The following is a 112,778-nucleotide window of genomic DNA, read 5'->3' on the forward strand; positions in this document are numbered from 1 at the left end:
AATCACACCACAAGCATATGACTAGGGAAACAGCTCTTTGAGCTTTTAATCATGTCTGACCTCCTTAGTTATTGATGCTCAGAGCCTTGGACCTTGCTTTTATAGTTTCTTTTTTTCTCTTTTTTTCTTTTTTTTGCTGTTTCTTTTGCTTCAAAGATTAAATTTTTATTTATTTCAGAGAAGTCATAATAATTCTCTAAATTCCTGTTCCTTATACATCAACATCCTTTGATTCAAATTCAAATATGCACTATTCATGTCATGCATTCAAAATCACAAATAATACCACCACATTTAAGTAAATAAGACTACTCTTAAATATAACTCAATTTCTCATGCAATACATCACTTTTTTTCTTTTAAATTCAAGTTTTAGTGAGCAATACATGAGAATTTTTTTTACTAAAAGTACTAAAGATCATGCAAGCAATCAAAGCAACAAAAAATAGAAGACAACACAATAAGAACGGAAGAGAAATAGAATGAAAGGAAATCAACCACCTCAGTTATGTTGGTGGTCATCTCATTCCTTCATGAAGCACATTCATCTGCCTTTGGTGCTAGACAGAAAAGCCATAAGCGAAGCATTAACACCAAACTTAAAGGTTTGCTTGTCCTCAAGCAAAGAAGAACTGCAAATAGAGAGGGATATAAAAGCAATCAATATGATGAAAGAAGGATAAAAAGATAAAAGAACAAGAGAGTGTTAGGATTTAGGAGGGGGATGATTTGAAATCAGGCACTGAGGTGGTTTAATTGGGTGTCGCATGCGACGCGTACGCGTACGCGTCGACGGCCAGGATGGGAAAACGACGCGAACGTGTCAGGGACGCGTCCACATGGTGGGGCTTTTGCGCCCAACATAGTTCAAGCCCCACATCAGCATAACTCTCTGGCCAAAACACCTATTACGCCGATTTCACTCATCCACGCGTGCGCGTGCTTGACGCGTATGCGTGGAGTGCCAAAATTGTAATTGACGCGCTCGCGTTATGGACGCGTACGCGTGATCCAATTTGTGCACAAGGCACACTTCCCTTGCCACTCCCGCGTAACTCTCTGTTCACTTTTATTTTTCACGCACACACATATGACACGTACGCGTCAGCGACGCTTGCGCGTCGTGTGCTCGTTTTTTTTGAAGTGTCCGGTTCCTGTTCAAAAATAGCTGCATGATCAGAAAAATAGTGAAAACTCAATAAAAATCAAATAAGTAAGAAAACTACTACTACGAAAAACAACTAATAATGAAAAGGAGCGATCATACCACGGTGGGTTGTCTCCCACCAAGCACTTTTAGTTAAAGTCCTTAAGTTGGACATGTGGTGAGCTCCTTGTCATGGTGGCTTATGCTTGTACTGATCCAGGAATTTCCACCAATGTTTGTAATTTCAATGGCAACCGGGATTCCAAGCTAGGCGCATAACGCCTTCAAGCAAGTTGAAGCAAGTGACAAGGCCCCAAGAGTGTTGATTGTGGGAATGAATTTCAGGGTCCCAAACCTTGCTTTTACACCCGTCTTCTTGTGGATCACCATTGTTCCCACCGGGTGGCAAGCAATCTGAATTCTCACAGAGACACCCAAACAACCTTCTAGACCCATTCAATTGAGCTCTACACCAATCCTTGCACTTCAATTTGGAGCATGCAACCATATTGAACCTTGCTTGACAACTCTTGGCACTAACCATCTTCCTCTTACTCTTAATGCCACAAAGAGCTCTAAGTTGACCATCCGTCTCCAGTAGCCCATATTCAAGTGGGAAAGTAAAGGTTAAGGATAGAAATTTTACCCACTTGAATGTTGTATTGGATGGTGATGGCTTTGGAAGAAGTCTTGCAAGCTCCACTCCCTTGTGTTCTTCTTTGAATTCTTCTACCTCTTTGCAATCTTCCTCAATTTCAACCTCTTCCTCTTGGTAGCTTTCTTCTAATTCAATCTCTTCTTCATTACTTACCAAGGACATGGGAGGTTGTGCATCTTCCTCTTCTTCCATATGTGAAGGTGAAAATTTCTCTAATTCACTGGAGTATAAACTCCTTTAATTGATTTTCTCACTTTCTTCCATAGGATCTTGCATTGTATCTCTTGGGAAGGAATTTTCTTGTTCCTCTTCCTGGTTCTTGATCATCGTGTGCACATATTTCTCTACATTTTTGACACTTGTCTTGATATCATTGGTGGGCGAAATTGTGAACAATACTTTTTCACAACTCTCATAATCCCCGGTCATGAACCCCAAAAACTTGGTAGCTCAATACCATGGCATTACACAACTTCGCACAACTAACCAGCAAGTGCACTGGGTCGTCCAAGTAATAAACCTTACGCGAGTAAGGGTCGATCCCACGGAGATTGTTAGTATTGAAGCAAGCTATGGTCATCTTGTAAATCTTAGTCAGGCAAACTCAAATGTATATGGTGATGAACGAAAATAACATAAAAGATAAAGATAGTGATACTTATGTAATTCATTGGTAGGAACTTCAGATAAGCGTATGAAGATGCCTTCCCTTCCGTCTCTCTACTTTCCTACAGTCTTCATCCAATCCTTCTTACTCCTTTCCATGGCAAGCTCGTGTAGGGTCTCACTGTTGTCAGCAGCTACCTCCCATCCTCGCAGTGAAAGCTAATGCACACACTCTGTCACAGTGCTGCCAATCACCGGTGTGGTTCCCTCCCCTACCGGAATAGAATCCAGTGATTCTTTTGCGTCTGTCACTAACGCCCGGTAGGTTACAGGTTTGAAGCACGTCACAGTCATTCAGTCATTGAATCCTACTCAGAATACCACAGACAAGGTCAGACCTTCCGGATTCTCTTGAATGCTGCCATCAATTCTTGCCTATACCACGAAGATTCTGACTTCACGGAATGGCTGGCTCGTTTGTCAGGCGAGCACTCGGTTGTCAGGCGATCAACCATGCATCGTGCAATCAGGAATCCAAGAGATATTCACCAAGCCTCAAATGCTTGTAGAACAAGAGTGGTTGTCAGTCACTTTGTTCATGGGTGAGAATGGTGATGGGCGTCAATCATCACCTTCATCAAGTTGAAGAACAAGTGATATCTTGGATAAAGAACAAGCGGAATTGAATGGAAGAACAATAGTAATTGCATTAATACTCGAGGTACAGCAGAGCTCCACACCTTAATCTATGGTGTGTAGAAGCTCCACCGTTGAAAATACATAAGCATAAGGTCTAGGCATGGCCGAATGGCCAGCCTCCCAATGATCTAAGATCTAAAGTGATCAAAAGATATAAAGATCCAAAGATCTCTAAAGATTCAAAGATTCAAAGATCGTAGTAAAAGGTCCTACTTATAGAAAACTAGTAGCCTAAGGTGTACAAAGATGAGTAAATGACATAAAAATCCACTTCCGGGCCCACTTGGTGTGTGCTTGGGCTGAGCAATGAAGCATTTTTCGTGTAGAGACTCTTCTTGGCGTTTAACTCCAGCTTTTATGCCAGTTTGGGCGTTTAACTCCCAATTAGGTGCCAGTTCCGGCGTTTAACGCTGGGAATTCTGAGGGTGACTTTGAACGCCGGTTTGGGCCATCAAATCTTGGGCAAAGTATGGACTATCATATATTGCTGGAAAGCCCAGGATGTCTACTTTCCAACGCCGTTGAGAGCGCGCCAATTGGGCTTCTGTAGCTCCAGAAAATCCACTTCGAGTGCAGGGAGGTCAGAATCCAACAGCATCTGCAGTCCTTTTTGGTCTCAGAATCAGATTTTTGCTCAGGTCCCTCAATTTCAGCCAGAAAATACCTGAAATCACAGAAAAACACACAAACTCATAGTAAAGTCCAGAAAAGTGAATTTTAACTAAAAACTAATAAAAATATACCAAAAACTAACTATATCATATCAAAAACATACTAAAAACAATGCCAAAAAGTATACAAATTATCCGCTCATCACAACACCAAACTTAAATTGTTGCTTGTCCCCAAGCAACTGAAAATCAAATAAGATAAAAAGAAGAGAATATACTATAGACTCCAAATTATCAATGAAACTTAGCTCCAAATTAGATGAGCGGGACTAGTAGCTTTTTGCCTCCGAACAGTTTTGGCATCTCACTTTATCCTTTGAAATTCAGAATGATTGGCTTCTTTAGGAACTCAGAATCCAGATAGTGTTATTGATTCTCCTAGTTAAGTATGATGATTCTTGAACATAGCTACTTATTGAGTCTTGGCTGTGGCCCAAAGCACTCTGTCTTCCAGTATTACCACCGGATACATACATGCCACAGACACATAATTGGGTGAACCTTTTCAGATTGTGACTCAGCTAAAGTCCCCAATTAGAGGTGTCCAGGGTTCTTAAGCACACTCTTATTTGCCTTGGATCACAACTCTTATTTCTCTATTTCTTTTCGTTTTCTTTCTCTTTTTTTCTTTTTTTTTTTCGATTTTTCTCTTTTTTTTTTTGAATAGCTTTTTCTTGCTTCAAGAATCATTTTTATGATTTTTCAGATCCTCAGTAACATGTCTCCTTTTTCATCATTCTTTCAAGAGCCAACAATTTTAACATTCATGAACCACAAATTCAAAAGACATATGCACTGTTTAAGCATACATTCAGAAAACAAAAGTATTGCCACCACATCAAACTAATTAAGCTAGTTTTAAAGATGAATTCGAAATCCTGTACTTCTTGTTCTTTTGTGATAAAAACAGTTTTCATTTAAGAAAGGTGATGGATTCATATAACTTTTTGGCATAGACACTAGGACACTAATGATCACAAGACACAAACATGGATAACATAAGCATAAAATTCGAAAAACAGAAGAATAAATAACAAGGAAATCAAGGAACGGGTCCACCTTAGTGATGGCGGCTCTTTCTTGCTCTTGAAGATCCTATGGAGTGCTTGAGCTCCTCAATGTCTCTTCCTTGTCTTTGTTGCTCCTCCCTCATGATTCTTTGATCTTCTCTAATCTCATGAAGGATGATGGAGTGTTCTTGATGCTCCACCCTTAGTTGTCCCATGTTGGAACTTAACTCTCCTAGGGAGGTGTTTAGTTGCTCCCAATAGTTTTGTGGAGGAAAATTCATCCCTTGAGGAATCTCAGGGATCTCATGATGAGTGGGATCTCTTGTGTACTCCATCCTTTTCTTGGTGATGGGTTTGTCCTCATCAATGGGGATGTCTCCCTCTATGTCAACTCCAACTGAATAACAGAGGTGACAAATGAGATGAGGGAAGGCAAACCTTGCCAAGGTGGAGGTCTTGTCCGCCACCTTATAGAGTTCTTGGGCTATAACCTCATGAACCTCTATTTCTTCTCCAATCATGATGCTATGGATCATGATAGCCCGGTCTATGGTAACTTCGGACCGGTTGCTAGTGGGGATGATTGAGCGTTGTATGAACTCTAACCATCCTCTAGCCACGGGCTTGAGGTCATGCCTTCTCAATTGGACCGGCTTTCCTCTTGAATCTTGCTTCCATTGTGCGCCCTCTTCACATATGACTGTGAGGACTTGGTCCAACCTTTGATTAAAGTTGACCCTTCTAGTGTAAGGATGTTCATCTCCTTGCATCATAGGCAAGTTGAACGCTACCCTCACACTCTCCGGATATTCACCCTTTTTGAGTGAAAAAGGGTCCTCGGGGATCACCTTCTTCAAGGCCACAACTTCATAGAAGTGGACTTGATGCACCCTTGAGAGGAATCTATCCATCTCCCATGACTCGGAGGTGGAAGCCTTTGCCTTCCCTTTCCTCTTTCTAGAGGTTTCTCCGGCCTTGGATGCCATAATGGTTATGGAAAAACGAAAAAGCAACGCTTTTACCACACCAAACTTAAAATGTTTGCTCGTCCTCGAGCAAAAGAAGAAAGAAGAGAGTAGAAGAAGAAGAAATGAGGAAGAGGGAGATGGTGGTGTGTTCGGCCAAAGAGGGGGAAAAGTGGTGTTTAGGTTGTGTGAAAATGAAGGGTTGAAGAAGGGTATATATAGGAGAGAGGGGGGTAAAGGTTCGGCCATTATGGGTGGGTTTGGGAGGGAAAGTGGTTTGAATTTGAAGGGTGAGGTTGGTGGGGATTTATGAAGGATGGATGTGAGTGGTGAAGAGAAGGGTAGGATTTGATAGGTGAGGGGTTTTTGGGGAAGAGGTGTTGAGGTGATTGGTGAATGGGGGAAGAAGAGAGAGAGTGATGGTAGGGTCCTGTGGGGTCCACAGATCCTGTAGTGTCAAGGAAAAGGCATCCTTGCACCAAATGGCATCAAAATCCACGTTTTGAGCCATTTCTGGCGTTAAACGCCGGGCTGGTGCCCATTCCTGGCGTTTAACGCCAGGTTCTTGCCCTTTACTGGCGTTTAACGCCAGTCTGGTGCCCCTTTCTGGCGTTAAACGCCCAGATGGGTGCCAGACTGGGCGTTAAACGCCCAACTGCTAGGCTGACTGGCGTTTAAACGCCAGCAGCATCTTCCTCCAGGGTGTGCTGTTTTTCTTCCTGTTTTTCATTCTGTTTTTGCTTTTTTCATTGTTTTTGTGACTTCTTATGATCATCAACCTACAAAAAAGATAAAATAACAAAAGAAAATAATTAATTATAAAACATTGGGTTGCCTCCCAACAAGCGCTTCTTTAATGTCATTAGCTTGACAGAGGACTCTCATGGAGCCTCAGAAGTGCTCAGAACCGTGTTGGACCCTCCCAACACCAAACTTAGAGTTTGAATGTGGGGGTTCAACACCAAACTTAGAGTTTGGTTGTGGCCTCCCAACACCAAACTTAGAGTTTGACTGTAGGGGCTCTGTTTGGCTCTGTTTTGAGAGAAGCTCTTCATGCTTCCTCTCCATGATGACAGAGGGATATCCTTGAGCTTTAAACACCAAGGATTCTTCATTCACTTGAATGATCAACTCTCCTCTATCAACATCAATCACAGCCTTTGCTGTGGCCAGGAAGGGTCTGCCAAGGATGATGGATTCATCCATGCACTTCCCAGTCTCTAGGACTATGAAATCAGTAGGGATGTAATGGTCTTCAACTTTAACAAGAACATCCTCTACAAGTCCATAGGCTTGTTTTCTTGAGTTGTCTGCCATCTCTAGTGAGATTTTTGCAGCTTGCACCTCTAAAATTCCTAACTTCTCCATTACAGAGAAGGGCATGAGGTTTACACTTGATCCTAAGTCACACAAGGCCTTTTTGAAGGTCATGGTGCCTATGGTACAAGGTATAGAAAACTTCCCAGGGTCCTGCCTCTTTTGAGGTAGTTTCTGCCTAGACAAGTCATTCAGCTCTTTGGTGAGCAAAGGGGATTCATCCTCCCAAGTCTCATTTCCAAATAACTTGTCATTTAGCTTCATGATTGCTCCAAGGTATTTAGCAACTTGCTCTTCAGTGACATACTCATCCTCTTCAGAGGAAGAATACTCATCAGAGCTCATGAATGGCAGGAGTAAGTCCAATGGAATCTCTATGGTCTCAGTTTGAGCCTCAGATTCCCAAGGTTCCTCATTGGGGAACTCATTGGAGGTCAGTGGACGTTCAGTGAGGTCTTCCTCAGTGGCGTTCACTGCCTCTTCTTCCTCCCAGAATTCGGCCATGTTAATGGCTTTGCACTCTCCTTTTGGATTTTCTTCTGTATTGCTTGGAAGAGTACTTGGAGGGAGTTCAGTAATTTTCTTGCTCAGCTGACCCACTTGTCCTTCCAGATTTCTGATGGAGGACCTAGTTTCAGTCATGAAACTTTGAGTGGTTTTGATCAGATCAGAGACCATAGTTGCTAAGTCAGAGGTATTCTGCTTAGAACTCTCTGTCTGTTGCTGAGAAGATGATGGAAAAGGCTTGCTATTGCTAAACCTGTTCCTTCCACCATTATTATTGTTGAAACCTTGTTGAGGTCTCTGTTGATCCTTCCATGAAAGATTTGGATGATTCCTCCATGAAGGATTGTAGGCGTTTCCATAGGGTTCTCCCATGTAATTCACCTCTTCTATTGAAGGGTTCTCAGGATCATAAGCTTCTTCTTCAGATGAAGCTTCCTTAGTACTGCTTGGTGCATTTTGCATTCCAGACAGACTTTGAGAAATCATATTGACTTGTTGAGTCAATATTTTGTTCTGAGCCAATATGGCATTCAGAGTATCAATCTCAAGAACTCCTTTCTTCTGACTAGTCCCATTGTTCACAGGATTTCTTTCAGAAGTGTACATGAATTGGTTATTTGTAACCATTTCAATCAGTTCTTGAGCTTCAGTAGGCGTCTTCTTCAGATGAAGAGATCCTCCAGAAGAGCTATCCAAGGACATCTTGGACAGTTCAGAGAGACCATCATAGAAAATACCTATGATGCTCCATTCAGAAAGCATATCAGTGGGACACTTTCTGATCAATTGTTTGTATCTTTCCCAAGCTTCATAGAGGGATTCTCCTTCCTTCTGTCTGAAGGTTTGGACTTCCACTCTAAGCTTACTCAATTTTTGAGGTGGAAAGAACTTTGCCAAGAAGGCATTGACTAGCTTTTCCCAAGAGTCCAGGCTTTCTTTAGGTTGAGAGTCCAACCATGTTCTAGCTCTGTCTCTTACAGCAAAAGGGAATAGCATCAGTCTATAGACCTCAGGGTCAACCCCATTAGTCTTGACTGTGTCACAGATTTGCAAGAACTCAGCTAAAAACTGATGAGGATCTTCCATTGGAAGTCCATGGAACTTGCAATTCTGTTGCATTAGAGAAACTAATTGAGGCTTAAGCTCAAAGTTGTTTGCTCCAATGGCAGGGATAGAGATGCTTCTCCCATAGAAGTCGGGAGTAGGTGCAGTAAAGTCACCCAGCACCTTCCTTGCATTGTTGGTATTGTTGTTGTTTTCGGCTGCCATGTGTTCTTCTTCCTTGAAGAATTCGGTCAGGTGCTCTAAAGAGAGTTGTGCTTTGGCTTCTCTTAGCTTTCTCTTCAAGGTCCTTTCAGGTTCAGGATCAGCCTCAACAAGAATGCCTTTGTCTTTGCTCCTGCTCATAAGAAAGAGAAGGAAACAAGAAAATGTGGAATCCTCTATGTCACAGTATAGAGATTCCTTGAAGTGTCAGAGGAAAAGAAGAGTAGAAGACAGAAGTGGAAAATTCGAACTTATCAAAGAAGATGGAGTTCGAATTTTGCATTAAGGGATAGTGTTAGTCCATAAATTGAAGGATGTGAGAAGGAGGGAAGTGATTTTCGAAAATTAAGTGGGAAATTTGAAAACATTTTTGAAAAACATCACTTAATTTTCGAAAAATGAAAATGGAAAAGAAATCAAGTGATTTTTGAAAAAGATTTTGAAATTAGAAATCAAAAAGATTTGATTGAAAGCTTATTTTGAAAAAAATATGATTAAAAAGATATGATTTGAAAACAATTTTAAAAAGATTTGATTTGAAAATTAAAAACTTGACTAACAAGAAAAGATATGAATCAAACATAAAACCTTCCTCAACAGAAAAGGCAAAAAATGTTCAATCAAATCATTAATTGTTAATAAGTATTTTTGAAAAAGGAAAGGAGTTAATTTTGAAAAAGATTTGATTGAAAATTGATTTGAAAAAGATTTGATTTTGAAAAGATTTTGAAAACTTAGAAAAAATCTGATTTGAAAACAAAATCTTCCTCCCCTAGCCATCCTGGCGTTAAACGCCCAGAATGGTATCCATTCTGGCGTTTAACGCCCAAAATGCTACCCTTTTGGGCGTTAAACGCCCAACCAGGTACCCTGGCTGGCGTTTAAACGCCAGTCTGTCCTTCTTCACTGGGCGTTTTGAACGCCCAGCTTTTTCTGTGCAATTCCTCTGCTGTATGTTCTGAATCTTCAATTCTCTGTATTATTGACTTGAAAAGACACAAATTAAAAATATTTTTGGATTTTTAATAATAAGGACAAACCAAAATGCAACAAGAATCAAATGACAATGCATGCAAGACACCAAACTTAGCAGTTTGTATACTACTGACACTAACAAAACGAAAATGCATATGAGACACACAAAACACTCAAGTCAATAGAATTCAAAGATCAGAACAAGGAAATCATCAAGAACAACTTGAAGATCAATGAGGACACATGCATGAATGCAATAAGAACAGAAACATGCAATTGACACTAAACTTAAGATGAGACTCTAGACTCAAAAAAGAAATATTTTTGGATTTTATGATTTTATAATTTTTTTTTTTGGATTTTTCGAAAATTATGTAGAAAAAGAAAATAAAGGTATCAAAATTCTTAATGAGAATTCCAGGAATCATGCAATGTTAGTCTAAAGCTTTAGTCTAAAGAAATTAGACATGGCCGGCCAAGCTTCAGCAGGACATTGCATTCAAGAGCTAAATTGATGAAGATCAATCAGCTTTGGTGATGATAAGAACATCACCTTGAAACACTAGAATTCATTCTTAAGAGCTCTGAAAAAAAAATACCTAATCTAAGCAACAAGATGAACCGTCAGTTGTCCAGCCTAAACAATCCCGGGCAATAACACCAAAAACTTGATGTTGTTGCCGGATCTTGGCACTGATGTTACCAAAAGCTTGCTCAAAACTTGAACAATCCCCGGCAACGGCGCCAAAAACTTGGTGGGCGAAATTGTGAACAATACTTTTTCACAACTCTCATAATCCCCGGTCATGAACCCCAAAAACTTGGTAGCTCAATACCATGGCATTACACAACTTCGCACAACTAACCAGCAAGTGCACTGGGTCGTCCAAGTAATAAACCTTACGCGAGTAAGGGTCGATCCCACGGAGATTGTTAGTATTGAAGCAAGCTATGGTCATCTTGTAAATCTTAGTCAGGCAAACTCAAATGTATATGGTGATGAACGAAAATAACATAAAAGATAAAGATAGTGATACTTATGTAATTCATTGGTAGGAACTTCAGATAAGCGTATGAAGATGCCTTCCCTTCCGTCTCTCTACTTTCCTACAGTCTTCATCCAATCCTTCTTACTCCTTTCCATGGCAAGCTCGTGTAGGGTCTCACTGTTGTCAGCAGCTACCTCCCATCCTCGCAGTGAAAGCTAATGCACACACTCTGTCACAGTGCTGCCAATCACCGGTGTGGTTCCCTCCCCTACCGGAATAGAATCCAGTGATTCTTTTGCGTCTGTCACTAACGCCCGGTAGGTTACAGGTTTGAAGCACGTCATAGTCATTCAGTCATTGAATCCTACTCAGAATACCACAGACAAGGTCAGACCTTCCGGATTCTCTTGAATGCTGCCATCAATTCTTGCCTATACCACGAAGATTCTGACTTCACGGAATGGCTGGCTCGTTTGTCAGGTGAGCACTCGGTTGTCAGGCGATCAACCATGCATCGTGCAATCAGGAATCCAAGAGATATTCACCAAGCCTCAAATGCTTGTAGAACAAGAGTGGTTGTCAGTCACTTTGTTCATGGGTGAGAATGGTGATGGGCGTCAATCATCACCTTCATCAAGTTGAAGAACAAGTGATATCTTGGATAAAGAACAAGCGGAATTGAATGGAAGAACAATAGTAATTGCATTAATACTCGAGGTACAGCAGAGCTCCACACCTTAATCTATGGTGTGTAGAAGCTCCACCGTTGAAAATACATAAGCATAAGGTCTAGGCATGGCCGAATGGCCAGCCTCCCAATGATCTAAGATCTAAAGTGATCAAAAGATATAAAGATCCAAAGATCTCTAAAGATTCAAAGATTCAAAGATCGTAGTAAAAGGTCCTACTTATAGAAAACTAGTAGCCTAAGGTGTACAAAGATGAGTAAATGACATAAAAATCCACTTCCGGGCCCACTTGGTGTGTGCTTGGGCTGAGCAATGAAGCATTTTTCGTGTAGAGACTCTTCTTGGCGTTTAACTCCAGCTTTTATGCCAGTTTGGGCGTTTAACTCCCAATTAGGTGCCAGTTCCGGCGTTTAACGCTGGGAATTCTGAGGGTGACTTTGAACGCCGGTTTGGGCCATCAAATCTTGGGCAAAGTATGGACTATCATATATTGCTGGAAAGCCCAGGATGTCTACTTTCCAACGCCGTTGAGAGCGCGCCAATTGGGCTTCTGTAGCTCCAGAAAATCCACTTCGAGTGCAGGGAGGTCAGAATCCAACAGCATCTGCAGTCCTTTTTGGTCTCAGAATCAGATTTTTGCTCAGGTCCCTCAATTTCAGCCAGAAAATACCTGAAATCACAGAAAAACACACAAACTCATAGTAAAGTCCAGAAAAGTGAATTTTAACTAAAAACTAATAAAAATATACCAAAAACTAACTATATCATATCAAAAACATACTAAAAACAATGCCAAAAAGTATACAAATTATCCGCTCATCAATCATGTAGGAATTATTTCATGAGAAGCTCAAGATCTGATGGTATTTGAGATGAATAAGGAGATGGTGGTTCTTGGTATGCATAAGAAGGAGATGATGGTTCCCGATAAGTGTAAAAAGAGGATGGTTCTTGGTATGAATAGGGAGATGGTGGCTCTTGATATGGGTAAAAGGATGATGGTTCTTGATATGGATAGAGAGGTGGTGGTTCTTGGTATGAATATGGAGATAGTGGTTCTTGATATGAATATGGAGGTGGTGGCTCTAGATAATTGGAACATGGAGCATTGAAGTTTATTTGGTTTTGACTTTGCCAACCAAAATTTGGATAGTTCCTCCATCCACCATAATATGAATCACTACTCGGGTGTGAGTAGTAACCCATGTGATCTCTCTCCATTATTTTTCCTTAGCACAAAACACCGAACAGAATTAAACGTACCATGTGGTAAACAGGAAAGCAAAGAAGACAGAACATAAATTTTTTTTCGAAAATATTAAAAATAGATTTTAATAAAATTAAAAATAAAACGCCGAATCTAAGCAATCAAACAACTAATAGTTGTTAATCACTATCAATCCCCGGCAATAGTGCAAAAAACTTGATGCGGAATTTTACAATCCACAAACTAACCGACAAGTGCACCGGGTTGTACCAAGTAATACCTCAGGTGAGTGAGGGTCGATTCCACGAGGATTGATGGATCAAGCAACGATGATTGATTGATTGGCTTAGTCATACAAACAGAAAGGAGTGTTTGAATATTCAAAGAGCATTAAACAATCGTACAGAAATTAAAATAGTAAAGTAAATGGGTTGGGAATAAAGTATGGAGAGGGTAGTTAAGGTTTCAGAGTTATCTATTTTCTGGATTGATTTTTCTTACTAACTATTTTAATCATGCAAGATTTAATTTATGGCAAACTATTTGTGACTAGACCCTAATTCCTTAGACCTTCCTAGTCTCCTCTAAATTCATCAACTGCTAATTTCTTGGTCAATTAATTCCAATTAGAGGGTGATGATCAAATTCCATTTTATATGCCACAAGAATTCTAATTATCCAAAAATAAGGGAATTATATATCATGTATCCTGTTAAATACAAACAATTAGAAATTCAGGATCATATGTTTTCAAGCTGTTGTTCAAGTAAAGAGCTTTTCCAAGTTATACAAGAACTCAATTAGAACATGGGTCATAATTTCGTTCCACCCAAATTCATAAAATAAAGAACGAAAACAATTATTGAAATATAAATCAAAACATGAATTAAAATAGAAAAATAATAGTATCAATCCATACAATAGATAGAGCTCCTAACCTTAACAGTGGAGGTTTAATTGCTCATGGGAAAAGAGTGAAAATCAGGATTGTAGAGTACGGAATGTAAATTGGTATAGAATTCCCTAATGGAATCCCCTTGAATCCCCCCTAAAGAAGAAATGTTTCTCCTTTTTATAACTAATCCTAATTAATTTAAAATCTAATATCTAAAATTAAGATAATATCTTTTCCTCTTTTCAAATTCAAATTTGAATCAGAATCAATTAAATAATCCACGTCTTGTAACGTGGGGACCACTTGGCTTCACTGGATCCGCACCTAACTTGGCAGAGAGCTGCGCCTTACTTGAGTGCCAAAATGGGCCCCAGAAATTGCCCCCAGCATTATCTGCATTCTCTGCACGTCGCGCATGTCACGCGTACGCGTCAGTCACGCGTAAGCGTCAATGGTCTATTCTGCGTGTCACGCGAATGCGTCAGTTACGAGCACGCGTCGCTGTGCAACTTCGCTTTTCACACGTACGCGTCAGGCACGCGCACGCGTCACCATGGAAAGCTCCAAATCACATGCACGCGTCAGGTATGCACACGCGTCGCTCCTCGCTGTCATCTTTTTTAATTTTTGTGCTGCAGAAAGTCCATCAAAACCAGCTGAATGCTACCTAAAATAAACAGAATTGCACAAGACTCAAAGTGGCATCCATAGTGGCTAAAAGACAATTAATTCTTGATTAAACTTAACAATTTAAATGCAAATTCACTAGAAAAAGATGAGAAAGATGCTCACGCATCACAATTCTAATCGAAGTATCTTTTTTTTAGTTATCTTTTGCCATCAATATCTAATGTACCTTGATAATTAACTATTAAAATATTCTTTTAAACCTGAATCCCCAGTACAAAAAATATAAATTACAAAATTTACTGATGGTAAGTGAAATATCTGAAATAATTTTAACTATATAACATTCACAGAACTATGTTTATTCACTGAAATATATATTACAAATGCGCACAGTATCTTAAGGAAATACATATTACAAAACTATGTTTACATTAACCCTAATCAGAGTCATCATCTTCTTCCTCTTCTTCTTTTGGTTCACCATCCTCCTCTTCCAAAGTAGTTTTCTAATTATCATCAAACTTGTCTTCCTCTTCTTTGTCGCCATTGACCCCGTCTTCTAGTGAAAGTGCGTCGACATCTAGTCCAAGGTTAATGATGTCATCATCTATAACAGAAGACCTAAGGGTGATTGGCTCACCGGTATCAACCACTATTCTCAATGGAGTTGGGTCCTCAATTTGGTAAGGTTCTTGACCCTCTATCCTATCATCAGTGTAAGGACCGGAATAACCGTTTTAATAAAATAATAATTTTTAATTTCCTGGAATAGGTTCTAAAATATAGAAGTGTTCTTTTGAAACTAAAAAGGTAAAATTTGAATTCAATAAATTTTTTTGAGTGGGAAAATATATCTTTTACGGAAAATCTTTGTAAAAATGCGTACCGGTGCTTAAGCCGGCAGTACCGGTTCTAATCTGTTCGGTGCTGCATATTTTGGAAAAATAAAATTTTGAAAATTTAATTTATTATTTTGAAAGGACAAAAATAATTTAGAATGTAAAACCGGGTACTAATCTTAAAGATTTTGGCCCAAAGTTGGACCAAATAGACCTAAAACACTAATAAGTTGGACTGGACCTAAACCGGGCCCAAGGCCCAACATATATATGCATGTTTAATGAGCTTTCAGCTCATTTTAACCTTGGAAACAAGAAAGGGGGCGCAGCTTTGAGAGAGAAGAGAGCAAAGGTTTTGGTCACTATTCACAATCAACTTTCGGTGACCATAACTTGAGCTACGGAGCTCCGATTGACAAGTCGTTTGCGGCCATGTGTCGCTCTCGCCACGCTCGTTATTTCTAACAAAGTTTTGTTGGAAAAAACTCTTTCTCTAGCTCCAGTTTTCTTCCCTAAGTGATTTCACGTTTTTATATTTAGTTTTTAAGTAGATTTTGTGATTTTGTTTGTTTAGGGGTAATCTAGCACTGAAATATTGTTGGATTTTGCTCCTAATCTCATTGAGTAAGGTAATATCTCACTGAACCCTTGTGTTTAGTTGTTTTTGTGAATCCTAGGTTTGATGTTAGTATGTTGTATGATGTTAGATTAAGTTTTGGTGTTTGTTGGAGTTGGTTTGAGGCTTTTGGATCGAGCTTGGTGGCTTCGTTTTGGTGTTTGGTACATTTTGAAAATCGGCCAAGATATGGTTTCGGTTTTCTTTATGTAATATATATTGTTTCGTGAACCTTAGGCTAGTTGACCTTAAGATAGGATTGAATGTTTGAGTGTATGCTTAATTGTATGTAATTTTGATGTTTGAAGACAAGTTGTATGGTGGTAATGACAATATAGAGTTTTGAGATGTGGAATATATGATATTATCAATGTTGATTGTTGGTATTTAATGACAATAGAGGTTGATGATGAATGTTGTGATTTATTGTTGTTGATGAGGGTTTGTTGATATTGTTGATGATTGATGATGAATACTGATATCGTTGGTAATGGATGGTAAGTCTTGATATTGTTGAATATGATTATGATGAGTGGTGATAAATTTTGATGATGATAAATTGATGCTTGGATTGATAAGTATTGAAGGAGTTGATAAATTGGGATATTAAAGGTTGGATGTTGTATAATTGAATAATGATGAAATTTATGAGTTTTTGTGTGAATTAGGTTGAATTTAGAGTTGGATAAGGTGAGTATTAAATGGTTTAGATCATTAAATTATTGATATGGTTAAGGAATGCTTGGTATGGATTCTTGAGTAGTTTTGATATTGTTGGGTTGTGAATCATTTGGTTTTAAGTTGAGAGTTTTAGTAAAAAATGAGTTTTAAGGTTTTTGGTAAAAAATGGGTTTTATGCCAACCTTGGCGGATCATATCTTGAGCTATAGTTTTTGAAATTGATTGAACTTTTATCAAACTAAAGATAATTCAAAGAGTTTTAAAATGGTATAAATTTTGTGGAAATCAGAATTTTGTAGAAAGAGATATAATCGTTGGAAGTTGGTGTAAAAAATTTGATTTCTATGATATTGCAGAAATGGTGAGTTTTGGTTTGTGTGCGCACGTATACTCTGGTGTGCATGCACACACAGGGATATGCCTACAGTTGAGAGCGTTCGCACACTCTAGTGTGCACACACACTCTGTGAAATTTGCAAGTCGTGCGTATGCACAACATCATGCGTACACACATGCTGGGAAGTACTTTCTGTTGAGGGCGTTCTTACGTATGTGTGTGTGCACTCAAAATAGCACATTTTACTTTGTGTGCATACGCACACCACTATGCGTACGCACACTGCGCTATTTTTCAATGAAAGCATAGTTTTTAACCATTTTACCTATCCAACAAGCTTGCAAACTTCTGTAACACTTATTTAAAATCTTTTTGCTAGTATTTAGACTTTGAATCAAGGGAGAACATAATAAGTGAATTAAAAAAGGGTATTTATGGTTATGAGTTTAGAAGAGAGAGGTTTAGGTTTCTGAAGTTGTGGGTGAGCAGGTGGAATACTATATTGGGGATGATTAAGAGGACTTGAGAGGTGATGATAGTTGGGGGTAAATTTGAGAAAATGTTAAACTGATGATGGTTATGATGAGTTGAGGACTCATAAAGGAATGATGAATTTGTTGAATATTGAGAGTGTGCCAGGCACTATATCCTTGTGTTAAGTACGATACTGTGCAGGGCACTATATCCCTGGGTTGAATGATGATTGATAACCTTTTCTATTACAAGAGTCTGTCAGGCACTATATTCTTGGGTTAAGCATACAAGTGTGCCAGGCACTATATCCTTGGGTTAAGTATGAGAGTGTGCATGGCATCATATCCCTGGTGTGGCAGAAAAGCAACATCCGAAAGCTTGTGCGAGTTGACATTTATATACCGACAAGTGATATCTGATGCACGAAAACTTGTCTCTCAACAAATTTCCCTTCGGCAAGTATACCGAATTGTCGTCAAGTAAAAACTCACAATAGAGTGAGGTTGAATCCCACAGGAATTGATTGGTCAAGCAACTTTAGTTGGAAGAATATGCTAGTTGAGCTAAACAGAGTGTAGTTGATGTTGCAGGAAATTAAATGGCGGGAAAGTAAATTGCAGAAAATAAAGTGCATAATCTTAAATGGGGAATCAGGGAGATGAACATGGAAATAAATGGCAGAAACTAAAGAGAATGGGTAAGATCAGAGATGGGAAATGTAACACCCTACCATACAGAGTCTTATGCTTAAGTCATAATTCAGAGATGGCAAGGTATTACGACCTCTAAAATAAAAATTTAGTACGTATAGTAGTATGAATGATTGATTATAACTAGGAGCCTTTGTAGAAAAAGGGGTAAGCAAAAAAATCGCAACTCTAAAGCGCAACACTCCGATCGATAACGTAACGAACAAGGATAGCCAACGCGTGATTATATATATATATATACAAAGGAGTGTCAAAAACAGGAATATCAAGACTCAAAATCCGGCTGCGAAGATAACCGGTCCGAGCATAGCAATATATACATATGATAAAAATAAGGAAAACCCCAAAGGAAACCCAAAGGGACACAAATACATAAAACCTATTCTCCAAAATCTCCCATAAGAGGAGTCATCACAGTTTGTATTATTTAATGGAGATAAAATTATCTAAGCAAAACATATAAACCAAAACATAGCCCCGAGAACAAAGGATCTTCGCAATTATAGAAGTCTCCAGCATGCCTCAACGAGAAAACTCACGTCCTGCATCTGAAAACCACAAAATCCGCATGGGTGAGAACCAGAGGTCCCCAGCATGGTAACAGCTTCCACATATATAATACATAATAATGGAGGAAAGCCAAAGGCAATCCTAGAACTTCCTCCAGATAATATCAAAGCTTATAAACAAGCTAAACCATATAGGGGTATCTGACTAAAGATACTTCAGTCTAACTAATACTTCCCTTTCCAATTCCTTCAGACCTCCCAACCACCAACAGGAGTATAATGTAGCAGACACAGTTATATCAAGAAAGAAGTATACAATTAGGAACAAGTAAGGCATTTATACAATTAGCAAGTAATATGCAGTCAAATAGGCAGTCTCAAACAATTCATATAGTATGCATATGATGAATGCCTGTCCCTAGTAGCTGATGATATCATCTTGTCGGTTATAGAGCCAACCCGACAAGTCCTGGTAGCTAACCATTGGACTGTCCCTCTGTCACGCATCCCCAACTCGAGTTATACTCGTTATAAACTTGATCATAATCATGATCTATATCCATCACCCTCACTGGTGAATATTTACGGGGGTGAGCTCATCCGGGTCTTTCACAGTGCCCGGCCACACTTATGACATAGGGTCAACAGAGTATCAAGTCTCAACCTGGAGCACGTGGTGGCTAGCCACTGCTACTACCCAGGGAAACTCGTATCTCAGATAGTGGAAGTGCAAATCACAATTATCAATAATTCAGTATAAACATGCATGAATTCTCATCCATGGATCAACATCCATATCAGCCATCCGGCTCACGGTTCAGTCCAGAACCAGCCAATATTCATATCATACACAGCCATTCCGGCTCACGGTTAAATCCATAACCAGCCCATTGGCATCACGGTTAAATCCATAACCAGCCATCTCATTAACAAATACGACCTTTCGGCTCATGGCATAACAAGCACTTCCACCACCATCCTCCGCATCTCACATAATCATGCTTGATCATCAATGATCATTCATTTTCTCCTTGCTTCACTCGCAAGTTACCACATTCACTAGCCTTTCTTCTCATAGCTAGACATATCATAATGATTTAAGATATAAGTGGTGAGATCGGAGGCTTAGAAGTATGAAATTTGGCTTTTAAAACTCAAAAATCAACTTTGGGATGAAAACAGGTCCACGCGTACGCGCACTTCACGCGCACGCATGGATGGCCTCAAAAACTTCATCGACACGCAAGCGTCATGCACGTTAACGCGTGGATTAAACATTTGCTAATCGACGCGCACACGTCGACCACGCGTACGCGTGGGTGTTCTCGTGCCCCAGGCACAACACTGGCACAGTTCTGGCATAACTCTCTGGAAAATGGCTGGGCATTGGGTGCAACACAATCGGCGCGCCCGTGCACATCACGCGCACGCGTGGATGGTGCTTTCTGGAAGAACGACGCGTACGCGCCAAGTGCGCCCACGCGCAAGGGCTTATTCTGCTAAAAATTTTCTAAGTTAAAAGCTGCAGAATTCACCAATTTAAACCCCAATCTTCCAACGGACATAACTTCCTCATTTTAAATCGTTTTTCACCCGTTCTTCGAACGGCACGGACATTCCGGATCCAATTTCATTTCTACATAGATTTGACACAAAACAGAGATCCGTAGTCCAAGTTATGTCCCACCAAAGTATGCCCAAAAACCATTCTTTTCATAAAAACCACAAAGTGCCATTTGCAAACAAGCCATTTCCAACTCTTTTCAAAATCAATCAAAACATGCCATTTTCATCCCTTTTCTTTGAAATCAATCAAAATATATCAATTTCAACATCAAGCCTCCTCAACTCACACATTGACACTTTACCACAAATTACAAAATCACTATCTCATCATTTTAACCCACTTCACCCAAGTGGCTCAAACTCAAACATATTGACATATCATATACTCTTACTCATGCCAATTGTCAACAACACCAATTCCAATAAATCATCATTGTACACAATCAATATCATACTCACCATCAACATGGTTCAACCCATAATTCAACCATAACCAATCATCAAGCATATATCACAACATGCATATTTCTCATACATCATACCATCAAGGCACCATTAATCATCATCACATATATGACCACATCATATATCTCAATCATTCAACAACATCAACCATTCAATGCCTATCTTAGGGCCTCTAGCCTAAGTATTTCCTACCACATTACATATTAGATACGGGAAACCGAAACCATACCTTAGCCGATTTTCCCAAGCTCCACCGGAGCACTTCCAAATCACTTATCCACAATCTCTCAAGGCCTCAACACCTCCAAGAATAGATTTTTCACCACCAAACCCTTTCCAAGCTTTTCAAAATCACCAATCAAGCTCCAATATTCACACATACACAACCTAAACCACAATCATCATACCCATACACAACATCTCAATACCCAAACATCATAGAACAACAAAATTACACTAGGATTGAGAATCTTACCACACCCAAGGTCCAAGGAGACAAGATTAACCCTCTCCTTCAAGAGAGTTGGGTCCTATAACATCAAAGAACCCAAAATATCAACATTTCATCCATGAAACTCAAAAATAAGGGTTTGGATTTCGAACAGAAACACGTGGCTTGCCTCAAGATTGATTGTATGGGTTTTGTAGAGCTCTCCGCGGTGAATGCGTGGCCGCAAACGGAGCGGCAATCGGAGCTCTAGATCAAAAGTTATGGTGGTTTGAAGGTCAAGTGAGAGAAAGAACTTGAGAGAGAGTTCTTCCCTCCATGGCCTCCATTTTCAGCATGTGAGTGTGTTTAGTGAGGAGAGAGAATGTTGAAAACTAGGGTTTTGGTCTAGTTATGTTGGGCCAAGGACCCACTTTGGGTCCGGTTGGCCCGGTTTGGCCCGTTCGGTCCAATCTTGGTCCGAATTCTATAAAATTGGTACCAAAATTCTCATCTCAATTTCCTCTATCACTTTTAGCCATAAAAATCACATTTTAGGCTTTCTAGAATAAATTCTCATTTATAGGCTAATTAGCCGTTAATTAACCGGGTTTTACAGGAAATTCATTGGGCTTAGGAGATGTTGTATTCTCCAGATCAAATTCATTTTCATCTCTTCCTCAATCAAAGCATCTATTGATCTCCTTGGCAATCTTAAGTGATTGGATTCCAATTTCTTGGCAACCCAATCTCTCTAAGCTTGAACAATTACCCAATTCCTTGATTTAATTGCTCATGGGAAGAGATGAAGTATGGTCACGGATTATATCACATATATTTCCAAATCAAAGTGTTGGGAGGATTACATGTTACTATATCCGCCCAGACCCCAATTTGGTCCAACATGAGAAAGCATTTCTAGCATGATCTCCTAATCCCTTTTTCAAGGCTTAGAGGAGATCCAATTATGGAGAGTTTCTTTTCCAAGACAACTAACCAATTGAATTAAGATCGAAAGCTTTCTAGTAAATTAAGAGAAGAGAAGGAAGAAGAAGAATGAAAACTATAATTGATCCATCAAATTACAACAGAGCTCCCTAACCCAATGAAAGGGGTTTAGTTGTTCATAGCTCTGGAAATGGAAAATGGCAGAAAAGAATACATGCTTAGCTAGAAAATGCAGAAAAGTAAATATACAGAGGGTAGTTCTCCAAAGTGCCAAGCTTCTCTATAGTTCAAAACTACTCCTATATATATTACTCTTCTTGATCTTCCAGTGAGTTCTTCAAGTCTTGGATGTGGGCCTTAGATCTTGAGTTGAAGCAGTTACACTCTTTAGTGGGCTTAGCTTACAGAAAAGTGTGAGTTAGGCATGGGCGTTAGTGATGTTAATGTTAAGTGAAAATGTGGGTTCGAGAACGTTAGTGGCAATCACCTTTTTCACTAACGTTCCAACCCCAAAATAGTCCACGTTAACTTCAACATTAGTGGCACTAATGTGACCACTAACATTGCCTTATGATCATTCACAAGCGTTATTGGGAATCACTTTTTCTAATAATGTTGCCTTATGCCCCTCTTTCCCTACGTTAGAGTTCATGTTAGTATAACTAACGTGACTCTTAACGTGGGCATGCCTAGCTTCGAGAGCGTTAGTGACACTTACCTTTGTCACTAACGCTCCAAACGTCCCTCCTCCGCTGAGTTATTTCCAGCTGGGAGGATGGATCTCCTTACAATTTTGAACCACCCCTTAGCCTCAGGAAGGAGGTCTCCTCTTTTTATAAATCTGGGCTTCCCATGGGGTCTCTGTCCCAATCCGCTCCCTGCACACAGATATCTTTCATAATCTGGTCGTGGTCGGAGTTGTTGTCTATTCTTGAGTGATAGCTCTCTTCTGCAAAGGGTATGGTTCGCAGCTTTAGCACCCTCATGATGCTCATGGGACTAAAATCCACCATTACCCCTCTCACAAAACTTGTATAGGATTCATCTGCCTTATCATGTCTAACCGCATTTGCATAAAACTCTCTTACCAGAGTTGCGTTCCCCCTTGTAATCGGATCGGTGAGGAGCTCCCATTGACATTTTTCCACATTCTCTGTGATTTTGGGGCACTCAGTTTTTGTGACTTGAAAGCCTAACTCGTATATGACTTCTTTATCAGCCATCCACCCAAATTGTAGTGCATGGTAAAAGGTTCTAAATTTCTTTTCATCAAAAGGAGGCTGCTCTATAGGTTCCTTCCCTTTTCGCCTCTTGGAGCTTGATGATACCATGCAGGATGGTTGATATGTTTGTTGCTCACAAGACGTGGCTAGGAGAGTGTGTATGAAACTTTTGGTGGAGAATGGAGTGTGTGTGTTGAGAGAAGGAAGAGAGATAGAAGGTTGTTGAGTGAAGGGGTTTATATAGGAGAATGGTAAATGATTGAAGGGTGTGGATTGATGGTGTTGCTTAATGATGGACGGTTGGGGGCTTGGCATTGGATGAGCATAAGGATCACCTCTTTTATGAGGGTCTTAGTTCGGTCTCCAAGGCTATCCAACTCCCAATGTTGCATGGCAACACTTCCCAAGATACTCCCCTTGAAGACAAGTGTGTATTTCTCTTGGTATAGTGGCCGAATCTCCCTTCTTTGATTGTCCTATCAAGTACCACCTATACCCTTTTTGATTTCCTATACAAGACAAAAGGGAATGCAAAAAGTCAATTGAATTTTTGGTGGGAAAAATTAAAGTATGAAATAGCTACTGTTAAATCCTTTTTTTTAAATTACTAAATGCTTTTCATGGATGCAAATCAACCAACCAATCAATTTCCCATGCATGCAATGTTGGTAACACCAAACTTGTTTGTGATCATATGGTGCAACAAGATTTGAAAAGAATCTCATATCATGAAGTGTGTTCAAGCCCTCTTGGTGTGCCTTGAACACCAAACTTATCATGTACTATATGTTGCATGTAGGGATTCTTATATTGTTTGTCGAAGTTGATTTAGAATCCATGAACTTTGCTTTATTACTACTTAGAGATTAAAGAGAGAGGGTATAGAACATGGGTTGCCTCCCATGAAGCGCTTCTTTAGCGTCATTAGCTTGTCGTTTGGCCTTTGTCAGGGTGGTTGGTAGTGCTTCAAATCTTCCCCTCTTGCAGTGAACCTGTTTCCATTGGCTTTGTTAAGAAGTTCCACATGTTCTAAGGATAAGATTTTGTTGATGGTGTATACTGGAGGCAGCTGAGATGGAATAGTGGGGAGATGAAGCGGTATAGATGGAAAGTAGGCAGAGACCACTTCATCTCCTGGAGAGAAATCTTCTATAGGGATTTTCTTGTTTTTCCATCCCCTTGGGACTTTTTTTCTTGTGTCCCTTTATGTCACTTTGCTACTTGTGTTTTTCTCTTTGAGGAAAGTTTTGTTGCTTGTCTCATATGACTCTGGTGGGTCTGGTTCCTTTTGAATTACACTTGGGTGTTGCTCCTTCTGATCACATTGGTTGTCACCAATGGGGATTTTTAGGTGTGGTATTTATGCTCCCATGCTTGCCTCTTCTATCAACCCTTTATTGTGCGCTTCCTCTGACTTTTTGTTATCATGATCAGCTTCTTATGAGGGTTTGAAAACACTGAAGGTAAGCTGTTCATCGTGTATCCTTAATACTAGCTCTCCTCGCTCCACATCTATAAGTGCCCTGGCTGTGGCTAAGAATGGCCTTCCCAGGATGATTGGATGGATGAGATTCTCTTCCATTTCCAGGATAACAAAGTCCATGGGCAGGAAGTAGTTTCCAACCTTCACTAACACATTTTCAACCACTCTTATTGCCTGCTTTTGAGTTTTGTCAGCCAATTTGATGATTACATCTGTGGATGTTAGCTCATTAATTTGAAGCTTTTTCATGAGGGATAGAGGCATTGGGTTGATACTTGCTCCCAGGTTACAGAGCCCCTTCTCAATCATTGTCTCTCCTATAGCACATGGAATGTGAAAACTCCCTGGATCCTTCTTCTTTGTAGGTGGCTCTGTTTGAATGAGGGCACTGCACTCCCTGTTCATCTTTATTGTTTGTCCACCCTTCAATGAACTCTTTTTGGCCAGAAGCTCCTTTATGTATTTGATGTAGGAGGGCATTTGCTGAAGGGATTTAATGAATGGTATATTTACATCAAGAGATGCAAACATGTCGAGGAATCTTGAATACATTCTCCTTGCTACACCACCTTTGAGCCTTTGGGGAAAGGGTGCATACGGGTTCAGGATCTCTCCTTTCTTTAGCTCCCCCCTGTTTGTTGGTTGGGATGCATGGTTTCTTTCTTCATGATTTTCCTTTGGACTGTCTTGGAGGTGTTCTGTTTGTGTGTCTACTTCCTCCACACTCCTCTCATCACTTGTGGTGATCATCTTGCATTCTTCCCACCTTACTTTCTTTGCTTCTCCTCTTTGATTCTTCTTTGTGTCACTGGGAATACCATCAGTGGGTTTGGGAAACTGTTGAGATAGATACCCTACTTGGGACTCCAGTCTCTTGATGGTTTCCCCTTGGTTCTTGATATTAGTTCGCACTTCATCCTTAAACACCTTGTTGTCTTGGACTTCTTTACATATGTCTTCAAGTAGAGTCTCAATCTTGGAAAGTCTATCCTCAGTTAGTGATGGTGGGTTGAGATTAGGTGGTTGTTGATAGGATCTCTGTGAGGGATGTTGGTGAGTTGCATTGTCGTTGGAATTGTGGTTGTGGCGTCTCTGGTCTTGGCCTTGGTCTTGTTGATTTCTCCACCCAAAGTTAGGGTGATTTCTCCATCCAGAATTGTAATTTTTGGAGTATGGATCATGGATTTGTCTGGGTGAGTTTCCAACATAATTGGCTTGTTCCCAGTCACCTTCTTCCTCTGCATTCACTCCTTCTTGAGTTGGTGATAAAGTGATGACTGCTGCAACTTGGTTTTCTTCCACCTTCTTGGTGAGATCTGCTAGCTACTTGGTGATCATCTTATTTTGAGCCAGCAATGCATCCATGTGGTTCAGCTCCATTACTCCTCGAGTGTTGCTTCTTTCAGAAGCATAAAAGTAGTCATTCTCAGCTACCGTTTCAATGACATCTGATGAGCGGATCATTTGTACGCTTTTTGGCATTGTTTTTAGTATGTTTTTAGTATGATCTAGTTAGTTTTTAGTATATTTTTATTAGTTTTTAGTTAAAATTCACTTTTCTGGGCTTTACTATGAGTTTGTGTGCTTTTTTGTGATTTCAGGTATTTTCTGGCTGAAATTGAGGGACCTGAGCAAAAATCTGATTCAGAGACTAAAAAGGACTGCAGATGCTGTTGGATTCTGACCTCCCTGCACTCGAAGCGGATTTTCTGGAGCTACAGAAGCCCAATATGCGCGCTCTCAACGGCGTTGGAAAGTAGACATCATGGGCTTTCCAGAAAAATATGATAGTCCATACTTTGCCCAAGATTTGATGGCCCAAACCGGCGTTCAAAGTCACCCTCAGGAATTCCAGCGTTAAACGCCGGAACTGGCACCAAAATGGGAGTTAAACGCCCAAACTGGCACTAAAGCTGGCGTTTAACTCCAGAAGGAGTCTCTACACGAAAACGCTTCATTGCTCAGCCCAAGCACACACCAAGTAGGCCCGGAAGTGGATTTTTATGTCATTTACTCATCTCTGTAAACCTTAGGCTACTAGTTTTCTATAAGTAGGACCTTTTACTATTGTATTTTCATCTGGGTAGTTATCCTTGTTTTGATGCTATCTTAGATCATTGGGAGGCTGGCCATTCGGCCATGCCTAGACCTTGTTCTTATGTATTTTCAACGGTGGAGTTTCTACACACCATAGATTAAGGTGTGGAGCTCTGCTGTACCTCGAGTATTAATGCAATTACTATTGTTCTTCTATTCAATTCCGCTTGTTCTTGTTCTAAGATATCACTTGTTCTTCAACTTGATGAATGTGATGATCCGTGACACTCATCATCATTCTCACTTATGAACATGTGACTGACAACCACCTCCGTTCTACCTTCGATTGGGTGAATATCTCTTGGATTCCTGATACACGATGCATGGTTGATCGCCTGACAACCGAGTGCTCGCCTGACAAACGAGCCAGCCATTCCGTGAGATCAGAGTCTTCGTGGTATAGGCTAGAACTGATGGCGACATTCAAGAGAATCCGGAAGGTCTAACCTTGTCTGTGGTATTCTGAGTAGGATTCAATGATTGAATGACTGTGACGTGCTTCAAACTCCTGAGGGCGGGGCGTTAGTGACAGACGCAAAAGAATCATTGGATTCTATTCCGGCCTGATCGAGAACCGACAGATGGATAGCCGTGCCGTGACAGGGTGCGTTGAACATTTCCACTGAGAGGATGGGAGGTAGCCACTGACAACGGTGAAACCCTTGCTTGAGCTTGCCATGGAAAGGAGGAAGAAGGATTGGATGAAGACAGTAGGAAAGCAGAGAGACGGAAGGGAAGGCATCTTCATACGCTTATCTGAAATTCCTACCAATGAATTACATAAGTATCTCTATCTTTATCTTTATGTTTTATTCGCATACCACCATACCCATTTGAGTTTGCCTGACTAAGATTTACAAGGTGACCATAGCTTGCTTCATACCAACAATCTCTGTGGGATCGACCCTTACTCGCGTAAGGTTTATTACTTGGACGACCCAGTACACTTGCTGGTTAGTTGTGCGAAGTTGTAGTGATCACAATTTCGTCCACCAAGTTTTTGGCGCCGTTGCCGGGGATTGTTGAGTTTGGACAACTGACGGTTCATCTTGTTGCTTAGATTAGGTATTTTTTTTCTTCAGAGTTCTTGAGAATGAATTCTAGAGTTTCATGATGATCTGTTGAAATCTGGCTGGCTGTGAAGCCATGTCTAATTTCATTGGACCGAGGTTTCAACTTATCGTCACAAAAGCTTGTTGATTTTTATCAATCTTGCTATTGGAGCAGTGATCTGCTAAGGCTTGGCTGGCCATTGGCCATGTCTAGTGTTTTGGACCGAAGCTTTCCTTGAAAGCTTGGCTAGCTGTGAAGCCATGTCTAATTCCTGGACCGGAGTCTTAGACTAGCATTGCACTGATTCCTGGAATTCTCATTAAGAACTTTGATACCTTTTTCCACTTAATTTTCGAAAAAGCACAAAAAAATTTTACAAAATCATAAAAACAAAAAAATTATTCTATGTTTCTTGTTGAGACACTAGTCTCATGTTAAGTTTGGTGTCAATTGCATGCATTCATTCATGTGTCTTAGTGATCTTCAAGATGTTCTTGATGATTTCTTACTCTAATCTTTAAATTCTCTTGACTTGAGTGTTTTGTGTGTCTCATATGCATTCTCATTAGTGTCAGTAGTATACAAACTGCTAAGTTTGGTGTCTTGCATGCATTGTTATTTGATTCTTATTGCATTTTGATTTTTTCTTATTATTAAAAATCCAAAAATATTTTTAATTTGTGTCTTCTCAAGTCAATAATACAGAGAATTGAAGATTCAGAACATACAACAGAGGAATTACACAGAAAAAGCTGGGCGTTCAAAACGCCCAGTGAAGAAGGACAGACTGGCGTTTAAACGCCAGCCAGGGTACCTGGTTGGGCGTTTAACGCCCAAAAAGGTAGTGTTTTGGGCGTTAAACGCCAGAATGTGCACCATTCTGGGCGTTTAACGCCAGGATGGCACAAGAGGGAAGATTCTGTTTTTCAATGCAATTTTTTTTCAAGTTTTCAAAATCTTTTCAAAATCAAATCTTTTTCAAATCATATCTTTTCAATCAAATCTTTTTCAAATTCAATTTCTTTCTATTTTCAAAGATACCTGCTATCAATTAATGATTTGACTCAACATTTCAAGTATGTTGCCTTTTCTGTTGAGAAAGGTTTAATGTTTAAATCATATCTTTTCTTGTTAGCCAAGTTTTTAATTTTCAAAAATCAAATCTTTTTTTTAAAATGTTTTTCAAATCATATCTTCTCAATCACATCTTTTTAAAACTAATCATATCTTCTTAACCACATCTTTTTCAAAATAGTTTTCAATCAAATCTTTTTTTTTCTAATTTTAAAATCTTTTTCAAAAATCACTTCACTTCTTTCTCAATCATAATTTTCGAAAATCAATTAGTGTTTTTCAAAAATATTTTCAAAATCTTTCACTCAATTTTCGAAAATTACTTCCCTTCTTCTCACATCTTTCTATTTATGGACTAACACTATTCCTTAATGCAAAATTCGAACTCCAGCTCCTTTGATAAGTTCGAAATTTCTACTTCTGTCTTCTACTTTTCTTTTCCTCTGACACCTAAAGGAATCTCTATACTGTGACATAGAGGATTCCACATTTTCTTGTTCCCTTCTCTTTCTTATGAGCAGGAGCAAGGACAAAAGCATTCTTGTTGAGGCTGATCCTGAACCCGAAAGGACCTTGAAGTGAAAGCTAAGAGAAGCCAAGGCACAAATCTCTATAGAGGACCTAACCGAATTCTTCAAAGAAGAAGAACACATGGCAGCCGAAAACAACAACAATGCCAACAATGCAAGGAAGGTGCTGGGTGACTTTACTGCACCTACTCCCAACTTTTATGGGAGAAGCATCTCTATCCCTGCCATTGGAGCAAACAACTTTGAGCTTAAGCCTCAATTAGTTTCTCTAATGCAACAGAATTACAAGTTCCATGGACTTCCATTGGAAGATCCTCATCAGTTCTTAGCTGAATTCTTGCAAATCTGTGACACTGTCAAGACTAATGGGGTTGACCCTGAGGTCTACAGACTTATGCTATTCCCTTTTGCTGTAAGAGACAAAGCTAGGACATGGTTGGACTCTCAACCTAAAGAAAGCCTGGACTCTTGGGAAAAGCTAGTCAATGCCTTCTTGGCAAAGTTCTTTCCACCTCAAAAATTGAGTAAGCTTAGAGTGGAAGTCCAAACCTTCAGACAGAAGGAAGGAGAATCCCTCTATGAAGCTTGGGAAAGATACAAACAATTAATCAGAAAGTGTCCCTCTGATATGCTTTCTGAATGGAGCATCATAGGTATTTTCTATGATGGTCTCTCTGAACTATCCAAGATGTCTTTGGATAGCTCTGCTGGAGGATCTCTTCATTTGAAGAAGACGCCTACAGAAGCTCAAGAGCTAATTGAAATGGTTGCAAATAACCAATTCATGTACACTTCTGAAAGAAATCCTGTGGACAATGGGACTAGTCAGACGAAAGGAGTTCTTGAGATTGACACTCTGAATGCCATATTGGCTCAGAACAAAATATTGACCCAACAAGTCAATATGATTTCTCAAAGTCTGTCTGGAATGCAAAATGCACCAAGCAGTACTAAGGAGGCTTCATCTGAGGAAGAAGCCTATGATCCTGAGAACCCTTCAATGGAAGAGGTGAATTACATGGGAGAATCCTATGGAAACACCTATAATCCTTCATGGAGAAATCATCCAAATTTCTCATGGAAGGATCAACAGAGACCTCAACAAGGTTTTAACAATAATAATGGTAGAAGAAACAGGTTTAGCAATAGCAAGCCTTTTCCATCATCTTCTCAGCAACAGACAGAGAGTTCTAAGCAGAATACCTCTGACTTAGCAACTATGGTCTCTGATATAATCAAAACCACTCAAAGTTTCATGACTGAAACAAGGTCCTCCATTAGAAACTTGGAGACACAAGTGGGTCAGCTGAGCAAGAAAATTACTGAACTCCCTCCTAATAGTCTTCCAAGCAATACAGAAGAAAATCCAAAAGGAGAGTGCAAGGCCATCAACATGGCCGAATTTTAGGAGGAAGGAGAGGCAGTGAACGCCACTGAGGAAGACCTCAATGGACGTCTACTGGCCTCCAATGAGTTCCCCAATGAGGAACCATGGGAATCTGAGGCTCAAAATGAGACCATAGAGATTCCATTGGACTTACTTCTGCCATTCATGAGCTCTGATGAGTATTCTTCCTCTGAAGAGGATGAGTATGTCACTGAAGAGCAAGTTGCTAAATACCTTGGAGCAATCATGAAGCTAAATGACAAGTTATTTGGAAATGAGACTTGGGAGGATGAACCCCCTTTGCTCACCAAAGAACTGGATGACTTGTCTAGGCAGAAACTGCCTCAAAAGAGACAGGATCTTGGGAAGTTTTCAATACCTTGTACCATAGACACCATGACCTTCAAGAAGGCCTTGTGTGACTTAGGGTCAAGTGTAAACCTCATGCCTCTCTCTGTAATGGAGAAGTTAGGGATCTCTGAAGTGCAAGCTGCAAAAATCTCACTAGAGATGGCAGACAATTCAAGAAAACAAGCCTATGAACTTGTAGAGGATGTTCTGGTTAAAGTTGAAGACCATTACATCCCTACTGATTTCATAGTCCTAGAGACTGGGAAGTGCATGGATGAATCCATCATCCTTGGCAGACCCTTCCTAGCCACAGCAAGGGCTGTGATTGATGTTGATAGAGGAGAGTTGATCATTCAAGTGAATGAAGAATTCTTGGTGTTTAAGGCTCAAGGATATCCCTCTGTCATCATGGAGAGGAAGCATGAAGAGCTTCTCTCAAAACAGAGCCAAACAGAGCCCCCACAGTCAAACTCTAAGTTTGGTGTTGGGAGGCCACAACCAACTTCTAAGTTTGGTGTTGAACCCCCACATTCAAACTCTAAGTTTGGTGTTGGGAGTTTCTGATGAGCGGATAATTTATACGCTTTTTGGCATTGTTTTTATATAGTTTTTAGTAAGTTTGAGCTACTTTTAGGGATGTTTTCATTAGTTTTTATGTTAAATTCACATTTCTGGACTTTACTATGAGTTTGTGTGTTTTTCTGTGATTTCAGGTAAATTCGGACTGAAATTGAGGGATTTGAGCAAAACTCTGAAGAAGGCTGACAAAAGGACTGTTGATGCTGTTGGATTCTGACCTCCCTGCACTCGAAATGGATTTTCTGGAGCTACAGAACTCCAATTGGCGCGCTCTCAACGGCGTTGGAAAGTAGACATCCAGGGCTTTCCAGCAATATATAATAGTCCATACTTTATTCGAAGAATGACGACGTAACTTGGCGTTAAACGCCAAGTACACGCTGCTGTCTGGAGTTAAACGCCAGAAAAACGTCATGATCCGGAGTTGAACGCCCAAAACACGTCATATACTGGAGTTTGACGCCAAGAAATGCCTTAGCTCGTGGAATGATCAAGCTCAGCCCAAGCATACACCAAGTGGGCCCCGGAAGTGGATTTATGCATCAATTACTTACTCATGTAAACCCTAGGAGCTAGTTTAAGTATATATAGAACAATTATCTATTGTATTAGATATCTTTTGACCATTTTTAGTCTTTTTCATTCGGTCACTTGATCATGGAGAGGGCTGGCCATTCGGCCATGCCTGAACCCTTTGCTTATGTATTTTCAACGGTGGAGTTTCTGCACACCATAGATTAAGGGTGTGGAGCTCTGCTGTACCTCAAGTATTAATGAAATTCTATTATCTTTTATTCAAATCTCTTTTATTCTTATTCCAAGATATTCATTCGTACCCAAGAACATGATGAATGTTATGAGTCAGATTACCCTCATTATCATTCTCACTTATGAACGCGCGTGATTGACAACCACTTCCGTTCTACATGCAACAGAGCTTGAATGCATATCTCTTAGATTCCCCAACAGAATCTTCGTGGTATAAGCTAGATAGATGGCGGCATTTATGAGGATCCGGAAAGTCTCACCTTGTCTGTGGTATTCCGAGTAGGATCCTGGGAATCCGGAAAGTCTCACCTTGTCTGTGGTATTCCGAGTAGGATTCCGGTAATGAATGACTGTGACGTGCTTCAAACTTTAACCTGCTGGGCGTTAGTGACAGACGCAAAAGAGGGATTCTATTCCAGTAGGAGCGGGAACCAACCGGTGATTAGCCGTACTGTGACAGAGTGCGTAGCATTAGTTTTCACTGCGAGGATGGGATGTAGCCATCAGCCATGGGTGATGCCTCCAGACTGGTTAGCTGTGCGAGTGACAGCCGCACATGGTATTTCCCCGAGAGGAAGAAAGTAGCCACAGTTGATGGTGAACCCCTATACAAAGCTTGCCATGGAAAGGAGTAAGAAGGATTGAGTAGAAGCAGTAGGAGGGCAGGCGTCCGAGAGCTCTACAGCATCTCCATCCGCTTATCTGAAATTCCCACCAATGAATCTGCATAAGTGTTCTATCCCTTTCATTGTTTATTTCCTTAACTTGCATTTTTCGAAAACCCATAAACAATTTTAATCTGCCTAACTGAGATTTACAAGGTGACCATAGCTTGCTTCATACCAACAGTCTCTGTGGATTCGACCCTTACTCACGTAAGGTTTATTACTTGGACGACCCAGTACACTTGCTGGTTAGTTGAACGGAGTTGTGAGAATAAACAGTTCCCTAAGAATAAATATATGCTAAAGCTCAAAAGATAGAAATCACAATTTCGTCCACCAAGTTTTTGGCGCCGTTGCCGGGGATTGTTCGAGTATGGACAACTGACGGTTCATCTTGTTGCTCAGATGAGGTAATTTTCTTTTCAAAAATCTTTTTCAAAATTTTTCTCTTATTTTTCGTTTTTCCAAACATGTTTTTCAAAAAAATAATAAAAATACAAAAAAATTAGAAAATCATAAAAATCAAAAATAATTTGTGTTTCTTGTTTGAGTATTGTGTTAATTTTTAAGTTTGGTGTCAATTGCATGCTTTAAAAATTTTTCTTGCATTTTTTTCGAAATCCCATGCATTCATAGTGTTCTTCATGATCTTCAAGTTGTTCTTGACAAGTCTTCTTGTTTGATCTTGATGATTTCTTGTTTTGTGTCTTTTGTTGTTTTTCTTGTGCATTTTTGCATTCATATTTTCCATGCATTAAAGATTTTTAAGTTTGGTGTCTTGCATGTTTTCTTTACATTAAAAATTTTTCAAAATTATGTTCTTGATGTTCATCATGATCTTCAAAGTGTTCTTGGTGTTCATCTTGACATTCATAGCATTCTTGCATGCATCTTGTGTCTTGATCCAAAATTTTCATGTTTTGGGTCATTTTTGTGTTTTTCTTTAAAAATTTAAAAATCAAAAATATCTTTTCCTTATTTCCCTCCAAATTTTCGAAATTTTGGGTTGACTTGGTCAAAAATTTTTAAAAATTAGTTGTTTCTTACAAGTCAAGTCAAGATTTCAATTTTAAAAATCATATCTTTTCAAAATCTTTTTCAAAAATCATATCTTTTTCATTTTTTTATATAATTTTCGAAAATTTCAAAATTATTTTTCAAAATATTTCAAAAATCTTTTTCTTATCTTTTATATCTAATTTTCGAAAATTAACTAACAAGTAATGTGATTGGTTCAAAAATTTGAAGTTTGTTACTTTCTTGTTAAGAAAGGTTCAATCTTTAAGTTCTAGAATCTTATCTTGTAGTTTCTTGTTAGTTAAGTAAATTTTAAAATTAAATCTTTTTCAAAATATCTTTTTATCTTTTTATCTTATCTTTTTCAAACACTTTATCTTTTTCAAAATTTGATTTCAAAACTTTTATCTAACTTCTTATCTTCTTATCTTTTTCAAAATGTGATTTCAAATCTTTTTCAATCAACTAACTAACTTTTTGTTTGTTTCTTATCTTTTTCAAAACCACCTAACTACTTTTCCTTCTCTAATTTTCGAAAATATCTCATCCCTTTTTCAAAATTTCTTTTTAATTAATTAATTGTTTTGAATTTTAATTCTAATCTTATCTCATCTTTAATTTTCGAAAATCACTAACCCCTTTTTAAAATTATTTTCGAATTTCTCTCCTCTTCCCTTCTCTTATTCTATTTAATTATTTAATTACTAACACTTCTCTTCACCTCTCTTCATCTAAAAATCCGAATCCATCCTTCTTCATTCCTCTACCTCTTTCTTCTTCTACTAACATAAGGGAATCTCTATACTGTGACATAGAGGATTCCTTTTTCTTTTCTTGTTTTCTTCTCTTTCATATGAGCAGGAACAGGGAAAAGGGCACTCTTGTTGAAGTTGATCCAGAACCTGAAAGGACTCTGAAGAGAAAATTAAGAGAAGCTAAATTACAACAATCCAGAAACAACCTTTCAGAAATTTTCGAACAAGAGAAGGACATGGCAGCCGAAAATAATAATAATAATGCAAGGAGAATGCTTGGTGACTTCACAAAGCCAACATCCAAGTTTGATGGAAGAAGCATCTCCATTCCTGCCATTGGAGCCAATAACTTTGAACTTAAGCCTCAACTAGTTGCATTGATGCAACAAAACTGCAAATTTTATGGACTTCCATCTGAAGATCCTTATCAGTTTTTAACTGAGTTCTTGCAAGTCTGTGATACTGTAAAGACGAATGGAGTTAATCCTGAAGTCTACAGACTCATGCTTTTCCCTTTTGCTGTAAGAGACAGAGCTAGAATATGGTTGGATTCACAACCTAAGGATAGCCTGGACTCCTGGGATAAGCTGGTCACTGCCTTCTTGGATAAATTCTTTCCTCCTCAAAAGCTGAGCAAGCTGAGAGTGGATGTTCAAACCTTCAAAACAAAAAGATGGTGAATCCTTCTATGAAGCTTGGGAAAGATACAAGCAGCTGACCAAGAGATGTCCATCTGACATGTTTTCAGAATGGACCCTATTAGATATATTCTATTATGGTCTCTCTGAATTTTCGAAAATGTCATTGGACCATTCTGCAGGTGGATCTATTCACCTGAAGAAAACGCCTGAAGAGGCACAAGAACTCATTGACATGGTTGCAAACAACCAGTTCATGTACACCTCTGAGAGGAATTCCGTGAATAATGGGGTACCTCAGAAGAAAGGAGTTCTTGAAATTGATGCTCTGAATGCCATATTGGCTCAGAACAAAATGTTGACTCAACAGGTCAACATAATTTCTCAAAATCTGAATGGATTGCAACATGCATCCAACAGTACTAGAGAGGTAGCTTCTGAAGAAGCTTATGATCCTGAGAACCCTGCCATGGCAGAGGTTAATTACTTAGGTGAACCTTATGGAAACACCTATAACTCATCATGGAGAAATCATCCAAATTTCTCATGGAAGGATCAACAAAAACCTCAACAAGGTTTTAACAATGGTGGACGCAATAGGCTGAATAATAGTAAGCCATATCCATCATCTTCTCAGCAACAGACAGAGAACTCTGAACAAAATAATTCCAATTTAGCTAATATAGTCTCTGATCTGTCAAAGGCCACTTTCAGTTTCATGAATGAAACCAGATCCTCCATTAGAAATTTGGAGGCACAAGTAGGCCAGCTGAGTAAGAAAGTTATTGAAACTCCTCCCAGTATTCTCCCAAGCAATACAAAAGAAAATCCAAAAGGAGAATGCAAGGCCATTGACTTAGTCAATGTGGCCGAATGCATCAAGGAGGAGGAGGACGAAAATCCTAGTGAGGAAGACCTCCTGGGACGTCCATCAAGCAAGAAGGAGCTTCCTATTAAGGATCTAGAGGAATCTGAGGCTCATACAGAGACCATAGAGATTCCATTAAATCTCCTTCTGCCATTCATGAGCTCTGAAGAATATTCATCCTCTGAAGAGGATGAAGATGTGACTGGAGAGCAAGTTGCTCAATACTTAGGAGCTATCATGAAGCTGAATGCCAAGCTGTTTGGAAATGAGATTTGGGAAAGTGAACCTCCCCTGCTCATTAGTGAACTAGATGCTTGGATTCAGGAAACTCTACCTCAAAAGAAACAAGATCCTGGCAAGTTCTTAATACCTTGCACCATTGGCACCATGAGCTTTGAAAAAGCTCTATGTGATCTCGGGTCAGGGATAAACCTTATGCCACTCTCTGTAATGGAGAAACTGGGGATCATTGAGGTACAACCTGCCTTGTTCTCACTACAATTGGCAGACAAATCCATAAGACAAGCTTATGGAATGGTAGAGGACGTTCTAGTAAAGGTTGAAGGCCTTTACATCCCTGCTGATTTCATAATCCTAGATACTAGGAAGGAAGATGATGAATGCATCATCCTAGGAAGACCTTTCCTAGCCACAGCAGAAGCTGTGATAGATGTTCACAGAGGAGAGTTAGTCCTTCAATTGAATGGGGAATACCTTGTGTTTCAGGCACATGGCCATCCCTCTGTGACAAAAGAGAGTAAGCATGAAGAGCTTCTCTCAGTTCAAGGTCAAGAAGGGCCCACACAGTCAAACTCTAAGTTTGGTGTTGTGAGGCCACAACCAAACTCTAAGTTTGGTGTTCAAATTCCATATCCAAACTCTAAGTTTGGTGTGGAGACAACACACTAAATTGACCTGATCATCTTGTGGCTCCATGAGAGCCACTGTCAAGCTATTGACATTAAAGAAGTGCTTGTTGGGAGGCAACCCAATTTTATTTATCTAATTTTATTTTATTTTGTTTTGGTGTTATTTTTGTGTTGAATTAGGTACATGATCATGAGGAGTCACGAAAAAATCAAAGAAATTAAAAACAGAGTCAAAAATAGAAGAAAAAAATTTTCACCCTGGAGGACGCACGGGCTGGCGTTCAACGCCCAGAAGATGCATCTGGCTGGCGTTCAACGCCAGAACAGAGCATCTTTCTGGCGCTGAACGCCCAAAACAAGCTACATCCTGGCGTTTAACGCCAGGATGCGCACACAGAGGACAATCTGGCGCTGAACGCCAGAAACAAGCTTGAAACTGGCGTTCAACGCCAGAAACAAGCATTACATGGGCGTTTAACGCCCAGAACATGCACCAATGGGCGTTTGAACACCAGAATGATGCATGAAGGCAATTTACACGCCTATATGGTGAAGGAATGGTATTTCTTTTCACCTCAGGATCTGTGGACCCCACAGGATCCCCACCTCAGGATCTGTGGACCCCACAGGATCCCCACCTACCTTTTCTTTTAATCCTAATCACACTCTCCTAATCCAAATCTCATTTTCAATGTCACACTTCCCAAAAACCTTCACCAATCACCTCAATTCCTCTTCCCAATTTCCCCATGCACCATTCACATCAACCTCCTCTTCCCCATACACCCCACCTACCCTCATAAAATTCAAATTCAATTTCCCACCCTTTCCCACCCAAAATGGCCGAAACCTAACCCTCCCCCCTCCCTATAAATACCTCTCTTTTCTTCTTCATTTTCACATAAACACATCCCCTTCTTCTCTCATATAGCCGCACCCCTCCTCTCCTTCTCTACCCAAATTCTCTTCTTCTTCTTCTACTCTTCTTTTCTTTTTTGCTCGGGGACGAGCAAATTTTAAGTTTGGTGTGGTAAAAAGCCTAAGCTTTTTATTTTTCATTCACCATCAATGGCACCCAAGACCGGAGTTTCCTCAAGAAAAGGAAAAGGGAAGGCAAAAGCTTCCACTTCCGAGTCATGGGAGAAGGAGAGATTCATCTCCAAGAGCCACCAAGACCACTTCTATGATGTTGTGGCAAAGAAGAAGGTGATCCCCGAGGTCCCTTTCAAGCTCAAAAAGAATGAGTATCCGGAAATCCGACATGAAATCCAAAGAAGAGGTTGGGAAGTCATAACCAACCCCATGCAACAAGTTGGAATATTGATGGTTCAAGAGTTCTATGCCAATGCATGGATCACTAGGAACCATGATCAAAGTATGAACCCGAATCCAAAGAACTATCTCACAATGGTTCGGGGAAAATACTTAGATTTCAGTCCGGAAAATGTGAGGTTAGCGTTTCATCTACCCATGATGCAAGGTGATGAACGCCCCTACACAAGGAGGGTCAACTTCAATCAAAGGTTGGACCAAGTCCTAATGGACATTTGTGTGGAAGGCGCCCAATGGAGAGTAGACTCCAAAGGCAAACCAGTCCAACTAAGAAGACTGGACCTCAAGCCTATAGCTAGAGGATGGTTGGAGTTCATCCAAAGATCCATCATCCCTACAAGCAACCGATCTGAAGTTACTGTGGATCGGGCCATCATGATTCATAGCATCATGATTGGAGAGGAAGTAGAGGTTCATGAAGTCATCTCTAATGAACTCTACAAAATAGCTGACAAGCCTTCATACATGGCACGGCTAGCCTTCCCCCACCTCATATGCCATCTATGTTATTCAGCCGGAGTTATCATAGATGGAGATGTCTCCATTGAAGAAGACAAGCCCATCACCAAGAAAAGGATGGACCAAACAAGAGAAGTTCCTCACGGCCCTCAAGAAGAACATGAGGAAGTTCATCATCAACAAATGCCTCAAGGAATGCACTTTCCTCCCAACAACTATTGGGAGCAACTTAGTACCTCTTTGGAAAACTTGAGCCATAATGTTGAACAACTAAGGGTGGAACACCATGAACATGCCCTCACTCTCCAAGAAATAAGAGAAGATCAAAGAGCAATGAGAGAGGAGCAACAAAGGCAAGGAAGGGACATAGAAGAGTTGAAGAACATCATTGGTCCTTCAAGAAGAAGACGCCACTAGAGGTGGATTCATTCCTTGTTCTTTATTTTCTTTCTGTTTTCGGTTTTTAAGTATTGTGTTTATCTATGTTTTTGTGTCTCTACTTCATGATCATTAGTGTGTAACCATGCCTTAAAGCTATGAATAAAATCCATTAGTCCTTCACCTCTCTTAAAAGAAAAATGTTTTAATTCAAAAGAACAAGAAGTACATAATTTTCGAAATTATTAGTGAATTTAATTTAATTATATTGATGTGGTGGCAATACTTTTTGTTTTCTGAATGAATGCTTGAACAGTGCATATTTTTGATCTTGTTGTTTATGAGTGTTAAAATTGTTGGTTCTTGAAAGAATGATGAACAAAGAGAAATGTTATTGATGATCTGAAAAACATCATGAAATTGATTCTTGAAGCAAGAAAAAGCAGTGAAAAAAAAAGTGGCAAAAATTTTAAAGCAAGGATCCAAGGCTTTGAGCATTAATGGATAGGAGGGCCCAAGGAAATTAAAAATCCAGGCCTAAGCGGCTAAATCAAGCTGTCCCTAACCATGTGCTTGTGTCATGAAGGTCCAAGTGAAAAGCTTGAGACTGAATGGTTAAAGTCGTGATCCAAAGCTAAAGAGTGTGCTTAAGAGCTCTGGACACCACTAACTGGGGACTTTAGCAAAGCTGAGTCACAATCTGAAAAGGTTCACCCAGTTATGTGTCTGTGGCATTTGTGTATCCGGTGGTAATACTGGAAGACAAAGTGCTTAGGGCCACAGCCCAGACTCATAAAGTAGCTGTGTTCAAGAATCAACATGCCTAACTAGGAAATTCAATAACACTATCTGAAATTCTAAGTTCCTAGAGAAGCCAATCACTCTAAACTTCAAAGGAAAAAGTGAGATGCCAAAACTGTTCAGAAGCAAAAAGCTACAAGTCCCGCTCATCTAATTAAATTAATATTCATTGATATTTTGGACTTTATAGTATATTCTCTTCTTTTTATCCTATTTGATTTTCAGTTGCTTGGGGACAAGCAACAATTTAAGTTTGGTGTTGTGATGAGCGGATAATTTATACGCTTTTTGGCATTGTTTTTATATAGTTTTTAGTAAGTTTGAGCTACTTTTAGGGATGTTTTCATTAGTTTTTATGTTAAATTCACATTTCTGGACTTTACTATGAGTTTGTGTGTTTTTCTGTGATTTCAGGTAAATTCTGACTGAAATTGAGGGATTTGAGCAAAACTCTGAAGAAGGCTGACAAAAGGACTGCTGATGCTGTTGGATTCTGACCTCCCTGCACTCGAAATGGATTTTCTGGAGCTACAGAACTCCAATTGGCGCGCTCTCAACGGCGTTGGAAAGTAGACATCCAGGGCTTTCCAGCAATATATAATAGTTCATACTTTATTCGAAGAATGACGACGTAACTTGGCGTTAAACGCCAAGTACACGCTGCTGTCTGGAGTTAAACGCCAGAAAAACGTCATGATCCGGAGTTGAACGCCCAAAACACGTCATAACCTGGAGTTTGACGCCAAGAAATGCCTTAGCTCGTGGAATGATCAAGCTCAGCCCAAGCATACACCAAGTGGGCCCCGGAAGTGGATTTATGCATCAATTACTTACTCATGTAAACCCTAGGAGCTAGTTTAAGTATATATAGAACAATTATCTATTGTATTAGATATCTTTTGACCATTTTTAGTCTTTTTCATTCGGTCACTTGATCATGGAGAGGGCTGGCCATTCGGCCATGCCTGAACCCTTTGCTTATGTATTTTCAACGGTGGAGTTTCTGCACACCATAGATTAAGGGTGTGGAGCTCTGCTGTACCTCAAGTATTAATGAAATTCTATTATCTTTTATTCAAATCTCTTTTATTCTTATTCCAAGATATTCATTCGTACCCAAGAACATGATGAATGTTATGAGTCAGATTACCCTCATTATCATTCTCACTTATGAACGCGCGTGATTGACAACCACTTCCGTTCTACATGCAACAGAGCTTGAATGCATATCTCTTAGATTCCCCAACAGAATCTTCGTGGTATAAGCTAGATAGATGGCGGCATTTATGAGGATCCGGAAAGTCTCACCTTGTCTGTGGTATTCCGAGTAGGATCTTGGGAATCCGGAAAGTCTCACCTTGTCTGTGGTATTCCGAGTAGGATTCCGGTAATGAATGACTGTGACGTGCTTCAAACTTTAACCTGCTGGGCGTTAGTGACAGACGCAAAAGAGGGATTCTATTCCAGTAGGAGCGGGAACCAACCGGTGATTAGCCGTACTGTGACAGAGTGCGTAGCATTAGTTTTCACTGCGAGGATGGGATGTAGCCATCAGCCATGGGTGATGCCTCCAGACTGGTTAGCTGTGCGAGTGACAGCCGCACAGGGTATTTCCCCGAGAGGAAGAAAGTAGCCACAGTTGATGGTGAACCCCTATACAAAGCTTGCCATGGAAAGGAGTAAGAAGGATTGAGTAGAAGCAGTAGGAGGGCAGGCGTCCGAGAGCTCTACAGCATCTCCATCCGCTTATCTGAAATTCCCACCAATGAATCTGCATAAGTGTTCTATCCCTTTCATTGTTTATTTCCTTAACTTGCATTTTTCGAAAACCCATAAACAATTTTAATCTGCCTAACTGAGATTTACAAGGTGACCATAGCTTGCTTCATACCAACAGTCTCTGTGGATTCGACCCTTACTCACGTAAGGTTTATTACTTGGACGACCCAGTACACTTGCTGGTTAGTTGAACGGAGTTGTGAGAATAAACAGTTCCCTAAGAATAAATATATGCTAAAGCTCAAAAGATAGAAATCACAATTTCGTCCACCAGGTTCCAACATAGCTCTGAGCATTTCTGAGGCTCCATGAGAGTCCTCTGTCAAGCTAATGACATTAAAGAAGCGCTTGTTGGGAGGCAACCCAATGTTTTATAATTAACTATTTTCTTTTGTTATTTTATATTTTTAGGTTGATGATCATGAGAAGTCACAAAATCAATGAAAAGAGCAAAAACAGAATGAAAAACAGGAAGAAAAATAGCACACCCTGGAGGACGCACCTACTGGCGTTTAAATGCCAGTAAGGTTAGCAGATGGGCGTTTAACGTCCAGTTTGGCACCATTCTGGGCGTTTAACGCCAGAAAGGGGCACCAGACTGGCGTTAAACGCCAGAAAAGGGCAAGAAGCTGGCGTTAAACGCCAGAAATGGGCACCAGCCCGGCGTTTAACGCCAGAAATGGCTAAAAACGCAATTTTGCTTGCCATTTGGTGTAGGGATGACTTTTCCTTGACACCTCAGGATCTGTGGACCCCACAGGATCCCCACCTACCCCACCACTCTCTCTCTTCTTCACCCATTCAACCAATCACCTCAACACCTCTTCCCCAAAAGCCCTTCACCTATCAAATCCCATCTTTCTCTTCACCACTCACATCCATCCTTCATAAAACCCCACCTACCTCACCATTCAAATTCAAACCACTTTCCCACCCAAACCCACCCATACATGACCGAACCCTACCCTTCCCCCACTCCTATATAAACCCTCCTTCACTCCTTCATTTTCACACAACATACACACCACTTCTCCCCTTCTTGGCCGAAAATAAAAGCCATTCCTCTCTCCTTCATTTCTTCTTCTTCTACTCTCTTCTTTCTTAATTTGCTCGAGGACGAGCAAACCTTTTAAGTTTGGTGTGGTAAAAGCATTGCTTTTTGTTTTTCCATAACCATTTATGGCATCCAAGGCCGGAGAAACCTCTAGAAAGAGGAAAGGGAAGGCAAAAGCTTCCTTCTCCGAGTCGTGGGAGATGGAGAGATTCATCTCAAGGGTGCATCAAGACCACTTCTATGAAGTTGTGGCCTTGAATAAGGTGATCCCCGAGGTCCCTTTTTCACTCAAAAAGAGTGAATATCCGGAGATCCGACATGAGATCCGAAGAAGAGGTTGGGAAGTCCTTACCAACCCCATTCAACAAGTCGGAATCTTGATGGTTCAAGAGTTCTATGCCAATGCATGGATCACCAAGAACCATGATCAAAGTGTGAACCCGGATCCAAAGAATTATCTTACTATGGTTCGGGGGAAATACTTAGATTTTAGTCCGGAAAGTGTAAGGTTGGCATTCAATTTGCCCATGATGCAAGGAGATGAACACCCTTACACTAGAAGGGTCAACTTTGATCAAAGGTTGGACCAAGTCCTCACAGTCATATGTGAAGAGGGCGCCCAATGGAAGAGAGATTCAAGAGGGAAGCCGGTTCAATTGAGAAGGCATGACCTCAAACCCGTGGCTAGAGGATGGTTGGAGTTTATCCAACGCTCAATCATCCCCACTAGCAACCGGTCCGAAGTTACCATAGACCGGGCTATCATGATTCATAGCATCATGATTGGAGAAGGAATAGAAGTTCATGAGGTTATAGCTCAAGAGCTTTATAAGGTGGCGGACAAGCCCTCTACCTTGGCAAGGTTAGCCTTCCCTCATCTCATTTGTCACCTCTGTTATTCAGTTGGAGTTGACATAGAGGGAGACACCCCTATTGATGAGGACAAGCCCATCACTAAGAAGAGGATGGAGCACACAAGAGACCCCACTCATCATGAGATCCCTGAGATGCCTCAAGGGATGCACTTTCCTCCACAAAACTATTGGGAGCAAATCAACACCTCCCTAGGAGAATTGAGTCCAACATGGGACAACTAAGGGTGGAGCACCAAGAACATTCCATCCTCCTCTATGAGATAAGAGAAGATCAAAGAACCATGAGAGAGGAACAACAAAGACAAGGAAGAGACATTGAGGAGCTCAAGCACTCCATAGGACCTTCAAGAGGAAGAACAAGCCACCATCACTAAGGTGGACCCGTTCTTTAATTTCCTTGTTCTTTATTTTTCTGTTTTTCGAAATTTTATGCTTATGTTTATCTATGTTTGTGTCTTGTGATCATTAGTGTCTTAGTGTCTATGCCTTAAAGTTATGAATGTCCTATGAATCCATCACCTTTCTTAAATGAAAAATGTTCTTAATTGAAAAAGAGAAGAATTGCATGAATTTTGAATTTTATAACAGTTTAATTATCTTGATGTGGTGGCATTACTTTTGTCTTCTGAATGTATGCTTAAACAATGCATATGTCTTTTGAATTTGTGGTTCATGAATGTTGGCTCTTGAAAGAATGATGAAAAAGGAGACATGTTACTGAGGATCTGAAAAATCATAAAAATGATTCTTGAAGCAAGAAAAAGCAGTGAATACAAAAAAAAAAAGAAGAAAAGAAAAAGAAATAAAGCTGTGATCCAAGGCAAAAAGAGTGTGCTTAAGAACCCTGGACACCTCTAATTGGGGACTCTAGCAAAGCTGAGTCACAATCTGAAAAGGTTCACCCAATTATGTGTCTGTGGCATGTATGTATCCGGTGGTAATACTGGAAGACAGAGTGCTTTGGGCCACGGCCAAGACTCAATAAGTAGCTATGTTCAAGAATCATCATACTTAACTAGGAGAATCAATGACACTATCTGGATTCTGAGTTCCTAAAGAAGCCAATCATTCTGAATTTCAAAGGATAGAGTGAGATGCCAAAACTGTTCAGAGGCAAAAAGCTAAAAGCCCCGCTCATCTAATTAATACTGATCTTCATGGATGTTTTTGGAATTCATTGCATATTCTCTTCTTTTTATCTTATTTGATTTTCAGTTGCTTGAGGACAAGCAACAATTTAAGTTTAGTGTTGTGATGAGCGGATAATTTGTACGCTTTTTGGCATTGTTTTTAGTATGGTTTTAGTATGATCTAGTTAGTTTTTAGTATATTTTTGTTAGTTTTTAGTTAAAATTCACTTTTCTGGGCTTTACTATGAGTTTGTGTGTTTTTCTGTGATTTCAGGTATTTTCTGGCTGAAATTGAGGGACCTGAGCAAAAATCTGATTCAGAGACTAAAAAGGACTGCAGATGCTGTTGGATTCTGACCTTCCTGCACTCGAAGCGGATTTTCTGGAGCTACAGAAGCCCAATTGGCGCGCTCTCAACGGCGTTGGAAAGTAGACATCCTAGGCTTTCCAGCAATATATGATAGTTCATACTTTGCCCAAGATTTGATGGCCCAAACCGGCGTTCAAAGTCACCCTCAGGAATTCCAGCGTTAAACGCCGGAACTGGCACCAAAATGGGAGTTAAACGCCCAAACTGGCACTAAAGCTGGCGTTTAACTCCAGAAGGAGTCTCTACACGAAAATGCTTCATTGCTCAGCCCAAGCACACACCAAGTGGGCCCGGAAGTGGATTTTTATGTCATTTACTCATCTCTGTAAACCTTAGGCTACTAGTTTTCTATAAGTAGGACCTTTTACTATTGTATTTTCATCTGGGTAGTTATCCTTGTTTTGATGCTATCTTAGATCATTGGGAGGCTGGCCATTCGGCCATGCCTAGACCTTGTTCTTATGTATTTTCAACGGTGGAGTTTCTACACACCATAGATTAAGGTGTGGAGCTCTGCTGTACCTCGAGTATTAATGCAATTACTATTGTTCTTCTATTCAATTCCGCTTGTTCTTGTTCTAAGATATCACTTGTTCTTCAACTTGATTAATGTGATGATCCGTGACACTCATCATCATTCTCACTTATGAACATGTGACTGACAACCACCTCCGTTCTACCTTCGATTGGGTGAATATCTCTTGGATTCCTGATACACGATGCATGGTTGATCGCCTGACAACCGAGTGCTCGCCTGACAAACGAGCCAGCCATTCCGTGAGATCAGAGTCTTCGTGGTATAGGCTAGAACTGATGGCGGCATTCAAGAGAATCCGGAAGGTCTAACCTTGTCTGTGGTATTCTGAGTAGGATTCAATGATTGAATGACTGTGACGTGCTTCAAACTTCTGAGGGCGGGGCATTAGTGACAAACGCAAAAGAATCACTGGATTCTATTCCGGCCTGATCGAGAACCGACAGATGGATAGCCGTGCCGTGACAGGGTGCGTTGAACATTTCCACTGAGAGGATGGGAGGTAGCCACTGACAACGGTGAAACCCTTGCTTGAGCTTGCCATGGAAAGGAGGAAGAAGGATTGGATGAAGACAGTAGGAAAGCAGAGAGACGGAAGGGAAGGCATCTTCATACGCTTATCTGAAATTCCTACCAATGAATTACATAAGTATCTCTATCTTTATCTTTATGTTTTATTCGCATACCACCATACCCATTTGAGTTTGCCTGACTAAGATTTACAAGGTGACCATAGCTTGCTTCATACCAACAATCTCTGTGGGATCGACCCTTACTCGCGTAAGGTTTATTACTTGGACGACCCAGTACACTTGCTGGTTAGTTGTGCAAAGTTGTAGTGATCACAATTTCGTCCACCAACATCTATGGCTTCTTCAATGGTTTTCTTCTTGTTTAGAGAGCCCCTTGATGAATGGTCTACAGCCTTCTTTGACTCATAAGAAAGACCTTCATAGAAAATATGAAGTTAAACCCATTCATTGAACATGTCTGGTGGGCATCTTCTTGTTAAGTCCTTGAATCTCTCCCATGCCTCATAGAGAGTCTTATCATCTTGTTGCCTGAAAGTTTTCACCTTAGCTCTCAGCCTGTTAATTCTCTGAGGAGGGTAGAATCTTGCCAAAAATTTGTTCATCACATCTTCCTAATTTGTTAAGCTCTCCTTCGAAAAGGACTCCAGCCACTTGGATGCTTTGTCTCTGAGTGAAAAAGGGAACAAAAGCAGCTATAGACATCCGGGTGGACTCCATTAGACTTCACAGTGTCACATATTCGCAGAAAGGTGGTTAGATGTTGATTGGGGTCTTCTTGGACACTTCCTCCAAATGAGTAGTTGTTCTGAACAAGGGTGATGAGCTGGGGTTTCAATTCAAAGTTGTTGGCATGTATGGTGGGCTTTTGGATGCTACTTCCACAGTTTCCTGGATTTGGATTAATGTAAGAGCCTAGAACTCTCCTCTCTTGCCCAGCATGATTTGCAGGGCCTTCTCTGGCATGGTTGTGAGCTTCTCATTCATGATTGTTTTCCGAATTCTCCTCCATGTTTGTTTCAAAATATTCTTCCTCTTCCTCAACACCAACAACTCCTTTCCCTCTTGCTTCCCTCCTTAATCTCCAGAGGGTCCTCTCAGGTTCTGAATCGAAGGAAGTTGAAGCTCCACTTCTTCTCCCTGCCATACAACTAACAGAGCATACAGCAAGAAATAAAATGAAGTGATTATTCTTGTTAGAGTGATTGTTAGTGTGAGTGGTGCAAATTATCAAACAGTTAGTGGGTTAGTGAGCAGAATTGTAAATAATAATAAAGAAAGAAAGAAAACAGAGAGGGTATAGGGGATGAGGGAGAAACTGAATAAACTTGAAGGTAAATGACTAGATAAAGTAAACAAACAAATTAAAAAAATGCTCAATCTAGTGAACTTCCAACTTAATCATTGTTGATACAAAATCAATCCCCGGCAACGGCGCCATAAACTTGATGCACGAAAACTTGTCTTTCACCAAATTTGCCTTCGGCAAGTATACCGAATTGTCGTCAAGTAAAAACTCACAATAGAGTGAGGTTGAATCCCACAGGGATTGATTGGTCAAGTAACTTTAGTTGGAAGAATATGCTAGTTGAGCTAAACAGAGTGTAGTTGATATTGCAGGAAATTAAATGGCGGGAAAGTAAATTGCAGAAAATAAAGTGCAGAATCTTAAATGGGGAATCAGAGAGATGAACATGGAAATAAATGGCAGTAAGTAAAGAGAATGGGTAAGATCAGAGATGGGAAATTCATTGGGCTTAGGAGATGTTGTATTCTCCGGATCAAATTCATTTTCATCTCTTCCTCAATCAAAGCATCTATTGATCTCCTTGGCAATCTTAAGTGATTGGATTCCAATTCCTTGGCAATCCAATCTCTCTGAGCTTGAATAATTGCCCAATTCCTTGATTTAATTGCTCATGGGAAGAGATGAAGTATGGTCACGGATTATACCACATGTATTTCCAAATCAAAGTGTTGGGAGGATTACATGTCACTATATCCGCCCAGACCCCAATTTGGTCCAACATGAGAAAGCATTTCTAGCATGATCTCCTCATCCCTTTTTCAAGGCTTAGAGGAGATCCAATTATGGAGAGTTTCTTTTCCAAGACAACTAACCAATTGAATTAAGATCGAAAGCTTTCTAGTAAATCAAGAGAAGAGAAGGAAGAAGAAGAATGAAAACTATAATTGATCCATCAAATTACAACAGAGCTCCCTAACCCAATGAAAGGGGTTTAGTTGTTCATAGTTCTGGAAATGGAAAATGGCAGAAAAGAATACATGCTTAGCTAGAAAATGCAGAAAAGTAAATATACAGAGGGTAGTTCTCCAAAGTGCCAAGCTTCTCTATAGTTCAAAACTACTCCTATATATATTACTCTTGTTGATCTTCCAGTGAGTTCTTCAAGTCTTGGATGTGGGCCTTAGATCTTGAGTTGAAGCAGTTACACTCTTTAGTGGGCTCAGCTTACAGAAAAGTGTGAGTTAGGCATGGGCGTTAGTGATGTTAATGTTAAGTGAAAATGTGGGTTCGAGAATGTTAGTGGCAATCACCTTTTTCACTAACGTTCCAACCCCAAAATAGTCCACGTTAACTTCAACGTTAGTGGCACTAACGTGACCACTAACATTGCCTTATGATCCTTCGCAAACATTATTGGGAATCACCTTTTCCAATAATGTTGCCTTATGCCCCTCTTTCCCTACGTTAGTGTTCACGTTAGTATAACTAACGTGACTCTTAACGTGGGCATGCCTAGCTTCGAGAGCGTTAGTGACACTTACCTTTTTCACTAACGCTCCAAACGTCCCTCCTCCCCACGTCAGAGTTCACGTTAACTAGGTTAACGTGGCCTCAAACGTGGTAGTGAATGCCATCTCCAATGTTAGTGACAAAGGTGAGTGTCACTAACGTTGGCTCATCAATCTTAGCTACACCTTAACTTTCATGTTAGTGGTTTTAACGTGACCACTAACGTGGGCAATGTTGGCTTGATCCAACGTTAGTGACAAAGGTGAGTGTCACTAACATTGGCATTGTCTTCCCTTCCACGTTAGGGTTCACGTTAACTAAGTTAACGTGACTCTTAACGTGGCCAATTGCCAACTTTTGGAGCGTTAGTGGTGTTCACGTTTACCACTAACGCTAGAGCTCCCTCTATCCCTACGTTAACTACCACGTTAATGTAGTTAACGTGGCAATTAACGTGGGCTTATGATGGCTTCACAGGCGTTATTGTCAACCACCTTTCTCATTAACGTTGCAAGCTCATTCCCGTTCCACGTTAGTGGTCACATTAATTAGATTAACGTGGCTACTAATGTGGTTCTTTCTTGCTTCCTTTGTCCTGAAATCAAGCAAATAAAGTGCATCAAAGCTCTAGCCCAGGTCATGAGATTATGCATCATCAAATTGTCATTCAATCCTTGCAAAATCCTCATGAATTCATGTAAAATTCACAATAGTTGCTTGAATCAAGGTGTAAGTGTATTTTCATCTAAAACTTGCCTTATTTACTATGAAAATGCACAAAACTACCCTAAAACAGTAAAAAAAAGGTCAGTGAAACTGGCCTAGATGCCTTGGCATCAATATCACGAGCCAATAGGAAATGCATTCATCATATGAATCTTCTACTTATTTGTTTGCTTTGCTTAATTTCTATTATGCCTAAATGAATCACATGTTTACTTGCTAATTGTTCTATTTGCGGTACATGTACTTTACTTGTCTACATTACTTGTGTTTTTTTTTGGGATTGAGGAGGTTCGGTAGGCGGTGGCGATGGGATTGCATGGAGGTTAGGTTGGCAAAGGCTTCAGGATACAGTGGTGTAATTAGTACTAGTTAGAAATCCCCTAAGTTTAGATAAACATGTTTATTGTTTATGGTTTAAGTTGTTTATTTTTGTTAAACTTGAATATCTGTTTGGTGTGAAGTTCTAGGATTGCCTTCGACGTCCGGGAACCTTACATCTTATATATTGGGCAGTGTTACCATACTGAGAACCTCCGGTTCTCATACCTTATGTTGTTGTTATTTTTCAGATGCAAGTCGTAACCTACCTCGGTGAGTTACGAGATGGTGATAGAGCAGAGGATCTTTTGCTATCTCTTTGTATTTTGGTTAACATGTTGTAGTTCTCTCACTTTTGGTATTATACTCTATTTCCTTAGAGGCTTTATTTCTGAAAACTTTGAGAGATAGGTTGTTACTGTTTTAAACTTACAAAATTCTGTTGTATTTAGTTTGACTAGCCGACCTAAACTTTGCAGGTTGTGACTAGTCCTCTTTTTGTATACCATACTCATTTATATCTTGTTTAATTTAATTATTACCTTGTGTGTATCCTGGAGCTATTTACAAGGTTTTGTATATATTATGTCCTGTTTTGTCCGTTCCTAGCATTTAGTCATCATGTGTGAACACTTTGCATTTTGTAATTCTGCTTTATATGACTTTGAGCTTTATTCCTTCATCTAGCTTCTAGTTATATAAATTATTGGATATATATTATATATTATAAGCTTTAGAACTGTCATGGTACTTTGTTATCCTTTGCTTTACGGCTAGAGGTAAGGTTTAGGATAAGGGGGTGTTATAATCAGACTCGATGCCATCTCTTGACTTAGTCTTAACCACAACTATACAACTAGACTTGCATGAACCTAGATAAGGTAAATAATATACCTGTTGTTCATTTTATAGTACAATGAAAGAATTATACTACCTATATTTCCTGGTTACATTAACTTCAGCGATATTGTACTCCTTGTGCTTACGAGTTCATTATCGCGAACTTGGATCATACGATTCACATGTAAACAGAAAAAAGTGGGCGGGGAAAGAATCCCCCTCCCCCAAAAAAATATTCTATTTGAAAGGAAATCTGCGCACACCTTGGACATAGTGGGACAGTGTTTCGAGGGTTACCTGAAACGGAGAGGTCGATCTCGGACAAGATCTTCTGGTATGGTTGGAACTGTCGCGCCCGATCTGTTGGAGAGGGAGGAATTGCTGATCATTGTTCACCGGAGGGGTGGTACCTGCAAGAAACTCTGATGCTTAAGTCAATACGGGCTTTAGGCAAGTTTTTAGTAGAATTGGAGTATGAGTTATACCTGGGTGCTCCAGTGTATTTATAGTAGTGTTTGGTGATCTTCTTTTGAGATATGTTTGTTATCATATCTTATTTTTTTGTGGGTGAGATAATTATCTTTGGCTAACCGCCTTCTAGTGGGCAGTGGTTTCTTTACTTTGGGCCTCCTTGGGCCTCTGCAGCGATTCATCCGAGCTCTTTATGAAGAGGTCAGTGGTGGACCAACCTTTAAATGCGGCGTTATTTCCAAGTGCGTTAACTTCCTTTGGAACGTGTGAGCATTTTTAAAGCCCATTGATTGGCCTTTTATCCCCTTTACCATTTTGTTTCCCTCTTTGCTTTTTGTTTGAAATCAGAGGGGTTTTTCTTTCTTCAATTTCTTTTGTTTTCATCTATTTCACTCTGTCTTTCTGCAAAAAGTCTCCTCTTTTGGCTTTTTCGTTTTTGCCCCAAGCTTTCTTTTTCTGAAGTTTCGAGGCGTTTGGTGTTCGTGGCTCTGCTGTGCACTGTCGCCACTGTTTCTTCTTACTGTAGGTTGGTACTTTTTTATGCATTTCTCATTTTTCTTATTTGTTGATAGTTGCGATCCTTCCTTGTGTTAGATTCTAGTGACGTTGCATGTTTTTTATTTCTTGAAAAGTTTTGATCTTTTGCTTTGTTGTAACTTTGAAAAAATGGTGGCACCTGGGTTTTGGGTTTTCTCTTTGCGCTTTTCTTTTTGTTGAAAGGGTTAGGGTTTTTGATTACTTGCATTTCTTCCTTTCTATATTCATATTGCCTCTAAAGGGATGCCTCTGGGTTTTGATGAATATCTTATATGCTCTTGTGAACCTTGGGGCGCCCTATTGCTGCTTGCTTGTTTGCTCTTTTGATTCTTGCCCGAGTTGTTTGGTTGTGATGCCTTTCTCATTTTCTTGATATAGGTGTAGTTTCTATGTCTTCTCGTAGAAATATTATCGAGATGTCCATAAAGGTCTCTCCTGGTATGGTTGACTGGTTAGATTCCATAGTGTTAATGTGTGTTACTGTAGCAGACCCAGAGTATTGTGAGAAGTTTAGGAGGTTCCATAGAATCTGTGAGAATAGGGAGGATGAGAAGAATTACGAGCTGTTGTCGCCCGACCCAGAGGAGAGGGTCAGTTTCCCTCCCTTAAGTTGGGCAGAGCGTCCCTTCTTTTATGCTTATGACTGCTTTTTTACCAAATTAGGTATTACTTTCCCTTTTCCGCGTTTGAGACTGATATCCTGTGGAAATGTAATGTGGCTCCTTCCCAACTTCATCCAAACTCTTGGGCTGTCATGAAGATTTTTCAGTTGTTGTGTCAGGAGCTGGGTGTTCGACCTACCATTTCTCTTTTTCTTTATCTGTTTGTGATGACCAAGCCGGGGGTGGCCAAGAAGAAGGCTTCTTGAATCTCCTTCTGGGCTACTCAGGGAAAGAAAGTCTTTTCTATTTTTGATGATTCCTTCCATGATTTCAAAAACTTTTATTTCAAATTCCGAGCTGTTGAGGATGTTCACCCCTTCTTTCTAGATGAGAACAATGAACCGACCTTCCCTCTTTGGTTGCAGAAAGACCCTGTAGTTCTGAAGTATCTTTTAGAGAGCCTTGATGAGGTGGAGAGGGCCTTTGTAGGCGTTTTGGAGGAGCACTGGGGGGAGCCTACTCATCTGGATACTAAGAGGTTTTTAGGGGATCTCGCTCTTCTCCGTTCTGAGCTAGGTAGTACCTGACTTCTTTTTTGGACATTTCTTCTTTATTTGTCATGATCTTGTCGTTATCTGCTGTGTTACCTTTTTACTGGGTTTTTTCAGAGATGGTGTTAATTTCTGATTCGATAAAGGTTTTTCGTAAGGCCAAGAAGGTGGTGGCTGCCTAGAATTTGTCCAAGAAGACATTGGGGGAGGGCTCTTTCCAACTCCCGCCGAAGAAGCCAGACTCGGGCCCTCAAGGGCTGAGGAAGATTATCTCGACTCTGCAAGTTTGGGTGGCTTCTGCTGATCCTCCCCTTTCGACTTCTGGTGCTGCCTCTTCTCCTCCTCCCTCTGGGCCTTCTCCTAAGAGGTCGAGGACTGCTGCGACCTATAACCTTACTGACAAGGAGTTTAACGGCATGGCCTTTGTTGCTGAGCACATCGCCCCTCATGGTCATGTTCTGACTGATGACGTGTCCATTCTGCACCACCTTGACTTCATATCCAGCAATAGCCTTCGAATGGCTAACCTTAGTGCTGCTCTCTCGAGGGAGTTCAAAAAGTCTCCTATTCACGCCACCAGCGCCTTCCTTGAAAAAGCTAAGGCTAATTATGATAGGGTGGAGTGTCTGAGGCTGGAGCTCGAGGCAAAGAATGTTGGGCTGGAGCTTATGGTGGAGAGGGAGAAGGTTTGGGCTACCGCGGCTGAGGCGGCTGCTAACTTGGCTGAGGATATAGCAAAGAAGGCTAAGGAGAGCTACACGCGGACTTATGGTGAGATTCTGGAGGTCAAGGAAAAACTCCAGTCCGCTTATGACGTTTATGCTGAGCTTCAGGGCCATGTGGTGAGCGGTATGACTGCTCTGTATGAGAACTTGAAAGCCTAAGTTCGAGTTCTTGCTCCTGATGCCGACCTCACTTTGTTTAGCATGGATAATGTTGTGGAGGATGGCAAGATTGTGCCCGCCCCTGATGATGATGAGGTTTCTGTGCTGGATCATTCTGCCAAAGTTCCTTCCACTGATCCGACCGACCTGAGGGCGATCCCGATGTGGAGATCTTAAACAGCCCTGATGGCATGGTTGGAGCCGTCTCGATCTCGGTTATTCCTTCTGCTTCTTAGGACACTGCTACAGGAGCAAAGCTGGACCCCTTGTGACCCTCTCACCTTTTTTATCTCTTTTTTGATTATGTATGGATATGGTCCAACTTGTGGACCTTTTGAACAGTTTGGTTTTGTAATCTTTGTGGATAACTTTGTGACATTCGTAGCTGCTTCCTAGAAACATTTAGTTTTTTTAATCAAAACACTTTTACTCTTGGGATGCTGTAAGGTAACCTTCGAGGTTTAATGTTTTAATTTTTGGAGGCTTTCATTTTTTATCATTCTGGTAATATGTTGGCTTGTTCTGGTGGTGTGCTGGCCGGTTTTGGCGGAATGCTTTCTTGCTTAGGTTGTTTTCTCAACCTTCTATGGCCTTTTGTTTGGGGATGGCATCCTTTTGTGGGTTTTCCAGCCATTCCTTAGGATTAGGCGTTTTGGGGTTTTTCGGGCTAGCATATTTTTCTAGTGATCTTTAAGGCAATGTTCTTTTTACAAACTTTTACCTTTTGATTTTTGGGCTATGCCTTTCCTTAGTTGTGTTGACAACCTTCTTTCTTTGGTGATATTGTCCTTGCAGCTTTGGTCAGCGTCTCTTTTAGCGATCTCGTGGTAGTGTTCTTTCGTGAACTTCTACCTTTTTCTAGCTTTGCGTGAGTTTAGTGTTACTCCATTTTTTGGATGTTGTAGTCCTTCGCAGCTCGACCTTTGTAGGCTTTTAGTCGATTCCAATAACTTTTTGGGTTGTTCTTTAACTAGAACCCCTTTTTTAGTTTATTCGGACGACTTTTGAGGCTTATTCGGACTTTTGAGAGTGCCTTTTCTTTTTAAGTAATGTCTTTTTTGGACTTTTAGCTTTCTAGCTTAGCACTTTGGCACTAGGTTTTTTGACCTTTTTGGCCTTTGTATGGTGCTGTTCCCTTTTTAGTGATCCTGTTAGATGGTCCGACTTCTCTGTCGGGCCTTTCAAAGTTATTTTTAGTAACCCTGTTTTTTATCCGACCTCGTCAAGTCATTCTACACGGGTTACTTTTATAACTTGCATTAATTTGAGTTTTGTCGCTTCACCTTGCCGACCTTTGTGGTCGGGTAATGAATTTCGCATTTTTTCGAGCCTAAATTAATGCATCTTGGTAGGAAACTTTTTAGGGAATCTATAATTTTTATTAGAAATAAAGTATAAAAATAAAAGTATGTACATATGAGGGCTTACCCTGGTAGTCGGGTAGCCTTTAGGTCTTGACTTGGCGCCTCATTAAAAAACCCTTTAGTGGAAAAAGAGCGCGCCTTGGCCTGAGACCTTTTTCTAGTTGTAGTACCTTCTTAAGTTACAGGCATGCCACGACCTCAGGAGCTCCCGCCCTTGAAGGTCGGCCACCCTATAGTAACCGTTTCCTAGTACTTCTGTGATCCAGTAGGGGCCTTTCCAATTTGCTGCCAGCTTTCCTTCTCTTGATCGTCCTACTCCAATGTCATTTCAGATTAGCATGAGGTCGTTGGTAGCAAAACTTCATTGGATTACCTTCCGGTTATACCTTGAGGCCATTTGACGCTTCAGGGCTTCCTCTTTGATCTGTATTCTTTCTCGGACTTCCGGGAGCAAGTCGAGTTCTTCCCTGTGTGCTTGGGAATCAGCGTCCTCATTGGAGAAGATCACCCTAGAAGATCTTTCATCTACTTCTACAGGGATCATTGCCTTCATTTGTAAGCAAGTCAGAAGGTTGACTCCCTTGTAGTGGAGTGTGGGGTTGTTCGGTACGCCAATAGGACCTGGGAGAGCTCTTCAGCCCAGGCTCCTTTTGTGTCCTGTAGACGGCATTTTAACCCGACCAATATGACCTTGTTGATGGCTTCTGCCTGTTTGTTGGCTTGTGGATGTTCCACTGAAGTGAATCGGTGCTTGATTTTTAGGTCGGCCACCATATTCCTGAAGCCCGTGTTGGTGAACTGAGTTCCGTTGGTGATGGAGTATGGAACCCCAAACCTTGTGACAATGTTCCTGTACAGGAACTTCTGACTTCTCTGGGTAGTGGCGGCGGCCAGTGGCTTTGCCTCAATCCACTTTGTGAAGTAATATATTCCTATGATGAGGAATTTTACTTGCCCTGATCCCTGAGGGAATGGTCCAAGGAAGTCAAGCCCCCACTTTACAAATGGCTAAGGTGAGGTGACGCAGATGAGTTCTTCAGGCGGGGCAACATGAAAATTGGCGTGCTTTTGGCATGGAGGGCACATTTTGACGAATTCAATTGCTTTCTTCTGTAAGGTCGGCCAGTAAAAGCTAACTCGGAGTACCTTTTTGGATAGGGCTCTTGCCCCGAGGTGATTGCCGCACATGCCGCTGTAGACTTCTTCCAGGACTTCCTTTGTGGCGGAAGTCAAGATGCATCTTAGGAGGGGTGTTGATATCCCTCTTCTGTATAGGACGTCGTGCACCATGGTGTAATATTGTGCCTCTCGTATGGGTCTTTTGGCCTCTTTTTTATCTGTGGGGAGTGTTTCAGAGTTGAGGAAGTTGATTATGGGGGTCATCCACCCTTGGTCCTTGCCTGATATGTTTTGGACTTTTTCTTCCTCTAAAGTCGACGGGTTTTGTAGGGTCTCTTGGATGAGGCTCCTATTATTGCCGACTGGTTTGGTGCTGGCTAGTTTTAAAAGTGCGTCGGCTCGGGCATTTTGTTCCCGAGGTATATGTCGGATCTCATATCCCATGAATTTCCCGAGCTATTTTTTGGTTTTATCTAGTTATTTTTTGAGGGTGGGATCCTTTGCCTGGTAGCTTCCTTCTATTTGTGACGTGACTACTTGTGAATCACTGAAGATGGTAAGCTTTTGGGCTTCGACTTCCCTAGCTAGCTTCAAACCAGCTAGTAGGGCCTCGTACTCGGCCTGATTATTTGAGGCGAAGAACTCGAACCTTAAGGAGAGTTGGAGTTGGGTCCCTTGGTCACCTTCCAAGATAACACCGACTCCACTCCCAGCTTTGTTTGATGAGCTATCAACATAGAGGTTCCAGTCAATGGGGTTCCTGGGGTATTGGTGTACTCTGGGACAAAGTCAGCCAATTACTACCTTTGTCAAGGTAGCCGTGAATTCTAGTACCTTCTTTTTCATCTCTTCTTGCCCTTGAAGAAGTACACCAATGGTTACATTCATTGGAGATTGGGGTGAATATAAGGGTTCACTACTTGGGAGGAAGGGTTCATGATTAGAAGGTGGTTCATTTTAACAAGGATATAGAGATGGTGTATATTGAAGTGGTGGTTCTTGGGGATAATTGTGTTGGAATGGGGGTGGTTCTAAGTATGGCTCGTAAGGCTCTTGGTATGGTAGGTAAGGATTAGGGTCACATGGGGGTGTTTGGTGGTAAGGTGCTTGTGGATATAGTGCTTCAAAATTATGTTGATGAGGGGGTTCATAGGCGTATGGTGGTGGTTGTTGATAATCAAAAGAGTGCTCACCATAGCCGTTATCTTGGTATGCTTCTTGGAATGGCTCTTGATCATAGTATGTTGGTGGAGGTTGTTGCCAAGAGGGTTGATCAAATCTTTGTGGCTCCTCCCATCTTTGATTCTCCCATCCTTGATGCATATTCTCGTTGTAATCTTCTCTTCCTGCAATATAATTGTAACCAAACTCATAGCCAAAGGGGTGAGAGTTCATAGTAGCTAAAGAAAATAAAAATAAAAACTAGCAAAAATAAGCAACTAATTCCTAAACTAACAAAAACAAGCAAACAAGCAAAAAAGCAAATATTTACAATAACCAATAATAAGGCACACGTTTGCAATTCCCCGACAATGGCGCTATTTTGACGAACGGACTTTTGTGTGGTCTAGAATTCACAAATAAAAGCTCGTTGAAAGTATAGCTTCTAAACCAACAAGAATCCTTTCATACAAAAATTGGTTGTCACAAGTACAAACCCCTAATAAAACTAATAACCGAAGTATTTAAACCTCGGGTCGTCTCTCAAGGAATTGCAAGGAAATGTTCTTATAATTGATTATGTAAAGGTATATTTTGGGATTTTTGAATAAGGAAACAAGAAAAGTAAATTGCAAAGGAAAATCAAATGACTAGAAAAGCTCTTGGCAAGGTTTAGTGGTCAAAGATCTCTATCCTTTTCACTAACCACAACATGAGAATTGGCAAGGATTAATCCCATTAAGTCATCCTCTAACTAGTAGTAAAGGAAAGTTAAATGAGCTATATCAATCCAAGTCCATAAGTCCTAGTTCTCCACCAATTCAATTAGTGAGAATTAGATTTAATGGCTCCCAATCATCAATTACTTGGACATTAGTAACTCAAGAGTTCCTAAGTTACCATCCCAAGCCAAAAACATAAAAGTATAATTTGAGATCCTCCTAAGCATTTTGTCAAACACTTGGAAGGCACAAAATAAAAACATAGAAAATTAATACGAGAATATTAAATCCAAACAATCAATTGAAAGCATCAATAACACAAATTGAAGAAAGCAATCATAAATATAAAATACCTCAAATTGCATTAAATAGAAAATCAAATTTAACATGAGAATTCATAAACTAAATTGGAAAAATAGAGAAATCAACAAGAAGAATAGATAAACTAAAATACTAGAATAAATAAAAGTAGAAGAGAAACTAAATTAAAGGAACATTAAACCTAGAATTGAGAAGAAATAAACCTAAACCTAAGAGAAATCCTAAAACCTAGAGAGAGGAGAGAGTCTCTCTCTCTAGAAACTACATCTAAAACCTAAATTTGTGTGAATAATGAGATGTCTCCATTCATCCTGCCCCACTCCCAGCCTTTAATCTGTGTTTTTCGGGTTTGAAACTAGGCCAGAAATTACCCCCAGTGAATTCTGCGTTTTCTGCACGTGGCGCATGTCACGCGTACGCGTCAGTCATGATGGTATTTTTGTGGAAAAATGAATTTCCAAACACACAGATCTAACCGGCAAGTGCACCGAGTTGCATCAAGTAGTAATAACTCACTTAGAGTGAGGTCGATCCCACAGGAATTGATGGATCAAACAATTTTAGTGGGTGATTAGTTTAGTCAAGCTAACATTGAGTGAATTGTGTAAAGTTGATCAACAGAATGTAAAATTGCAATGAATTTAAATTGCAGGAAGTAAATAGAACAGAAGCTTAGAGATCAAGCAATGTAAATTACAGAAACTTAAAAGATAAGAAATGTAAATTGCATCAAGTGTAAAGGGAATTGGGTGCATGAAATTTAAAGGAAGCAGTAAGAAGAACTTAGAACAATTGTAGAAGAATTAAATTTCATGAAAAGTAAAAGGAATTGGGTGCTGGGAATTAAAATTAACCAAGAGAACGTAAGTAGCAATCAAACAAACAAGTGGAATATGAAATGAATTGCAGTAGATTCAACCAAGAAGGTAAAATCGCTTGAAGAAGCATTTAGCAGATGAACTAAAATTTAAATGAAGGATCTCACTAAGAGATTAAAGATCTCAGAGGTCAAGAGACTAGAAAAACAAATCTAGATCTCACTACCTTCCTTGATCAAATTAGAAAACAATTTCAAAAGAAGTAAAGATGAAAGTCAGTAGAGAAGAGTAGATTCAAAACATAAATCCTTGAATTATGCAGTAAATTGAACAAAGAGATCTTAAGGGGAGAGTGAGATGGAATTTCCTCAATTCTTCACACTTAAGACTCAAACAAATCCTTACAGAAGAGAAAACTAGAATGCCCAAAGGAGGAGAACTCAATTATCCTTCCAATTCAAGCAGAAGTTTCCAAAGAAAGAAAACAGAATTCAAAACAGAAGCCAAAATGAACAAATTCTCCAATGACAATTTTAAAAAGTGAAAAAAAAGGAAAAAAAGGTCCTCTCTATATCTAACTAACACTATACACTTCCTAATTTGGATCTAAGAATTTGGGTGGGCTCTAAAATTTGGTGAAGAAATGAATTAATTTGGATTTTTGATGGATTTTGGCCCATGGTGCACCTCCCAGGGGAGCGTTCAATTAACTAAGTTAACTGAGCGCTCCAAGTCTTGGTCCCAAGGTCAAATTGTTGCGTGCATTGCATCCAGGGTAGCACTCAGTTAAAATGTTCTAACTGAGCGCCCCACCTTGTGTCCTTAGCTCCCTTGTGGTGCGCACAATGCTTCTTATGGTAAGCATCAGGGTAGCGCTCAGTTAAAATGTTTTAACTGAGTGCCCCTTACCTTAGTGTAGCGCCTTGCTTGGTGAGCTCAAGGTGCTTGGTTCGAGCCTTGCTGGAATCAATTCAGGGCCTGATTTCCTTGGCCAAGTGGAGTGCTCCTTCCCTTGGTTCCATTAGGTGCTTGGTTCGATCCTTGGAGGTTGCATTTTGGCAATTTCCTTTGGTGAAGAATAGCGCCCCTTATGCCTTGTGTGCAAGGTTCGAGACTTGGCTCCCCTATTTTTGCCAATTCCCTTTGATTTCTTTCTCCAAGGGGCACGAAAAAGGTAGGAGAAGTTAACTGAGCGCCAATGCTTTTCTCCCTTCTCTTGGGCGCTCAGTTAACTAAGTTAACATAGCGCTAGTGCCTTGTGCTTCCATGGTTGGTGATGCGCCCGCTTTTGGTTCCTTAGGTCATGATGTGCCACGCTTTTGGTTCCTTAGGTCACGCTTTCCAAAGTGTGGCCTAAGGTCTAAAGCGTGCTTTTTCTTCAAAAAGCATGCCTAAAATTCCTTTTTCAATCGTTTCTTCTCCTACAAGAAATCAAAACAACTAATCAAAGTATCACAGAATTCATAAAGCTTAAAATTCATTTAAAATCAATTAATTTTAGCTTAAACTTTATGATTTTGTCTAAATTAAAGGGTGGTTGATTGATTCAAAGAAACCATGCAATTCCACTCCAAATCACTTACTTATGATGCAAGAAAGTGCATAAAAACTAATGAAACAAGTGAAATTAGCTTGTACAATAGGCATATGATGACTTGTCATCACAACACCAAACTTAAATCTTGTTTGTCCCCAAGCAAGCATAAAAAACGAAAGGGAATGTAATGAAACAGAGAAGTATGCATATCCTTATTAAGCACATAGTTTAACTAGGTTCATGGGGTTTTTATGCAGACAATGATAACTCAATTATTGCTTGCTGTTACATAAGGGACATTCCCTCAAAGGCTTACTAAACTTGCTGCTACAAGGCTTTATTTTTGCTTGTTCCCTTGCTAATTTTTCTTTCTTTGTTTTGCTTAAAGAGCTTATTATTCATTGAAGGCTTGGTGGCAAATGTTGCAGCAGCCTTTGGCTTTATTTTTTGCTCAATCTTCACCACAGACACATGGCTCACCCTTTTCCTCCTAGGATCATTGATGCCCAGCATCTCTTTGGATAACTAAGTGCTTTGTAACTAGGTTGCTCTTTATTGTGGACTTTCAGTTGGCAATCCCAAATCAGTTGATCTAACTGGCCAAGTTTTGAAATACTCCTTAGAACTTACTTGTCCAAGCATATCCTAGCACAAAAACACCACATGCATGTGTCCTAGGGTCCAAGCTATTGGTGCCTAGCCTTATTCTTTGTTTTTCTTGCCACCTTTGGCTTTTTCTTCTTCTTTTTCTTTCTATTTTATTTTGTTATCAAAGGATCATGACTTATATAAACCTTTATGACAGCAAGCTAGTTCACACTTTAATGAAAATGACATTATGCAGCACTTATTTCATGAGCTATGCATTTAATTAAACACATACCACCACTAACTTTCATTCTAACTTATACAACATTGGACATTTACTTTCTAATTCAAACATTTTTCTTTTATTCAAGCATATGGGAAACAAAACAAAATTCAAAGCTGAGTGATGAATAACAAACATTATGCAGATCAGCATTCTTGACAAACAATTTCACTTGCAACCAAATGAACAATTTAGCAAGACATACAAGAATTCCCAATTTAAAGTACTTCTTCAACAACAAGGATTAAGTGCAGACACCACCTTTTGGGTTACAGCTTTTCATTCTTCCTCCTGCTATATCCCTTTTGAGTCATAATGCCAATTGTCTTCAAATGTTGGCTAATTTCCTGCATAATTCTCAAAAGTTGCTTGCTTGTCAATCCCTTAAGTGAATGGTTAGTATGCATGAATTGAGTGTGTCTTCTGGATTTATTTTGGTATGGGAACACCAAACTTAATTCCTTGCCACTGCCTCTGATGCAACAAGTTAACCAATTATGAATTCTCTTGGCCTTGCTAAAGGTTATGGAGCTAAAAACTAGAAAACAACCAAATGGTTAAATGATTTGTCTGATTGCTTGGAGCTAGCACTATGCAGAAAGTGAGATTGTGCTTTTAGATAAAATTTTGGTGGAACACCAAACTTAGAATCCTTCATTCTCCCTTAAATTGTTTTAGTGTGTAACACCAAACTTAACTCCTTGCAATACATACAAAACTACTCAACTTTTTTATTGAAAGAGCTATGAAAAGAAAACTATCTCAGGTTGGGTTGCCTCCCAACAAGAGCTCTTTTAATGTCATTAGCTTGACATGTTGTTATTCACTTTCTTCCTTTTCTTCCAAATTGTTAAGAGGAATGACCTCAAGGGGGAGAAGATTCAGCTATTGTCCCCTTTCTTAGTCTCTCCTCAACAAGCTTTCTTCTGTAAATGGCTTGATTGAGCTTGCTTGCTGGATTAGGGGGAGGATTGCTTGTAGTTGACCTTCTCTTCTTCATGAATATTGTCCTTTGTAGCTTGGTCACAACCCTCTTCTCAGTGCTTTTGTTAATTGCCTTCACTTTCTTGAGTCTAAGTCTTGGTGGTTGTGTGATTGGAGTGTTCTCTTCATCAAGAGCTTTTTGAATTGATGGTTCAGTGAACTCTTCCTTCCGGTAATTTTCTGCTTCAATTGAGTGTGAACTTCCTTGATTGGCTTCCTCCTCTTCTTTTACATGATCTTCCATTAAGTCTTTTGGGAGTGAAGTTTCATGTTCCTCTATCATCTCAATTAGCTTCTGTGAATGTAGAATTCTTGGCTCATGTTCCTCATCTTTCATTGCAATTTCACTTGACACAGGGATCTTTTGTTCTTGTTTTTCCACTTTCTCACCCACAAGTTGGACTTCATCCTCACTGTTTGATGGTTCTAAGTTCCTCCTTGTTTGCTCTAAGGGCCCATTCATCTTGAAGAGAATTTCTTTCCAGGATTGGGATTGTGTGTATCTTTCCACAAGTTGTCTGTGCATTTCAATGGCTTGGCATCGGCTTTCTAAAGGTTTTTTGGACCATTGAAGAAATGAAGGTTGAGAGTAATTTTGGTGACATGGATGTATTGTGGTGAAGTTGTGTTGAGGGGTGTGGGATGAGTTGTGTGATTGGTGGGATGACTTGTATGGATTTTGTAGGAAACTTTGTGTTGAGGCATAATCAAGTGATGAAGAACTTTCAAATGAGAAACTAGGACGTGAGGGTGGATGCTCTTCCATTCCTTGGTGATACTCCCAGCCACCATTAGAATAATGACTTGAATCATTTTGTGGTGGTGGAAAGTATCTCATATGATTCTCTTGCTCATCTTGTGTCTCTGAAGCAAATCTTCATGAATTGGAGTGCTCAGAATTGGTATTTTCTTGGTGATATTTTCAGCCACCATTAGAGATTGGTGATGGTGGGTAATACCCCATAAAATTTGTTTGATCATAAAATGAGTTGAACTCCATTTGAATTTTGGAAAACACAACACCAAGGAAAATTAAAATTACTCATATCAGAGATGAGAATTTCTTAGTGAGGCAAAAACACAAACACCTTGATTTTAGCTTAAAAAAGAAAATAAAAACAAAGAAAATGCTTGATCTAGACTTCTCACCCACTTAATCATTGTTGATCTAATCAATCCCCGGCAACGGCGCCAAAAACTTGATGGTGTTTTTGTGGAAAAACGAATTTCCAAACACACAGATCTAACCGGCAAGTGCACCGGGTTACATCAAGTAGTAATAACTCACTTAGAGTGAGGTCAATCCCACAGAGATTGATGGATCAAGCAATTTTAGTGGGTGATTAGTTTAGTCAAGCTAACATTGAGTGAATTGTGTGAAGTTGATCAACAGAATATAAAATTGTAATGAATTTAAATTGCAGGAAGTAAATAGAACAGAAGCTTAGAGATCAAGCAATGTAAATCGTTGAAACTTAAATGACAAGAAATGTAAATTGCATCAAGTGTAAAGGGGATTGGATGCAGAGAATTTAAAGGAAGCAGTAAGCAGAACCTAGAACAATTGCAGAAGAATTAAATTTCATGAAAAGTAAAAGGAATTGGGTGCAAGGAATTAAAATTAACCAAGAGAACATAAGTAGCAATCAAACAGAGAAGTGGAATATGAAATAAACTGCAACAGATTCAAACAAGAAGGTAAAATTGCTTGAAGAAGCATTCAGCAGATGAACTAAAATTTAAATGAAGGATCTCACTAAGAGATTGAAGATCTCAGGGGTCAATAGACTAGAAAAATAAATCTAGATCTCACTACCTTCCTTGATCAAATTAGAAAACAATTTCAGAAAAAGTAAAGATGAAAGTCAGTAGAGAAGAGTAGATTCAAAACATAAATCCTTGAATTATGCAGTAAATTGAACAAAGAGATCTTAAGAGGAGAGTGAGACAGAATTTCCTCAATTCTTAACACTTAAGACTCAAACAAATTCTTGCAGAAGAGAAAACTAGAATGCCCAAGGGAGGAGAACTCAATTCTCCTTCCAATTCAAGCAGAAGTTTCCAAAGAAAGAAAACAGAATTCAAAACAGAAGGCAAAATGAACAAATTCTCCAATGATAATTTCAAAGAGTGAAAAAAAAGGAAAAAAAGGTCCTCTCTATATCTAACTAATACCTATTTATACACTTCCTAATTTGGATCTAAGAATTTGGGTGGGCTCTAAAATTTGGTGAAGAAATAAATTAATTTAGATTTTTGATGGATTTTGACCCATGGTGCACCTCCCAGGGAGCGTTCAGTTAACTAAGTTAACTTAGTGCTCCAAGTCTTGGTCCCAAGCTAAAATTGTTGCGTGCATTGCATCCAGGGTAACGCTCAGTTAAAATGTTCTAACTGAGCGCCCTACCTTGTGTCCTTAGCTCCCTTGTGGTGCGCACAATGCTTCTTGTGGCAAGCATTAGGGTAGCGCTCAGTTAAAATGTTTTAACTGAGCGCCCCTTGCCTTAGTGTAGTGCCTTGCTTGGTGAGCTCAAGGTGCTTGGTTCGAGCATTGCTGGAATCAATTCAGGGCCTGATTTCCTTGGCGAAGTGGAGTGCTCCTTCCCTTGGTTCCATTAGGTGCTTGGTTCGATCCTTGGAGGTTGCATTTTGGCAATTTCCTTTGGTGAAGAATAGTGCCCCTCATGCCTTGTGTGCAAGGTGACTTGGCTCCCCTATTTTTGCCAATTCCCTTTGATTTCTTTCTCCAAGGGGCACGAAAAAGGTAGGAGAAGTTAACTGAGCGCCAATGCTTTTCTCCCTTCTCTTGGGCGCTCAGTTAACTAAGTTAACTTAGCGCTAGTGCCTTGTGCTTCCTTGGTTGATGATGCGCCACGCTTTTGGTTCCTTAGGTCATGATGTGCCACGCTTTTGGTTCCTTAGGTCACGCTTTCCAAAGCGTGGCCTAAGGTCTAAAGCATGTTTTTTCTTCAAAAAGCGTGCCCAAAATTCCTTTTTCAACTGTTGCTTCTCCTGCAAGTAATCAAAACAACCAATCTAAGTATCACAGAATTCATAAAGCTTAAAATTCATTTAAAATCAATTAATTTTAGCTTAAACTTCATGATTTTGCCTAAATTAAAGGGTGGTTGATTGATTAAAGGAAACCATGCAATTCCACTCCAAATCACTTACTTATGATGCAAGAAAGTGCATAAAAACTAATGAAACAAGTGAAATTAGCTTGAAAAACAGGCATATGATGACTTGTCATCAAGTTACGCGTACGCATCAATCACTCGTACGCATCGATGGTCTTCTTCGCGTGTCACGCGTACGCGTCAGGTACGCACACGCGTCGTTGTGCAAATCTCCAAATCACGCGCACGCATCAGGTACGCGCACACGTCGCTCCTCGCTGGTTATATCCTTTAATTCTTGTGCTCCTTCCATTTATGCAAGCTTCCTCTCCATCCTCTAAGTCATTCCTGCCCTGTATAGCCTAAACACACTTAACGCACAGATCATGGCATCAAATGGAGTATAGGGGGAATTAAAAATTAATAATTTAGGGGCTTAGGAAGTAAGGTTTCAATCATAGCACAAAATCAGGAAGGAAAATGTAAAACATGCGAATTCAATGAATAAGTGTGAGATTAGTGGATAAAATCCACTCAATTAAGCATAAGATGTGCCATGAAATAGTGGTGCATCAATTGTCATCCATTGTCATCTTCTCTGACTAGCGTTGATGCTATCACCCAACATCCAACGGCGAGGTATAGTATCAGTTCTTCTCCTTGTCGAGGTCGGGTCAGGATAGGTGGTTTCCCCAGGAATGTTTTGATGTCTTGGAAGGCTTGTTCACATTATGGAGTCCATTCGAACCTCTTTCCTTTCTTTAGGGTTGCATAGAAAGGGAGTGATCTTAAGGCCGATCCGGCTAGGAACCTAGACAGGGCTGCTAGTCTTCCATTCAGCTGTTGTACCTCCTTGAGACAGATCGGGCTTTTCATGTTGAGTATAGCTTGGCATTTGTCTGGATTTGCCTCAATCCCTCTCTGGGTGAGCATGAACCCTAGGAATTTGTCCACTTCTACCGCGAAAGTACATTTGGTGGGATTTAGTCTCATCCCGTGCTTTCTTAAGGTGCAGAATATTTTGGCAAGGTCGGAAAGTAGCGTTTCTTCTCTTTGTGTTTTTACCAACATATTGTCTACATAGACTTCCATCATCTTTCTGATGTGGTTGATGAATACTTTGATCATCAGCCTCTGATATGTAGCCCCCGCATTTTTGAGTATGAACGGCATGACTATGTAGCAGTAGTTTACTTTTGGGGTTAAGAACGAGGTCTTCTCTTGTCGGTTGATGCATTCGAATCTGGTTTTACCTCGAGTAGGCGTCCATGAAAGAGATGTATTTGTATCCCGACGAGGCGTTGACTAGGGTGTCGATATTTTGGAGGGGGTAGGGGTCTTTTGGACAGGCCTTGTTGAGATCAGTGTAGTCGACACACATTCACCACTTTCCGTTTGGCTTTTTGACCAGTACGACATTGGACAGCCATAGTGGGTATTTGACCTCCCTTATGAACCCTGCCTCTAGTAAGGCCTGTACTTATTCCTTCACGACTTGTGATCTCTCCGGGCCGAGCTTTCTACACTTTTGTTGCACTGGTCGAGATCTAGGGTACACTGGCAGTTTGTGGCACATTAATCCGGGGTCTATGCCAGGCATGTCCAAAGCTTTCCATGTGAAGAGGTCGGAATTTCCCCTTAGGAACTTTATTAGTAGCTCCTTTAGGCCTTCTTTTAGGTGTGCACCTATGTTTGCTGTTTTGTCTCAAGTGTCTCCGATTTGGACCTCTTCTGTCTCGCCTTCTGGTTGCGGACAAAGTTCTTCACGAGTTTGGGCTCCTCCGTGTTCAATGGCATTGGCTTCTTTTCCTCTAGGGTCTCCCTTTAGGTTTAGACTTTTGTTATAGTAGCATCGCGTGAGCTTTTGGTCTCCTTTGATGGTGGCTATGCTTTTTGGGGTTGGGAACTTTATGCATAGGTGGGGAGTGGAGACTACCGAATTATGACTTAAGCATAAGACTCCATATGGTAGGGTGTTACATCTGGCCTACAAGGGCATTGTATTCGGAGTTCACGTCAACCACGATGTAGTCTATGCTCGGTGTTTTGGACCAGGTTCCCTTTTCGAAGGTCGTGTGCAATGGGATGTACTCGAGGGGCTGGATCGGGGCGTCTCCTAGCCCGAACAGGCTGTTGGGATATGCTCTGAGATCCTTTTCTTGTAATATGAGCTTATTGAATGTAGATTTGAATAGGATGTTTGCAGAGCTTCCCTGGTCAACCAGTGTTTGGTAAAGGTTGGCCTTAGCCAGTATGATGGTAATGACCACGGGGTCATCATGCCCAAGGATGATGCCTGCGGCGTCTTCTTTGGTAAAGGCGATAGTGGGGAGGTCGGGTGACCTATCCTCTTCTCCAACATGGTATACTTCTTTAAGGTGTCTTTTGCGGGATTATTTGGAGATTCCCCCTCCTGTGAGTCCTCTGTTGATCATATGAATGTGCCTTTCCTGGGTGTGAGGGAGACGTTCGGCTCGTCCGCCCTCTTTTTTGCTCATCCGTTTTGTTGGCGAGGAATCGATCTAGTCTTCCTTCTCAGGCCAATTTTTCTATGACAATCTTCAAGTCGTAGCACTTATTAGTGGGGTGTCTGTAGATCCTGTGGTATTCGCAGTACTCGGTCCAGCTTCCTCCCCTTTTGTCTTTAATTGGGCGAGGAGGTGGGATCTTTTCTGTGTTGCATATTTCCTGGTAGACATCCACTAAGGATACCTGAAGAGTGGTATAGTTATGGTATTTCCTGGGCTTCTCTGTGGATTGGTCTTCCTTTATCTTTGACTCTTTATCTTTGTCCCGAGATGGCGGGTTTGGAGGTTTCTCCTAATCAGGAGTTTTCCTCCATGTTGATGTATTTCTCAGCCCGTTCTTGCACTTCATTTAGGGATGTGGGGTGTTTCTTAGATATGGAGTGGCTAAAGGGCCCCTCACGTAAACTGTTGATAAGTCCCATGATGGCTGCTTCTGTGGGGAGATTCTGTATGTCGAGGCATGCTTTATTGAATCTTTTCATGTAGCTGCGGAGGCTTTTCCGATCTCCCTGTTTTATCCCTAGAAGGCTTGGAACATGTTTGGTTTTGTCCTTTTGTATGGAGAACCTGGCTAGAAATTTCTTGGTGAGGTTGTCCAAGCTTGTGATTGGTCTCACGGGCAAGCTGTCGAACCATTTTATTGCCATTTTGGTCAGGGTGGTCGGGAAGGTCTTGCAACGACTTGCGTCTGAGGCATCTGTGAGGTACATCCGACTCCTAAAGTTGCTGAGGTGGTGGCTTGGGTCTGCCGTACCATCATACGGAGTCATGTCAAGAGCTTTGAAGTCTTTTGGGACTTTACCTTTCATGATTTCCTTCGTGAACGGGTTTTGGTCCTTGTAGCGGTAAGTTTCGTGGTCGGCTCGAGTGGTTTTAGTTTTCAGGTCAGGTTCGAGTTTTAGGAGTTTGTCTTCTAGTTCATGATGCCGTCTTGTTTCTCTCCGGGGATTTCGCTCAGTTTTTCATTGTCGTTCGGCTTCTTGTTTGAGCTTTCTGAGGCTATCCTACTATTCATGGATGGCGTCTAAGATTTTTGTGCTCTGGGGTTGCTTGTCTCCCTTGGAGTGGTGTGCGTCTTTTGGGGAGGTCGGTATAGCATCCGTGATTTTTATTTGCGTTCCTTCTTCTAATCTGAAGGTATGGTCATTGGTAGGAGGGTTGTTTGCCATGACGATGGGATGACTTCCAGGTCCCCGGCAACGACGCCAATGTTCCGAGGGTTACCAGAAATGGAGAGGTCGATCTTGGACGAGATCTTCTGGTATGGTTGGAACTGCCGCGCCCGATCTATTGGAGAGGGAGGAATTGCTGATCCTTGTTCACCGGAGGAGGGTGGTACCTACAAGAGACTCCAATGCTTAAGTAAGTACAGGCTTTAGGCAGGTTTTTAGTAGAATTGGAGTATGAGTTATACCTGAGTGATCCAGTATATTTATAGTAGTGTTTGGTGATCTTCTTTTGAGATAAGTTTGTTATCTTATCTTATCTTTTGTGAGTGAGATCATTATCTTTGGCTAACCGCCTTCTAGTGGGCGGTGGTTTCTTTACTTTGGGCCTCCTTGGGCCTCTGCGGCGATTCATCCGAGCTCTTTATGAAGAGGTCGGTCGCTTTGTCTTCGTCTAACTTGGACCTTTATAGCTCGGTCCAGGGTATGAACAGGGAATGGTCTGTGGAGGTCAAGCTCCCACTTTGCGAATGGCCAAGGTGAGGTGACGCAGATGAGTTCTTCAGGCGGGGCGGCGTGAAAATTGGCGTGCTTTTGGCATGGAGGGCAAGTCTTGATGATTTCAGTCGCTTCCTTCTATAAGGTCGGTCAGTAGAAGCCGGCTCGGAGTACTTTTTTGGATAGGGCTCTTGCCCCGAGGTGATTGCCGCACATGCCGATGTGGACTTCTTCTAGGACTTCCTTTGTGGCGGAAGTCGGGACGCATCTTAGTAGGGGTGTTGAGATCCCTCTCCTGTATAGGACATCGTGCACCATGGTGTAATATTATGCCTCTCGTATGAGCCTTTTGGCCTCTTTTTTATCTGTGGGAAGTGTTTCGGACTTAAGGTAGTTGATTATAGGGGTCATCTAAAGTTGATGGGTTTTGTAGGGTCTCTTGGATGAGGCTCCTATTATTGCACCCTAGTTTGGTACTGGCTAGTTTTGAAAGTGCGTCAGCTCAGACATTTTGTTCCCGACATATATGTCGGATCTCATATCCCATGAATTTCCCGAGCTGTTCTTTGGTTTTGTCTAGGTATTTTTTGATTGTGGGATCCTTTTCCTGGTAGCTTCCTTCTATTTGCGACATGACTACTTGTGAATCGCTGAAGATGGTAAGCTTTTGAGCTCCGACTTCCCTAGCTAGCTTCAAACTAGCTAATAGGGCCTCGTACTCAGCCTGATTATTTAAGGCGAAGAACCCTAACCTTAAGGAGAGTTCGAGTTGGGTCCCTTGGTTACTTTCCAGGATAACGCCAGCTCCACTCCCAGCTTTGTTTGATGAGCCGTCAACATAGAGGTTCCAGTCAATGGGGGTTCCTGGGGTGTCGCTGTACTCTGCGACAAAGTCAGCCAGGTACTTGAACTTGATGGACGTCCGAGCTTCGTACTTGAGGTCGAATTCGGACAACTCAACTGCCCATTGTAGAATTCTTCCAGCCAAGTCGATTTTCTGTAGGATGCCTTTCATGGGTTGGTTGGTCTATATTCTGATGGTGTGGGCATGAAAGTATGGTCGAAGCCGTCGGGAAGTAAGTATGAGGGCGTAGGCGGCAGCGCACAGTAGAGCCATGAACACCAAACACCTCGAAACTTCAGAAAAAGAAAGCTTGGGGCAAAAACGAAAGTGCAAGAAGAGGAGACTTTTCACAGAAAGACAGAGTGAAATAGATGAAAACAAAAGAAACTGAAGAAAGGAAAACCCCTCTGATTTCAAACAAAAAGCAAAGAGGGAAACGAAATGGTAAAGGGGATAAAAGCCCAATCAATTGGCTTTAAAAGAGCTCGCACGTTCCCAAGGAAGTTAATGCACTTGGAAATACGCTGCATTTAAAAGAAAATGCTTCGCATTTCGAAAGCATCAAAGAACGCAAAAATCGCACGAGAAGGAGCAAACCAGGAACGACCAAGAAAGATTCTTGAACACGACTTTTCCAAAGAGATCGAGGCTCAGAAAGCACGATCTCATGGAAAGGTCGAAGCTCAGGCAAAAATACTTTAATTCAATTATGTTGTGTAACATACTAAACCAATCACAATAACTCCTGCCTGAATCCCCACAAACCGAAACTCCGGTGTTATTTGTTTTCTTCTTAATCGACCATGGTAAGGTATGAAATTGATATCTATTAACAATGTACATCGGGTAGCTAGTTGGCTTATTTATTGGGCCCCAACTAAGTGCATCTAGTTTTGAATCTATTGTGTTAGTTTGTTGCACGCAGACATATTCTCTGAACCAACGTGAAAAATTATTTTATGAGATCTCAAGATCTACCTCTTGGAATAAATTATATGATAGAATAGGATAACGAAGTTTTAATTAGATTAATAACTTACTGATTGTAATATTTACAAAGACTTATAGAATTCACATGAGGTAGGTGAACTTTGGTCACAGTTAAGCAACATATGCAGATGTGCGGCGTCGATTTCCTTCTGCTATAACCATTAGTCACTGCCTACACCTATTGCAGCTCATTCTAACAAAAAGATTGGGTATGTTGTTCCATGTGATGAAGATTCTCCCCTCTCATCGTTCCTTACAAGTCTTGTTCTACGTGACTCAACATGGGATTGAAAATAGAATGAGCAAAATGTGAAAGTTTTCTTAGCTAAAAATGCTTCGAAGATGCTACCCTCAATCCAAATTCTATTCTTCACGATATGCTTGAATGACCCAATCGTCTTCTCAAAGGGGTACATCCACATAAATTGGACCAGAGCACATAGTATTACTTCGTACGGTAGGTGGACTGTTAAGTATTCCATAATGTCAAAGAAGGATGGAGGAAATACCCTCTCTAGCTTACAGAGTATGATGAGAATATTTTTGTCCATGACTGTAAGGTCATTAATACTAAGTTTGATTGCACATAACTTCCTAAAACACTCACTTATTTCTTTTAGAGATTTTCAAATGTTGGTTGGAAGTTCTCTAAATGTGACTGGAAGTAACGAATCCATGATGATGTGATAATCATGACTCTTTAACCCGTCAAGCCTATCTTGTGACATGTTTAAACACATGCCCAAGTTAAAGGCGTAACTATCAGGAAACCTCAAACCTCTAATCCACATACAAATATTTTGTCTCTGCTCCTTCGTTATGGCGAACACCACCTTTGGTTTAGTCCTCCGTCTGCTATCAAGTCTCTTTAAGTTCAGATATAGCTCCCTGCAAATGTCTATCAAGTCTAATTCACCCTTATCGTTGTCCTTTGTTCGCTCATCATTCATTACTATGTATACGATGTTATCAAACCAAATTCACTTTCACATCAAGAAAATTTCAAACCAAATTCTCTTTTCAATAAGGAAACTCCCAAAATATACTCTGTTTAGTCCAATTATGCCCCCTACCATATCCCGGAAGTCTCAGACTTGTCCTGTTATTGACGATCCGTGGGATTCTTCTAACTTGCTGCAAAATTTGCGTACCACTCAACCTCACATATGCCTCTTCGTGTTTAGTTTTATTCTTTTTGAAGTAGTCCTTATTGCGTTGAAAAGGATGATTCATGTCAAGAAGTCTTCAATGTCAATCAAACCATGAATTCTTACTGTCATTCGGCAACCAAAATGCCTTTGTATCCTCCTTATTATAACTAGGAAATGACATTCTGCCCTGAGTGGACCAACCTGACAAGATGCCATATGCAAAAAAAGTCATTGATGGTCCATATCAACGCCGCCCACAGTTGGAAGTTTGTCTTTATCAAAATATCAAACGTTTGTACACCATGGATCTATAACTCCTGTAACGCGTTCACTAAGGGCTGCAAGAAGATATCTATTTTGGGCTTTGAATTGTTGGGACTAGGTATGATGCATATTTCAGGACTTAGGTTATAAGTTGTCATGACTACAGGCCAACAAGAGTACGCGTTACCGAAATTGAAATTCAGTGCGAACCCGTCAAAGCATAAAGGTAGTCTAACATTCTGGGGCTCGCTCGCAAATGTAGGATGGAGCCAATCAAAATGCTTCCAAGCTTATCTGTGTGGCGTTGCGTCATGACTCCATCATCTCTCTTATTGCTACTATGCTAGGTCATGTGAGTGGCCAAACTCATTAACGCATACAATTGTTTCAACTTAGGGATTAAGGACAAGTAGTGCATCCGTTTCACTGGAATTCTCTTTAATCGGCATTTGCCAATCAGTTCTCTCTTGACTTGGAACCTCAGTGATCTACAAAACCTAAATTTATTAAGGTTTGTATTCGTCTTCTAGTACAACATACAACCATTTAAACAACAATCAATTTTCACTATATTTAGACCCAATTTTGAAACTAGCTTCTTTGCTTCGTAATGGTTTTGGGGATGCCAGTTGACCCTACAGGTAGCAGTTCGTGACAAAGGATAGCCTACTTATCAAATGACTATTGGGTATGACTTGACTTTGACTCAATACTCATCATTTTAACACACGCAGACAACTCCGAATGAATGCATTCCTTGTACAAAGGTTTCGCAATAGATTCTATCAGATGATAAAATCTTTTTGCTTCCAGGTTAGGCTCTTCTTTAGTCTCTTAATCCTTGAACACTTGTTGTATCACACACCATCTTGTTATATCTATCCTGATTATCCTCCCAAGTCATTTTATCCTTGTTTACATTTCTCACCACTCAAACGCTCGTTAATTGACAACCGAACCTATTCAAAATAGAGGCAGACTGGTTAATTCCCTACTCATCCACTTCTCCATGTTTCCTCTACATCCAATACCTATCCTTGAACCCGTTACGGTAGAGATGAAGCATCATTTCTGTAGGTTCTAACCACTTATTTAGCCAACACTTTTGACACAGACACCTACATACCCTTTCAGACATAAACGGTTCCATGCTGAAGACATGTGCGAAAAATACATCGACCCCCTCAAAGAATTCGGGTTTTAAACCCCCAGCCGTCGTTATCCCTCTTATACATCCAGAGACAATGATTTGGAATTATATTGAAACACACACCCTAGAATTCAATGAACAACATAAGTGAATTGGTTTGTCTGTACTATCATTTATAAGTGAATTGGTTTGTCCATCCCTATCCTGTTTATGGCCCTGCAAAAAGAAATTTCAGAGATGCCAAATAATCACATTTAAAAAAAATGGATAATAAAACTAATAAGTGAGGATAAGAATTGCTTTCTTTGCCTATCCACTACTGGAGGAATAATAACATTTGAAATAAAATCATCATAAGCTGCTATTTTTTATCTATTGAGAGCCAAGTGGGACAGAATGAACTCTTATTGTTATTGTAACTGGTGTTGAAAGTCAGAGCTGACTTTCATAAATCAAGCCCAGTAAGGTGAACTGAGGGTAAGGACCTCTTTCATTCGTAGCACGACATGACATAAGCTACTTATGGACAGACAATATCTTCTGTCTTTCCAATGGTCCTAGTTCAGTTAGCCATAACATAGTGAATCTATACACAAAGTAATAACGGTACAAAGACACATGGTATGAGCTAGTGGCGACACATAACGGGAGGATAGTGCGTGAAGTATAGGAGTAGGGGACCTTTTTATTCTCATAATAAATAGGACAAGAGTTACAGATAGAATGGGATAGTCGCTCTTTCAAATAATGCGGTAGAACCTTGATCGAGCCACAAGGCAAAGGTTAGCACGATTGAATACACTTATTCCAGCTAACAGCAAAATCATAGATAGTCATAGTAGTTGGTCTGAGTCTATAGGCTACCTCTCCCTTGCCAGCTAGGCATAGTTCAAATAGGTATATCTAAGATAGGCCTTCTTCTCTTCTGGTAATATCAACATGGCATATCAAGCAGGCTATCACTTCTTTTGGATGCAAGATGAGATAGCAGTTTGGTAAATCAATGATGAGGGATAGTGCAATAAGTAGCCTTAGCACATAGCGCATCCGATAGCCAGTCTTACCCTTTTGTAAGTACCCACTTAGTTCATTCGCAAGAGAATTAATATTAAAGTTCAACTCTTTCATTATAAGTCTATCTTCTAAGCTGAACACCAAATTTTTTAAAAGATATGATATCTCACACTAATTTTTCAATGACTTGCCATTCGACTAGAGTAATTATTTGATTTTTGTAAGTGTAATATTTTTTTATTTGAACTTCTGACGTCATCAAATTTATATTTTTTCAATTAAAAATAATAACATTATTAGTTAAAAATTTATTAAATAAGTCTCGGGTCAAAGGAATTCGAAATGCATTATTGAATAATAAATAACCTTTTTCATCTTTGATCTAGAAAACACTTCATTCGTAAACATGTTCTTTAAAAAATTAGTGTTGTGATTAACATAGATGTCAAATTATTAAAATATTAAAATTAAAAAAAAAACAACATTTATATGGTAAGAAATATATATATAATTGTTCATAACTGGGGTCGAGCTATCCGACCCGGGATGTTCTACCGACAAAGCGACCGACCTCTTCAGGTCAAGGACAATCCGACCTCTCCTCAAAGAGCTCGGCCAAATTACCAGGAAAGCCCAATAAAGGGCCCAAACAGAGGAACATGACCCGAATCCAAGGGCAGCACAAGCCTATAGAGATAAAGGCGGTTCCCTTAAAGATAAGATGACCTCGCTCGAAGGTAAAGATAAGATAAGATAACTAACTTATCTTATATAAGGAAGGTCTCTCTACACTGTTATAAATACACTAGAGCACCCAGGTATAACTCATACTCTGATTCTACTCAATACCTGCTTAATACCCTTGCTAACTTAAGCATCGGAATCCCTTGCAGGTACCCCCCACATTCCGCGGATGAAGGATCAGCACCACCATCAGGTCTAACAAGTCAGACACAACAGCTCCGACCAATACAGAAGATCTCGTCTGAGATCGACCTACAGTTTCAGGTAACCCTCGGAACATTGGCGCCATTGCCGGGGAACCTGGAAGTCATCCCATCATCATGGCGGACGACCATGACAACGACCACACTTCAGATCTAGAAGATAGAACACCACACAAAAACGCAGACACCACACCAAAAGATACCTCCCAACTTAACAACAAGAAGAACTCTCCAAACGCGGGAGCCATGGATGCACTTCAAGACCATTTAAAACAACTTGAAGAAGAAGCCCTACGTCAATGAGAGGACAAGAAAGACCTACAGAGGGAAATAAGGTGACACCGGGAATTGGAGGACAAACTCCTAAAACTTGAAGCCAATATCAAAACTAAAGCCAACCGATCCTCTCCTGAGGATAGCTCCCGCAGGAAACAAGATCCATTCACCAAGGAGATCATGAAGACCAAAATCCCAAAAGACTTTAAACTCTCAGATATGACCTTATACGACGGCACTACAGATCCCGGCCATCATCTCAGCAATTTCAGAAGTAGAATGTATCTCACCGATGCCTCAGATGCAGATCGTTGCAAAGCCTTTCCGACTACTTTGACGAAGACGACAATTAGATGGTTCGACAATCTACCTCCTAGGTCCATCTCAAGTTTCAACGACTTGGCCGAGAAATTTTTGGCCAGATTCTCTATCCAAAAAGACAAAGCTTAACACGCTCCAAGTTTATTAGGAATCAGGCAAGGAGAACAGGAAACCCTTCGCAACTACATGGAAAGATTCAACAAGACATGCCTGGACATACAGAACCTACCAACAGAGGCCGCCATTATGGGCCTCATTAATGGCTTGCGAGAAGGACCTTTTAGTCAATCTATATCAAAGAAATACCCCACATCTATGAATGAGGTGCAGGAACGAGCAGAGAAGTACATCAACATGGAGAAAAACTCCCGACTAGGAGAGACCTCGAAAGTCAGATTCGCCTCCTGAGATAAGGACAAAGATTCCAAAAAGAAGGAAGATCGACGTGGAGAGAAAATAAAAAATACCACAATTACACCCCCCTTAGGGTGTCTCTTATGGATGTTTACAGAGTGGTTTGCAACACTGAAAAAATACCCCCAGTTCGGCCACTCAAAGGCAAAAAAGGAGGAGGAAATCGGGCTGAATATTGTGAGTACCATCGAATCCACGGGCATTCCACCAATGAGTGTTTCGATTTAAAAAATATCATAGAAAAACTAGTAAGAGAAGGAAAGCTAGATCGATATCTGGCCATCCGTGATGATGAGCAAAGAAAAAAAAAGAAGAGCAAAAGATGTCGGAAAAACCGAGCGATCACCCCATACACAACGGATTCGTCGTCGGAGGAATCTCCAAATCATCTCGCAAAAGACATTTCAAAGACGTATATCATGTCGAAGGGAAGAAGGAAGCACTCGACATCCCCGCGATTACTTTCACCAAAGAAGACGCATCCGGCATCACATCAGGACATGATGATCCCATGGTCATCACTATTATACTGGCAAATGCAAATCTCCACTGCACGCTGATAGACCAGGGGAGCTCCACCGATATCTTATTCAAAACTGCCTTCAACAAGCTTGGCTTGGAAGAAAAAGAACTTAAAGCATATCCGGACAGCCTGTTCGGACTAGGAGATACCTCGGTTCAACCGATGGGATATATCTCGCTACACACAACTTTTGGAAAAGGAAGCTAGTTAAGAACACTCAAGATAGATTACATCATAGTCGACGTAAATTCAGCCTACAATGCCCTAATAGGTCAGACAATATTGAATCAGCTCGGTGTAATAGTCTCAACCTCACATCTATGCATGAAGCTCCCAACGGTAGGGGGTATAGCTACGATAAAAGCAGATCAGAAGATGGCGCGCCGTTGTTACAATAAAAGTCTAAACCTCAGAGGCAGAGGAGAAGAATTCCACACAATCGAACTCGGTGGAGTTCAGAGGCGGGAAGAACTCCGCCCACAACCTGAAGGCGAAATAGAGAAAATCCAGATCGGGGATACCCTGGACCAAACAACCAATATCGGCACACTCCTAAAAGGAGACATAAAATAATCACTCATACAGTTTCTACGAGATAACGTCATCTTCTTTGCGTGGAAGGCCGCAGACATACCAGGCATAGATCCCAAGTTAATGTGCCACAAGCTAGCAGTCTACCCAGGATCTCGGCCGGTGCAACAGAGGCATAGAAAGCTGGGACCAGAACGCTCTCAAGCCGTAGAAGAGCAGGTACAAGCTCTACTGGAGGCAGGTTTCATAAGAGAAGTCAAATATCCACTATGGCTTGCTAACGTCGTCTTGGTGAAAAAATCAAACGGGAAGTGGCGAATGTGCACTGACTACACCAATCTCAACAAAGCCTGCCCAAAAGATCCTTATCCACTCCCAAGCATCGACGCACTGGTCGATGCCTCCTCCTAATATAAATACCTCTCCTTTATGGACGCATACTCGGGATACAACCAAATCCCAATATACCCACCTGACCAAGAAAAAATCTCATTCTTAACCCCAAAGGCAAACTACTGCTACATTGTCATGCCCTTCGGTCTTAAAAATGCGGGAGATCAAAGATTAATGAATAAAGTTTTTCAGATCACATCAGAAAAATCATGGAAGCCTACGTGGACGACATGCTAGTAAAGACATGAAACGAAGAGATGTTATTATCCGATCTGACCCAAGTATTCGACACTATAAGACGGCATGGTATGCGATCAATCTCGCAAAATGCACCTTCGCAGTAGAAGCCGGTAAATTCTTGGGTTTTATGATCAAACAGAGGGGAATCGAGGCATACCCGGATAAATGCCGGGCCATACTCGACATGAAAAGTCTGACTTGTGTCAAAGAGGTACAATAACTCAACGGGAAGTTGGCAGCCTTGTCCAGATTCCTGGCCGGATTGGCAATAAGATCTCTCCCCTTCTATGCCACTCTAAGGAAGGGAAAGGTGTTTGAATGGACAGCAGAGTGCGAGCAAGCCTTCCAAGATTTCAAAAGATTCTTAAGACAACCACCTATACTAACTCAGCCACAGGAATGAGAGCCACTCATAGTGTACCTCGCGGTCGGAAGTCGGGCGATAGCCTCAGCACTAGTCCGAGAAGACGACAGTGGGCAATAACCCGTATACTTGATTAGCAAAGCATTATAAGGATCCGAGCTGAACTACCAGAAAATAGAAAAGTTTACTTATGCTCTCATACTAACATCCCGACGACTTCGCCCATACTTTCAGGCCCACACCATTAAAATTCGGACCAACCAGCCCATAAAAGGGATCTTACAGAAAATAGACCTGGCGGGCAGAATCTTGTAATGGGCAGTCGAGTTGTCCGAATTTGATCTTCAATACGAAGCTCAAACGGCCATCAAATCATAAGACCTGACCGACTTTATTGTGGAATTTACGGACACACCGAAAATCCCCACAGAATGGAATCTCTACGTGGACGGTTCCTCAAATAAAATGGGAAGCGGCGCGGGTGTGATAATTGAAAGCAACCAAGGAACCCAAATCGAACTCTCCCTCAAATTCGGGTTCCTTGCCTCAAACAATCAAGCGGAATATGAGGCACTACTAGCTGGTTTGAAGCTGGCTAGGGAGGTTGGAGCTCAAAAGCTTATCATCTTCAGCGACTCCCAGGTAGTTACTTCATAAATAGCAGGAAGCTACCAAGCCAAAGACCCCATCATGAAAAAGTACTTGGACAAAGCCAGAGAACAGCTTAGATAATTTGGAGAATATGAGGTCTGTCACATACCCCGAGAACAGAATGCCCGAGCCGATGCACTCTTAAAACTAGCCAGCACCAAACCATGGCACAATAATAGAAGCCTCATCCAAGAAATTCTACAGAATCCATCAATCTCAGAAGAAGAAAAAATCCTGGCCATAACAGGTCGCGATCAAGGATGGATGACTCCCATACTTAACTACCTCAAAACAGAAGCACTCCCCACAGAGAAAAAGGAGGCAAAAAGGTTGAAACGGGAGGCACAATATTATACTATCATAAATAATACTCTATACAAAAGAGAGATTTCAATACCACTGCTAAAATGCGTGCCGACTTCTAACATAAAGGAAGTCCTAGAAGATTACACAGTGGCATTTGTGGCAATCACCTCAGAGCGCAGGCACTCGCCAAAAAAGTACTTCGGGCAGAATTTTATTGGCCAACTCTACAAAAGAAAGCCATCGAATTTGTAAAGACATGTTCATCATGTCAGAAACATGCCAACTTTTGCATCGCCCCACCAAAGGAACTCATCAGCGTGACCTCACCTTGGCCATTCACAAAATGGGGACTCGATCTTCTCGGACCCTTTCCTCAAGGATCGGGACAAGTCAAATTCCTCATAGTGGGAATATACTACTTCACAAAGTGGATTGAGGCAGAACCCTTAGCTAATGCCACTGCTCAAAGAAGTCGAAAATTCCTATATAGAAACATCGTCACAAGGTTTGGGGTTCCATACTCCATCACCACAGACAATGGTACTCAGTTCACAGATGCAGGCTTCAGAAAGCTAGCGGCCGACCTGAATATAAGACAACAATTCACCTCTATTGAACATCCTCAAGCCAATGGACAAGCTGAAGTTGCCAACAAAGTCATACTGGCTGGGATGACGCAGAGGTTACAGGATGCAAAGGGAGCCTGGCCCGAGGAGGTCCCACAGGTCTTATGGGCATACCGAACAATGCCACATTCCACCAAAAAGGAATCACCCTTCTGATTAGCATATGGAATGGAGGCAATGATCCCAGTAGAGATTGAAGAAAGGTCGTCTAGAGTGATCTACTATAGCGAAGAAGCCAACTCCCAACTTCAAAGGGAAGAGCTCGACCTACTTCCAGAAGTCCAAGAAAGAGCTCGGATAAGGGAAGAGGGATTAAAACGACGAATGGCTTCCATATACAATCAAAAGGTAATACAGCGGGCCTTTGCTAAGGATGACCTCATTCTAATCCGAAACGACATTAGAGCAACTTGACCTGGAGAAGGAAAGCTGGCAGCAAATTGGAAAGGACCCTACCGAGTCATAGAAGTGCTGGGAAAGGGCTACTACAGGCTTTCCGAACTCGACGGGCGAGAGCTTCCTAGGTCATGGCACGCCTGCAACCTAAGAAGGTACTATAGTTAGGGATGATAAAGGACCTTGGGACAAGGCGCACTCTTTTTCCTGAAAAGGTTTTTTAATGAGGCGCCAAGCCAAGACCTACAAATCACCCGACTTAGGGAATTAACCCCCCGCATGTATATATTTGCTTTCTCTTTTAATAAAGTCTATTTAGATCCTCTACAAACGCTCAAGCTGCATTACTCTGAAATACTCATCGTCCGATTATAAAGCTACAAATCGACAGAAAGTGAAAATTAAATTCACTGCGCGATCGCAATAAAGACTAAAAATGAAAACCAAATTCATTAAAAGGTTGACCAAATGAGGGTTAAAACCCAATCTTTACAAAATCGGCAAAGGTGAAAACAGAATAATGCAAGAAGTTATAGAAAGTGATCCATAGAAAGGACCTGACGAGGTCCTAATAAAATGGATTTCTATAAAATAACTTAAAGACTAGCCGGTATAAAGAAGTCAGACCAGCCACAATAATCGAAGTTATAAGTAAAGCCCTGGAAAGAGGTCTGGCTAACCCTATAAAAGAGGATTACTATAACTTAGAAGAGCCCGACATGATGAAGTCGAACTCCCACGACCAAGTTACAAAGATAATCCCTGAAAGAGATCTAAACAAGGTCCAAGAAAGAGGATTACCAAGTAACTCGACAGGGCCCGACATGACGAAATCGGCCCAAAATATAAAGTTACAAAGATAATCTCTGAAAGAGACCTGAACAAGGTCCAAGAAAGAGGATTATCAAGTAACTCGATAGGGCCTGACATGACGAAGTCGGCCCAAAATATAAAGTTACAAAGATAATCCCTGAAAGAGACCTGAACAAGGTCCAAGAAAGAGGATTACCAAGTAACTCAACAGGGCCCGACATGACGAAGTCGGCCCAAAATATAAAGCTACAAAGATACTCCTTGAAAGAGACCTGAACAAGGTCCAAGAAAGAGGATTACCAAGTAACTCGACAGGGCCCGACATGACGAAGTCGGCCCAAAGTATATAAGTTATAAAAGTAATCCCTGAAAGAGATCTGAAGAAGGTCCAAAAAAGAGGATTACAAAATAACTTAGGAGGACCCGACATGATAAGATTGACCCAAAACATAAAGCTACCCCTAAAAGAGACCTAAATGAGGTCCAAAAAAGAGGGTTACAAATAACAACTCGGACAAAAACCGACCTGAAGAAATCGGCAACCTCAGCATTATAATTCCTAATGAAGACCTGAACAAAGTTCAAATAAAATGAATTGCTGAAAACAGCATCAGGCAAAGGAATCAAGCCGATAATGTCAGACAAAGTTCCAACACTCCCAAAGCCTATGAAGATACCAAGACAAGTGCAGACAGACATGATATAAAAACACAAAGTTATAATAATAGCCAGCTTCAGAGGCCATCAAGTTCAGCCCACAAAGCCTGGAAACTACGTTGTTTATCAAAATAAAGTTGCTAAACCAGCAACTAAAAAAGTTTCAAAAGTTTCAAAAGTCAGCAAAATAAAGAGTTTAAAATCCCACAAGTTGGGCTATCTACACAAGTAATTACAGAAATCAGTTAAACACCCAAAGGCTTCTCGGCAGCATCAGCACAGGGTGAAGGAGGGCGAGTTTGGAGAGGCACTGCGTCCACTGTCCCGTCATCCCGATTCAATATCTGGCAATCAGGATCTAATTCGGGACGAGCAGGAGCTGAAGAAGCCGACACAACAGAAGCTTTGACAACAGGCTCAGAGGGAGGCTCAACGTAATCATCATCAGGATCATCGGGGACGATCTTGCCATCCTTCACAACATTATCCAAACTAAATAAAGCAAAGTCGACTTCTGGGGCAAGAACCCGAACCTGCTCCTTCAGGTTCTCGTAAGCAGCAGTTACGCTGCCAACAAGGTGACCCTGGAGCTCAAAATAATCAACCCGGGCCGACTCTAACTTCCCCCTGAGACACATCACTTCTCGGTAGGTCGTGACATAGCTGTCTTTGTGCTTCAATGCCGTATCCTCAGCCAACTACACAGAAGCTGCCAAGGCAAGAGAGCTGGCCTTCTCCCCTTCTAGCTCCTTCTCCAGTTTAGTCACCTTCACTTCGAGCTCTTCCTTCAGACCCTTCATCCAATCGAACTCTCGCTTAGCTTCCTCTATAAAGTCTTTGGTAGCATGCAGAGGAAGATTTTGAGCAGTTCGATATAGAGTAGCTACCATATGAGCCATCTTAACGCTGCTTCGAGTTATAAAATCTAAGTGATGAAGGAGAGAAACATCATCCATGGAGAGGGCACCATAAGGAGCAATCTGCTGGTCAACAAAGCCAATGGGTTCAAAATCAGGGGCATCCAGATTGAAAGGTTCAACGGTTCGAGGTCTTTTGGGAGGAGGGACAGCCGAAGAAGAAACCACAGCAGCAGTGGAAGATTGTGGAGGATCCACTAAACAAACCCAAAGAGTAGGGATCATTCTCCTCGGGCCAGGAGAACTCAGCACAGACGGCTTCAATAGGACCTGAGAGGACCCTTCCCCATCCACCTGGGCTGAGGTGTTTTGGGCTGCAGTAGCTTTTCTCGCCTTTTTGAAAGCCTTCTTTGCATTATTATTCTTGGCCATCTCTGAAAAAATGAAAAACAACATTTTTATAGACTGGGAAAAAAGGAGAAAAGCAAAAACAAGAAATAGTATATATCAAGTAATACTCAATACATCTCGGACGAGGGAGGGGTCTCCCAAACATTTTTTGGTATCTAGATGAGGAGGTTCCCCCCAAAGATCCTCCAAAACCGTCACAAAGTCCTGTTCGATCTCATCAAGAATTTCCCACGTATATCGGGATACTACTACATTCTGCTGCCAATGTAAAGGGAAGGATGGCTCACCATTCGCTTCCATAAAAAAGGGATGAGCTCCCTCAACAGCTCGAACCTTGAAAAAATAATTCTTGAAGTCCTTAAAGGACTCATCATACATGGTAAAAACTTTATGTCCTTGTGCAGATCTAAAAGAAACCCACGAGGCTTTCTTTTTTGAAGAAATTTTGGGATTAGTTAAAACAAACAAATAAAGGAAAAGAATTTGAGAAGGGGTAACATTCAATTCTTGACAAAGAAGTTGAAAAATCTTAATAAAGCCCCAGGAGTTTGGATGAAGCTGGCACGGAGCTACATTACACGACCACAACAAGTCGGTCTCAAACGAAGTAAAGGGAAAGGTGATGTCCAACTGGCTGAAGAAATAATCATAAGCATAAAAGAAAAGGCGCTCCCCCTGGGTCAGGACAGGGAAGCAAACCCTCTCCTCGGAGTCAGGCGCCACCAACTCATAATTCTTCTCTTGATCTCTACTCTTACAGAGACGGTGATGTTTCCTAAGCGCCACACAAAATTCAGCATTGACCACAGAAACACACATCAAAACAAGGGAGTCCAACCAATCGGACATACCCTCAGGAACCTTAGAGGACGTCTCTACAATATTTTTGTGAGAAGACATAGCCAACTAGTCCTGCAAACAAGAAAAGGAGAGTGGATTACTAAAAACATCTCGGACGAAATCAAAACAACTCAGCCAGCATAGTCCAACACAGTACAAACAGCAAAAAAAAAAAAACCCCAGGACCCACACCAAAAAGGTCCAGGGGCATCTTTTGGAGGCAATCAGGGAACAAAGATTCAGGAAAATCTACAAGGTTAACGTCCCAACAAAAAACTCGCAACAAGAACAAAGAGAAACCCTTTTCTCAGAAAGCAACATCCCAAAAAGAAAAAAGAAAGTCATTACCACCAAAAGGTCATCAAGATAGCTACCTTCCAAATTCACAGTCTTAGCTTATCAACAAAACAAAAAGCAAAACAACACGAAGAAAATCAAATGAGCCACAAAAAGAAAAAGTTCTTCTACGGGATTCATCAGCAAGAAAGCTAATCAACATGCGGGAAAAACATCAAAGGAGTAATCTTCCGTAAAAGAAAGCAGGTTCATGCAGTCCATAAAAAAAGAAAAACAAGCAGTATGAACCCTAGAATACAGAGGAGCTATCTCAAAAAGCAAGAAAAAAACCCCTGAACAATAAAACAAAGCAAGCGCACAGTGATACGTAAAGGATCAAACTTTCCAGCGTGTATTTAAAAATCAAAGCTTTATAAAAAATCGAAGGTAAAGCAACGAAAGAAATAAGGGAGCAGAAAGCAGAACCAACCTGGAGAAAGGAGAAAAGCTTGAAAAGGCTGAAAGACGAAGCGATGAAAGACGTTCCTCAAAGCAAAAGCATCAACAAATACCAAAAGACGTCACAAGAGAAATGCAAAAATGCAAATTTCATATGAAAACAGAAAGGGAGAAAGAAAAGGGGAAGTTACAGCAAAGAAGCAAGAGAAGAGAAACCGTTTTTTGTGAAAGAGTTCAAAACAAACAAAGAGACGGAGCATTAAAAGAATTAATGAGGTTATTAAACCCTCACGCATTCCCAAAGCAGGGAGACACGCGTTTTCAAAAGAATAAAATTTAAAAGAAACGTTCCGCATTCAAAGGAGAACTCTACAAAAAGAGATCGACAAAATGCTCAAGTTCGGCTTCACCCAAGAAGGTCCGAAGTCCTACAGACTAAAGACTCGACCTCAAGAGGAAGACCGAGCTCAAGCAGGGGCACTGTTCATACCTGGGGTCGAGCTGTCCGACCCGGGATGTTCTACCGACAAAGCAACCGACCTCTTCAGGTCAAGGACAATCCGACCTCTCCTCAAAGAGCTTGGCCAAACTACCAGGAAAGCACAATAAAGAGCCCAAACAGAGGAATACGACCCAAATCCAAGGGCAGCCCAAGCCTATTGAGATAAAGGCGGTTCCCTTAAAGATAAGATGACCTCGCTCGAAGATAAAGATAAGATAAGATAACTAACTTATCTTATCTAAGGAAGGTCTCTCTACACCGTTATAAATACACTGGAGCACCCAGGTATAACTCATACTCTGATTCTACTCAATACCTGCTTAATACCCTTGCTAACTTAAGCATCGGAGTCCCTTACAGGTACCCCCACCCTCCGGGGATGAAGGATCAGCACCACCATCAGGTCCAACAAGTCGGACACAATAGCTCCGACCAATACAAAAGATCTCGTCTGAGATCGACCTACAGTTTCAGGTAACCCTCGGAACAATAATCTAAATTCAAACAAAGTAAAATTAGCATTATAATTTTAAAGATGCAATTATATAAAACAACAATTACATTGTAATTGTAACTTTTAATAAATTAAAAAAATTCTAACCTTTTTCTAAATTTTTTAACTCTTTTTCAAATTAGGACTGATCATCAACACAGAGTTGTATATTGTATTTGAGATTCCCATTTTTGCTTGCATAACAAAAACAATAATAATATTACCCTTTTAAGATTAAAAGGAATTTAACAAATATATATATATATATATATATATATATATATATATATATATATATACACCTTTAAACAAAAGTAATTAATTACAATAATATCTTACGATCGTAATTTAAAAATTGTTACAATTTCAATATCAGAAAAGCTTTGCATCCATGTATTTTTTACATGGTTGTTAACCAAATAATTCTTCCACACGCACGTCTCCCACCCTTCACTCGTTTGTCAGACACGCGCTACATATAATGTGCTGCAACCTAAAGCTTTACTCAACGTAAACCTTCTAGTACAACGTAAACTTTCTCCTCCTCCTCCTTCTTTTTCTTCTTCTTCTTCTTGTTCTCTGCTCGCGTTCTTCCTTATTGATCTGCATTGCCTTTGTCGCTCTCCTCTGGTCGCATTCATCTTTTTGTTTTCTTATTTCGATCTGGTTACGTTGCATTTATCTTCTTCCTATTCTTCTTCATTTTCTTCTTCGATCTACACTTCTGAATTAAAATAATAAATGACTCAACTTCAAATCAAGAGATCGATTTGGATTACTCTTCTGAAACGAATCATACTGACAAAGTTTGGATTATTCAATTTTGAATCGAATTGAATGGAATGTAATTGCTAATTTGAATTGAATTAAATGGACGGAGGTGTATGAAATTGAATTGATAATATGTAAATTGTAGGCATAGTTATTTGAATTTGATTTTATATAATGGATTGTGTTTCGTTTACTGAGTATTATACAATTTTTCACCATGAGTACTGTGTTCGGTTCACCATGAGTACTGTGTTCGGTTCACCATGAGTACGGTGTTCGGTTCATTCTATAGAAAGCTATTTGAATTTGATTTTATATAATGGATTATGTTTCGTTCACTCAGTATTATACAATTGTATTGTGTTCGATTCACCATGAGTACTGTGTTCGGTTCACCATGAGTACTGTGTTCGATTCATCCTACACTATTCAAAACTCTTCTTCCTCACCTTCTACTGCTTCTTCACCAGAGATAGAAGGAGGAAAAGACAAAAAAAAATACAGTAGCAACAACAACAAAAGAATGACGATAAGGTTTCAGGGTTTAGGATTTTAGGGTTTAGAGTTTATGGGTTTAAGGTTCAGTGTACAGGGGTTCAGTGTATTTCAAACTTTCAGTTCGCCTCGTGTATTAATTTCAGTTCATCGTATTTATGGTTTAGGGTTTAGGGTTTAGGGGTCTAGGGGTTAGGGTTCAGGGTTCAGGATTTTAGAGGTTTAGGGTTTATGATAGGGTTCAGGGTTTATGGTTTAGGATTTAGGATTTAGGGTTTAGGGTTTAGGGTTTAGCATTCAGGGTTCGTTCACTCAATACTATACAATTGTATTGTGTTCGATTTACCATGAGTACTATGTTCGGTTCACCATGAGAAATGTGTTCGGTTCACAATGAGTACTGTGTTCGGTTCATTCTGCACTATTCAAAACTCTTCTTCCTCACTTTCTACTGCTTCTTCATCAGAAAGAGAAGGAGGAAAAGACAAAAAATACAGCAGCAACAATAATAAAAGAATGACGATAAGGAGAAAATACGTGAAGAAGAAGGAACGCGAAAAAGGAGGAGAAGGAGGAGATGGAGGAACGCGGCGAAGAAGAAGACGCTCCATGCATAAACGAGCGTGAAAAGAAGAAGAAGAAGAAGAAGAAGAAGAAGCGTGGGGGAGAAGATGCGTTAGACAAGAGCGATTTCGTGTGTGTTGGGTGCGTGTATTTCACGTTTCATTTAATGGTATTGTGGTTTTTTGGTGTTGGGCCAGCTTGGTTACATGGTTACATGGATGTGTAGCATCCCCATTTCAATATTACAATTATAATTGTAACGCAATAAGATTGTAATATATTAAATAAAAATAATCATTATCTATAATTGCATAAATTATATAAATCAAATGAATCATTAAGTTAGAATTGTTTATAATCTAAAGTCCTTATTTAATACACTACGGGTTAACACTAATAATATTTTTAAAAAAGGATATATTAATAAAAATAGATATAATATGATTATAAATATAATATAAATAAAAAAATATATAAATAAATGTTAAACTAATATGCTTACGGATGTTTTTATTAAATTTTGCAAATTAAAAAATAATTATGTATTTGATTACTACTTGATGATTATGTAAATAATTGAATAATTAAGTTACAAATTAATTTTATAATATGCATCTTATTTTTTCTTCATTTCTGAATGAAAGCGAAAACTAAAAAGAATCAATAGTAATGCGTTAAAAAAAAGATTTGGCATAACAACAGATGATTATTACCAAAAGAAATATTCATATTGAATGATTAAAATTTTACATATTGCAAATCATGAAGATCAATCATAATATATTGGCCACTTTTTTTTGTCTTTGACTATGATATAAGTCCTCTTTTTTCGGTCAAGAGTTCAATAATATTTAATTGAAAAAAATTACACTAAAAATATTAAATTAAGGACAAATAAGTGAATAATATAAGAAAGTATAGCTTTGTACGTATATAAAATAAAGAGAATTTACTAATTGATTTTATGTTAAACGATAAAGTTAACAGAATATATTAATAAAAGGATATATGTTTAAAAAAAAGTCACAATACAATTTTAAATATTTTCATAAATAAACTTTTAAAATTTTTGCTATCGATAAAATGATATTATTATAGAATTTCTTGCCAAAATTTAAAATTAAAAAGAAAATAATTTTGTGTGGGCTAATATAAATTACATACGTACCAAATAAGTGGGATCATCCATTTGTTTGTTTCAATATATCAGCATGAAAAAAAAATTGAAATGATTATCAGAAATTTTACGATCGTTGACCATATTTATTATACGTGACTCTTTTTTAAAAGATGTTCTGCACTATTTATAAACTTAAAATACAAACAAAAAATATTTATAAACAGAACCTAGTATTATTTGAAAAAATTTAAAAAAAGAATCAACTATTTTTATGTAAGTCATCTTATTCTTGCTAAATTTATATGAAATTTTTTATAACCTTATAATTTTTATTTTTATTTTTCATAATTTATTATAGATAAAACTATTGATAAGATTATAGATTTGAAAAAAATTAAATAGAATAAAAATTATATCTAAATTATTAAATTCCTAAATAATAAACATGAGAAAAAATTTACTGTTACTCATTATATATACTAATAATATGTCAATATTTTTAAAAATATATCAATATACAAATAATATTAATAGTTGAAAAATAATTATAGAGACTTGCTACAATTATAATAAATTAGTTTATTATTCTAAATAAATAAAATAAATAACATATTTGAAAACTGAAGAAAAAAGAATTAACAAAAAATGTGAAAAGTATTTTCCAATGTAAAAATAAAAAATTAATACTCTACAATTGATTATTTCTATTTAGAGTACGATAATTTTGGTTGAAATGTTCTTATGTTTTTTTTTTATTTTTTTGTCATTCTTTCACCACAATATTAGACTAAAAAAACTCGTGCGTAGGACAGTTAAGTTTGGAATATAATAATAAATATATCACATGATAAGAAAATAATAAATCAAAAAAATATATATTTATATATATCATTATAAAACATTATTGCTATATAGGGAGTAGACACAAAAAGATATAATATCATAATGAAATATCATACTATAAATTTTAACGACCTATATTTTTAAAAATCTAAATATAAATAAGTTATAATTTATTTTATACATTAAAATTTCATATTTTTAGAAATAATTTTATTATAATTAAGTAATTAAATTAATTTTATAATTTTTTTGAGTTTAATTAAATTTAGATTTTTATATATATATTTTTTATGATAAAATATTTTACATAATAAAAACTATAATTCTAGTAATTTATAAGTAATGAAAATTAATTTGAGTAATTGATATTTTTAATTTAAAAATAAAATTTAGTTAATAATATTATTATCAAACTCGATATTTACCGATATGAGTAAATATATGTACTCTTTGGTGAATTTGATTTTGGTAATGTTTTACCGTATATCTTTTATTATTTTGTTATTAATGTCATTTATATTAGTAACTCATATATATTATTACTTGTATTTTAATATATCCAATTTTTATAATTATCCATTTAGGATATTTATAACTTGAATTGCTGGCTCAGCAGCTTATTAATGCAACACATGTCCTATAAAAGACACCACATTACCATTAGATTATATTCGCTTCTTCATTCAGCCGAAGCTTAGAAAAAAAAAAGAGAGAAAGTGAAAAACTTCCATGGAACCTGAAAGTTTTTGAGTTTGATTTTCTTGAGATTTGTAACTTCGATAAAAATCTAATTCGATAAAAGTGTTCGTATTTTTTTTTACACGTTGGTATCATTTTTGTTCGGCAAAAGTTGACGGTGACGTAGCTCCCCTTTTCCTTGAATTTGGCCAATTGGAATTTTAGGAGACATAGACAATTTCTGGTGTTTTCCTCTTTGCAGCTCAGTCAAAAAGTTTCTCCAAAATTTCCGTTGTTTTGATTTCACACAGAGTTAGGATTTGGTAATTTTATAATAATTAAATGTGAATTTGATAAGTGAATGTTGTTTTGATTAATTATTGTTTGAGTTTGAATGAGTTTGTGTTAAATTATTGTTGTTTGCCTGAGATTTTGATTCGGTTATGTATGAGTAGCCAGCTGGGGTATTTTTATTATTTTAGGATTCAAAATAGATTTTCAAAAGCTTTAAGAGTTATATTAGCTAATTTTAAATTATTAAAAAGATGATTATTTTTGGAGTTTTATCGAAAAAAAGTATTATGTTTGAATTCAATTTATCAAGAAAACGAGTTTGACGAAAGAGAAATGGATTTGAATTGTTTTGTTTTTAAAGAGAGATTTTGATATTTGAAAAGACCTAGGCACTATGAAAAGGTTGTGGCTTAGTTCCACTTGCTCCGGATCAAGATTTTGAAAGATTGTGGCTTTGAATGTTTGACCTAGCAAGGATCGTGGTGGTGTAACGCTTGTCCCGTGTCGTGATGGACAGTGGGAATCGTGGTTGTTTACCGCCCACGGGTTGTGAATGTGTTTGTAGGAATCGTGGTTATTTACCGTCCACGTGTGTGTTGTTTTTTGGATTGAAAATATTGTGAGGTTTGTGGTGGTGTACCGCTCGCAATGGTGGGATTCGTAGTGGTGTATCGCTCACCAGGTGAGGTTCGTGGTGGTATATCGCCCACTAATTTTCAAGAGGATGATATCCGGGTTAGCTACTGGGTGTGTCAAGTTCTAGCAAAGTAACTGGCTCGTGAGCTCACGGCCAGTAGGACAGACATGCATTATACTGCATTTGTTTGCTTTGTCTGGGTATGCTTAAGTATTTTAGTTTGCCTATATGATGATTTCTGTGTAATTGTTATTTGTCGTACTTACTGTAATTGCTCTATAATTTTGTTTGTCTTGCATTGTTTGTGCTTGTGATTGATTCTATTTTGTGATTGAGTTTTGATGTTTATTTAATTTGGGGCAGAGGCTGAGTTAATTTGAGTTTGGCCGGAGGCCGTGATTAGTAGGATCTGATAAGTTTTGGTTAAAATAGTTTCTTAGTAAGCAATGAAATGTATGGAGTGTTGTTTTTTTCAAAATTTTATATAAGAAAAATATGAGTTTTAAATTTGGATAATGAACCTAACTATTCACCTTGACCTTACTAAGAACTCCCTAGTTCTTACCCCACTATTTCATCCGCCTTTCAGCAACAGGTGTAAAGGTTTAGTGTGGAGCTACAGGAGCATAGAAGATTATGTTCACGAGTTGAGTTCTTAGAATTTACTTTCCCCTCGTCGTTTATTGTTTTTAGTTTTTAGAGGGGTAGGACTTGTTTTTGAGAATTTTAAAATAAGTCTATATATTTAATGCTATGTGAATATATATACTTTTGTGATTAAGAGGCTTAAAGTAAAGACCTTTTTTTTTCTTGATTAAAGTTTCGGTTCGTATTCGCGAAGGCTCAATATTAAATAAAGATATTATATAATAAAAAGGTTTAGAGGTAAGTAGCGCTCGGACTTTTAGTACGATCATGAGGTGCTAAAAGTTAGGGAGTTACATTATGGTATTAGAGCAGTCCTTCCTGTTAGAGCCTTAGAAATGGACTGACTATGCTTCACTGCATACTCTGAGTGTCTATCATGCGATAGGACTTGTCTCAATGGTTAGAGTTTCAGTTTTAGATGCATCATTGTCTATTGATTAATGTTGTTAGTCAACCATTGCATTCCTCATAGTATTAGGTCTGGCCAACTTAATACTAATGACTTATGTATATGGGAACACTAATAGGTTATATCATGGATAAAATAGAAGTTATAAATAATGCAAATTACGGAGTTTAGAAACGTTAGAGATTACGAAGTTAGCTCGGTTTTGACATATACTCTTTATTCGTGCTACACGAACTCATACCATCCCTTCCTTCATTATTTTCATTGGAATTCCTTGCTTTGGATTTTTCCAGAATGTGACCTGATTATTTTCTGACCAAACCTTATTGTTCCTATGTACCACTGTTAGCCTATAAATCTAATTGCCTGTACTTCTCTACGTGGATCCTATTTTCTTTAGTTTGAGTTTGAACTTGTTTTAATATAACAATTTTTTAGGGAAAAAATTTTTGTAAGGTGGATAGAATATAACGACCCATATTTTTGATAATATAAATATAAATGAGTTATATTTTATTTTATAAATTAGAGTTTCTTATTTTTAGAAATTATTTTATTATAAGTAATTAAATTAATTTTATAACCATTTGAGTTTAATTAAATTTAGATTCTTATATATATTTTTTTATGATGAAATATTTTACATAATTAAAATTATAGTTCTAGTAATTTATAAGTAATGAAAACTATACATATATATTTTAATTTGAGTAATTGATATTTTTAATTTAAAAATAAAATTTAGTTAATAATATCATTATCAAGCTCGATATTCGCCGATATGAGTAAATATCGGTACTCTTTGGTGAACTTAGCTTTGCTAATGCTTTACTGTATATCTTTTATTATTATCTTACTAATGTCATTTATATTAGTAACTCATATATATTATTATTTGTGTTTTAATATATCCAATTTTTATAATTTTTCATTTAGGATATTTATAACTTGAACAGCTGACTCAACAGTTTATTAACACGACACATCCCATAAAAGACACCACATTACCATTTGATTATATTCTCTTCTTTATTCAGCCGAAACTTAGAAAAAAAGAGAGAGAATGTGAAAAACTTTCATGGAACCTGATAGCTTTTGAGTTTGATTTCTTGAGATTCATAACTCCAATAAAAAATCTAATCTGATAAAAGTGTTTGTATCTTCCTCCTCTACACGTTGGCATCACTTTTGTTTGGTAAAAGTTGATGGTGACTGGTGGACAAAATTGTGATCATCAACAATGGCTCCAAAGAGTTGGTGCTCTCAAACGTGAATCTCACTTTGTCACAACTCCACACAACTAACTAGCAAGTGTACTGGGTCGTCCAAGTAATACCTTACGTGAGTAAGGGTCGATCCCACAAAGATTGTTGGTATGAAGCAAGTTATGGTCATCTTGTAAATCCTAGTCAGGCGGATTTAACTGGATTAAGAGATTATTGGTTTAAATAAAGTTAATAAAATAAACAGAAAATAAAGATAAAGTTACTCATGTAATTCAATGGTGGAAATTTCAGATAGGTGTATGGAGGTGCTGTGTTCCTTCTGAATCTCTGCTTTCCTACTTCCTCCTTCTAGTTTTTTATCACTCCTTTCTATGGCAAGCTGTATGTAGGGCATCACTGTTGTCAATGGCTACATCCCATCCTCTCAGTGAAAATGGTCCAAATGCTCTGTCACAGCACAGCTAATCATCTGTCGGTTCTCAATCAGGTTGGAATAGAATCCAGTGATACTTTTGCGTCTGTCACTAACGTCCAGCCTTCAGGAGTTTGAAGCTCGTCACAGTCATTCAATCTCGGAATCCTACTCGGAATACCACAGACAAGGTTAGACTTTCCAGATTCCCATGAATGCCGCCATCAATTCTAGCTTATACCACGAAGATTCTGATCAAGGAATCCAAGAGATATGCGCCCGGTCAAAGGTAGAACGGAAGTGGTTGTCAGTCACGCGCGTTCATAGGTGAGAATGATGATGAGTGTCACGGATCATCACATTCATCAAGTTGAAGTACAACGAATATCTTAGAACAGGAATAAATTGAATTGGATAGAAAATAGTAGTAATTGCATTAAAACTTGAGGTACAGCAGAGCTCCACACCCTTAATCTATGGTGTGTAGAAACTCCACCGTTGAAAATACATAAGTGAAAGGTCCAGGCATGGCCAAATGGCCAGCCCCCAGATCTAAGAACTAAACGTCCAAAGATTCAATAATACAATCAAAGATGAAAATACAATAGTAAAATGTCCTATTTATAATAAACTAGCTACTTTGGGTTTACAGAAGTAAGTAATTGATGCAAAAATCCACTTCCGAGGCCCACTTGGTGTGTGCTTGGGCTGAGCTTGAATGTTACACGTGCAGAGGCTTTTATTGGAGTTGAACGCCAAGTTGTAACGTGTTTCTGGCGTTCAACTCTGGTTCGTGACGTGTTTCTGGCGTTTGACTCCAGGATGCAGCATGGAACTGGCGTTGAGTGCCAGTTTACGTCATCTAATTACGAATAAATTATGGACTATTATATATTTCCAGAAAGCTCTGGATGTATACTTTCCAATGCCATTAAGAGCGCACTATTTGAAGTTCTGTAGCTCCAGAAAATCCATTTTGAGTGCAGGGAGGTCAGATTCCAACAGCATCAGTAGTCCTTTGTCAGCATCCTATCAGAGTTTTGCTCAGGTCCCTCAATTTCAGCCAGAAAATACTTGAAATCACAAAAAAAAACACACAAACTCATAGTAAAGTCCAAAAATGTGAATTTAGCATAAAAACTAATGAAAACATCCCTAAAAGTAACTAGATCATACTAAAAACTTCCTAAAAACAATGCCAAAAAGCGTATAAATTATCCGCTCATCACAACACCAAACTTAAATTGTTGCTTGTCTCCAAGCAACTGAAAATCAATTAGGATAAAAAGAAGAGAATATACTATAAATTCCAAAATATCAATGAATATTAATTCTAATTAGATGAGCGGGACTTGTAGCTTTTTGCTTCTGAACAGTTTTGGCATCTCACTTCATCCTTTGAAGTTTAGAATGATTAGCTTCTCTTGGAACTCAGAGTTCAGATAGTGTTAATTGATTCTCCTAGTTAAGTATGTTGAGTCTTGAACACATCTACTTATGAGTCTTGGCCGTGGCCCTAAGCACTTTGTTTTCCAGTATTACCACCGGATACATAAATACCACAGACACATAACTGGGTGAACCTTTTCAGATTGTGACTCAACTTTGCTAGAGTTCCCAGTTAGAGGTGTCCAGAGCTCTTAAGCACACTCTTTTTGCTTTGGATCACGACTTTAACCACTCAGTCTCAAGCTTTTCACTTGGACCTTCATGACACAAGCACATGGTTAGGGACAGCTTGATTTAGTCGCTTAGGCTTGGATTTATTTCCTTGGGCCCTTCTATCCATTGATGCTCAAAGCCTTGGATCCTTTTTACCCTTGCCTTTTGGTTTTAAGGGCTATTGGCTTTTTCTGCTTGCTTTTTCTTTTTCTTTCTATTTTTTTTGCCACCCTTTTTTTTTTCGCAAGTCTTTGGCTTTTTCACTGCTTTTTCTTGCTTCAAGAATCAATTTTATGATTTTTCAGATCATCAATAACATTTCTCTTATTCATCATTCTTTCAAGAGCCAATAATTTTAACATTCATAAACAACAAGATAAAAAATATGCACTATTCAAGCATTCATTCAGAGAACAAAAGTATTGTCACCACATCAATATAATATAAACTATATTCAAGGATAAATTCGAAATTCATGTACTTCTTGTTCTTTTGAATTAGAAACATTTTTCATTTAAGAGAGGTGAAGGATTAATGGAATTATTCATAGCTTTAAGACATAGTTACTAACTACTAATGATCATGAAGTAGAGACACAAAACATAGATAAACATATAACATAAAAACCGAAAAGCAGAGAAAATAAGAACAAGGAATGAGTCCACCTTAGTGAGGGTGGCGCCTTCTTCAAAGACCAATGGTGCTCTTTGAGCTCCTCTATGTTTCTTCCTTGCTTCTGTTGCATGATCCCTAGTGATTTTGGTGCTCCTATCCTTAGTTGCTCCCAATAATTGTGTGGTGGAAAATTTATCCCCTGAGGTATCTCAGGGATCTCTTGATTTGCAGTCAAATGTTCTACCATTGAGATATAGACTCTTTAGATGAATCTCTTCATCTTCTATGACTCGGAGGTGGAAGCTTTTGTCTTCCCTTTCCTCTTTCTAGAGGTTTCTCTGGCCTTAGGTACCGTCAATGGTTATGGAAAAACAAAAAGCTATGCTTTTACCACACCAAACTTAAAATGTTGCTCGCCCTCGAGTAAAAGAAGAAAGAATAGAAGAAGAAGAAGAATATATGGAGGAGAGGGAGAGAGATGTGTATTCGGCTATGTAGGGTGGGTTTGGGTGGGGAAGAGATGGATGGATGTGAGTGGTGAAAAACAGAAGGGATGACCGTGAATAGAGAGAAAAAGGGTGAGGTAGGTGGGGATCCTGTGAGGTCCACAGATCCTAAGATGATCCTGTGGGATCCACAGATCCTGAGGTGTCAAGGATTTGCATCCCTGCACCAATTAGGCATGTACAATGCCTTTGCATGCAATTATGGCGTTTAAACGCCGAGGTGATGCATGTTCTGGGTGTTCAACGCCCATCTGCAGCATGTTTCTGGTGTTGAACGCCAGTTCCATGCTTGTTTCTGGCGTTCAGCGCCAGCTCCATGCTCTGTTCTGGCGTTGAACGCCAGCCAAATGCTCCTTACTGGCGTTTAAACGCCAGTAGGTCCTTCCTCCAGGGTGTGATTTTTCTTCTGCTATTTTTAATTCTGTTTTTAATTTTTGTATTTTTTCATGACTCCACATGATCATGAACCTAATAAAACATAAAATAACAGTGAAGATAAAATAAAATTAGATATAAAAATTGGATTGCCTCCCAATAAGCGCTTCTTTAATGTCAATAGCTTGACAGTGGGCTCTCATGGAGCCACACAGGTGATCAGGTCAATGTTGTATAGTCCCAACACCAAACTTAGAGTTTGGTTGTGGGGATTCAACACCAAACTTAGAGTTTGGTTGTGGCCTCCCAACACCAAACTTAGAGTTTGACTGTGGGGGCTCTGTTCGACTCTGTACTGAGAGAAGCTTTTCATGCTTCCTCTCATTACCAAATAACTTGGCATTTAGCTTCATGATGGCTCCTAGATATTGAGAAACTTACTCTTCAGTTACATCTTCATCCTCTTCAAAGGAAGAATAGTTCTCAGAGCTAATGAATGGTAAAAGGAGGTTCAATGGAATCTCTATGGTCTCTATATGAGTCTCAGATTCCTTTAGGTCCTCAATAGGGAACTCCTTTTTGCTTGAGAGACGTCCCATGAGGTCTTCCTCCTTGGGATTTATGTCCTCTCCTTCCTCCTTGCATTCGGCCATATTGACTATATCAATGGCCTTGCACTCTCTCTTTGGATTCTCTTCTATATTGCTTGGGAGAATACTAGGAGGAGTTTCAGTTACTTTCTTACTCAGCTGGCCCACTTGTGCCTCCAAATTTCTAATGAAGGACCTTGTTTCACTCATGAAACTTAAAGTGGTTTTAGACAGATCAGAGACTATGTTTGATAAGTTAGAGGTGCTTTGTTCAGAATTCTCTGTCTATTGCTGAGAAGATAATGGAAAAGGCTTGCTATTGCTAAACCTATTTCTTCCACCATTATTAAAGCCTAGTTGAGGCCTTTGTTGATCCTTCCATGAGAAATTTGGGTGATTTCTCCATGATGAGTTATAGGTGCTTCCATAAGATTCACCCATGTAATTTACCTCTGCCATTGCAGGGTTTTCAGGATCGTAAGCTTCTTCTTCAGAAGATGCCTCTTTAGTATTGTTGGATGCATTTTGCCATCCATTCAGACTTTGAGAAATCATGTTGACTCGCTGAGTCAACACTTTATTCTGAGCCAATATGGCATTCAGAGCATCAATTTCAAGAACTCCCTTCCTCTGAGGCGTCCTATTATTCACGGAATTCCTCTCAGAAGTGTACATGAATTGGTTATTTGCAACCATGTCAATGAGTTCCTGAGCTTCTGCAGGCATTTTCTTTAGGTGAATGGATCCACCTGCAGAGTGGTCCAATGATATTTTGGAAAACTCAGATAGACCATAATAGAATATATCTAATATGGTGCACTCTAAAAACATGTCAGAAGGACACTTTTTGGTCTTCTGCTTGTATCTTTCCCAAGCTTCATAGAGGGATTCACCATCTTTTTTCTTGAAGGTCTGAACATCCACTCTAAGCTTGCTCAGCTTTTGAGGAGAAAAGAATTTATCCAAGAAGGCCGTGACCAGCTTATCCCAGGAGTCCAGGCTATCTTTAGGTTGAGAGTCCAACCATGTTCTAGCTCTGTCTCTTACAGCAAAAGGGAAAAGCATGAGCCTGTAGACTTCAGGATCTACTCCATTCATCTTTACAGTCTCACAGATCTGCAAGAACTCAGTTAAAAACCGATAGGGATCTTCTGATGGAAGTCCATAAAACTTGCAGTTTTGTTGCATTAGAGCAATTAGTTGAGGTTTCAGCTCAAAATTGTTTGCCCCAATGGTAGGGATTGAGATGCTTCTTCCATCAAACTTGGACGTAGGTTTAGTAAAATCACCAAACATCCTCCTTGCATTATTGTTGTTGGGTTCGGCTGCCATCTCCTTCTCTTGTTCAAAAATTTCAGAAAGGTTGCCTCTGGATTGTTGTAATTTAGCTTCTCTTAGTTTCCTCTTCAGGGTCCTTTCAGATTCAGGATCAGCTTCAACAAGAGTGCCTTTTTCCTTGTTCTTGCTCATATGAAAGAGAAGAGAAAAAGAAAAAGAAGAGGAATCCTCTATGTCACAGTAAAGAGGTTCCTTATTATTAGTAGAAGAAGAAAGGGGATAAAGAAAGGAGACTCCAAACAGAAGGGTGAGGATAGGGGTAGTGAATTGAGATGAAGAGAGGTGAAGAGAAGTGTTAGTAAATAAATAAATAAATAGAAGAAAATGAGAGAGAGATTTTCGAAAATATTTTTGAAAAGGAGTTAATGATTTTTGAAAATTAAGATAAGAAATTAAAATTAAAATTAAAATTTGAAACAATTAATTAATTAAAAAGAATTTTTGAAAAAGAAGGAGATATTTTCGAAAATTAGAGATAGAAAAGTAGTTAGGTGGTTTTGAAAAAGATAAGAAACCAACAAAAAGTTAGTTAGTTGATTGAAAGAGATTTGAAAATCAATTTTGAAAAGATAAGAAGATAAGAAGATATTTTGAAATCAAATTTTTGGATAAGACAAAATTTTTGAAAAAGATATGATATAAAAGATACGATAAAAAGATATGATAAGAAGATAAGATAGAAAAGATATGATTTAAAAAAGATTTAAATTTTAAAATTAAATTTGATTACTTTACTAACAAGAAACTACAAGATAAGATTCTAGAATTTAAAGATTGAACCTTTCTTAACAAGAAAGTAACAAACTTTAAAATTTTGAATTAATCACATTAATTGTTAGCACATTTTCGAAAATTTTGAAATAAATGTAAGAAAAAGATATTTTGAAAAGTAATTTTCAAAATTTTCGAAAAATAGAAAAATTGAAAAGGATATGATTTTTGAAAAAGATTTTGAAAAGATAGGATTTTTTTTTAAAATTGAAAATTTGACTTGACTTGTAAGAAACAACTAATTTTAAAATTTTTTGACTAAGTTAACCCAAATTTTCGAAATTTTGAGAGAAAAAAAAAGAAAAGATATTTTTTTATTTTTTAAAAATTTTTAATGATGAGAGAGAAAAACAACAAAAATGACTCACAACATAAAAATTATGAATCAAAACTCATGATGCATGCAAGAACACTATGAATGCCAAGATGAACACCAAGAACACTTTGAAGATCATGATGAACATCAAGAACATATTTTTGAAAAAAATTTTATGCAAAGAAAACATGCAAGACACCAAACTTAGAAATCTTTAATGCTTAGACTCTAACAAACGAAAAATACATATGAAAAACAAGAAAACATCAAGATCAAACAAGAAGACTTACCAAGAACAACTTCAAGATCATGAAGAACACTATGAATGCATGAATTTTCGAAAAATGCATAATAATTTTAAAAACATGCAATTGACACCAAACTTAAAAATTGACTCAAGACTCAAATAAGAAACACAAAATATTTTTGTTTTTTTTCTAATTTTTTTGTATTTTATTTTATTTTTTCGAAAAACATATAGGAAAAAAAATAAGAAATTCAAAATCATTAAGAAGAATTCTAGGAATCTTTCAATATTAGCCCAAAGCTCCAATCAAAGGGTTGGACATGGCTTAATAGCCAGTCAGCTTTAGAATGAAATTACATGCATTGTGGTGATTAGTTGAAGACCAATTCCAAAGGAGTTTGAATATGGCTTTGCAGCCAGCCAGGATTCAACATGCTTCATGAAACTCTGGAATCCATTCTTAAATGTTTTGAAGCCATAGAATGATTTATTTAAAAAAATTTCGAAAATAGGAATAAAAATTTTTTTGAAAGATTTTTGAAAAGTTTTTGAAAAGAAAATTACCTAATCTGAGCAACAAGATGAACCGTCAGTTGTCCATACTCAAACAATCCCCGGCAATGGCGCCAAAAACTTGGTGGATGAAATTGTGATCATCAACAATGGCTCCAAAGAGTTGGTGCTCTCAAACGTGAATCTCACTTTGTCACAACTCCGCACAACTAACTAGCAAGTGTACTGGGTCGTCCAAGTAATACCTTACGTGAGTAAGGGTCAATCCCACAGAGATTGTTGGTATAAAGCAAGCTGTGGTCATCTTGTAAATCCAAGTCAGGCGGATTTAATTGGATTAAGAGATTATTGGTTTAAATAAAGATAATAAAATAAACAGAAAATAAAGATAAAGTTACTCATGTAATTCAATGGTGGGAACTTCAGATAGGTGTATGGAGGTGCTGTGTTCCTTCTGAATCTCTGCTTTTCTATTTCTTCCTTCTAGTTTTTCATCACTCCTTTCTATGGCAAGCTGTATGTAGGGCATCACCATTGTCAATGGCTACATCCCATCCTCTCAGTGAAAATGGTCCAAATGCTCTGTCACAGCACGGCTAATCATCTGTCGGTTCTCAATCAGGTTGGAATAGAATCCAGTGATTCTTTTGTGTCTGTTACTAACGCCCAGCCTTCAGGAGTTTGAAGCTCGTCACAGTCATTCAATCCCGGAATCCTACTCGGAATACCACAGACAAGGTTAGACTTTTTGGATTCCTATGAATGCCGCCATCAATTCTAGCTTATACCACGAAGATTCTGATCAAGGAATCCAAGAGATATGCGCCCGGTCTAAGGTAGAACGGAAGTGGTTGTCAGTCACGCGCGTTCATAGGTGAGAATGATGATGAGTGTCACGGATCGTCACATTCATCAAGTTGAAGTGCAATGAATATCTTAGAATAGGAATAAATCGAATTGGATAGAAGATAGTAGTAATTGCATTAAAAATTGAGGTACAGCAGAGCTCCACACCCTTAATCTATGGTGTGTAGAAACTCCACCGTTGAAAATACATAAGTGAAAGGTCCAGGCATGGCCGAATGGCCAGCCCCCAGATCTAAGAAGTAAACATCCAAAGATTCAATAATACAATCAAAGATGAAAATACAATAGTAAAATGTCCTATTTATAATAAACTAGCTACTTAGGGTTTACAAAAGTAAGTAATTGATGCAAAAATCCACTTCCGGGGCCCACTTGGTGTGTGCTTGGGCTGAGCTTGAATGTTACACGTGCAGAGGCTTTTATTGGAGTTGAACGCCAAGTTGTAACGTGTTTCTGGCGTTCAACTCTGGTTCATGACGTGTTTCTGGCATTTGACTCCAGGATGCAGCATGGAACTGGCGTTGAGCGCCAGTTTACATCATCTAATTAGAAATAAAGTATGAAATATTATATATTTCTGGAAAGATCCAGATGTCTACTTTCCAACGCCGTTAAGAGCACACCATTTGGAGTTATGTAGCTCCAGAAAATCCATTTTGAGTGCAAGGAGGTCAGATTCCAACAGCATCAGCAGTCCTTTGTCAGCCTCCTATCAGAGTTTTGCTCAGGTCCCTCAATTTCAGCCAGAAAATACCTGAAATCACAAAAAAAAAAATACACAAACTCATAGTAAAGTCCAGAAATATGAATTTAGCATAAAACTAATGAAAACATCCCTAAAAGTAACTAGATCATACTAAAAACTTCCTAAAAACAATGCCAAAAAGCGTATAAATTATCCGCTCATTAGTAACGTATCTCCCCTTCCCCTTGAGTTCGGCCAATTGGAGTTCTTGGAGGCACAGACAATTTCTGACGTTTTTCTCTTCAGCAGCTCAGTCAGAAAGCTTCTCCGAAACTTTCGTTGTTTTGATTTTGCACAGAGGTAGGGTTTGGTAATTTTATAACAATTAAATGTAAATTTGATAAGTGAATGTTGGTTTGATTAATTATTTTTTGAGTTTGAATGAGTTTATGTTGAATTATTATTGAATTATTGTTGTTTGCTTGAGATTTTGATTCGATTATGTATGAACAGCCAGCTGGTGTGTTTTGATTATTTTGGGAGTCAAAATGGATTTTCAAAAGCTTTAAGAATTATATTAGCTAATTTTGAATTAGTGAAGAAATGATTATATTTTGAGTTTTATTGAGAAAATTATTATGCTTGAATTCGATTTATCAAGAAAAAGAGTTTGATGAAAATGAAATGGATTTGAATTATTTTTTTAAAAAGAGATTTTGATATTTAAAAAGACCTGGGCAATATGCAAGAGTTGTGGCTTAGTCCCACTTGCTTTGGGTCAAAATTTTAAAAGATTGTGATTTTGAATGTGAGTTTTGACTTGGCAAGGATCGTGTTGGTGTATCGCTTGTCCAGTGTCGCGATGGATGTGGGGGTCATGGTTGTTTACCACCCATTGGTTGTGAATGTGATTGTGGGGATCATGGTTATTTACCACCCACGTGCGTATTATTTTTTCAATTGAAGATCTTGCGAGATTCGTAGTGGTGTACTACTCGCAATGATTGGGTTCGTGATAGTGTACCACCCGCCAGGTGAGATTCGTGGTGGTGTACCGCCCACTGGTTTTCAAAAGGACGATATTTGGGTTAGCTACCGGGTGTGTCGGGTTCTAGAAAAGTAATCGACATGTGAGCTCACGTCAGTAGGACAGATGATGAGCGGATAATTTATACGCTTTTTGGCATTGTTTTTATATAGTTTTTAGTAAGTTTAAGCTACTTTTAGGGATGTTTTCATTAGTTTTTATGCTAAATTCACATTTCTGGACTTTACTATGAGTTTGTGTGTTTTTCTGTGATTTCAGGTAAATTCTGACTGAAATTGAGGGATTTGAGCAAAACTCTGAAGAAGGCTGACAAAAGGACTGCTGATGCTGTTGGAATCTGACCTCCCTGCACTCGAAATGGATTTTCTGGAGCTACAGAACTCCAATTGACGCGCTCTCAACGGCGTTGGAAAGTAGACATCCAGAGCTTTCCAGCAATATATAATAGTCCATACTTTATTCGAAGAATGACGACGTAACTTGGCGTTAAACGCCAAGTACACGCTGCTGTCTGGAGTTAAACGCCAGAAAAACGTCATGGTCCGGAGTTAAACGCCCAAAACACGTCATAACTCAAAGTTTAACGCCAAGAAATGCCTTAGCTCGTGGAATGATAAAGCTCAGCCCAAACATACACCAAGTGGGCCCCGGAAGTGGATTTATGCATCAATTACTTACTCATGTAAACCCTAGTAGCTAGTCTAGTATATATAGGACATTTATCTATTGTATTAGACATCTTTGATCTCAGTTTTGTTTTATTCTTCATCTTAGGGGATCATTGATCACGTTAGAGAGGGCTGGCCATTCGGCCATGCCTGAACTCTTTGCTTATGTATTTTCAACGGTGGAGTTTCTGCACACCATAGATTAAGGGTGTGGAGCTCTGCTGTACCTCAAGTATTAATGAAATTCTATCTTCTTTTATTCAAATCTCTCTTATTCTTATTCCAAGATATTCATTCGTACCCAAGAACATGATGAATGTGATGAGTCAGATTACCCTCATTATCATTCTCACTTATGAATGCGCGTGATTGACAACCATGTCCGTTCTACATGCAACAGAGCTTGAATGCGTATCTCTTAGATTCCCCAACAGAATCTTCGTGGTATAAGTTAGATAGTTGGCGGCATTCATCTGGATCCGGAAAGTCCAACCTTGTCTGTGGTGTTCCGAGTAGGATCCTGGGAGTCCGGAAAGTCCAACCTTGTCCGTGGTGTTCCGAGTAGGATTCCGATCATGAATGACCGTGACGTGCTTCAAACTTTAACCTGCTGGGCGTTGGTGACAGACGCAAAAGAGGGATTCTATTCCAGTAGGAGCGGGAACCAACCGGTGATTAGCCGTACTGTGACAGAGTGCGTTAGCATAGTTTTCACTGCGAGGATGGGATGTAGCCATCAGCCATGGGTGATGCCTCCAGACTGGTTAGCTGTGCGAGTGACAGCCGCACAGGTTATTTCCCCGTGAGGAATGAAAGTAGCCACAGTTGATGGTGAACCCCTATACAAAGCTTGCCATGGAAAGGAGTAAGAAAGATTGAGTAGAAGGAGTAGGAGAGCAGGCGTCCTTGAGCCATGCAGCAGCTGTATATACTTAAAAGATACCTCTACTAATGAATCTGCATAAGTATTTCTATCCCTTTTATTATTTCTTCTTTTTATTATTAATTATTCGAAAACCCATAAACTATTTTAATCTGCCTAACTGAGATTTGCAAGGTGACTATAGCTTGCTTCATACCAACAATCTCTGTGGATTCGACCCTTACTCACGTAAGGTTATTACTTGGACGACCCAGTACACTTGCTGGTTAGTTGAACGAGATTGTGAAGAAAATAAACAATGCCCTCAGAGTATACATCTTTTATAAATCCAATTACAAGAAAAAAGGGAATCACAATTTCGTTGACCAAGTTTTTGGCGCCGTTGCGGGGGATTGTTCGAGTATGGACAACTGACGGTTCATCTTGTTGCTCAGATTAGGTAATTTTCTTTTCAAAAATCTTTTTCAAAATTTTTCTTTTATTTTTCGTTTTCCCAAAAATGTTTTTCGAAAAAAATTTATAAAAATACAAAAAAATTAGAAAATCATAAAAATCAAAAATATTTTGTGTTTCTTGTTTGAGTCTTGTGTTGATTTTTAAGTTTGGTGTCAATTGCATGCTTTTAAAATTTTTTTCTTGCATTGTTTTCGAAAATCCATGCATTCATAGTGTTCTTCATGATCTTCAAGTTGTTCTTGACAAGTCCTCTTGTTTGATCTTGATGATTTCTTGTTTTGTGTCTTTTGTTGTTTTTCATGTGCATTTTTGCATTCATAATTTTCATGCATTAAAAATCTCTAAGTTTGGTGTCTTGCATGTTTTCTTTGCATCAAAAATTTTTCAAAATTATGTTCTTGATGTTCATCATGATCTTCATAGTGTTCTTGGTGTTCATCTTGACATTCATAGCATTCTTGCATGCATCTTGTGTCTTGATCCAAAATTTTCATGTTTTGGGTCATTTTTGTGTTTTTCATTCAAAATTTGATTTCAAAAATATCTTTTCCTTATTTCCCTCCAAAATTTCGAAATTTTGGGTTGACTTGGTCAAAAATTTTTAAAATTAGTTGTTTCTTACAAGTCAAGTCAAAATTTCAATTTTAAGAATCTTATCTTTTCAAAATCTTTTTCAAAAATCATATCTTTTTCATTTTTTTTATTATTTTCGAAAATTTTAAAAATTAATTTTCAAAAATCTTTTTCTTATCTTTTATATCATATTTTCAAAAATTAAGCTAACAATTAATGTGATTGGTTCAAAAATTTGAAGTTTGTTACTTTCTTGTTAAGAAAGGTTCAATCTTTAAATTCTAGAATCTTATCTTGTAGTTTCTTGTTAGTTAAGTCAATTTTTAAAAATTAAATCTTTTTCAAAATATCTTCTTCAAATATATCTTTTTATCTTTTTATCTTATCTTTTTCAAAAATTTTATCTTTTTCAAAATTTGATTTCAAAATATCTTGTCTAACCTCTTATCTTCTTATCTTTTTCAAAATTTGATTTCAAATCTTTTTCAATCAACTAACTAACTTTTTGTTTGTTTCTTATCTTTTTCAAAACCAACTAACTACTTTTCCCTCTCTAATTTTCGAAAATTCCCCCTTTTTTTTTCAAAAATTCTTTTTTTTGTTCTAAATTTTAATTTTAATTATACTTTGTCTTTGATTTTCGAAAATTACTAACTTCTTTTTCAAAAAATTATTTTCGAAAATCTTCTTTCTCTTTTCTTATTCTTTTTTTTTATTTATTTAATTACTAACACTTCTCTTCACCTCTCTTCATTCATATCCTAACATCTCATCTCACATCTCTGCCATCCTCACAGTTGTGTTTCTTTTCCACTCTTCTTCTACCCCCTTCGTCTTCTACTAACATAAAGGAATCTCTATACTAGATTCCTTTTTCCTTTCTTGTTTTCTTCTCTTTCTTATGAGCAGGAACAAGGATAAAGACACTCTTGTTGAAGCTGATCCAGAACCTGAAAGGACTCTGAAGAGAAAATTAAGAGAAGCTAAATTACAACAATCCAGAAACAACCTTTCAGAAATTTTCGAACAGGAGAAGGACATGGCAGACGCAAATAATAATAATAATAATGCAAGGAGAATGCTTGGTGACTTTACAAAGCCAACATCCAAGTTTGATGGAAGAAGCATCTCCATTCCTGCCATTGGAGCCAATAACTTTGAGCTTAAGCCTCAACTAGTTGCTTTAATGCAGCAAAACTGCAAGTTTTATGGACTTCCATCTGAAGATCCTTATCAGTTCTTAACTGAGTTCTTGCAGGTCTGTGATACTGTAAAGACGAATGGAGTTAATCCTGAAGTCTACAGACTCATGCTTTTCCCTTTTGCTGTAAGGGACAGAGCTAGAATATGGTTGGATTCACAACCTAAGGATAGCCTGAATTCCTGGGATAAGCTGGTTACTGCTTTCTTAGATAAGTTCTTTCCTCCTCAAAAGCTGAGCAAGCTGAGAGTGGATGTTCAAACCTTCAAACAAAAGGATGGTGAATCCCTCTATGAAGCTTGGGAAAGATACAAGCAGCTGACCAAGAGATGTCCATCTGACATGTTTTCTGAATGGACCCTATTAGATATATTCTATTATGGTCTCTCTGAATTTTCGAAAATGTCACTGGATCATTCTGCAGGTGGATCTATTCACCTGAAGAAAACGCCTGAAGAGGCTCAAGAACTCATTGACATGGTTGCAAACAACCAGTTCATGTATACCTCTGAGAGGAATTCCGTGAATAATGGGGTCCCTCAGAAGAAGGGAGTTCTTGAAATTGATGCTCTGAATGCCATACTGGCTCAGAACAAAGTGTTGACTCAACAGGTCAACATGATCTCTCAAAATCTGAATGGATTGCAACATGCATCCAACAGTACTAGAGAGGTAGCTTCTGAAGAAGCTTATGATCCTGAGAACCCTGCCATGGCAGAGGTTAATTATCTGGGTGAACCATATGGAAATACCTATAACCCATCATGGAGAAATCATCCAAATTTCTCCTGGAGGATCAACAAAAACCTCAACAAGGTTTTAACAATGGTGGACGCAATAGGCTCAATAATAGTAAGCCATATCCATCATCTTCTCAGCAACAGACAGAGAATGCTGAACAAAATAATTCTAATTTAGCTAATATAGTCTCTGATCTGTCAAAGGCCACTTTCAGTTTCATGAATGAAACCAGATCCTCCATTAGAAATTTGGAAGCACAAGTAGGCCAGCTGAGTAAGAAAGTTATTGAAACTCCTCCCAGTATTCTCCCAAGTAATACAGAAGAGAATCCAAAAGGAGAGTGCAAAGCCATTGACTTAGTTAACATGGCCGAAAGCACAAAGGAGGAGGAGGACGAAAATCCTAGTGAGAAAGAACTCCTGGGACGTCCTCCAAGCAAGAAGGAGTTTCCTAATAAGGATCCTGAGGAATCTGAGGCTCACACAGAGACCATAGAGATTCCACTAAATCTCCTTCTGCCATTCATGAGCTCTGACTATTATTCATCCTCTGAGGAGGATGAAGATGTGACCAGTGAGCAAGTTGCTCAATATCTAGGAGCTATCATGAAACTGAATGCCAAGCTGTTTGGTAATGAGACTTTGGAAAGTAAACCTCCCTTGCTCATTAATGAATTAGAAACTTGGATTCAGGAAACTCTACCTCAAAAGAAACAAGATCCTGGCAAGTTCTTAATACCTTGCACCATTGGCACCATGAGCTTTGAAAAAGCTCTGTGTGATCTTGGGTCAGGGATAAACCTTATGCCACTCTCTGTAATGGAGAAGCTAAGAATCATTGAGGTACAACCTGCCTTGTTCTCATTACAATTGGCAGATAAATCCATAAGACAAGCTCATGGGATAGTAGAGGACGTGCTTATAAAAGTTGAAAACTTTTACATCCCTGCTGATTTCATAGTCCTAGATACTAGGAAGGAAGATGATGAATGCATCATCCTAGGAAGACCTTTCCTAGCCACAGCAGAAGCTGTGATAGATGTCAACAGAGGAGAGCTAGTCCTTCAATTAAATGGGGAATACCTTGTGTTTCAAGCACATGGCCATCCCTCTGTGACAAAAGAGAGTAAGCATGAAGAGCTTCTCTCAGTTCAAGGTCAAGAAGAGCCCACACAGTCAAACTCTAAGTTTGGTGTTGTGAAGCCACAACCAAACTCTAAGTTTGGTGTTCAAGCCCCATATCCAAACTCTAAGTTTGGTGTTGGGACTAGACAACATTGACTTGATTGCTCTGTGGCTCCATGAGAGCCACTGTCAAGCTATTGACATTAAAGAAGCGCTTGTTGGGAGGCAACCCAATTTTATTTATCTAATTTTATTTTATTTTGTTTCTTTGTTATTTTTGTGTTTAATTAGGTACATGATCATGAGGAGTCACGAAAAAATAAAAAAAAATTAAAAACAGAGTCAAAAACAGAAGAAAAAATTTTTCACCCTGGAGGACGCACGGGCCGGCGTTCAGCGCCCAGAAGATGCATCTGGCGGGCGTTCAACGCCAGAACAGAGCATCTTCCTGGCGCTGAACGCCCAAAACAAGCAACATCCTGGCGTTTAACGCCAGGATGCGCACGCAGAGGACAATCTGGCGCTGAACGCCAGAAACAAGCTTGAAACTGGCGTTCAACGCCAGAATCAAGCATCACATGGGCGTTTAACGCCCAGAACATGCACCAATGGGCGTTTGAACGCCAGAATGGTGCATGAAGGCAATCTACACGCCTATATGGTGAAGGAATGGTATTTCTTTTCACCTCAGGACCTGTGGACCCCACAGGATTCCCACCTCAGGATCTGTGGACCCCACAGGATCCCCACCTACCTTTTCTTTTTAATCCTATTCACACTCTCCTAATCCAAATCTCATTTTCAATGTCACCCTTCCCAAAAACCTTCACCAATCACATCAATTTCTCTTCCCAATTACCCCATGCACCATTCACATCAACCTCCTCTTCCCCATAAACCCCACCTACCCCCATTACATTCAAATTCAATTTCCCACTCATTCCCACCCAAAATGGCCGAAACCTAACCCTCCCCCCTCCCTATAAATACCTCTCCTTTCTTCTTTATTTTCACACAACACTACCCATTCTTCTCTCATATAGCCGAAACCACTTCTCTCCCTCTTTTCCAAATTCTCTTCTTCTTCTCCTACTCTTCTTTTCTTTTTTGCTCGAGGACGAGCAAATTTTAAGTTTGGTGTGGTAAAAAGCCTAAGCTTTTTATTTTTCATTCACCATCAATGGCACCCAAGACCGGAGTTTCCTCAAGAAAAGGAAAAGGGAAGGCAAAAGCTTCCACTTCCGAGTCATGGGAGAAGGAGAGATTCATCTCCAAGAGCCACCAAGACCACTTCTATGATGTTGTGGCAAAGAAGAAGGTGATCCCTGAGGTCCCCTTCAAGCTCAAAAAGAATGAGTATCCGGAAATCCGACATGAGATCCAAAGAAGAGGGTGGGAAGTCATAACCAACCCCATGCAACAAGTCGGATTATTGATGGTTCAAGAGTTCTATGCTAATGTATGGATCACTAGGAACCATGATCAAAGTATGAACCCGAATCCAAAGAACTATCTCACAATGGTTCGGGGGAAATACTTAGATTTCAGTCCGGAAAATGTGAGGTTGGCGTTTCATCTACCCATGATGCAAGGTGATGAACGCCCCTACACAAGGAGGGTCAACTTCAATCAAAGGTTGGACCAAGTCCTAATGGACATTTGTGTGGAAGGCGCCCAATGGAGAGTAGACTCCAAAGGCAAACCGGTCCAACTAAGAAGACTGGACCTCAAGCCTGTAGCTAGAGGATGGCTGGAGTTCATCCAAAGATCCATCATCCCTACAAGCAACCGATCTGAAGTTACTGTGGATCGGGCAATCATGATTCATAGCATCATGATTGGAGAGGAAGTAGAGGTTCATGAAGTCATAGCCAATGAACTCTACAAAATAGCTGACAAGCCTTCATACATGGCACGGCTAGCCTTCCCCCACCTCATATGCCATCTATGTTATTCAGCTGGAGTTATCATAGATGGAGATGTCTCCATTGAGGAAGACAAGCCCATCACCAAGAAAAGGATGGAGCAAACAAGGGAAGTCCCTCACGGCCCCCAAGGAGAACATGAGGAAGTTCATCAACAAATGCCTCATGGAATGCACTTTCCTCCCAGCAACTATTGGGAGCAACTCAGTACCTCCTTAGAGGACTTGAGCCAAAACGTGGAACAACTAAGGGTGGAACACCATGAACACGCCCTCACTCTCCAAGAAATAAGAGAAGATCAAAGAGCTATGAGAGAGGAGCAACAAAGGCAAGGAAGGGACATAGAAGAGTTGAAGAACATCATTGGTCCTTCAAGAAGAAGACGCCACTAAGAGGTGGATTCATTCCTTGTTCTTTATTTTCTTTCTGTTTTCGGTTTTTAAGTGTTATGTTTATCTATGTTTTTGTGTCTCTACTTCATGATCATTAGTGTGTAACCATGCCTTAAAGCTATGAATAAAATCCATTAGTCTTTCACCTCTCTTAAAAGAAAAATGTTTTAATTCAAAA

The 112,778-nt window shown here is 39.4% G+C and overlaps 1 protein-coding gene and 2 non-coding genes across 3 annotated transcripts; 1 reads left to right on the top strand and 2 right to left on the bottom strand.

Annotated features, from left to right (window-relative positions):
* Positions 1-8,336: 8,336 nt before the first annotated feature.
* Positions 8,337-8,444, top strand: LOC112798964 (small nucleolar RNA R71). Its single transcript, XR_003200557.1, has one exon. It is a non-coding gene; the product is annotated as a small nucleolar RNA R71 (small nucleolar RNA).
* A 21,345-nt stretch (positions 8,445-29,789) lies between these two features.
* Positions 29,790-29,897, bottom strand: LOC112798587 (small nucleolar RNA R71). Its single transcript, XR_003200193.1, has one exon. It is a non-coding gene; the product is annotated as a small nucleolar RNA R71 (small nucleolar RNA).
* A 40,903-nt stretch (positions 29,898-70,800) lies between these two features.
* Positions 70,801-71,313, bottom strand: LOC140184086 (uncharacterized). The gene has a single exon (XM_072234372.1). The coding sequence runs from the start codon at positions 71,311-71,313 to the stop codon at positions 70,801-70,803; it is 513 nt and encodes a 170-aa protein (XP_072090473.1).
* Between the last annotated feature and the right edge of the window lie 41,465 nt (positions 71,314-112,778).

The sequence above is a fragment of the Arachis hypogaea genome, chromosome 4, assembly GCF_003086295.3.
Source record: "Arachis hypogaea cultivar Tifrunner chromosome 4, arahy.Tifrunner.gnm2.J5K5, whole genome shotgun sequence".
Classification (NCBI taxonomy): domain Eukaryota; kingdom Viridiplantae; phylum Streptophyta; class Magnoliopsida; order Fabales; family Fabaceae; genus Arachis; species Arachis hypogaea.

Excerpts from the sequence above, each read along its gene's own strand:
- LOC140184086 (XM_072234372.1), bottom strand. The coding sequence starts at position 71,313 with ATGAAAGGCATCCTACAGAAAATCGACTTGGCTGGAAGAATTCTACAA.